Source organism: Podarcis muralis, chromosome 13, assembly GCF_964188315.1.
Source record: "Podarcis muralis chromosome 13, rPodMur119.hap1.1, whole genome shotgun sequence".
Classification (NCBI taxonomy): domain Eukaryota; kingdom Metazoa; phylum Chordata; class Lepidosauria; order Squamata; family Lacertidae; genus Podarcis; species Podarcis muralis.
In genome coordinates, this window is record NC_135667.1 from 56,141,970 (window position 1) to 56,278,824 (window position 136,855).

The 136,855-nt window shown below is 44.2% G+C and overlaps 2 protein-coding genes across 4 annotated transcripts in view; one reads left to right on the top strand and one right to left on the bottom strand.

The window, feature by feature from the left end:
- The window catches only part of LOC114582583 (poly(rC)-binding protein 3-like), a 237,211-nt gene extending 233,055 nt beyond the window's left edge, over positions 1 to 4,156 (bottom strand). For all 3 annotated transcript variants that reach the window (XM_077917658.1, XM_077917657.1, XM_077917654.1), the window contains exon 1: positions 3,989 to 4,156. The gene's annotated coding sequence lies outside the window, so the exon portion shown is untranslated. The remainder of the gene's footprint in view (positions 1 to 3,988) is intronic.
- A 32,550-nt stretch (positions 4,157 to 36,706) lies between these two features.
- MOCOS (molybdenum cofactor sulfurase) lies at positions 36,707 to 121,361 on the top strand. The gene is made up of 15 exons (XM_077917663.1): positions 36,707 to 36,873; positions 44,814 to 44,903; positions 45,413 to 45,479; positions 55,032 to 55,670; positions 67,630 to 67,706; positions 87,335 to 87,534; positions 89,587 to 89,703; positions 91,665 to 92,120; positions 101,359 to 101,521; positions 107,202 to 107,283; positions 110,640 to 110,764; positions 112,648 to 112,753; positions 114,073 to 114,199; positions 118,125 to 118,229; positions 119,330 to 121,361. The coding sequence occupies exons 1-15, from the start codon at positions 36,741 to 36,743 to the stop codon at positions 119,441 to 119,443; spliced, it is 2,601 nt and encodes an 866-aa protein (XP_077773789.1). The 5' UTR covers positions 36,707 to 36,740; the 3' UTR covers positions 119,444 to 121,361.
- The last annotated feature ends 15,494 nt before the right edge of the window (positions 121,362 to 136,855 follow it).

Genomic DNA, 136,855 nt, shown 5'->3' on the forward strand with positions numbered 1-136,855 from the left:
GAACTGCACATAATATTCCAAATGGGGTACACCACAAATTTACTTTAAAACATTATGATACTTGCTGTTCTGTTTTCAGCCCTTTTCCTAATAATGAACATGAAAGCAACATTTAAAAAAAACAACCACTGTTGATCGCTGCTCTACACTGAAACAGTGTTTCCAGGAAACTGTTCACCACACCGCCAATATAACTTTCCAGGATACTCACATTAGTGCTTATTATCAAACATCAGGTCTATCAGTCCACTGAAACATCTCTCCAATTGGGGAAAAGTTTATGGCTTTGTAATTCCACTGAAGGTACTACTTGGTCCTTAGAGTTATTTGAACAATACCATTGTATTCATTTTACAATATGCTGTCATTCAGCATCAGAACCAGTACCAGACCAGCAGGGACACTTCCATTGTTCTCGGAATGCTAGCTGCTGACATTCCATTTTGGGCATGTTCTGTCCTTTGAAATACTGCTGTTTCCATTCATTGTCTATAGCAATATCTTAGATACTATAATTCTGTTGAAATGCCCTTCCCAGTACTGTTGTATTTCAGACTGTTAAAACCCCTTTGGAGATATCTGTTCTAATGACAGTTCATCGTTGTTCTACTAAGTGCTCATTTCCTTGAGTATGTGATCTTCAGATGAAGGATGGTATATAAATTTAATAGATGATGATGATGATGACGACTTAAAGTTTCCTGCATGTTTCAACTGTTCTGTTAGTCTTGTTTCCTTCATTATTACAGTATTTCTCCTTCTATGTTAATCTCTTGTGTTGCCTAGGAGGGCCTGAAAAGCATTGCACTGTAGTGCAGAAGTTAGGCTGAGAAGATCTCCTGGGCAAGGTCAAATTCAATGTCATCAACTTAATTGATAATTATTTTACATAGTAATTTATTTCAGGGTTGTTGTTGTTGTTTTTAAAAAATGCCCCTGAATATTTTACATTCTATGTTGACTTTCTAAACAACCAGTCCAAAAGAGTTCCAGAAGCTGTGGTGGTGGTGGTTGGTAATATCAATTTGGGCTCTTCTTTAGGGGTCTCTTCTGTTCTATGGGGAGGTTCCCCCACCTGCCCACCCAGAAGCAGCTGTGCTGGGTACAGCATTTCAAAGGCGAAGTCAACCATAAAGTTTTCTCTACCTTTGATTTTCAACAGGATCAGAGAAGAATCTAGGAACTTCTAAGGCTTCCTTCCTTCATTTGAGATGAGCACTACAAAAGCTCATCTCCAGACCTGAATCTGGTGAATTTTGGTGGCATTTCTGCACAGCAGTGAATCTTGTGGCACTGCCAAGGTGATGATTCCCATGGGATGAAGCAGCGAGGTCCCAGTCTCACCTTCTGAGAGCTACACAACAGGTTTTCTAGTTCAACTTGGATGACTTTTGTTTCAAAATGAGCCAACTATACTTGGTAATACTAACTAGGCTACAAAGGCTCATATAGTTTATCAGATGCTAATTAAGGGTGTGAGTCATCTGAAATTGAAAACGTTTGTAATCCTCTCTATGGAGAAGTTAAGGATATCTTTCAATAACCTCCCAATGAAATCAGTGGGATAAAAATGTTCACAATAGGCTGAATTCTGCCCTACATTTGCCTTTTGTAGTGTTGGATGTGAGTGCACCTCACAAGCATTGTGATTTCATTCCGTGAATCATTAAACTGCATTCTAGTGTGCCATCGTGAAATGTTTTCATATTCAGATATTCAGATATTTTAAATGGCAGAAACAACAACAAACCTTCCCTTGTCACATTATGTTTTAATACTAGTTACAGACTAGTTAGTAAGTAGGAAGAGATGCAGAAGCTAAAATAGTTATCTGCCAGAAACTTCCGATCTACTTCAAACTATGCACTGTGTATTCTATACAAGCGCTTGCTGCAAACAAAGCAAATAACATATGAGCAGTAATAATAGATTAGCCACAACTGGCCATAATACTAAACATATAAGAAATATTAATTTTCTAAAATTGACAAAGCGCTCATATACTATGCTTACATTCACTCAATTTCTGATGCCATTTAAACAGCTGAACATTTTTTGTATTCCTGCAATGAATAGCTAATTAGTGTAACAGCTATTTATTAGGTCACAAGTAGCAGGCAATGGGATGGTTATGTTGGGAGAGCACAATCTGTATACTTTTCTTCTACACAGAAGTAGGTTTTACACAGTATTTTTTAGGTTGTGTTTACACTATTTAAGATTCAGGTGTTGGTCTTTGAAATCCGTCTAGAGCCGTAGTTCCCACGGGGGGGGCAATTAGATGGGGGGGGGGCAATTCAAGAATGAGTTATTAACAGTGTATGTCCTTTTAGGCTTCTTCCACGTGAATAGTTCACGTTTTGAATAATAAGAATTATATGCCATGGGGGAGGGGCATCAGGATTTTAGAGATGCTTAGGTGGGACATGGCCAAAAAAAAGTTGGGAACCACTGGTCTAGAGGCATTGTCTATATGGGCCAGGAACTTCATAATAATGTCAGCAACACCCCATAGTCGCCGGTTAGTTACAATCTAGGTTAGAGGTCTCTGCCTGTCTCCAGGTTTGCTGGTGGTCTCTTTTTGGTCAAAGGCTAAAATGAGCCAATAGCTTGTTATATTGGATAACTGATAATAAAAAGCTTGTTATATTGGATAACTGATAATAAAACAGGCAGTTGATCTGAATTCCTGTAGGTCAGGATTGCTATCTTTCTGACTCAATACCACACTCCCAAACTTTTATTTAACCTAAATTTGAAATGAGCTGAGGTGAGATGGCATAGACTTTTGGTCACCCATACTTTCTATTATATTGTTTGGGTCTGTCCCAGCCTGCATCACAGCTACTGACTTGCGCATCCACCACTAATGTAACTTGAAGGAGAGGAAGAAACTATGCATGCATACTTTAAGTGAACAAAGAAATTTTGATTCAAGTTGTAAAATGCCACACCACACCTTCTTATTCGAATACATGTAATAGATCTGCATCTCTGAACCCAAATAAGATATCACTGGAAGTATCTATCTCTCTCTCTCCTTAAAAAAACACAACTGTTTTGGCAATCATTTAACAGTACCGTCTCCATTTTTCAAAAAATGCTGTTGAGAGGAAGGGATCACACCACTGACAAAACTCCCTGTCAGGTTTCAGCAGAACAACATAACTTTGTGATTCGCAGAATTGAACCTGCTCGCATATGACGGAAGCGGCATCCCCCCCCCCCCGAGCCCCATCGGGACGCGGCAGGTCTTCCTCCAAACAGCCCTTACATTGCCTTAAATAGAAGGGTCTTTCATGGGCGCAGCTGGGATTTGCGGGGGGGGGGCGTTGTTGAGCTTTTTTTTTGGAAGATCACCCCAAAAGTTGTTCAGCTTTTCTTCGGTGATAACGGGTCAAAATCCCGCCCTGAAAGAGGACCTTACCGGGGGGGCAGGGTTGGGGGGGGGAGGATTCTGCTGGGGGGGGGGCAGAACTTGAGTTAACTGAGTATTATTCCTTTTCAATAATTGGGAGGAACTGCCCCCCTCGGCTACAGCCCCTGGGGCCACGGAAGTGGCTTTTCTTAATTGCCCGTTCTTGGGGGGGTTGGCTATTAATGAGCCTGTCAGATCAAAAGAAACGGGATCCTCCAGAAGCCTGGGAGGGGATCATTTCGCGTGCTGGGCACAGCTTCCCTCCCAATCCTGCTCCGGTCCTCCCTCGGCGACCCCCCTCGCCCGCCCCGGGATGGCGTCCCGCGAGGGCGGGCAGCTCTTCGCCGCGTGAGTCCCGGGAGAAGCGCCCCGAGGGAGAGCCGCGCAGGGCGCCGCGGGAAGCGAGGGCGAGATGCGCGGCGCTTCCCTGCCCCGGCTCCCCAGCATCAACCCCACCGGCTTCTCCGGGGAAGAAGGAGCTGGTCGGAGCGCGGAAGCCGAGGGAGAAGGCGGTGGCCGGGGCTTCCATGGATCCCACCCCGAGAAAAGTGAGGGAGAGGCGCAACTCACCTGGGGAAGAGGCTGCGGTGGGAGGAGGGTCTCCCCGGGCGGCCCCGAGGGAGCGGAGAGCAGCTCCGGGACACGAGGCGTGAGGCGAGCGGAGCGAGGAGGCGAAACCCAAACAAGCGGCGAAGCGCCGGCTCGGAGTGGCGCGAATCCGGAGTGAGGAAACAGCAAGAGAGGAAGAACTGGCGCTCCTGGCGCTCTGGGAAGGGAAGGGCGGCTGTTGGGCGGAGGGTCCCGCGCTTGGGGCGAAGGCGCCTCTTTCCCCGCTGCTGCTGCTGCTGCCGCCGCCGCTGCCTCCCTCGCTCCTGGCTGCCTCAGACCGCGCTCTCGCGCTCGCTTCGGCGGGCGCGCTCCTGTGCGCAGCGGCGACGGCGCTGGCGCTGCTGGGCGCGGCGCGGCGCGGCGGCGGCGGCGGAATTGGCTCCTCAGCAGCGCCCTGCCCTCGGCTCAGGCGGCGAGGGAGCGGGGCCCGGGCCCAGGGCCCCCTCTCTGTGGGGCTTGGAGAGGGCGAGGAGGACCCCCTTGCGACTGGGCCTCTGGCTCTGCCTTCTGCTCCGGAGTCGCCGGCGAGGGACGACGGCGCCCCCAACCCAGCGGGGCTCAATGCCGCCCTGGGCATCTCCTCCGCCAGGTGCGCAGGGTCGCAGCTCTCAATGTAGCCATTCAGTCCGTGTTCATTGGGCAACGCTAAGTAGGAGCGATCCCTCAGTGAACAGATGGGAACTGTCAAGTTCAGGGAGCAGGTAATGTGGAACAAGTCTGGGAACGGGAAGATGCCTTCAGAATGCAGGCAGGAATCCCACCACACATGCAGCTGCCACGACCCCCCTGGAGTGGGGAGAGCTGTGGCGAGGACTGAGGCCCCCACTTGCCAGCAGGGCACTTATGGCTGGCTCCCTGACTCAAGGGACTCAGGGCAAAACCACCTGGAAATGGGGACAGAGGATGCACCACGGCTGCAGTGCCCCCAGAATGGTGCTATTTCATATTTCGCCTTCTGGCACTGGCACATTTACCAAAGATTGTAGAGTTTTAGCTGTATGACTGTTGGACACTAAGGGCTCATCCAGACATCCTTTTGCACTCTGCTTTTCAGGCACATGTCCAGGCTTTAAAGCTCCATGTCCAAACCAGTTTTCCTTCCCTTTCCTTTTTTGTTCCTGTATTTCCCCCAAGAAAACATGCACTTCACCACTGAATGGCAGCCCACAGAAAACCCAACTGCTGTTTGCTCTGATTCAGCAGTAAAATGCAAGTTTTCCCAGGGAAAGTTGGAATAAGGAAGGTTTGCATAATGCTTGAAACTGGGGAAGTTCATCGCGCTGGAAATATGATGCTTTATGGGGACCCTAAGAAGAGTCCTGCTGGGTCAGGCACATCTGGCGTAGCATTCTGTTCTCACAGCACCTCAGCAGACTAGAAGTAGAACTGAAATAATAATGCTTCTATCAGGCAGGGGTTTGTTTTTGTTTTCTGTGGTGCTGAAGGTAACATGAAAGCCATCATTGCACGTTTTGCACATTTATGCTGGAAAGTTCAGTCTGGTCAGCAATCAGTAGCCTTTACCTGGACATGAGAACGTCAGTGAAGCCATATGGTGTTGGCTGAGGTAGCAGAGCTCACGGTGGCTGGCTAACCTGACTCAAAAATAAACACTTGCACCCCATTCACACACAAAAACAACTCTCACTACAGCCAACCAAAGACAACCAGCCACACCCTAAGCCACACCCAACCTCTCTCACCACCAAGGAAATGCAATGAGGGAATAGTAAGAGAACCCATACAAGTAACGTTGACACAACCCTTCTCACACACTAACAGAAGCATAACCACCCCACTCGCCTCTCCACTCGCCTGTTTTTAATATTCAGTTGGAAGCCGCCCAGAGTGGCTGGGGAAACCCAGCCAGATGGGCGGGGTATAAATAATAAATTATTATTATTATTATATCCCCCTTCACCACTTCTTCTTCTTAATTTTTTAAACCAGTTCACAAACCATGAATCTATACATTGATCACTAATAATGAAACATATGTTGTAGATAGTTTTCCACATTTATTATTTTTTGTGAAATACAAATGACATGAGAAAACTTGGTATATTTATTTGTATAACATTATTCTTGTTTATAAAACTCAAGTAAAAAAAATAAAAGAGAGAGAGTGAAAGAGAGCACACTGAAGTGCCTCACCATCCTGGCTCTAAAAGAATAGAAAAGTAAACTAAACTATTGGAAACTCTGGCTAGGAGTTCAGTTATTGAACTCTTGGCTGAGTTGGGGTGGGATTTCATGAATGAAAATGGGGGAAATGCTCCCCCCCCTTTGCACCCCCTCCTCCTGCTGCTAATGGTGTTAGCAATGGCAATGGTGCTCTTTTCAGCATCCAGGGGCTCACAGCCACCATAATGCCCCCTCTATGAGGGGGGCACAAAATCGCTGGCTGTCAGTCTTCCCCTGCCTGTGAAATTCACCCCCTGAGAATCACCAGGACCTACTCCCCATTTTGCCACCTGCAAATGGGACAAATAAATGGAAATTTCAACCCAGCACTAGTTTGAAAAATGCTGGACAGTTAACTATAACATTAATCTAAGTTCTATCATTATTAACTCAGAAAATGCTAGTCTGTTATAAACTAGGGTAAGTACAGTGGTACCTTGGGTTACATACGCTTCAGGTTACATACGCTTCAGGTTACAGACTCCGCTAACCCAGAAATAGTACCGCGGGTTAAGAACTTTGCTTCAGGATGAGAACAGAAATCGTGCTCCGCCGGCGCGGCAGCAGCGAGAGACCCCATTAGCTAAAGTGGTGCTTCAGGTTAAGAAGAGTTTCAGATTAAGAACAGACCTCCAGAACGAATTAAGTACTTAACCAGAGGTACCACTGTATATGTATATATTTTTAAAAGAAGCTCCTCAGGTGCTGCTGTTGATTAGTCTTGTCTTGCTTTTCTTCTGTCCAAACCATTTGAGCCACTTATGTTCACCCTAAGAGGAGAGCGCAAAATATGGTCTGAAGCTCAACATCAAAAAAACGAAGATCATGGCCACTGGTCCCATCACCTCCTGGCAAATAGAAGGGGAAGAAATGGAGGCAGTGAGAGATTTTATTTTCTTGGGCTCCATGATCACTGCAGATGGTGACAGCAGCCACGAAATTAAAAGACGCCTGCTCCTTGGGAGAAAGGCGATGGCAAATCTAGACAACATCTTAAAAAGTAGAGACATCACCTTACCAACAAAGGTCCGTATAGTTAAAGCCATGGTTTTCCCAGTAGTGATGTATGGAAGTGAGAGCTGGACCATAAAGAAGGCTGATCGCCGAAGAATTGATGCTTTTGAATTATGGTGCTGGAGGAGACTCTTGAGAGTCCCATGGACTGCAAGAAGATCAAACGCATCCATTCTTAAGGAAATCAGACCTGAGTGCTCACTGGAAGGACAGATCCTGAAGCTGAGGCTCCAATACTTTGGCCACCTCATGAGAAGAGAAGTCTCCCTGGAAAAGACCCTGATGTTGGGAAAGATGGAGGGCACAAGGAGAAGGGGACGACAGAGGATGAGATGGTTGGATAGTGTTCTCGAAGCTACAAACATGAGCCTGACCAAACTGCGGGAGGCGGTGGAAGACAGGAGTGCCTGGCGTGCTCTGGTCCATGGGGTCACGAAGAGTCGGACACGACTAAACGACTAAACAACAACATGTTCACCCTGGTCCAGCAAGACTCTTCTTATGTTTTTAATCATAACAATTTAAAATAGAATTAATGTAAAACATTCTTATTTTGCTGCTGTATGCTGTATAAAAGCAATGACTTCCTGGAGCACTTTCAAATGCATCAGCCTGACATTAGTCCTTCCCCTATGTTATTATTAGCTATAAAAAAAATAAACTTTAGCAAACTCTCTGTAGAGGCTTATTGGTAATTCTTATCTGTCCAAGGAGATTACTGACAGGTTCATCCATTTTGAGGAGAGTCTAGAATGGATTTCTCATTTGGCTGTCAGTTTGTGTTCTTCATTTGTCAGGGGATGCGGGGGGGGGGGGGGAGCCTTAAGCTTTTCTTTCATTTGTCAAGACTTGCCTTCCTCATCACAACTAACAACACTACTCAGGTATTTAACAGAAACGTATGGAGTGCAATGGGTTGCACCTGAGAGGTGTAAATACCTATAGTTCAGAGGTGTAATGGTCAAAGCAGCCTTTCAAAACCTTGGGTCCCCAGATGTTGTTGGACTACAACTCCTGTCATCCCTGACCACTACTACTGTTAGCTAGGCATGATGGAAGTTGTAGTCCAACAACATCTGGGGACCTAAGCTTGAGGGTTGGGCTGGGACCTGGGAGACCAGGGTTCAGCTCCATGCTCACCCATGAACCACACTGGGTGAGGGTTTGACAGTCCCCCATTATATTCTTGTGGAGAAGCTGGTGAAACGTGGGCTGGACTGTTAGGTGGATTTGCATCTGGTTTACTGATTAAACTCAAAGAGTGCTCACTAAAGGTACCTCTTCATCCTGAAAAAAAATGTGAGAAGTGGGGTGCCACAGGGCCCGAAGTTGTTCAACATCTTTAAAAAGGATGAAGGAACTGAGGGAACGCTCATCAAATCTGCAGATGACACCCAACTGGGAGTGGTGTTAGAATCAGGATTCAAGATGACCTTAACTGAGTGGAGAACTGGGCCAAAACTAACAAAATTAATTTCAGTAGGGACAAATGTCAGGTTCTGCACTGAGGCAGCTACACAAATGTAAGACCGGGGACACCTGGCTTGCCAGTAAAGGTAAAGGTACCCCTGCCCTTACGGGCCAGTCGTGTCCAACTCTGGGGTTGCGTGCTCATCTCGCTTAAGAGGCCGGGAGCCAGCGCTGTCCGAAGACACTTCCGGGTCACGTGGCCAGCGTGACGAAGCTGCTCTGGCGAGCCAGCACCAGCGCAGCACACGGAAACGCCGTTTACCTTCCCGCTATAAAGCGGTACCTATTTATCTACTTGCACCCGGGGGTGCTTTCGAACTGCTAGGTGGGCAGGAGCTGGGACCGAACGATGGGAGCTCACCCCGTCACGGGGATTCGAACTGCCGACCATGCGATCGGCTTGCCAGTAGTACATGTGAAAAGGCTCTACAATTTGTGTTCTTCATTTGTCAGGGGATGCGGGGGGGGGGGGAGCACAAGCTTAGTAGACCACAAGCTTAACATGAGCCAACAGTGTGATGCAGCAGTAAAAAAGTTAGTGATATTCTAGGCTGCATCACCAGAAGTTTAGTGTTCAAGGGAAGTAATAGTACTATTCTGTCTTGGTCAGACACACCTGGAATACCGTATCCAGTTCTGGGCACCACAATTTAAGAAGGATATTGACAAGCTAGAATGTATGCAGAAGAGGGCAACCCAAATTATCAAGGGTCTAGAAAGGGGCTGCCACATGGAAGATGGAGCAGGCTTGTTTTCTCCTGCTCTGGAGGGTAGGACTCAAACCAATGGCTTCAAGTTACAAGAAAGGAGATTCAGATTAAACATTAGGAGGAAATTTCTGACAGTAAGAGCTTTTAGACAGTGGAATGGACTCCCTTGGGAGTATAGGAGCCAACTCCTAGGGGCTGAGGTCCCTTCAGGGCCCCCAATAAAATATTTGAGGGGGCTGCCCTCCCCAAGTTGATGGGTATTGCCATTCAAATGGTATGTGTTGTGTCTTGTGATTGATTGTGCAGGATAGGACTTACCTGTCCCAGCCTGTTTTATTCAAGTTGGCACCGCTGCTTGGGAGGTTATGGACTCTCCTTCATTGGATTTTTTTCAGCAGATTAGGTGGCCATTTGTCATAGATGCTTTAGTTGAGATTCCTTCATTGGGCTAGATGACCCTCAGGATTAGACCTGGGGGATATTACAAGTCTGAAATCGGTGTGATGTTCAAACCACAATACCAGTTTTACCCTTTTTGAGCTGGTGATGCATCGCAACTCCCCAGCCAATGCCAGCACAGTGCACCTCACCCCTGCCTGCCTACCTACCTGTGCTGTGCTGGTGGCAGCCAGGGAGCTGTGATGTATCACCAGCTCAAATTGCCCTGATCAGCTGAGAGGTGGGCAGTTTAAGGAAGCCTGTTTCTCAGCTGATCAAGCCCCCTGCCCCTGGCTCACGTGAGCTGAAGGTTTCTTTAACTGCTCCGTTGACTGATGGACAGGTGTCCATCTGCCCATGCCTCAGTGGAGCAGTTTAAAGCCCCCCCCCATCAGCTGAGGACGGGTGGGAGGCTGCCTGCCCCTCAGCTGATTAAGCCCCCATACTCCTCTGGCTCGTGTGCAAAGGAGCAGTATAGGGCTGGGCAGTTTCAGACATTGTGATACATCAGTACATTGCGATATTTAACTGCTGATATATCACATTGTTGAAAACCAGGTATTGCCCAGCCCTACTCAGGATCAACCCACTGCAGCAGGCAGGGTGGGACAGGATTCCTGGGGGGGGGGGCGGGCGGCACTTGGTTTGCGTCTCCTGAAAATCATACACCCATGGCTACAGCTCCCCTTGCCCCCCCTCCCCCAATGCTACACCCCTGACAGGAAGAGACCCATGTACTGTATGCCATCTTCAGACTTGGGACATAGGCGAAATGAATGAATGAATGCCCTGCTGTGTCAGAGTGAGAATCTCTAGAATTCTGTGTCTCATGGTGGCCAGCTAGATGCTTCTGGGAAGCCTACAAGTAGGTCATTGGAGCTGGCCCTGCCATTAGGAAGAGTGAGTGTCTGCCTCAGGCAGCTGATTTTGTATGTCCAGAAAGGGCAATAAATCATTAATTATTTAATTAATTGTTATATTTTTACTCCCAAAGAGAAGCACTACTGGGAATTTTCTGCCTTGGCTGTTGAAATAATTTGAGGGCCTTAGAAGGGAAAGGTGCCATTTACCACTGTGGTCTGCCCCAGGCAACACTGTTTCCTGGGTCAGCCTTGCAGATCATGAATGCAGACACTGCATTTGGTATTCAGTGATACACTACCTCAGAATAATAATAATTTTATTATTTATACCCCGCTCATCTGCCTGGGCTTCCCCAGCCACTCTGGGTGGCTTACAACACATAAAAAATCGTAAATCATTAGACATTAAAAATTTCCCGATACAGGGTTGTTTTCAGATGTCTTCTAAAAGTCAGATAGTTGCTTATTTCCTTGACATCTGATGGAGGGTGTTCCACAAGGCGGGCGCCAGTGCCGGAAGGCCCTCGGAACTGGACCTCAGTGAACGATGGGGTTGGAGATGTTCCTTCAGGTATACCCAGCCGAGGCCATTTAGGGCTTTAAAGGTCAGCACCAAAACTTTGAATTGTGCTTGGAAACATACTGGGAGCCAATGCAGATCTCTCAGGACCGGTGTTATATGGTTCTGTCAACCACTCCTGGTCACCATTCTTGCTGCCGCATTCTGGAATGGTTGTAGTTTCTGGGTCACCTTCAAAGGTAGCCCCACATAGAGCTCATTGCAGTAGTCCAAGCGGGAGATAATCAGGGCATGCACTACTCTGGTGAGACAGTGAGCAGATAGGTAGGGTCTTGGCCTGCATACCAGATGGAGCTGGTAGACAGCTACCCTGGACACAGAATTGACCTGCGCCTCCATGGACAGCTGTGAGTCCAAAATGATTCCTAGCCTGCACATCTGGTCCTTCAGGGGCATAGTTACCCCATTCAGAATCAGGGAATCCACCATACCTGCATGCCCCCTGTCCCCCCCAAAACAGCACTTCTGTCTTGTCAGGATTCAGCCTCAATCTCTTAGCCACCACCCATCCTCCAACTGCCTCTAGACACTCACACAGGACCTTCACTGGTTCTGATTTTAAAAAGGTAGAGCTGGGTATCATCCGCATACTGATGAACACCCAGCCCAAACCCCCTGGTGATCTCTCCCCGTGGCTTCATATAGATGTTAAAAAGCATGGGGGAGAGGACAGAACTCTGAGGCACCCCACAAGTGAGAGCCCAGGGGTCTGAACACTCATCCCCCAACACCACTTTCTGAACATGGCCCAGGAGGAAGGAGCAGAACCACTGTATAACAGTGCCCCCAGCCCCTCTAGATGGTCCAGCAGGATGTAATGGTCAATGGTATCAAAGGCCACTGAGAGATCCAACAGAACTAGGTCCAGCAGAACAACACCTTTGTCCCTAGCCCGCCAGAGACCATCAACCAGTCCCATGATGAGGCCTGATTGGAAGGGATCCAAATGGTCTGCATCCTCCAGGTGTGCCTGGGGTTGTTCAGCAATCACCTGCTCAATCACCTTGCCCAAGAATGGAAGATATGAGACTGGGCGTTCATTGGCCACATCAGCTAGGACCAAATATTTTTTTAAAAAAGAAGCGGTTTAATAACTGCCTCTTTCTGTGGGTCTGGGAAGGCTCCCTCACAGAGGGAAGCATTCACCACCCCACAGAGGCCATTGCCCAGCCCTTCCCGGCTTGCTTTTATGAGCCAGGATGGGGAAGAATCAAGGAGACAGGTGGTCAAATGCGAAGTTTTCTTCCTGTAAAGTAATAGTCACCATGTGAGCTCCATTGTTAAGTGTACATTCCAAGTTTAAAAGCTCTGCAAGGTGTTGGCCATCAACATATCATGTGGCAAATAAAGTCCTCCTTGCGAACACTGCAGGTTATGAGCTCCGCTAAGTAGATGTTCCCGGTTGTGAACTTTGCCCCCGGGTGCAAGTGGAAGTCATGCGCCGGCAGCGCGGAAGCAGCGGGAGGCGCCATTAGCAAAAGCAGCCTCGGGTTATGAACGGTTTCCACTTAAGAACAGACCTCCGGAATGAATTAAGTTCATAACCGGAGGTACCACTGTATGCTGTTTAAGATTATGTTTCCTTTTGTCGGTTCTGAACTTACCACCAGTCAGTGACTGACCTTGATTTGTATTAACTAGTCAGTGTTTCTCTGAAGGTTTCTCATTACACGTATTGTTGGTCTGCACCTCTTGGTACTTGTCCTGTTTTAGTAATTTCTGACACCGTACAGCGTAGTCCCACCTACTATTTTCTTGCAGCATCATTAATATAATAATATAAAGGTTTTGGGGTGGGGTGGTATGAGTTGTGTTCAGATCACATAACCCGTAGTCCCCTCCATCCCCATTCTATTATGGATAACAAGAAGGGTTAGATAAGGCTAACTGTAGTGCTATTGTGGGACACAGGTGGCGCTGTGGGTTAAACCACAGAGCCTAGGACTTGCCAATCAGAAGGTTGGCAGTTCAAATCCCCGTGATGGGGTGAGGTCCCGTTGCTCGGTCCCTGCTCCTGCCAACCTAGCAATTCAAAAGCATGCCAAAGTGCAAGTAGATAAATAGGTACTGCTCCGGCGAGAAGGTAAACGGTGTTTCCGTGCACTGCTCTAGTTCGCCAGAAGCGGCTTAGTCATGCTGGCCACATGACCCGGAAGCTGTACGCCGGCTCCCTCAGCCAATGAAGCAAGATGAGCGCCGCAACCCCAGAGTCAGTCACGACTGGACCTAATGGTCAGGAGTCCCTTTACCTTTACGTTTTAATGCTATTGTATTGGACACAAAACAGATGAAGCTTCGTATGGTATTTTTTAATAGATTGAGCAGTAGTTGGGAACATATTTAGTTGATAGCCGAGTGTGTATTGCTCAAAATCAGTCAATAAAATGACTGGGAATTCATAGTTCTCCACAGGAATATATATATTCTTGATGAATAGTTATACTGGTCTGAAATGTGATAGACTGATAGCTGTGTAGATCATTGCATCTTTGGGTTTAGCCTTATTTTCTTTGTGCTTCTGGCAAAAAAGTATACCACTACTTACAAACAAGCAAATAGATTTTTCTTAAAAGTGCTATCAGATAATTTCAAAACATTACTGAAGGGAAACAAGACCCCATGACAGCAACTTTGAGCTGCTATAGGATATGCAATATCCATGAAATTAATGGAAAGTGACATTTGTTTCCAACCACCAGTGTAATGAAATTGGTTGAAGAATAACAGTGTGCTACACAAATGCTCTATTAAAGGAAAGCTTATTTCTGTCCAGGAGAATGTTTTTTAATAGCTTTTCCTTGTGAAAATGTGATCCAGCTATTCCCGCCACACAAGGCCAGTGAGAGTCATGACTCAGCACATGTGCATACTGAAGCACGATTGCCACCATGATCACTAGCAGTTTTCTACCCAAGTCTTTCAGAAGCAACAAATTTCGACAGACCTTTGCAAACTAATTATCCCTCTATTTTTTGAGTGGTTGTATTCAAAATAGCCAGTGTAAGGTAATGCTGTATCAGGAGTGCAGAGTAATTGTAGGTGTTTGTACTAGTTTGTCTACATGCAATTACAGGTGCCCAGTTACAATATATTAGAGTTGGCTTTTCCATAAAACAGTAATTCATTCAGCAGTCTCATTGTGGTAGAAAAACTCAGAATAAACCATACATTTAGGTAGGAAGTAGGCACACTAAAAATGAATACAGCTCTTACGTTTTAGTAGTAGGTGCCTCTGTTACTACCTGAGCTTTTTGCTGCCTACTCACTTTTAGCCCCGCCTTGTGCATATTGTGGAGTACAGCTTTCAAATTCTTCAGATGTGTTGGCCCGTTGCTAAGGCATATCATATCTGCCCATTCCACCCTGCCATCATCCATTGGTCCTGAGCGGCTTGTTCCCCAGAAATAGGTTCAGATGTGTGCAGAGATGTACATCCTGAGCAAGCGTAGTCACAGCACTGAGGCAACAAATCCCACTGTGGAACAGTTATTTAATGCCCATTTTTAGATATATTTATTGTTCATTTCTCATATATTTTTGATGAAGGACAGTTTATATCTTAATAAATACAATTTTAATTAATAAATTAAGCTTGTGTGATATGAGTAGCACAGAATAATGAACTAGGAAGGACAGAGCTGAGGAAAAGAGGTAGCAAAATCACACACAGGCCGTTTTTAGCTGGTTAATTGAGCCTTAGCGCAAGTTATCTTGCCTGAGGCATCTGAGGACAGGAATAACATGGAAAGAATATTCTGAAACTCTCCTTTAAGCAAGCTTTGAAACTTGAGCTTTAAGATTAAGGGCTATGAAAGGCAGTATAGCATTCTTTGTTATCCATATAACTTCATTTAAATTGATGGAATAATTCCAGGAGACTGTAGCAATAAGCATGCAAACTACTTTGGTGCCTTGGATGCTAGGGGCATAACCAGACTGGCTTTGATGTTATCTGGTATATTGCTTATTTATATTGCTTTTACAGTCAACACATAATGTTACCCATGTCTGTACCACATTGTAAGCTTAATGGCAGACCTCATTAACTAAATCTTTCACTACAAAAAAATTCCTTCCAGTAGCACCTTAAAGACCAACTAAGTTAGTTCTTGGTATGAGCTTTCGTGTGCACGCACACTTCTTCAGATACCTTCTTCAGATACTTCTTCAGATACTTCAGATACTTCTTCAGGTATCTGAAGAAGTGTGCATGCACACGAAAGCTCATACCAAGAACTAACTTAGTTGGTCTTTAAGGTGCTACTGGAAGGAATTTTTTTGTTTTGACTATGGCAGACCAACACGGCTACCTATCTGTAACTAAATCTTTCACTGTTCTTTCATGGAAGGATAATTTTAATTGATGAGAGAAAATATTTAGTATTGAGGTTGCAAGCAAAGGGCACAGAGTGAGTGCAATTCTGTTAATTCTCCTGGACTCTTCAGTGGCTTTTGCTTTCATTGACCATTGTACCCTTTTGTAGTATGTAAACTAGTCACTGTACCCAAGTCCTTCCATTCCTATCTTAATAATCAGCTACAGAAAGGGGTGCTCTGCCCAATGTGGTGTTCAACAGGTTGTCATCTTGTTCCCCATGCTGTTTAATATCTCTTTAGACTTTGTGGGGTTCCCACTCCCATCAACCCCACAAGCACAGCCAGTGGAAAAGGTGGATGGGAGCTGCCATCAAACAACAACAGGAAAGCCACAGATCCCCCTTTGCTGACCTACATGAGGCCACCAGAAGAAATCATCCAGAGACCTGAGCTGAGGTGTCATCTACTTGTCTCCCAATGTCCTGACTCCCAATTGCTGATGAATGCAGATGATGTTCCACCCACCAAAAAAACCTTTAATGCTCAAATAAATGTGATATGCAGGTAACTTGCAATTCATGGACATTTAACTTGTGCACATTCTGCTTTATGCTCCTGGCAATTAAAAAAAATTAAAAAGGGGGTGGGTGTCCAGGGAAAAAGACTTTGGCAATCACACCTGCCATTGCACCCAGTGTGTTTTGACTGTACGTGATTTTCACTTTATGCACTATTCCCGGAATGTAACCCCCACGTAAGTTGAAAGTTGACTATATGCAAAAATGCTGTTCAAAGGTACAACAGGCAACACACATAGCTACTCAAAGGCTCATTTGCACAAGGGCACTGCAGGTAATATGGCTGCTCAAGCAATGGCATTGATCCAACAACAGCCCCTTGCAATCCTGTTATAAAGGAATGGGCCATGCACCACTAAGCCCACCCAGCGGTTCTGTCCCAATCTAATGTGCCACCTGGAGGAGGGTATGCCATGGGAGTCTATTGTTCAAAGAGGTTTGGCTTTTCCTTTCGAAAGGCCCAAAAGGCCTTCAGAGTACCCATTGGTCTCCTGGAAACTTATAGATTCTGTTCTTAACTTCATTTTATAAAGTGCAATAAGGCCAAACAATAACAAAAATCTTGTACACAATGACTTTTCTGGTCTGACTATTTTTTTTATTGGGAGACAATTTAGTACATGTTAATTACCGATACCAGATATTTATGTCAGTGACTAAATACTTCAGTGAATTGTTGCATGTGAAATTATCTAGGCTGTTCTTTATTATTCAAAAATAGTTTTGGTTTTCCAATGCTATGGCATCCAGGCAGAAGCAGCAGCTAACAGCTCCTTGCTGACTCGGCAGGTATTGTAGTGAAGGTCAAATTCTACCGCTTTCAAGGAGCCTTGAAATTAGGCAGACCTGATGAGTTGAGTAGTATCGTTCTGAGGAAATGCATAAAACTCATTCGGGGATTTCAGAAAGGAACTGTGCTCTACTCAGCTATAACCTAAAAGCTCGCTGCTTCAGAAAGTGGAATTACAGTCATACCTTTGAAGCTGAACACCTTGGCTCCCGAACAAATTGGCTCCTGAACGACTGAAACACGGAAGTGAGTATTCTGGTTTTCGAACACTTGGCTTTGGGTACCTTCAAGTTCTGAACTAGGAGCAGGGTTTGGGACACTCAGGAGGCCAGTGCTATTTGGGGGCTTATCTTGAACTCAAGGCCCCTATGTTCCCTGAGAGTTTGCTGTGGGAGCTGTCCTTGGACTGCACAGTTTGACCTAACCTCAGTTAGCTAGAACCTTGATCATTGCTACCTTTTTGTTGCTGGATTCTCATCCAAGCCTTGTTCAGCACTTTGTGGACCTCACAGCTTATTTATTCACCACTTTGGCTGCTTAGATACAGCTAAGCCCGGGGAGCCTGCTGCCACTGCCCCCCCCCCCAGCCCAACTGATCAGTAATCTGCTTTATTTTGACTTGGGTTGTTTGGTTTGGTCCCCTTTTTATTATTATTATTACCAGGCTGCTGTGCCTGAAGAGAAGCATCCTCATGCTTTCTTGCCTTGCACTGGGCATGGCTGGGCTTTGGAGAGTGGGGGAGGGGTTTTGGGGGAAGGCGTCTCCCTCTCAGCCTCTGGGCAACTGCCCCAAACTGCTGCACCGCACGTTGTGCTGTTGGTGCCCGAGGCTGGTGTATATGACCATGGAGAAATGCTGCTGGGCTCCTGAAGGGGACAGCAAGGGATGGAGTCGTGCAGGTGGTGGGTCAGGCTGCTGGAGAAGGAGGTGGTCTTTTCCTGGAGGTTGCAATGTCACAGGCATCTCCCACCCAAAGCAGGGTGCTTTTTGCTTTGTTTTTAGGAGCATGCAGATGTTGTGGCAGTGAGGAACATCAAAGGGGGAATAAGAGGGGAAGGCTTGCAGTTTCTTATTGCCCCCCCTCCTCCAATACTGACAGCCAGGGCGTTGGCTGACTGAGAAGAGAAGTTAAGATTCTCGGCTGCCCCCTAAACCCAACCCAAGGTTGATGGAAAAGGTGCGGAAGCATTGGCGCTGAGAAGAAGGCAAAGTTAGGGGTCTCTCTCTCTCTCTCTCTCTCTCTCTCTGTGTGTGTGTGTGTGTGAGAGAGAGAGAGAGAGAGAGAGAGAGAGAGAGAGAGAGAGAGAATCCGCCTCTTGCAAGATTTTGGAACTGTCCAGTGCCAGATTTAAGTATAAGCTATACAAGCTCTGGGGGACGTGGGTGGCGCTGTGGGTAAAAGCCTCAGCGCCTAGGGCTTGCCGATCGAAAGGTCAGCGGTTCGAATCCCCGCGGCGGGGTGCACTCCTGTCGTTCGGTCCCAGCGCCTGCCAACCTAGCAGTTCGAAAGCAGCCCCGGGTGCAAGTAGATAAATAGGGACCGCTTTCTAGCGGGAAGGTAAACGGCGTTTCCGTTTCTGCTCACCAGAGCAGCTTTGTCACGCTGGCCACGTGACCCGGAAGTGTCTCCGGACAGCGCTGGCCCCCGGCCTCTTGAGTGAGATGGGCGCACAACCCTAGAGTCTGTCAAGACTGGCCCGTATGGGCAGGGGTACCTTTACCTTTACCTTTTATACAAGCTCTAGCTTAGGGCCCCACTCTCTTGGGGGCCCCAAAAAGATTTAAAGGAAAAAACCACACCTGGATGTACATTTCCAAAATATAATAAAAAAACAAATAAAATAAAACCTACATACAACAACAGTGTTTTGTGTTGTAGGTTCCTATGACGTAAGTAATAATAATAATAATAATAATAATAATAATAATAATAATTTTATTTATATCCCGCCCTCCCCAGCCGAAGCCGGGCTCAGGGCGGCTAACAACACTAAAACAGTGCAACATTATAAAAACATTATAAAGATTAATTAAAATACAAATTGATGGCAACCATAAACTAAAGTTTTGTAAAGATTGCCAAAGGAGGGAGTCAGGCTGTGCCCTGACCAAAGGCCTGGTGGAACAGCTCTGTCTTACAGGCCCTGCGAAAAGATGTCAAGTCCTGCAGGGCCCTTGTCTCTTGCGACAGAGCGTCCCACCAGGTAAGTAATGGGTGCTGCCTGCTAGCCTGCTCCCTAAATTACTTTGATAAAATACGTATTTTGTTATGTGCAAATGGCTTTAGATTCCTATCAGGTCCATAAATTGCCATATGGCATATATTCAGCACAAAAACAGTGACAATTTGTTGTTGACAAAGGGCCCATTACCTTCAGTAGCTTAGGGCCTCACCAAACCTAAATCCGGCCCTGGAACTGTCCAAATTCCCAACAGCACAGCTGGATGTGGAATCTCTAAAGGGAGTCTTTGTGGTGGGTAGCCTCTCCCAGACTCCTAACACTGTTATATTATGGGCATCAATGGCCGGTGTGGGATTGATTCAGACAGCATGCCTACAGTACTTAAATTCAGCCTGTGCTCCTACCTTTCTTCCCTGCAAGGCATCTTGTAGTACCTTCAAGACTTAATAAATGTCTTGTGCTACAAGACTTTGCTGCTTTGCTGCCTACAGCAGAATAAGAGGCTACCTCCCTGATTTGTCTCTTACATGTTCATGCTGCCACTGAGCATAGCGTCATAACGATCCATAGTTTAAAGTAGAAGTCAGCAGATGACTTCTTTTTTGCTCTTCAAAATGTGGAAACCCTAATTAATGGTTCTCAACCATGTAACTCAGAAGGAGAGTTTACTTATGTAAGCAACTCCGCCACAAGTGTAGTAGATTATGTGACGATTACTCATCTCTTTCAATCATCATTTCTTCTCTTCACAGTAGGCTCCATAGTTGGTAGTGATCATCAGCCACTCAGATTTTCCTTGCATTGGTCTAACAGTGCTACCATAAAGGATGACACTTATCTAAATTTTGAACAAGCGCTACTAACTTCAAACAAGAGGATTAAATGGAATCCCTTGTTGTAAACAGATTTACAACAGAGGCTTTATTGAGAAGAGTTTTTGAAATTAAGAAACGATCTGCTACAAGTATCCAGTATTGAATTAGCAAATGAACTATATGTACAACTTATAACTTATCTCAGGCCATTTTTCCTTTAAAATGGTATCCCTCATGGAAATTACCAAATTAAAAGGGACAATGTATGGTTTGATAAAGAATGCAGGACTTTAAAAAGACAGATAAGAAAAGCTTTAAGTAATTCTCCCACAATTCCCTCAGAATTCTACAAAATGCACAAGAATTATAGAAGACTAATCAGAGAGAGAAAAGGTCTATTATGAGGAACAATGGAAGGAATTAGGCCTCACACTCTTGCAAAAGAACGCAGCTAAACTCTGGGATATACCGGTACTTGCAAGGTTGGAAAAAAGAACAGGTCTCGTTCTGGAAGGAACTATTGGTAAAAGCGATTTGGAAAGCACTACTTTCCAGTGAAAACTGGAAATCAGAAATATTCCACTCTCTTTCACGCAGATGATGCAAACTTGATCTCTTATACCCAACTGGGCTTGTGCAGACTGCTGAATCAGTTTAGTTTGTACTGCAAAAATGAACATATTTTTATCATTTATTAAAAAACAAAAATTATGGAATTTGGAAAATTCAAGAAAACCTACAACTGGTCACTTGATGGAAATAAACTGGAACAAGTATTTTCCTTTAGGTACCTTGGTGTGGTCTTTCAGGGGATAGGGAAATGGTCTGCACAGGTCCAATCAAGCACCTTGCAAGCTGGTAGAACCTTAAATGGACTATTACAATCTCATAGTCTGGTGCAGCCTGCTTTAGAACTCAATAAGACCAGGGTGTTGCCAAAGCTGCTATATGGAGCACCATTGTGGGCTATGGCCAATTTAGATTCACTGGAAAGAACACAAAATATTTTTTTGCACAAACTGCTGCCAGTCCCTATTTCCACAAACATATCATTACTCCGTGCAGAATTGGATGTAATGTCCATTAAAGCTGAAGCTCTTAGACTAGCCCTGCTTTTCTGGTTGAAAACTATTTTTAAGCAGGTATCAGATTTTCTCCTGACAATTTTGTAAGAGATGGGCCCAAACTCATGGAGGCATGAAATGCAGAAGGTTGCCATGAGTTTGGGATTCTCTGTCTGTTTTCTTTTGACGCAAGGTTTCAAAAGAGCTAAAGAATTAATACTTCGAAGGCTTAAGGATGTTGAAATGCAGTCACGAGCTGACGAAATCGAGACTTGTCAATCCAATAATTTGTAGGCTTCCTTTATTCCATTGAATTTATCCCTTCCAAGATATCTGGTAGACGTCCAAATGTTAAAATGAGGATAGCCTTCACACAGTAAGATTAATTTTCCTTCCACTAGCAGGTTGGATGGGCCAACACAAGGGAAATCCTAAGAAGGAGAGTTTGTGGTTGCAACTCTGTGTCCATAGAAGATACAACTCATGTGCTCCTTGAATGCCCTTTTTATAATGATCTTAGAAACAACTATATTTACCCGTTGTTAAGATCACAGAAGGGAAGGTCATCCCTAGAAAAGACTTGTTTTTTGCTGTCCAGTGTAGAAAAGTATATATCCAGAATATCTAAATTTCTTGCTTGGGCTCTACAAATCCCTGTTATTAAATTTAAAGAGGATATGGGAAAAGATTTATCCTTTAAAGATTAAGGAGGAGATATGTAAATCTGTTGTTTTTGTTGTTGTTGTTGTTGTTGTTATCATTTTCATGTGTATAATGGCTATCTCCTAAAACACAATAAACTGACTTGACTGTGACTATGACTGTACTCCTTTTCACAGCTCTGCTGTTGGATTCCCAAGTGGTAAAGGTAAAGGTAAAGGTAAAGGTACCCCTGCCCGTATGGGCCAGTCTTGACAGACTCTAGGGTTGTGCGCCCATCTCACTCAAGAGGCCAGGGGCCAGCGCTGTCCGGAGACACTTCCGGGTCACGTGGCCAGCGTGACAAAGCTGCATCTGGCGAGCCAGAGCAGCACACGGAACGCCGTTTACCTTCCCGCTGGTAAGCGGTCCCTATTTATCTACTTGCACCCGGGGGTGCTTTCGAACTGCTAAGTTGGCAGGCGCTGGGACCGAGCAACGGGAGCGCACCCTGCCGTGGGGATTCGAACCGTCGACCTTTCGATCGGCAAGGCCTAGGCGCTGAGGCTTTTACCCACAGCGCCACCCACGTCCCAAGTGGTAGCTGTGGTCAAAAGCGCTTCCCCCCCCTTGATTAAAGAAGTCAATTGAAACTTTTTTTTAATGAAACAAAGATATTGCCACAATTTTGCCTAGCCAGCTAAACTCAAGGCTCAATAGTTTGACGTACTCTACATGAGGCTTCCCTTAAATTTTAGTGTGAAACTGCAGCTGGTCCAGAAAATTGTGACTTACCTACAAGGATAAAGAAAATGAATAAACAAAGGTGCTTCGGAGAGTTATGGACCAGGGAACTAAGACAGCATAGAGTTGCCAGGGCTCGACCTTGAGATGGTACTTTATTTTTACTTGTGGAAGGATAATCATGGTCAGGTGTGATTTTTCCTGTTCCTACAGCGCTGTGGCCCAAGCAACCCTAATGGCCAAGACAAGGCAGAGAGGGGTGGGATATAGATTGAAATATAGATTTGAACTAAAAGCCGTAGGCTTCTAGTACAAATTTTATTTTAGTGAATATTGATCACAATAAGCTAGCGCTATAGGTTGTTCTATCTACAGACATGAGAATGGAATAAATTGATTGGATTGTATAACAGAAACATTGGGTTGCATCTGTCTAAATCATACTCTGAGTAAGCCCTTTGAAATCAATGGGCAAGTTAGACACAACTAACAAGTTTATTGTTTTCAAATGAGTCTACAGTGGCTTGGATACAAACCCCATTATATTTAATGAAGTCATTCACATTTCCATAAAGCTAACTTGATGCTCTTTTGTTGTACAGCTCTACATGTATCGAAGCTGTAGGCTGAAAAGCCACTTCACAGATTGAAGCCCAGGATAGGGCACTCTAGGCCAGGGTCTGCTCTCTTGCCAAGACCAGCGTTGGCGTGATTTTGTTGTTGACCAAGTCTCATCTGAAAAATTTGGCACAGCCTTTATTCATCTGAACAGATGGATTTTTAATTGGTTCTGTCACTTCATTTTTTGTTTACTAAATACACATTAGTCTGTGTGTCAGGAAACATTAGGATCAGCTGCAAGGGACACAATAATCCCTAGAAAGAATGTGATGATAAAACCAAAGCATAATTAGAGTACAAATGAGATGCTCTGTGATATACTATGCATGGCTCTAGTGAATCACTATTAAGGCTACAGACCTCTGTGTACTTACCTGGGAGCAGCTCCCATTGAATTCAGTGAGATGTACTTTGGAATAAACACATTTAAGACTTTACTGGAAATCACTCCTAAAATCTTGCCTGTTTGGCTGCAGCAGGTATGGCTCAGGTTTGGGGGCAACTTGTTGCCCATGATAGTCATGCAGCTTGTGCAGCATAAATATGTTAGTCTAATTATGTTTCATTTTACAGAGGTACCATTTAAGATTTCAGATGAGGGGGGTTCTTAAAGGTAAAGGAACGCCTGACCATTAGGTCCAGTCGTGGCCGACTCTGGGGTTGTGGTGCTCATCTTGCTTTATTGGCCGAGGGAGCTGGTCATGTGGCCAGCATGACTAAGCCGCTTCTGGCAAACCAGAGCAGCGCACGGAAACGCCGTTTACCTTCCCGTAGGAGCAGTACCTATTTATCTACTTGCACTTTGACATGCTTTTGAACTGCTAGGTTGGCAGGAGCAGGGACCAAGCAACGGGAGCTCAGAATAAACAAAAAACTAAAGTTTTGGAAAAAAAACTTAACAGCCATGGAAAGGGAGAGGTTCCAGAATGAAACAGGTTTGACAGTGGTTAAGAAGGTGAAATATTTAGGGGTCAATATGACATCTAAGAATGTGAATTTGTTTAAAGATAATTATGAGAAATGTTGGTCAGAAGTTAAAAAAGATCTAGAAATATGGTCAAATTTGAAGCTTTCCTTGTTAGGCCGAATTGCAGTTATAAAGATGAATGTATTGCCTAGAATGTTATTTTTGTTTCAAGCATTGCAAATCCTTGACAAGATGGATTGTTTCAAGAGGTGGCAGAAGGACATTTCAAAATTTGTCTGGCAGGGCAAAAAACCCAGAATAAAATTTAAGATTTTAACGGATGCAAAGGAAAGAGGGGGATTTGCCCTGCCGGACTTAAAACTTTACTATGAATCAGCAGCTTTTTGCTGGATGAAAGAGTGGATGCTCCTCGAGAACACAGATATCTTGGACCTGGAAGGTTTTAATAACGTATTTGGATGGCATGCATATTTATGGTATGATAAGGTTAAAGCACACAAAGCTTTTAAAAACCACATTGTTAGGAAAGCATTATACAATGTCTGGACCAGATATAAAGATTTGTTGGAAAATAAAACTCCAAGATGGCTGTCGCCAATGGAGGCTAAACCTGTGAAAAAATCCAATATGGAGGCTAAATGGCCAAAATATTGGGAAATTTTGGAACAAGAGGTGATAAATTGAAATTACAGAGTCATGAGAAATTGAAGACCAAAGTACGAGACTGGCTCCATTATTACCAAATAATGGAGGTTTATAAACAAGACAGGAAAATTGGCTTCCAGGTGGAGAAATCAAAATTAGAAACAGAATTGTTAGAACCCAATGCTAAGAATTTGTCTAGAATGTATAACTTGTTGCTGAAATGGAATACACAAGATGAAACAGTTAAATCAGCTATGATTAAGTGGGCACAGGACATTGGTCATAACATTATGTTTGCTGACTGGGAACAGTTGTGGACCACCGGTTTGAAATTTACGGCATGTAATGCCTTAAAGGAAAATATTATGAAAATGATTTATAGGTGGTACATGACCCCAGTCAAGCTAGCAAAAATCTATCACTTGCCTGATAATAAGTGTTGGAAATGTAAAGAAACTGAAGGTACTTTTTATCACCTTTGGTGGACGTGCCCGAAGATTAAGGCTTTCTGGGAAATGATATATAATGAAATGAAAAAGGTACTTAAATGTACCTTCCCTAAGAAACCAGAGGCCTTTCTCTTGGGCATCGTCGGCCAATTGGTATCAAAGAAAGATAGAACTTTTTTCATGTACGCCACCACAGCAGCAAGAGTACTCATCGCAAAGCATTGGAAGACGAAAGATCTACCCACTCTGGAAGAATGGCAGATGAAGGTGATAGACTATATGGGACTGGCTGAAATGACTGGCAGAATCCGTGATCAGGGGAAAGAGACGGCGGAAGAAGATTGGAAGAAATTTAAAGTTTATCTTAAGAAACTTTGTAAAATTAATGAGTGCTAAAATGTCGAGGTTTTTGGGGGGGAAAACGGGACTACAGCTGTAAAAGATTAATTAAAAGAAAAGAATAAGGGGAAAATTTGATAAAACCAAGTGTTAGGATTTGCTGAAAGAATTTTGGAAATTGGGAGGTAGAAAGGGGAGGTATGGGGAAGTCAGCGAAGTTAGGTTTAAGAAAAAAGGGATATGAAATTATACATGTTTGTTCGTGTGCTTGTTTGTTTGTATTGTGTATTGTTTGTGTTTATAAAAACTGTGAAAAACCAATAAAAATTTTATAAAAAAAAAAAACAAGCAACGGGAGCTCACCCCATCACGGGGATTCAAACTGCCAACCTTCTGATCGGCAAGTCCTAGGCTCTGTGGTTTAACCCACAGCAGCACCTGCATCCCAGGGGAGGGAGGTTCTTAGCAAGGCTTAAAAGCCTTCTTTTAGATATGGTATAGGAATTCTAAGGTCTTATATATATAGAATAAATGTTCATAAATGAACAAGGCAAACACACATGCACAAGTATAGTGTCTGAAACAGTACAGGAGAGCAATCCTGAAGCCATTTTGACTCTCCCAAATTGACCTCAAATATTTCTCTGCAAGGAGGAAAGAAATGGGAAAAGCTTTCCAGTTGTCTTTGGAATGTAGGGACTTACACCTCCCTTTGCAAAAACAGTCTGGCAAGTATCTGTTAAGCTGAGCAAACTATCAATATATGTAAGAGATCCAGGAACTAAAGTATTTACCATCACAAAAGAATGGCCAGACTGCCCAGTTTGAGCAATGATTGACCTTTATCAGGTATCCTGACAGACAGGTTTTCTGCTGTAGATCGCCCCCCTGTGTTGTATGTATGATGTTTTGGGGGGTGGTCTTGAGCTACAGGGGAGGCAATTTCAAAAGTCTATATAAGAGCTTGTACACCATTGCTCAGGATTCCTTCCTCCTGTGTGTGGTGAGTGAGGTCCCTGTTGCAACAGTTAATAAAGATCAGGCTCACTAGCTGCTTTGCTTCTCAATATTCTCTGGTTTGCCTCTGTTATTTTCTCCTACTGATAGAGAACCTACATAAGGACTCTGTACGGGCTCTTGGATACCCCATAACCCCATAAGGGAAAAAGGGGCAGTTTTTTCTTATAACAGTTATATTCAAGAGTTTGTGTGCCCCAAAGCAATTCCTTTTAATAATGTTTGTTGCAGTTACTTTTTATAGCACACTGTGTATAGCAATACTATCAGTATAGGGCACACAATCACTTTGTTAACCCCCACCCCCATGTTTGTATATTTGACATGTTTGCTTAGTACAAACATCCACATTGTTTACAGAAGTAAGCAGTGTGTAGAACCAACAGGATGGAGACAGATGTTGGGGATAATCCTATGTTGCCTGAGCTGTGGATGGTGGCAATTGGTGCCACAACCCTCCCTAAACTGCAGCCCAGAAATAAGAGTTTCTAGATGCCTGGTATTGCTAAAGTGGATGAGAATTCCAGGTTTTATTTATATAATTAAATTTCAGTTCCTCCTGGAGAACTATAACAGGTTGAAAGTGAGATTGTTGCTTAATTAGAGGGCACTGGACGTCTTTCACATCCCAAAGACCAAGGTGCCAATTCCCCTTTGTCCCTGATATCATTACCTGTAGTTGCCCAAATCAGGAGCAAGTTCTCTTCAGACTCTGCCACAAAAGCTTTTAGGTCTATAGTCTATGCCACAGTTTTGATAATTGTATGGAATAAATAGCACCACTGACATTAGAGTAAGATGACTGCTTAGCTTGGGGAGTGAATCTGCTTTCTTTCACAGAGTTAAATCAATCAGTGTCTAGAGGTGCCTGGAGCGCCATATTTCAAAAAGAGCTTGATAAAGAAATGTTGGATAAATGTTGTCTTTATTGGCAATACAGTTCACCTTTTAGCATAATAGTTCCATTTCGTATTTCACTTACTTTGAACATCAGTTGTGTTGAGCTCAAAAGTTAAGACCACTGACAATGTCCTCTTGGTGGAAACATTTTGAGTTTCATTTGAGCAGAGAGCTAAAAATGCACAACATCTTAGTGTGCTCATCTTAACAATATTAACCTTTTTGGGAAATACGTTTCAGCTGGCTCCATCTGTCTCCATCTATTTTTATCATGTTGTTGTTGCTTAGTTGTCTTAGTCGTGTTCGACACTCTGTGACCCCATGAACCAGAGCACGCCTTGGACTCTCACTTTCTTCTCAAAGCTTCTCCTTTTTTTGTACAAACCATATTTCTATATTAAACCTGGATCCCTTACTCTGGGTTTTTTAAATGGTAATCTCTTAAGTATTTGATCCCTTTATCTCCCACATTAAAATTAATTTTTAACTGAAGTGCCCTTTAATATCCTTTAGATAGCAGTAAAAACACCAATTTATACCAATTAGCTTAGACATGGAATATCTGCATCTGTTTAAAGATTGAACAGATAAACATCAGTCGACTTGCTGACAAGCAGGGTGGAATAGAAGCTGCATAAAGGTAACTTGACTGAGGTGAAAACAAGTAGTCCAGAGTCATTAATCAATGGGAACTCTGTTTTGGCCATTGGGATTAGTGACTTGGTTGTAATGCACAACTAAATAATCAAAATGTCATATACTTCTACAGGTAAGTGTAATTAGCTGAGTAAAGTGCAGCCTTTGGTTTAAGTCACCTTTTAGCATTAGCTGCCCAGTTCAGTTGCAGGCACAGTTTAGACTCAGATTGTGCCTGGAATTGCACAAGTGCTTTGCCCGGGGGGGGGGGGTGTCCAGTTTCAGACACAGTTTGAATTCATATCACGCCTGTTGCAAAAGGGCTTCCTTTCAGGGCCCATCCAGCTATTTGATGCCTCTTTGAAGTCATCACCTGATTGTTATCAGACTACTGACAGGTGAGTGGTCCTGCCCACCTGTCAAAGTTGGTCCACGGGAGGTGGGGAAGTAAGGATCTGGCCCCTTGGTGCTGATGTAGTATGTGTTGCTGATGTTATTTCTGTTGTCTGGTCTTTGACCACAATGAAGATTGACTGAATGATGAAGTAAGTGAATTTAAAATGTGAAATTGAACACGCTTAGAATATTTTTTCTTTTTTAATCAAGGTTGGCAAAATGTTTTGTTTGTATTCTGAGAGTTATGAAACTCCACAGGCTCCAAATATTTTTGTAATCCATGAAAGCTCATGCTGTAATAATTTTTTATTCTCTAAGATACCACAAATGGGACGCGGAGTTAAACCGCAGAGCCTAGGGCTTGCCAATCAGAAGGTCGGCGGTTCAAATCCCCATGATGGGGTGAGCTCCCGTTGCTTGGTCCCTGCTCCTGCCAACCTAGCAGTTTGAAAGCACAAAGTGCAAGTAGATAAATAGGTACCACTCCGGCAGGAAGGTAAATGGCTTTTCTGTGTGCTGCTCTGGTTCACCAGAAGCGGCTTAGTCATGCTGGCCACATGACCCGGAAGCTGTACGCCAGCTCCCTTAAACCAATGAAGCAAGATGAGCACCGCAACCCCAGAGTTGTCCGTGAGGTCCCTTTACCTTTACCTAGGATACCACAAAGCTCATTTTGTGGAACCTTAGTTCATGTGCTCCTTTTAGAGGAGGGGAGGTAGCTTTTTGGGGGGGGACTGCAGCTGGTCCCCCCCTACTTTAATCCAACAGCCGAAGGCCCTCCTTGCCTCTTGCACCAATCCCATGCAAAACTCCCCATTTGCTGCTCCTGCTCGCTTACTCTGGGTCATGAGCAATCTATGGTATGCAAGGCTCCCACGTGTCGAACAGGTATTCTACTGCTTCAGCATAACTGATTATGTGTGTGAATGGCCCAGTTATGAGCACATTTATCTGCTCTGCCATCTCTATAGAGTGAAAGATATACTGCATAGGAAAAAGAAGATACCTTCCACCAGACTTTCTACCTCTGGGAATCAAATTAAAACAGATTGTATTATTGTTTACATTTGCATCTGGATCATGCAAGTAAGAATGACGTTCTTGTCTTTTCTCACCTGACCTCACTGACAGGTGAACTAGGACACAGGGCTTTAAAATGTCTGGATACCCTTTAATGGTGAGCCCTGGAGGCTTTGATATGGAAATTCTTAGTAAAGTTATTCATCTATTCTGTTTGGAACTTGCAGCAGTATAAATACAGAGTTACAAAAACATGAAACTAACTCCCTCTATACTTAAAGAGTGAAGACCTAAGCCAAACACAGTTTCTGTGCATGCCTATCTTAACAGTTTCAATATAAAAGTCTGCATTGTATCTCGGTTTCAATGTAGATCTCAATGTTTTTCAGAGTTTTATGAAAGTATTGTAACCTGAAAGCAATTTTAGTACTGTTATCTGACATGAAGCAGGAACCTCTGTACTCCAAGCTTCTAAGCGTTTACACAGTATCATCCAAATGATGCACTGCATATTACATTTCCCCCCCCCCCCTTGCTCCAAGAGGTGATATTGTACGCCTTATCTTGACCTCCCTCCTGTTGTAAAGTAGAGAGATGGCGGTTTAATGCTGGTTTACCAACCATGATCGTAAAGAAACTTCAAATTGTGGTTTAAGCCCCTTGTTAGAAAAATGACATTAAACCACTTTAATGTTCCTCAGTTTGGACATGAAGGCTCAACTCAACTGTGGCTTAATTAAACCAGGATATAAGCTGTAAGGAAGTGAGGCAGCAGAGGGAGGGGGGAGGAGCGATCATGTGGTCCTGTTGCTGGTTCCCAGCTGCTAAATGATGGTTTAACAAGCAGGGAATTGAGTGTCTAAACCAGGCCAGTATTTTCGTACAGCCAGATATTGAAGTTATTTACTCAGAAGTGCCAAATCTAGTGGGACCCATTTTCTAGCTTGCTTGCTCAGAATTGAAGCCTTAGCATTTTAATACCATAGCTTTTACAGCATCTCCAGGAGGGCCTATTTAAAACTGATTTCCTTTGAAACAAATAAGCGCTATTTCTAGATTTTATAGCAATGCTTATTAGGAAAGTGGATGTTCTTCCTTTAAGCATTTGATTAGACTTTTATCATCACACTTTTGCTCACCCTATCAGTAAAGCCTCAGAATGATATAAATTAGGCCAAATATTGTTTCCGTCTGATGGTTGTCATGATATGTCACAGAATAATTAATCTTCTCTTGCATCACACTTACCAGTAGGTAGTGTGCAGCAACACCTCAGCCTTCTTAACTAAATTCATCAAATTGTGAGGCTGATATTATTTTATACACTCTATTTACAGTAACTACTACTAATTGGGCCATAGGAGCCACCTCCTAGGGGCCGAGGGGGTCTTCACCCCCCATAAAATATTTGAGGGGGCTGCCCCCCCAAAAAAGTTGATGGGCACTGCTATTCAAATGGCATCAGTGCCTTGCGTCATGTAATTGATTATGCAAGGCAGGCTGGGCTGCCCATTTTATTCACGTTGGCATCCCTGACCACTGTGTTTTATAGTTCTACGAATTATAAAGTATTAAAGGTAATTTTGATAAATACCTTCATAAATTAAAAGGGCCCACTTTTATTGCATTTGCAGCAAAGAAGGAACATGTGTATAAACCATCAAAGACACATAGGAACATGTGGATCAACACTTTTTAAATGGGCAGCTACTGAATCAATGTTTTATTTTATTATTACTGGATATTGTTCAGGTTGTTTCGGGAGGAACGGGGGGGGGGGCTGTAATTGATGGTATATTTGTTTCTGTATTCAAGATTATTATTTTTAAATATAAATAAATAAATACCTTATTTCCCCATAAAATTTCTTTGGGTACACATTTCTTGCTTGAGAGGCTTCCAGATATCTTCTTCTTTGGCGATCACTTGTAGCTGAGTAAGATTGTCTTCCATAAACACGGTTTTAACAATGAGTCTGTAAGTGACTGTGGAGGTCAATTCTGGATCCACACATCCTTCCATAGTGGCGACATTGGTTTCCAAGCGGGAGTTGATCACAGTGTGGATTTGCCAAGTGTTTCTTCCTCTTAGCACGTTTCTCCCTTGCGTCCTAAGTTTGAGTGTCTTCAAAGCCCATGACACCTTTGGTCAAGGCTGTTCTCCAACTGGAGCCCTCGCAGGCCAGTGTTTCCCAATTGTCAGTGTTTATACTACATTTTTAAAGATTTGCCTTGAGAGAGTCTTTAAAACTCTTTTGTTTACCACCAACATTACGCTTTTCATTTTTAAGTTTGGAATAGAGTACGTAGTTGCTTTGGAAGACGATCATCAGGCATCTGCACAACATGACCAGTCCAACGAAGTTGATGTTGAAGAATCATTGCTTCAACACTGGTGATCTTTGCTTCTTCCAGTACAGTGATATTAGTTCACCTGTCTTCCTAAGTGATGTGTAAAAATTTTTGGAGACACCGTTGATGGAATCTTTTGAGGAGTTGGAGATGGCGTTTATATTTGTTTCTATATTTCTTTGGGTACATATTCCTAGCTTGAGAGGCCTCCAGATATACGCACAGGACAGCACTCGCTTTGACTCTGGCTAGGGATCCTTCTGGGAGTAGATCAGGCAAACCAATTCCAGGGGGGCCAAGGGGTCTTCAGCCCCCTCAATGTCTGCGTTGCTGCATCACTCTGATGATTGCCAGGGCGCCTTTCAGGAAGGTGTGCTGGAAATCGCAAAGGAATGCACCAAATATTTTTGCAGAGAGGGAGGAGATGGCCTTGCCACGGCAGCCTCAGCTTTGTGGTGGTGGCAGCAGCAAAGAAAGGTAAGTTGTTGGGTGGCAGGTGGGTGGTGGGCCAAGTTGGCCTGGTTGGGTTGTGGGGGGGTTGTGGCACACATGCTGTCACACATGGGCGATGCCCCCCCCCCCCCCCGTGTTGGGTGCAACTCAGTGCCTCTGAATTGGACACAGTGCCCAAGATATGCAGCTATTCCTGCACCTGCAAACTTCAACACACAATGATGAAACCCACACCTATATTTTTAAAAGCAATATTCTAGTCTTCATAGGGAACCGTTTGGAAATAAGGCGGCAGAATGTAGTAAAATCTTCAAAAACAGCAGGGATATTAGGTGAGACTAGTCAGGGAACTTTATTGCTTTCCTAGCCCACCATCTCCCCTGGATTGAAGAACATTCTAGCATAGGTTGTTCCTGGCACACGGAGGCTCATGCTGTACAGGGAAATTCTGTCTGATCCACTGAGCTGCTAAGGCAAACAAGGAAACCTTATATGTAGTGTATTCATCCCCATCCACCAACAAATAACAGATTTTCTTCCTATTATTCAAAAAGTAAATTCTCTAGAGGATTCCTTTGAGAACCCGTCCCTAGGAGAATTATACAAGGAACAATGCAGAGTATTACAATATTTTCCACCTCTCCCTCACTGCAGATACACAATGATTTGCAGTTATTCTGGCATATCTTGCACCCAAATATGCCATGGCCAGTGTTTGAAAGGTGGAATACAAAGGTGTAAATGCCCCCTCCAATGCATTAACTCTTAAATAAATAAAAATCTGGAAGACCAGAATCACAGAATAATAAAATGGTGAGAATTGCATAGTTTGGGCATGACCTCAAATCAAGGCCCACTCCCTTGATTTTTTAATACACTGCTTTGCAGCTATAGGGGCAGCAGTCTTAAGGGCATCAACTCCCAGTTCATACTTGATTATTCCTGGAATTTACTTACAAAACTCTTCCAAGATCAGATTCATGTGCTTTTCTATATAGCAGTCAGAAAAAAAACTGCATAGGGTGTAAAACTTTGTTTGGTTACAAAATGGTAAAAGCTCCTAAACTACTGGTATAGGAAAACATTTGCTCTTGTCTGAAACAACAGAGGCTGTTTAAAGCCATGCAGCTGGAGGGAGCAACACACTTTTCTTTTCTACCTTGAAAAACTTCATAACACTTAACTGCTCACTCCTTGCTTCTTTCTTCTTTCCATAAATATTTGCCTGCTTTGTTCTTCTGCTTCTTTTAAAAAAAGAAACATCAGCACATTGCAGTGGTGTGCTGTCTCCCTTTCTGTCCTTTTTCACTCCTGCCAGAAGGGGGCCACCGGTTCTTAAGCTGTGTACACATTGCCTGCTTAAAACACAGCTAGGTCTGCACTTGCTTAAGAGCTATAACCCCCGAACCGAATTCATCTCCTCACCAGCAATATCAGACCACGGGGGATGCAAGAACCAGACCCAGATGCCAGCTTCTTCCCCTTTCCTACTCTGAACACACTGTTGCTGGAACAAATAACATCAGACACAATATCAGGAGCTCACTCACTTACTTTTGTTCTTTAACTTTAACTGACTCAAGAAAATCACCATTTTATAGTTCAAATTGGGGGAAATAAATACAGTAAATGGACAAAAGTACAAAGATTCACAAAATGTTTAGGGGTATGCATAGCCCTGCGTCCCCCCAGAAAAAAAACACTGGTTGCAAATATGGCATATGCCCTCGTCTGTTATATAGGACAGATAGGCGAGGCTCTACCAGTGCTGTGCTGAAAATTTTGTTGGGGAGGGACTTCCTGGTCTTTTGCTGGCACCTTATCCTTCCAGTAGCTCCCAGTCCACACCACCAGCACCAACCAGCCAATGACTCTTGGGGAGACCATAACTGGATACTGCCTGGAGGCACCACCTGTGCTGGAAGGGGCAGGGCAGGGCACACTTATTCATCTGCCAAATGGGTGGGGAGGAGCCTGGCTGCAGGGCCTCTGGCAGAACGAAGGGCAGAGAAGTCTGACTGATAGAAAATGCCTCAGAGGGAGAGGAGTAGGGAGAGAGATGGCAGGTGGTGGGGGCACAGGAAAGAGACTGAAACAGCTAGGACTCTAAGTGAATTACGTACCTGCCAAAGGCCATCTTATGGCCCTCCCCCTAAGCCCCACTGAGCAGAGCTAGAGAGGAACAATTCTAGCTTCACCCAGCCCCTTTTCTCCACAGGCAGGCATAAGAGTCCTGGACTTAAGCACCAAAGCCAGGCACCCTAGGAGAGGAGGCCTACTGAAGGGCCTTCCTTATTGGCGAGAGCAACCTGTGCCCCAGGTGGAAACAGAACTGGGAAACAACATACCTGAAATAAAGCAATACTTGTAACAGACCAAATGCGGACCAATGCTTTGTTTCTTTAAACCTCTTAGTTCTGCATGGGCCCATGGAAGAAGTGGAGCGCTCCTCTTTCGAGGCACCCCTTCCCTTGGGGTACAGCACAGTGTGTTTTACAATTCTTCATCAATCAATGAGAAAAGGAATTGTATTCAGAAATTCAAACAAAAGGGAAACGTCAATATATTTCTCATAGATGGGGTGAGTGTTCTTTATTGAGCTAGTTTTTGAGATGTCCAAGGGATTTTGTGAGCATACAGACTTTTAGCCAGTAGTCTGTGTTTACAGTCTTCCTGGGTGTCTGCACTTTCTAAAAACACAAAGATTTTATTGGCTGGGCTTTCCTGTAAGAATGGGAAGGCAGAGAGGATTTCCACATTCTGCAGTGCCAGATTTAGGACAGTGCAGGCAGCCCCCCCCCCCCCACAGGGCACCAAGTTGCGGGGACGCAAAATTGAGAAGATCCATTTGGGGGCACCAATTGTTGGCCTTGCACAGGGAGCCATATTAACAAAGGGTTACCAACACCCACCCCTCCTATCTGCTGGACAATTGCTCATCATTACTTTTCAAAATGAAGTGTTTTCTGTTTTAAAGAAATAAACTCTCTCACACACAACAGCAAGTGCACCAGCCTCAGTTGCCTGACAGCTAGCATTCCCTGGCTTTCCACATTTTCAATTAAAGTTCAGAGGAAGACATCACTAGGTGAGCGCAGGCTGCAGAATCCCAGAGTAATGTATAAATACACGCTGCCCTTGTCCACCTAACAATGGTAGGTAAACTCAACCCAGCACTTGCCAAACTATTAAATAAATTCTAAAGTGGGGGTGGGACAGGTTTTAGTATTAGTATTAGTCTCTGCACAAACTAATAAATGGGCACAGATCTTCAGAAATGACAAGACTGAAACCTCAATAAACCAATAAAACTCTAAGAGAACACCCCCCCCCCACACACACACACCTGCAACTGCAATGGTATGTTGGTTGAGCTAACATAATATTCTGTATCTGTTTGAGAAAGAGAGATATTAACTAAACTGCTGAGTGAAAGTATTCAACAGGTGTGGCTTCCTCCTTCCCCGCCCCCAATGCATGATGAAAGCAGGGGAGAGAAGCTGTTCCTGTGTAGTTGCTGCCTGGGGTGTGTTGCACAGGTGGAAATGCAGGAATTTAACCTCATCTGGAAGTCCCTGCACTAGGCACCTCCAGCGCTGCATTTCTCAGTCCAAAGGTTAATTATAAGAATCTTCAACCTTGGTATGGTTCAGAAAAGAGTAGGATTTATATTCCTCTACCACACTGCCCTTTCTTACAGGGATCTTGCTGGTGTAGCTGATCACTCTCCCCAGCCAAGTGCTAAGAAGGATCCTCTTCAGCTTTCAACCCCTCCTCTTCCCAGTCTTCTCCCTCTGATCACTCATCATCACCACCAATCCTGGAGCTCTGAGACTTCTTCCCTTGGGGGTCCCCCCCCCCCCATTCCTCTGCATCCAGCCCGTCTGTGACACAACTACTAGTCTGCCTGGCGCCTTCATTGTACACCTTTAGGCGCCAGGCAAAAATGTTCCTTTTTAGCCAGACCTTTGGTTGATTGCATTGACATCCTATGCCCTTTTAAAATGTGGTGGCATTTTTTGGGGGGGGAGGGTATTGCTACTTTTATTTTATGCATTTTGTGGTTTTATATTCTGATTTTATTCTGTGAACCGCCCTGAGACCTGTGGATATAGGACGGTATGTAATTCAACCAATCAGTCAATCAAATATTGAGAACTACAATTATATGTTTTAAAAAGATGGCAGCGTTCCAAAAGCCACAATTAGCTGACTTTAAAGTACCTACCCATGAGCAAAGAAACTTCAGAGCGACTGCAATATGAACTTGCAGTTCCCCCCGAGTTCCACGCTGCCACCTGCGAGCTGAATCAGCCCCAGTTTTCGGTCCCCTTCCCCCGCCCTCGCGCTTCTCCGCGCCCCGCCGTCCCGGGACCCCGTCTCTCTCTGGCGCTGAGCCCGCGCGGCGCCGCTCGGCCCGTGGGAAGCGGCGGCGGCGGCGGCGGGAGGAGCCCGGGGCCGCCCCGGGGTGGCGCCTGGCCTCCAAGCCGAGCGCCCTTCCTGGTCGGCGCGGGGCGGGCCGGGCTGCGTCTGGCGTTGGCGGAGGTTCCGCCGCCCGCCCGCCCGCCATGGCTCTGGAGCGCTGGGCAGAGGCGCTGTCCTTCGGCGCCTTCCAAAGGGGGCTCCCGCGGGGAGCTGCCTACGGCTACGGCGGGGAGAGCCCCGAGGGGCTGCGCCGGAGGGAGCTCGCCCGCCTGGGAGGTAAGCCGAGTCCCGCGCTCGGGACCCCCAGCCTCGCCCGGCCCCGCAAGCCGCCCTTTCCCTCGAGGGTGGCGGGGAGACTGTCCCGGGACAACTTTCTCCGCCGGCTCCCGGACAGGCAGGCGGGGGCGGGCGGGTTGCAAGCTGGTCGCTCCGCGCCGGACCCCCAGGGGCTGCTTCGGTGCTCAGGTGCTGCTTCGCTCCGTCTCCTTTTCCTTCGGGTGCTTTGGGCGCCCCAGTTGCCGGAGAGGAAGGGGCGCCTCGCGGGGACCCGGGGAAGTTTGGCCCCTGCGATCCAGTTAAGGAGCAAGACCCTGGAGACTCCCTCCCAGGCTTACTGGGGAGTCAACAACAAGGGCATAGCATAGCATATGTGACAGCGGGGAAGTAATTTGTCCTGCTCTCAAATATCCAAGCGGCCGGGTAGTTTTCTCTCTTAAGCGTTAAACAAAAGTGGTGTTTAAAGTACACAAGCAATTGTAGATTTGTACTGAAAGATTTGTGTCCGTGGTTACGTGGTGTATGGTGTCTGCCCTAGAAAGATTCTTTTTGGTCACTGTTTTAGTAATGTTGTAACCAAAGTTGCCTTTACAGCTTTTCACATGTTATATAGCCTTTTTGAAAAAACAACCAGCTCATACTATCTATCTATCTATCTATCTATCTATCTATCTATCTATCTATCTATCTAAATGCATAGATAAACCACTCAATATTTTAAAAAACCTTTTAAATGGTATCTCTAATTGACAGAATCTCTTCCCACACCCCTCAAAAATGTTCATTTACAGAAGCAATCCAGATGCTAAAGTATATATTATAAAGTACTCCCCATCAGTATTTATTTCTAACCAGGAGCACCAGCAAGACTTTCTGAGCCCAGTTCGTTGCCCGTGGATTGGGCCCTCTGCTGCACTCCTAAGCAAAAAACAACCAGAATCTGCATAATACAAATCTGTTATATTGTATTATACATGTAATATAATGTCAACCAGGCAGAATACCAACAGGTGAAGCTTTCCCCATAACTGCAGTTCCATACTAGAAAAGATTTACCCTGTATAATTTCTGCATCCTACATAACTTTTAAAGGTGATGAGAGTCCTGCTGTACTTCAATGTCAACTTTAAAGCATGCAAAAGAGTTCAAGTTTCCTAAGTTGTACATGAGCTATGCTGCAGTCTGCAGGTCTTTCTTCAGCAGACCAGATATTGCACTTCCAATGAATGGGGGTCAGAAGTGATTTAAGCTTTATAGAAGTTCTGTTCAGATGCACATGCTTTGCATAAATCAAAATTCAGTGTTAAAAGATGAGCCGCATATTCATTTGTTATGAGTACTCATTAACATTTTATTTGTTTCTTAAATTTCTATACTGCTCTTCCTCCGATGATCACAGGGCAGTTTGCAATATAAAAACACAAAAATACAGACCATAATGACAAATAAAACAATACCCCCCACCAAGTTTAAAAGGCCATAGATGGTTTAATTAGCCAACGGCCTGGGAAAAGAAAAATGTTTTCAGCTGGTGCCAAATATATGTAATGAAATCGTAAGGCAAAACTCCCTCGGGAGAGCATTCCACAAACAGGGAGCCACCACAGAAAAGGCCCTCTTTTGTGTTGCTTTCCTCTAGACCTTACAGAGCGGGCACATGAAGAAGGGCCTCAGATGGGTCGGTGCTTGGGGTATTGCGGTCTTCAGCCATAATATGTCATAATAATGGAAGCATTTATTCTTCATTTTTGTGAAGGATTTGAAATCCCAGCCCAAGAAGTGGGTGACCTTGCACAAGTTGCTGTCTAACCCACCTCACAGGGTTGTGAGGATAAAAGGAAAAGGGGGACAAGCTGGGGAAACTCAGCCAGATGGGCAGGGTATAAATAATAAATTATTATAATATTATTATTTAGAGGGGGAAAGTGGGATATAAATGCAACAATAGCTTCCATAAATACTCATTTTGGGTTTTTATGCTAGTAGTAGCAAACTACCTGCGAGGACCCCTTCCCTGACTCATTGGGCATAGCCTGCTGTGGGCATTCAGAAGCTCATGTGAGAAGATCCCAGATTCCATCCCGTGACTTCTGAGAGGGCTTGGAATGGTTCTGTTTGAAATCCTAGAGAGTATAATGATCAGGTAGCATGCATGCTTGTTCAGGAAATAATTCCGTTTATTTATTTCCCAACCCACCTCCCAAAGGAGTCCGGAAGATGAAAATCACCTGTGTACTATGCATAGTCTGCATTACATCTCTGTGCATAAAGCACACCTCTCCCTAGAACTTCTGCAGAATACAGGACCACCCTCCACATATAAGCCACCTTTAAGAACACACAAAGAACACTTAGGCCTTTACTTGTGGGTACAGTGGTTAAGAACTTAATTTGTTCTGTAAGTCCGTTCTTAACCTGAAACTGTTCTAAACCTGAGGTACCACTTTAGCTAATGGGGCCTCCCACTGCTGCCTCTGCGCCATTTCTGTTCTCATCCTGAAGCAAAGTTCTTAACCCGAGGTACTATTTCTGGGTTAGCAGAGTCTATAACCTGAAGCGTCTGTAACCCAACGTACCACCGTATAGGGCAGTATACAAATTTAATAAATAAAATAATAATAATAATTAATGCCCTGTCAAATCTAGCAACTTTTTTCTCACAATGGCCAACCAGATGGCAGGCGCGCAAGGAAGACTTGAGTGCAAGAGCATCCTTCATAATGGCGGGCGTTTCAATAGTATTTCATAATGACTCCCCACACCCTTAAAGTTGAGGAATAAAGTCATATGAGCTACATTATCATTCAAAGAAGGCTGGGTTTTCATTAAAATAAAATGTGGCTGATGTGCTTCAGGCATGTTCTGAGTTGACAAGTCTGCACCATGTTACAATTGTAAGAACTCTGATGCGATTAATTTATTAGATATGCTCAGAAACAAATTTAATGCCTCAAGGTGTCATCTACCCATAAAGCTTCTCCCTTAAAGGGAGTACATTCTGTTGTGTTTTGCAGTCTGGCTAGGCAATGTCCTTAATTGCATTTATCAGATGAGTAAAGGAAGAGGCAAGACCATCTCTTAGAAGGGACCCATTTCTTGGGGATGAGTAGTTATTTCCCTGTGCCAAGGATACTCCTCGGGTGGTTGTGGGTGTGAGTGTCTAGGAAATATGGTTGTGGGTGATTTAACAAGGTAGCACATAGCCATTGATCACCGTATACTCCATGAATTTGTCTAATCTTTTGAAGCCACCCAGTCAGTGGCCATCGCTAACTCTTGGTTGCATATTCCATAGTTTAGCTATGTGCTGTGTGAAGAATGTACTTCCTTTCATTTATCCGGACATTCCAACATTCAGATTTGTTGGATGGCCCTAAAAGGAGAAAACATTTTCTTTATCCGCTTTTTACACACCATGCATAAATTTATACATCTCTTTCATGTTCAGCCTTCCTATACTGGCTGGGGCTAATGGCAGTCATGTTACACAGTATCTGGAGGGCAACAGGTTGGCCAACGCTGCCCTAAACCAAAGGTGTGGACTTGCAGTGCTCTGTCCTCTTCTGCAAAGCTTCATTCTTTATTTCCTATAACCATCGTTTATTGTGATGTCCTTGTTGGCACCTTATGGTTAATGGCACCCTGTGGTTAATGCTTGTCTTCTAAACCAGAATCAGAAACCATTCCAAACCCTGAATCACCAGCCATAGTTTTTTGAGTGGGACATCTCAGTATACCGGTAATTAATTCTGGACAGAAATGCAGGAGAAGCAAAGAGTAGGCTGGGGGAAGAGGGAGTGTGCAAGTTTGTGTTTCGTTCATACTTCCCAAACTACCTGCCTTCATTGTTTGAGGTTTGATTGAATTGAACATAAGAGTCTTGTGATATCCTAAAGACTAAAATATATACGATGGAACACATTTTTATGCTTTTGTTAATCAAGAGTCAGCAAGTAAAGCGACTCCCTTGATAAATTGGTTGATGCAGTACAGTATTAGCTGCTGAATCTACATTGACCCAGCAGCTTGCAGCAGGAGAATGCAAATAGGTGAAACTGTGAAGAACTTATTCATGCCTGAAGCTAGAACAGAAGCTATTTTTCTAGAAAAAGAGGTGCCAGAACTCACTATGAACACCTCCCTTGTTCTCTTATAATTGCAATGGTGCCCACCTGAGAGGTGCCAGAATCAGCAGTGGCGCCCGCCCTGTGGAACGCCCTCCCATCAGATGTCAAGGAAATAAACAACTATCTGATCACAAGGACAGGCAGCCCTGTTTAGGGAAGCTTTTAATGTCTGATGTTTGTCACATTATCATTATTATCATTATCATCAATTCTGTTGAGAGCCACTCAGAGTGGCTGGGGAAACCCAGCCAGATGGGTGGGCTAGCTAGCTAGCTAGCTATAAATAAATAAATAAACTATTATTATTATTATTATTATTATTATTGAGTTCCAGCTATGTTCCCTATGTTTTTAGCTGCTCTTGTTTTTATCTGTAAGCTGCCTTAAGTCCCTGTCAGGAAAAAATGAGTGATATAAATAACTATATAATGCTACTAATAGTAATCCCTTCTGGATCAGACCAAGGGCCTGTGGTGGCCAGGGAGACAGGAGCAGGCACAAGGACAATAGCTGTCCCCTGCATCTTGTTGCAGAGACCTGCTCCCACTGATCCTCAAGGTCTTGCTGCTGCCCATTGGAGTGATAGAAATAGTTCTAAAGTGTGTTTCTAGAGCAAGATGGCTGCAACCATCATTGTTAACGGTGACTATGGTCACAACGGTGACCTCATTGTTAATGGTGGCTATGGCAATTGTACCAGTGACATCATGAAAGTAGACTTACAACATCTACCGGTAGTTTTCTCCTTTGCTTGGTTATAGAAAAGTGTCTGATTACTCATTTATTTTTATCATTTATAATTTTAATGACTACTACATCTTTCAGTAAATGTGTTACAGTTTGTTTTGAGTAGCCTCTTGAGGAAATGGCAGTCCAATCCATTTTCTGATTCAAGTCACCTCAGGGTTCCATGGCACACTGGTTGAAAACCTAGGCCTCACACCATCATAATGGTCGCCCCTTCCCCATCATTGGTAGCTAATAATGTGAAGTGGAGTGTTGAAATGACATAATGAGTGTTATGACATCACAAACATAGCATAAGTGTATCTGTACATTTTGAATGCAGTTCCTATAAATTCACTCAGATTTTTGTGCTTTGGGAACAATTTAATTTCTTGTAAGATCCAACTTCCACTTAAATTGAGTGTTCTAAATTACTTCCAGCATGCTTTTTTGTCATCGTAGACTCCATTCTATTCTAGCAGAGACATTTATTTTGGCATTTTGGGTGACAGAGTAGTTAACAACAGTCTTTTGTTTGAAATCAAACCTTATTATGTCTTCTTAGCAAGAAAATATTATAAATTACTTCCTAAACAAGCCTGCTTTTATAGTTTAGGAAGATTGCCAGAACTGTGTTTCAATATGCAAGTCTTCACATGCAGTTAGAATCGAAAACAAACCACTTCCATCTAAGCAAGTTGTACTCACCTTTTCAATTTGAGTGTTGCTAATTAACTTCTACACATATGTTCAGATCAAATTGGTGTGTGTGGTTCACTTTTACACGCTCTAAAACTAGATGTTTTCAAGTGCAAAAGTAAGAACAGCCTCTGCCCCACTTGTTCCTGTATGAATACCTGTCTGGGCATGCCTCCTCTGTTTACAGTGGGAGTGACTGAATTCTCAGCCAATCTCTGTACCGACTGCTTCATGTGCATTGAGAAATAAATAACATCATTAGTGACTACAGTGCTCCTAAAGTGGGGGGAGCCAACGGTCCCCTCCAGATGTTTTGCACCACAATTCCCATCTGCTCCAGCCGATATAGATAAATGGTCAAGGATAATGGGAGTTGTAGTCCACAATATTTGACGGTGCCACACTGGCCTCCTCTGCCCTAAAGTGCCCACCAAGGCCAGGTAGTCTCCTTTCTGAGAGGGTGTCTTGAGAGTACATGAGCCATTCATCATTTATTTCCCATATTACACTGATCAGCAGGGGCATCACGGCCTGTTTTGCCATGCCATCCCAGTGTCCTTTACCTGGGTTGCATGGCAGCGCCCACAAAGTGGCAGCAACAATGGCAGCTTCTGGCGAGATCTTGCTGCTGCTGGTGTGATGGCCCTGGGGGGCGCTGCTTATTGGGCTTTTGCCACCCGAGGCAGCTGCCTCTCCCTGTCCCGTGGATGGCCCAGCCCTGCTCACAGTTGTCTTCTGGCACAGAGCTTGGGAATGCTAACCTAATGACTAAAACAAACTCAGATATGTAGATAGGGTGGTAAAGGTAAAGGCAAAGGGACCTCTGACCATTAGGTCCAGTTGTGGACGACTCTGGGGTTGCGGTGCTCATCTCGCTTTACTGGCCAAGGGAACTGGCGTATAGCTTCCAGGTCATGTGGCCAGCATGACTAAGCTGCTTCTGGCGAACCAGAGCAGTGCACGGAAACTTCCCACCGGAGCGGTACCTATTTATCTACTTGCACTTTGACGTGCTTTTGAACTGCTAGTTTGGCAGGAGCAGGGACTGAGCAATGGGAGCTCACCCCATCGCGGGGATTCGAACCGCCGACCTTCTGATCAGCAAGTCCTAGACTCTGTGGTTTAACCCACAGGGCCTCCCGCGTCCCTGATAGGGTGGTAGTGTAGACTTAAATATTAAATTTAAAAACCCATTAGCAATTTCTTGGTACTACTGAAGGGACAGCAATGGGAAGAGTTAAACATTTGTACAATATCAGCCCTGGGGTGGTGGTATGTTAATCTTATTGTCCTCAGGCCAAGGAATTGGAGACTCTTAGACTATATATTGAATTCCTGACCTGATGTTTAAAAGGAGACAGAAACATGATCTTGGTTATCAGCACAAACTTAATAGTTTATGATTTACTGTGGGAGAAATCACATCAGTATAGAGAAAAAGCACAGGTCTCTAGGCTGCTGGATGAATGCTCTGTACTTTGAATTAAGCCTGAAGTGGGTAAATTCCTCCCACATCACTATGGTGTGAACTGGATGACCCTACATGCCAGTCGAAGTCCACATTGTGCCATGCAACTGTTGCTCTTACGTTCAGGATCAGTGCTCTCGGGGTGATGTGGATGACAGCATTGCATCCAGCTGTTTTGCTTTCATCATTGAATGCATTGCAGCTTTGGGCGTTGGGGTATAGGACAGGTCCCTATCTGAGAATGTGCAGAACTCCATGTCAAAATCTTTGGAAATAAGTGCTTTTAACACAGGCTGAATTTAGTTATAATGCCAGGCTATAGTTTAGGACCCAAATCATGGTCTTAGTTTCCTTAGAGTTTTAGAGCTATGTGTCTTTTTGTTTTCCATTTTTTTGGAATATCTATGACTTGTCAGTTGAGAGAATGGCTGGTGTGTTGAATCTGGCTGTAATCAGCAAAGCTGCTCAATGACATGGATATTGGAAGCCATATTGTACAGTGGTCCCTCGGGTTACATACCTCTATGGATACATACTTTTCGGGCTGTGAAAGAGGCAAACCCGGAAATATTTTTCCGGGTTTCGCCGCTTGCGCAGAAGCCAACTTTATTACGAAATCTTCTGACCTGTCTTGAGAATAGAGTGGATCCTAAGAATACCCATGCCAGCCACCTGTGGGTATAGAAAGCAGCTCTTTATTACAACTCTCACCTTACACTTCCTGGTATTACCTGAGTGGTATTGTCTGGATGACTATAGTACTGTAATGAGCTTCTTAAAAAAATAATAAAACTTTGTTTCAAGTGATTTTATTCTGCACTGACTGAAAACATTTTTTGAAAATTCCTTGATTTTCAGATTTCCAGCTTTTATAGCATGGTAGTTCAGTGAGTGATACATTTTTGCCTGTTTCATTGTAGGAATTACGTACCTTGACCACGCAGGCACAGCACTCTTCCCACAGAGTTTACTAAAAGCCTTCACTGATGACCTCAATGAAAATGTTTATGGTAAGGAGATATCAAGCAGGTGGGGTAAATCTTTTCTCCCTCTCTTTGGCATTGTTAAAGTTTCCAGAATTTAAAGCTGGGCTGAAATTTGCGACCTATTGTCATGGTTCCATTCATTGCCAGCAAAAGTGGGGAGTATTTTTTTGTAGCCTTTGCAAAGCTGGCAAAAAATCTATGGGATTGATTGATATCAATGCTGTGCACTGCTATAATCCACTAACTGTGGCTTTATAGTAATGGCCTTCACATGTATTCAACTGATGTGGGTTTCAGTTGCAAAGAAACTTCTTTTAGAATTGTAATTATTTTCACTAAATCTCTTTATAGGAAGCTGCTTGCTTGTTAACTAGTTGCTTTGGAAAACTGTTGTAAAGAGCTTCAAGGCACAGCAGTGAAATATAAAATGAATGTTATATTTAATCACATTTATAGGAGTTTTTTGAGGCAGTGCTTGACAAAAAGATGAAATGTCTTGTTTATGAGTCATGAACGTCTTTCTTGCATCTTAGGGAACCCTCACAGCCAGAATATCAGCAGCAAATTGACAAGTGATACAATTGAACATGTCCGATACAGGTAGAGTGGTCTTCATTTTATAAACCCAATGTTGTACATATTTCACATTTGCCTTGGGTCTTTAGTTTCACTATAACCACTTCTGTTGCCATTTATTGTATTGCCTCACTGCTAGAAATGCCAAGTTTCAAAGTATAATTAAGTGTGTGTGTGTGTGTGTGTGTGTGTGTGTGTCTATTACTGTATTTTAAGAAGTTGTAATTTATTGTATTTCATAGTATCATAGATTTGTATAGTTGGAAGATACCCCAAGGGTCATCTAGTTCAACCCCTTGCAATGCAGGAATCTCAGCTAGAGCATCCATGACAGATGGTCATCTAATCTCTGCTTAAAAACCTCCAATTAAGTACAGACCACAACCTCACGAGGGAGTACATTCCGCTATCTATTTTTTTAAAAAAATGATATTTATTACTTTTCCAACAATTTCAACACAACACTACAAACAAAAAAAGAAAAGAAAAAGAACAATACAAATACAATACAAAAACACTACATAACCCTAACACATTAAACTAACAAAACAAAACAAAAACAAACAAAAACAGTTTAAAAAACACCTCAAACATTTTCAATATCTTATCTTTCATTCGCTTATTTCCAACAACCTCCTCACACCTCCCTTTTTGTATTCCACTTCTATTAATTGTTTCAGCAATTCCTTTCCATCTTCCTCTGTTTTCTATCCTATAATTATCTTAACACATTCTAGCCTTATTTTCCCCCCTTTAATATTCTATTAATCTATTTATACTTAATTCCTTATAACATTTCTACTAAAGCCATATAACTTCATTCCAACATTCTTCTAACATTCATTAATTTTACAATATTTCTATAAATAGTCTTTAAACTTTTTCCAGTCTTCTTCCACCGACTCTTCTCCCTGGTCTTGGATCTTGCCAGTCATTTCCACCAATTCCATATAGTCCATCAACTTCATCTGCCATTATCCAACACTTCAGTGTTTTCAAGAAGCAACCATTCTCTCAGCCAGCAAAAAGCAGATGGTTCACAACAAAGTTTAGGGGTCTGGCAGGGCAAGTCCACCTCCTTCTTTGGCATCCGTCAATATCTTAAATTTTACTCGAGGCTTCCTGCCCTCAAATCTGGCCAAACAAATCTGGAAACATCCCTCTGCCACCTCCTGAAACAATCCATCCCATCCAAAGCTTGCAATGTTTGAGACAAAATGCAATGTTTGATGTCAGAAAGTTCTTTCTGATGTTTAGTTGGAATCTCCTTTCTTGTAACTTGAATCCATTGGTTCGTGTCATAACCTCCTGAGTGGGAGAAAACAAACTTGTTCCATGTGACAGTCCTTCAGATATTTGAAGACGGACATCATATCTCCTCTCAGTCTCCCCTTTTCCAGGCTAAACATACCCAGCTCCTTCAACTGTTCCTCATAAGGCTTGGTTTCCAGACCCTTGGTCATTTTACACCCACCTTTGCACATATTCCAGCTTGACAATATCCTTCTTAAATTGTGACATCCAGAACTGGACACAGTATTCCAGATGTGGGCCACACCTTTATTTTAATTTTTTTTTTTGTAAACTGCCCTGGAAACTTTGCTGAGGGGCAGCATGTACATATATTAAATTGTAAAAGTGGCAAATTAAGCTTACCCAAAGTGGATCACTGTTACGATAGAAATGAGTGGATATGATGTTCATTTCAAACAGCTCAGTTTCATGTATGTGTGTGATTTTTAGCCTCTGCTTAGATCACCTATATCTCCTCCTCCCTTTCTGGTATAAACTGAGGGCCAAACGGAGCAAGGAATGACATGTACTGTAAATAGGAATGGAAGAGAATTTTGCTTGGTCTGCAGATTAAAGCAAAGTGACCTAATTTGCAGTTCCTGGACTTGTGCATGGATTAGAAAGCAGGAAACAATCACATTCTCTAAGTTTTACAATGCAGTTTTGGTTCAAAACCATATAAAATTGTACAAATATATATATATTAGAAGGAAATGAAGAGAAAAGCAAACAAATAGCTCAGGCGGTAGAGCGTGAGACTCTTAATCTCAGGATTGTGGGTTTCAACCCCACATTGGACTAGATGACCCTTGGGTACCTTCCAATTCTACAATTCTATGAGTCTATAAAATATGCATTGGGGGGGGGTATACATACAGTTCATATGTGGGTTTGTTTTTTTGGTATGGCTTCTTTAAAAAATGAAACCTGTAGAAAATGGGACAGTTGCAAAATGGATGGAACAGAAATAGGCTGATCCATCCACTCCGATCAGTGCACCGTTTCCAAACAATTTTTGTTTTTACTTTAAAGTTCTCATCCCAACTTGCCTCTAGTTGCCAACTAGAACAACCCTTTTACCCATTCCCACATATTTTTGCTTCAAAGTTAAGTCTCCCTAAACTCAGCAGAACTTTTTTTAGGAAGCATTCTTGGAAGCAGAGCCAAAACATATTAAGTAGCAAAAAAGATTGATTAACGTTGGTGCCCTATTTTCCTAGAAGTCATTGCTGGTTTTGAGATGACTCTTCTGTATTGAAATTTCCCTGGTTTTCCTCTGAAATGTTAGCAAAGTCTGTCTCAAAACAGTGTTGTAACTGGTAAAATACATGAAAATCTCATTTGACCTTTAGTACGCAGTAAGAAACATCCGATGCAGTACCTGCTTAGTATTGATTTGTCCTTTTGAAAGGTCACTAACTGGAGACTGTTCAGATGAATGAAACTAGAGCACTCTACTGTGCTCAGTGCATCTGTTTAAAAGCCCAGAGTCAAAGTTTTGATGGACTGAATTGCTTATGCTTGTTTAGAGATCTCTTGTAGTTTGCCTAATTAATTCCCTGATCCCATATTTCAATGCAACATATTTGTGTAAACAAATCAGATGCTGCAGAGCATTAGTCAGAACCTCTGGCACAATGCCGTCTCTCTCATCTGGACTGCACTACATTAATGACAGAACGTGGATCTGTGAGGTGCATACTAAAAGCTAGTGTAGCAACTAAGAGAACGAGCTGTGTGTTGGGAGGTTCTGGTTTGTTTGTTTAGAGATTTACACCCTGCCCTTCAACTCAAAGTTTCTCAATGTGGCTTACAAGCTATAGGTAATTATGCACCCATCCACACCCCGTAAACCTCACTCACTCTTTCTCTCAGCAGTCCTTAGTCCTCTGGCTGATGGACCTGGCTACAACACACTTCCCTTCCATTCTGCATTTCCAGGGGGCAACTGGCAGTTGGAGACAAGTGTTCTTTTTGGCAGGGAGGGAGGGAGGGACTCTTTCTCTAACCAGTGGATGTGGCCAAGTTGGTCCACACCTTGTTCTTCGTAGTGTTCTAATCTTATTACAACCAGCAACTCCTAAGGTGAGTGCCCAAGCCCTGTCCTTTCACTTTAAGCCGCTACTTAAAGAAGCAGTGCTGTGGCTTGCAGCTGGGTTCCCCAGTGTTGATGAGTGGCTCTCAGCTGTGTGCTTTGTCAGGAGCATCCCAGGAGAAAGGGAGAAAGGCCTTTAACTTCAGTGGGAAGTCAGCATCATTGCATCCCACCGACAACTTCCTAAGGCCACTCATCGGCCTTATCTTGAGCAGTACATGGACATGTTTAGTGGCGGGGATATCCTGTGTATATTGCAAGATGTGCAAATTTTTTTTTAGAGTTTCCATTAGTAGAGACACAGCAAACTACTGTCTGGCATATTTAAGTTAAAACTAGCGAACTTAATAAAAGTTCCCTTTCCTTGGAAGTCATGAACGTTCTCCTTTTGTGTAGAGCAATACAGCCGTCGGGGTGAACCAAAGCCACAACTTCATTAACTTAACACCAAATAGGTTTATAAACTGGTTGCACGTGAAATGCATTGAGATGGAATCCAACTTGGAAGCTTGTTAACCAAAGCTGAGAGGGAGGGAGTGTGAGGAAGAGGCTGGTGGAAGTTGGATACTGCTGTCCTTTGCCACTCTCCAGCAGCAGAATTTTGACTTTCCCTCTCTAGATTGAGTGCTGTTTCCCTTAGGGCTTTTAAGGAGAGACCTTGTATTTTGAGGACATCCGATTTCTTCACAAAGCCCAAGTCCCCCTGCTACCAACTGGTGGAGCCAGGCAGCATATGGCTTGTCCAGCCCCCCTGCCAAACCAAAGCAATGCCTGACTGCTCTGTAATCATGGGGGCATGGAGCTGAATGTAATTTCATGTCCCTGCAAGGTGAACAACCCTCTTGAAATAGCTTAGGCTGCCGGACCCTGAAATGAGGCACCATTCTAAGCTGCAGAGCTTTCTGAATTGTCATCTTGCATAAATGAACTTCCATGGACACTTGGCCCCCCGCAAGACATGTTCTACCAGGAAAAGTGAGCAGATTACCTGCATGTCTGGAAACTGCTGGGTATACCCACTGATGATGTTCCTTACTTGGCAGATGCCATTTCCCCCTTTCCTTTTGCAGAAGTCATTATTGCCTACCTACACCCCAATTACATCCATTGGGTGTAACACTCTGGTGTTACAGTGAAGGATGGGAAATCTGCCCAGCACATGTCATGCTTGCCAGACTGCTGTTTAGCTGTGTGGCTTTTTCTGATGTGATACTCTATTGCCCGGCCCAGTAGTGAAAACAACACTTTTATATAGAAATACAATAAAAAGCTCCTATGCCAGAAAGGTGTGAAATGTAGCTGCAGTATTGGAAGCAATTTCTGATCAGTGCTAGAGCAAATATTCATTTTCATGTTTTTTGCCATCCACTATTTTGAATGATGTTGTGAATCAGCGTGCTCTAGTGAGCCAGGTAATGCTTTGTTGTTGTTGTTTAGTCGTGTCCAACTCTTTGTGACCCCATGGACCAGAGCACGCCAGGCACTCCTGTCTTCCGCTGCCTCCCGCAGTTTGGTCAACCTCATGCTGGTAGCTTCAAGAACACTGTCCAACCATCTCGTCCTCCGTCGTCCCCTTCTCCTTGTGTCCTCCATCTTTCCCAACATCAGGGTCTTTTCCAGGGAGTCTTCTCTTCTCATGAGGTGGCCAAAGTCTTGGAGCCTCAACTTCACGATCTGTCCTTCCAGTGAGCACTCAGGGCTGATTTCCTTCAGAATGGATAGGTTTGTTCTTCTTGCAGTCCATGGGACTCTCAAGAGTCTCCTCCAGCACCATAATTCAAAAGCATCGATTCTTCGGTGATCAGCCTTCTTTATGGTCCAGCTCTCACTTCCATAATGCTTGCTAATGTACTAAAATGCAAATATTGTTTGCTCTCCTCCCCCCTTTTAAAAAGCTAGCTGCTTTACAGAAAACATAAGAATGTAAAAAAAAAAAAAAAAAAAAAAAATAGAGGGAGAATATACCTTTAAATACTTTGGTGGTTGTTGCCATGTTGATATGAGAGATCAGGAGAACTACAAAGGGACAAGGTTTTATTGGACTTACTCCTTTGGTGCCAAAGTGGTGGCCCATATTATGGGACAGAGCTGCCTTCCTGCCATCACAGCCCTGATCTTACCACCACCCAATTCATCTTCACTGAGGTAAACTGCAGCAAACCTGTTACCAAACCTGGCACAAGAAACTTCCCTCCGATTAATTTCAGCGGGAAGAAAAAAGTGAAGCATAACTGCCCCTTCATCTCCAATGCTGCACATGCTGCCAAGACAGAGTGGATATGATGTTACTTGGGATGTTGAAGAAATTCTCCAGAAGTATAAATTTTCATTTATGAAAAATTGTATTCCATTTAAAAGGATTTCTAAACTTCTTAATATTTAAAACTCTCCAAAGAGTATATGGAAATAAAACATAAGAAAAATAAAACATACAAACATATACAAGCATAGCAATAAAACTCTACTATAAAAAAAATTAAAAAACAAAAACCCCCAAAATGAGAATAGTTCCTAAAATTAACTTTTCTCAGCTCTGAGCAAAATTTCATGTCCCTGCAAGGTGAACAACCCTCTTGAAATAGCGTAGGCTGCCAGACCCTGCAATGGGGCGCCATTCTAAGCTGCAGAGCAGGGGTAGGAGACCTAAGGCCCGGGGGCTGGATGTGGCCCAATCGCCTTCTCAATCCGGCCCATGGACAGTCTGGGAATCAGCGTGTTTATACATGAGTAGAATGTGTGCTTTTATTTAAAATGCATCTCTGGGTTATTGGTGGGGCATAGGAATTCGTTCATTTTTTCCCTTCAAAATATAGTCTGGCCCACCACATGGTCAGAGGGATGGTGGACCGGCCCATGGCTGAAAAAGGTTGCTGACCCCTGCTGCAGAGCTTAGACAAATCTATACATCGTTTTTTGTGTACAATAAAACAGTATTGGGGGGAAGTGTTTAATGGCAACTGTACAGGTCCCGGCTGCAAAATAGTTTTGTACAGTACTTTTTCTGGGGGTACTCAAGCATATGCCTCCTCCCTCCATGTTGAAAGTGTGGCACTTACAGTAACAACTTAATGGTGAGTACCTGCACCATTTTTTTTCTTAGAATAAAGCACTGCTTTTGTACTAAATAAATCAAAACGAAGTTTGCAAGGAATTGATCTGAACTAGAGTAATCTAAAAGAAGAAGAAAGAGTGAGAACAATTAACAGCTCTATGTAAAAATGAAGTTCTTTGGGCTTCAGAGAGATAATTGCAATATAAAAATAGCATGTCTGAATTTTTGCAGAGTAAGCTGGAACACTGCTGACTGCCGGCCTCCAACCTCCTGACTGTTCTATCTATGGCTCTGCCCGTTAAGGGAATGGAGTGGCAGGATGCACAGGTTCACATCACCAGTTACTCTCCATCCAGTGCGCTTCCACTGCTAATTTTTGAAGCCACATTCACACATCCTTTTCCTGTCAGTCCTGTAGTTTCTTGGAAAATACTTGATGCGTTTTCAACCCTCAAATCAACTTCAGTTGGATTAGAAAACTGGTTGTGGTTTGCTTTAAAAAAGTATTTGGGTTGGAACCAGATCTTTCTGTGGAAAGGGGTGAGTGGGAGTTGACTTTACTGTCCTTCCTCATTTTGGTGTCGCTCCCCCACAAAAAAAATGCTCATATAGGGAGGTGGAAAGAGCCTGGCAGCAGCCATGGTTGGCTCATTCTGGGACCTCTGTGGCCTCTTTGTGGAGCCTGGAAAGTACCCTCAAACTCTCACCACTCATACAGTCCAGCAGAACAAGCAGGACAGGACCTGAAGAACACAATTGCCACTCTGAATCACCTGCCTTAGTTTAGAATCATAAAATTGTAGAGCTGGAAGAGACCCTGAGGATCATCTAGTCATTCTAGCGCAATGCAGGAATATGCAGCTGCCCATATGACCAACTGAGCTAAATAAACTGATGCACATGAAAGAGGTATGATACTATCAAGAGGGTGTTACCATGAAATGAAAGGGGATCTGTTCTGTTTTGAGCGATGGCCTCAGCAGTAGGGAGTCTTATTGATATTTTGAATCTGCAGTCAGAGGGGACCCATTGCACAGTAACTCCCTCTGCCCCTTCTGGCTCTCCATGTGGGATAAGCCTCATATACATAAGCCAATGTGGGCAATGCTTTTCTAAATCTCCACAAAGTGTGATAGTGTAAAGCTGGAAGAGTATTTTCTGATTTGGGCCAGTTAAGCTGCACAGTGTTTGCACAGCAGGATCCTTTCAGGTGGCTAATTTGCTGTGTGTCAGAACAATCCCCATTGTAATTATGATAACAAAAACCTTCTCATTATTTGCTCCATTAATCTGTTGTAGAGGAATGAGGCATAAATAAGCTTCCACTGAACTAACCATATTTCTTGATTCCTCCATCTAGAAATGTTGTAACAGAGATATCTGTGATCCAGGCAAAAATGGAAGGGTTGAACTGATGCTTAGGTCTAATTCCTGTGCTTGGGTCTTATCACACCTTATGTTAAATGTCCGCCCTGCAGTTGTAAGTGGCAGGATGGATCGGGAGCTCCTCTGGGGTGTGTGCTGTTTGGGTTTGAGTCCCAGGTGCTCCCACTCTCGCTTTTCTTTTCCCTCCTCCAAGCATGAAAAACAGGTGTGTGCTGAGGCTTCAACTCTTGTTTGCAGTTTCCCAGCCTCGTGCCCTATGAGTGTGCCACTGTGATTGTGCAAGTGTTGATAGTGTGGTCTCTGTGTGTGTTGTGTGCATATTGTGATATAAGTGATATGGCAGGGGAGTGACCAGATGAGTGAAATGTAAGTCTGACTCCGTCCCTGATGGATGGCTGTGATGTAGGTGCAAGCCACACTGCAGTACGTGTCCTTCATTTCTATGTTAGCTTTTAATTTTCTTTTTTGGCATTTCAGACAACTCCAAACAACTTAAAACAATAAAAGTTATATTCAGTTAGACACATAATTTCTTATACTTGTCTAAACATAAGGCATAATATCTTAGATTACAAAGATCTTGATCCTGAGCTAACAATCAAAGCTGTGACTCTATCCAAGCAGCTTCCATTTGCCTGAGGCAGTTTACAGGAGATAGAGAATTAATATGTCTATTCTCTTCAGTAGCTTGAAAACAAAGAGCTCTCACACAAGATGCCTACAGATTAGCATATGCATAGACCTGTCATGCAATCCTTTTCATGTGATTTAAACACCTTATGCCTGAGCCAAAAAGATACAGCCCTACTTAATAATTAATAATAATTCTTCAGCTTCAGTGGAAATTTCCAGTCATGCTTTACCAGTACAATATGGGGGCATTATATATTTATTTTCTATTCCAATGTACATTAAATAATTATGCTTAATAGAGCCTGATGATGTTGCCAGCTAGCCACACAGGAAGCTTTTGGGGGATTCTCCCTTGTTTGCTCTTGGCCACGCTGAGCTGCCGCCGCCACCAAAAACAGTGTGGCCTTTATCACAGCAGATGGCATCATTTCCGCCCCCACAGTCTGCTTAAGTTCTTTCCCATGTAACTTTCACACAGCAACATGCTCTGTTCTCTGCATGCAGGTGCTTGACAACATTGCAGTTGTCAATACAGTATATGAACTTGAAATTGGATGCTTAATTTATAGTTTAGGAACTAAACAATTTTATTCTTCTTGTGTTTTTATGACAGTGCTCTGTGTTCCTTGTCAAAGGGTGTTAGATTTTACAAGTTCACCCTGTCTCCTCAAACTCCTATGCTGGCATTTGTAAGGCTTCCTCCCCACTTTCTCATCCAGTTTGGAGGTTTGTCTAGCGGACTTGGGATCAGAATGTCTTTGTGTTTAATTGCTATGTAGTGACATGGTCTTAGTCTATGTCCTTTAGCACCTTCTCCAGCATTAGATCAAACTACCCATTTGGGTTGCTGAACTATTTTCTTTCCTGTAGCAGTGTCACCCCAGGTCAAAGAGATTTGGCAGTGCATTGAAAGTCAACCTCCTATTTGATAGGGGAAATTAAATGTATGTATTCCCCACAGGCAATGATGATGCCATTGGGCAACTTTGTAAAAACCACTGCTTGGTGCAGTGAATTAGCAAGGTTGCCAGGACACAAGAAAAATATTATAGTAGTATAAAATAGTGGAGGGAAAAGACATTTTCCATGATGCTGTGTTTCCCTTCTCTTTTTTCAGGATACTGCAGCACTTCAATACATCTGTAGAGGACTACACAGTCATCTTCACTTCAGGCAGCACAGCGGCACTCAAACTTGTTGCAGAGGCCTTCCCTTGGGTTCCCGAAACAGCAGAGGGTCCTGGCAGCCGCTTTTGCTACCTCACTGATAACCACACATCTGTGGTGGGCATGAGAGCAATCGCTGATGCAATGAATGTATTGTCAGTTCCAGTGAAACCAAAGGATCTACTGCCGGGGACAGATGACTTGGTGGCTGGAGGGAACAGCTGCAAAACACCTCACTTGTTCTGCTATCCTGCTCAGAGCAATTTTTCAGGGACTAGATATCCTCTTGCATGGATAGAACAGATAAAATCTGGGCAGCTCCGCCCCATCGAGGTCCAAGGGAAGTGGAGTGTGCTCTTGGATGCAGCATCTTATGTCAGCACTTCTCCGTTAGACTTAAGCCTTCATCAAGCAGACTTTGTGCCTCTGTCATTCTATAAGATGTTTGGATTCCCCACTGGTCTAGGCGCACTGCTGGTGAAGAATGAAGCTGCTGCTTGCCTGAGGAAAGTCTATTTTGGAGGGGGAACTGCAGCTGCCTACCTTGCAGGAGAGGATTTCTATTTACCGAAAAAATCAGTGGCTGAGAGGTAAAACACAATCTCCTTAATAAAACTCCTGTTACCTAGGTTCTAGAATAATGTTCCATCAGACCTGAGGCACTGACAGAACTATACAGGTCCTGTGTCTTGATGGTGGGGATTGTTCTGTCTGAAATTCACTTTGAAAATATACTTTTAATAAGTGGTGGTGCAGCTTCACATGGGGTTTATGTTGAGTCACACTAAATGCCAAGGAATTAAAAATGCACTGAAAAATATATTAAGCCTTCCAAATCCACACCAACTAAATCTCAAAAGTGTGTGACTACGTGTTCCATTTAGACATCCAAATTCCAGCTTATGCAAAGTTACTTGTAGCAAAAAGGCAATTTAAGATGTTCAGTATCAATCATGTTTCACTTGAGATGCTTCCGGTCCCGTCCCACCCACCCCTGGCACTTAAATTATTAAGCATTTTTAGTGTGTTTTCTTAATTTGCTGGGTCCTTCTGTGATGTTGCATTTAACTAATGAGATATAAAAGAGCACTCCCAGTGATAATTATCTGTTTTAATAAGTGATCTGATTCACTTCTACATAATCTGAGTCCATATTAGACTTGTTACCGTAACTTAAATCAGAAATAAAAATACTTCAATTAGAAATATTGTGCTGCAGGATTCTGATGGCCATTCTGAAATTTCCCATACTTTAAATAAATGTGCTTACAGTCACAAAATTTCAACTAGGGCTGATCTGAAGTCCAGCCTGGCCAAATTATCAGAGGTTTTAGGGACAGTGGTGGCACTTGTTTGAGTGGGAGGTAGCAAGGGGTCATAGAATATGGGACAGGCTCTACCCCTCCCCAATCCCTGTCAACAGTGCTGTGTCATCACGTAACATCATTTCCTGGAATATTTGAAACTGTAAATTCACTGAGTACCCTCTCACCTGAAATACTTTCCTCCTGCCTCTGCCCCAAATAATTGGGGAAAGGTTCTAGAAAGGCAGATGGGAAGTGGTTTTGCCAAACTGTGGGAAACACTGTATTAAGGTAGCTGTGTAAACTGAAGTCTGTCTTTAAACCCAACTAACTGCTAGCTCTTTGTCTCATTGTTTTTTTTTTAAAGGGTACTGCATTTTTTCCATAAGAGGAAAAGGTCAGGGAATATACACAGTAGCTTTTTTCAGTGAATAAGGTTTTGCTCTTGTGATATTTCAGGTGTATAGCATACCAGCATAATATTGTACAGGGGAGTCTGATGGCATCAGCTACTGTTTGGTGGTTGATGCTTTCTTGGTAGATGGGTCTGTCTGGACTGCAGTGGATGGTATAGTTACAGACGTAAAGGTCAGAGGGGGCACCTGATACTACCAGTTGCATAATCTGTTCTGTAGAACCTTCCTACCTCATACTGTAAGGATAAAACAAGCAGTCTTTCAATATTGCTCTGGATTCCTTGGATGAAAGGAAGGATATAAAGTAAATACACTTATTGATTGAGGTGTTCATTCCTGGTTGTATTCTGTGCCATCAGTCTAGGAGGCTGATCATTTTGTTTCTTTAAGTAAGTAAGTTTTTTGAGAGTAAATGTGCTTCTCAGTTTGTTGCAGCATTATTCTTCCTAGCCAGAGGCAAAATGACCATGTTTTGGTGCCAATCATCTTATCAGATCTGCTTTTCATTGCTTGATACAAGTATATGAAAATATGGGTATGCATCCTGTGTAAGAGTTGTAAGTGCCATAAAACTACCTCCAGAAATGGGAGCTTGAATTATCTAGAAATGTGTTTTTTGGGATCCAGAAATAAAGAGGTGAAAGGATGTTAGGCCTGCTTGGGTCACAGGCATTTGTGCTGCAATAAATTAACTAGGGGCTTGTCCACTTATTTATTCAATTTATTTCTGCTTGTCCCATGCTTCCTAGGCACAGGTCCAAGTGGCGTTGCCTTTGCCCGGCCACTTGCCTTAGAAAACCTGCTCTTTAGCACTAAATCGGAACAAGCAGCAATCTGTGGAAAACCTGATTGCCATTTGTTCCAATTCAGTGCTAAACTGCAGGTTTTCCCAGGGGAAAGTACTGGGCCAAACGGACATGTGGACAAGCCCTGGTTGAAAATGAGGAGGCATCTGATGTGCCTCTGTGAGCGTCACAGATCTGGAAGTACCTCTTTCCATTCTATCTCCTCTAGAGTTTGTTAATTCTTCTGTGCCTTTGCATTTGAAAGTTATTGCAGAGACACAGCAGTATTGCTCGCCTTCGCAAGATGATTCCTGTTGATCTCTGTGAAGTTCAGTATTTGGGGCTTCCCTGTTTTGCATTCAGTACAAAGGGCAGCCAACTGTTCACCCCGCCCGCCCTCCCACCCACCCACCCTTAGTACCATCACGACCTTTTCCTGATTGTTTGTACAATATATTGATGTGTCAGTGTGCCCCTCAGTCCTGTGTTTGAATAATTAGGTCAACTGGATAATCTTAGTTAATTATAAACCCTTGCTCTACTACGAAAACCAATATTGCTGACGTTCAGGCAAAAGCTGCAATCCTGTGCTTACATCAGGCTTCCTCAACCTTGGCCCTCCAGATGTTTTTGGCTTACAACTCTCATGATCCCTAGCTAGCAGGACCAGTGATCAGGGATGATGGGAATTGTAGTCTCAAAACATCTGGAGGGCTGAGGTTGAGGAAGCCTGGCTTAGATATTCATGCTCGGTTCCATTGAGTTCAATACTTCTTTGTACACAGAAGGCAGCACAGAATTTACAGCCAGGATTGCTTATGAATTCCAAAGCCCATCCAAAATATAACCTCGTTACCTGCTCTTAGGAAAGGGTCAATGTATGGAAAGGGACAATGAGATTCAGGACCTTTTCTTTTGGGGGTCCCTGACTTTGGAAACGTTCCCTAGCGAGGCCTTCTAGCTGTTAAAAAGAACCTTCTAAACAGGAATGTCTTAACGTATCTGAAGAGCTGTCACATGGCAGGTAGAGCAAGTTTGTTTTCGCCTGCTTTGGAGGGTATGACTCAAACTAATGGATTCAAGTTACAAGAAAGGAGATTCCGACTAAACATCAGAAAGAGCTTTCTGACAGTAAGAGCTGTTCAACAGTGGAACAGATCCCCTGGAAAGTGGTGGACACTCTTTCCTTGGAGGTTTTTAAGCAGAGATTGAATGGTCATCTGTCATGTATGATTTAGTTGCAGGGGTTGGACCAGATGACTGTCAAGGTCCCTTCCAATTTTACAATTCTGTGATTCTATGATTTCTGGCAGGTTAGAAAGAGGGAGCACGGTTACTGCGCTCCATATTTAGTTTTGGTTTTAGAATCTCCTGTGTTAGAATAATTCTCCATTGTGTTTATTGAAATAGTGGTTACACCTCTTTAAGCCAAATAGGCTGCTTAAGAGGGGAATTGTTTTTCATAATGCCCTCCTGGTGGGAGAGCAAGACAGACTCTTCCCTCCCCACCCACCGGATGTGCATATTCTCTGAGACATGCATATAAAGCCATAGCATTTGAATAGGGTGCCAGGGCATAAAATGCAAAACACATAGGCATACAAATCAGGAATGAGTTGTAGAATCCATGAATCCATGAACAGTGAGTTTTGGGCCTGTGAGCACTGGGGGTTTTTGCCTTTCAAATTTTATTCTCACACATGGAGAATTTAACATACTCCCATCATTTTCTGGGGAAAATACCAGGCTTCATTCAATCATTACTGAAGACACCATCAAACAGAATGATTATTTGTGGTCCTTGTTAACTATCTAAAGAACTGTGATGTTCTTAAGAGAAGAAATTAAGTTCCTGAGCACAATTGCTTGAAATACACATGACTACGGAGCATGGTACATTGTTCTCTCTGACAGTAAAATGGAGTAGACTGAGAGATTGCCTCACAATGCTGGTGCCTTACACATTGTCAGCATTGCTACTTGTGCCACATTTGTCAACAGTGTGTGGCAATTAGAGATATTATGCAGAGAATGTTAATAGATATATTTTTTTTCTCCCAGAACGGTTTGCCCAACAGTCCAGCTTGGCATTGTCCCCTGTGAATGTTGTAAGCAAGGGCTTTTAGATAATGGTGTCAGAGTGACCTAGAGCTGTAACACAGGACGTTCTGAGTGAATGTGCAATATATGCTTAGTGTAAGATAAGAAATTACATGTCAGACAAGGACGTGATGATCCTTTGGTTCATGACATGGTTCAGACACGTGAGTGCTGTAGACCCTAGTTTCCACACCATAAACCTCCAGAACTTTGCCTCTTTGGCACATATACACTTTTGTAAATATGTACACTCCTATGTTTAGGAATTGGTACATTGTTTAGAACCTGAGACTATGTCTGGGATGGTTCTATGTGTTTACTGGATAAATGCTCCTTTTTTCAAATGAATCTTCCCCAGATGGAAAAAAAAATGATACAAAGAATTTAGTTTTTAAATGGTTTTGAATCAAGACCTCCATTCACATGGCAGGAATTGAAATGTATTTGGGAGCTATTACAGCACATTACATTCTAAAAAAGATGTGGAGGTAAGAAGTGACAAGGAAGGCTGTGTTCTAAAGTCTTGTAACAAGGAAAGAGTTTATATGTTTATCTTAGTATGACTTTGTGGAGCAGAATATGTTGGTAAAATAAATCACTTTAGCAGCTTGCCTTAAATTTTTGGGGCGAAAACCACTGGAGAAACTTTTTTTATTATGCTGCAGAGTTTTCAGGAACAAGACTAATTCCAAGACAGGCATTTTTGATTAGGAAACTGAAGCGATGCAATTTCCCCCTTCTAGTAGGTATGAAAAGCCTGTTTGAAGAATATATTGCTACTCAGAACATTTCTGGACTATTCTTGTTTCCCTCCCTCTGCCCACTTAAAATATTGCTTCCCTTACTTTGCATACGAGGTGTTATTGAAATGGCTGGAGGCGTATTTTGTGATGCTAATATAGCTGCCCTCCTGCATTATCTGTGTCTCCTTAGAATGTGAAATCTTTGGCTTTATGAGGTAGAGGGGAAAGAGCTGTTGTTGAAATCCCCTTTCAGCCAGTGGCGTCCGGTGAAATTTTTCATAGGGGAACAGTTAGGGTTGTAGAGTTGAGGACCCCAAGGAATCTCCACTCAAGCATCCCTGGCAGATGCCTGAAAACCTTCCGTCTCCCAAGGAAGTCCATTCCCCAGCAGGCCAGTCTGCCCATTCCTAGCACCTTGCAAAAAGAAAAAGAAAAATGGCTTTGCTTTGTTTTTTTCAAAAACACAACCCCAGGTGGAAGGGTGGATTCCACCCTCCCACTAAAAAAAACATTTTAAACAACCCCGCTTTCTTCATCATCTCCCTTTCTATGATTGCGTTGTAAGCTGTTGAATGTTGCTGCTGTTCTTTCAGGTTCTGGCAGATTGGGGCTAGGTCAGGGGTCAGCAAACTTTTGCAGCGTCCCTCAGACCATGTGGTGGGCCAGACTGTATTTTGAAAAAAAATAATGAACAAATTCCTATGCCCCACAAATAACCCAGAGATGCATTTTAAATAAAAGCATACATTCTACTCATGTAAGAACACGCTGATTCCCAGACCGTCTGTGGGCCGGACTGAGAAGGCAATTGGGCCGCATCTGGCCCCTGGGCCTTAGGTTGCCTTCCCCTGGGCTAGGTGGTTGTTTTATTAAAACACCATGCTTTCAAAAGACACACACAAACACGGAGGCTGAAGGTGAGGAGGGAGGAAGTGAGATGTGAAGGTTTCAGGGTTCTTGTTTTCCACTCCCACCCCATAGTCTTTCCGACTGCTCTTCCTTTAAAATGAAGGGGAAGGGGCTGCAGTTCTGCTTCAAGCAGCCCCTTCCTGCTCATGCATGTGTATTGCAGTGCAGGGTCATGCAGTTTTGCAGCCTTTGCGGAGGTAATCAGAGAGACAGACAAACACAGAGATGCACATGCACACATGGGCGTAGCCAGGATTTTTGTTAGGGGGACAGGCCTTTTGTTGGGGGGGCAGAACCTCAGCTTTGTATTTTTATAGATTTTTTTGGGGGGGGCTTCCTGCTCCCCTGGCTATGCCCATGCATGCGCGCGCGCGCACACCCACCCACCCACCCACCCACACACACACACACACGGAGCCTGGAGACACTGGCTAAGCAGGTACACAGAAAGGTGCTGCTGGGAGCATTAAGGGGGCTAGGCTAGTCCCACTAGTTGATGGACTGCATGCCATTGCTTTCAGCCCTTAAAGTTCACTGTATTTCTATGGACAAATGTACCAATGTCACAAGATGTTATGCATTTATTTATTGCATTTATATACAATCTTCTGCCAAACTACCCAATTTTTATATACTACAACAAACAAATGCAGATTTTCTCAGGCAGATTGATGGAATTTACTGGCATAGAGTTTTTTTCTTCCAACTTCCCTCAGGGCAACCCTTGAGCCGATATAAGAGGAGTAACCCTTGCAATTCTCCCAAGGCTAATTGATGGCCTCATAGAACTGTGCTGAAGTTCAATACTGTATATGAACTTCAATATATGAAGTTGAATATAAATTCAATTGCTAGTTAAGAAGTTAGATTCAGTAATCGAGTGATGCTTAAGCTTGATTCAGTGTCAGGGCAGTAAACTTGATCAGACACTCCCAAGGATTAAAAGGTAAAGGTAAAGGTACCCCTGCCCGTACGGGCCAGTCTTGACAGACTCTTGGGTTGTGCGCCCATCTCACTCAAGAAGCCGAGGGCCAGCGCTGTCCGGAGACACTTCCGGGTCACGTGGCCAGCGTGACAAGCTGCATCTGGCGAGCCAGCGCAGCACATGGAAACGCTGTTTACCTTCCCGCTGGTAAGCGGTCCCTATTTATCTACTTGCACCCAGGGGTGCTTTCGAACTGCTAGGTTGGCAGGCGCTGGGACCGAGCAGCGGGAGCGCACCCCGCCGTGGGGATTCGAACCGCCGACCTTTCGATCGGCAAGCCCTAGGCGCTGAGGCTTTTACCCACGGATTACCCCAACCCAAAAGAGGCATGCTAAAGCAGACTCTGTGTTGATGTGGAAACAGGGAAGGAGAAAATGAAGTTCATTTTAATTTGCTGTACTCTGGAAAGTGCTGCCTCTCTTCACATCTAGTTGGAACAATTCAGTAACTTTTTTCCATTTCATCCTTTTGCTTTCTCTGCATGCCTAAATTAGTTAATTATCATATTTCACTAAACAATGACATCGATTCAAGCACTTTCTACTGGGTTTTGGAAACTTCTCCCTGTGTTTTTAGCCTGAAGCTGTTTTTCTGTGAAATAATCTGCATATAGTTAGCTTTCAAGATGTTCAGCAGGACATCTTAAGAAGACTTAGTTGCTGAGTAACTGTCACACAGAAGTGGGTCTTAGTATTATGTTCCAAATTACATTTCAGGCAGTATGACAAATAGCATCATAATAACTTTGACTCAGTTGTCATTAATTATAACTGAAATGTAATCACAGCTGGGATTTTGCCTACTAATTGCAACCTATAAAGGCAAACATTAATATGTACAGGGGAAAACATACTTTCATAAACTTAGGTAGTAAATCAAGGCATGACCTGAAAAATCCTAACAGGCTGAGGTTAAGATAGGAAAATATTTGGAACAGTTTCAAATATCTCCTTTACAAATTTTACTGCGTTGAGTGCAAGATTGTCTGTGTGTGTTTTGTGTCATCCAGCTGCTCAGCCTTGGAAGTAGTCAGGAAAGGACAGGCAAGAAGTATAATAAAATATTTAATCCCATATAGCAGAGCTAGTTTGTTTCCAAGTTAGCGTTAAGGTTCTGATATTGACCTTTCAAGCCCTGTGTGACCTGGGGCACATTAGAGTGAGGGCCTGTTTTTCATCACTGAGGTAGAGAAACGTTTCCAGCCCAAGGGCTCATTGGCTCATAGGCCGCTTGCCAGTGTTGGGCAGGGCCCGTGGCGCCAACCACAGGGTGTGGAAAGGGCTTCAGCCCCCTCATTATTTGTGGGTAGGGGGCTGATCCCCCTCACTATTGAGGGGGCCACTATCTTGTGTAGCCTGCTGCTGCCAGGCGGGTGTGGGATGCACGGAGGGTGAAGATCGCCCACCACACACCCCACACCCTGCTGTTGCCGGGTGAGAGCTTGTGCGGGGGGCGGGGTATGTGGGGGGTGAAGAGCTGTGTAGCCCACCCACTGCCACCACCAGGTGAGCACTCATGCCCTGGGTGGGGGCGGGACGCACAGAGGGGCGCATGAGGTCATGCATATGACGACATGTGATACCGGGCCCCCTCAACGTGGGGGGCAAGTCGGTGCCAGAGGCAAAATTGAGTCAAGCAACATACAGAACTCTTGCCTGTGTGCAGTAGGCTACAATTCTGCCGTGTATTCAAGGAAACAAGGGGGCTTGTCCCATTTCCATGACATTTCCAGCAAGGCCAAAGCACTTGGGGAGGGTCTTGAGCCAGTGAGGGGTGTGACCAGGGCAGAGGCATTGCTTGGGAAGAATCCCAGGGGCCAGGTGCAGAGGACTGGAGGGCCACATTTGGATTCTGGGCCAGAGGTTCAGTACCAGTATGTTATTGCTATATGTCAACATGGCGATCTTCTGATTGACCCCTGCTCTTTTCTTTCCCATCTCAAGTGCTGTGGTGGCCATCCAATCAGGGCAAGTACCGGTACTTTGTGGCAGTGAAACCTTGTGCATTAAACACTCTGCTTCACAGAGCCCCTGAACCTAGCTCATACCTTGGGAGAGTAAATATTTCTGCCTCGGAGCTTTCCTTTTGTTGTGTTAATTGTAGAAATAATGGGGTTTTAATATGGTTAGTTACAAAGGGAACTTACTATAAACCTTATGGTAGTAAGCCATGTTGTGTATTTGTTGAGTGGAAAGGCAGGATTAAAAATATATATATTATATAATTCTCCAGCAAGGAACAGGGCTTATTGAAGCCTTGGTAGCTACAGTAATCTACTTTTAGCCCAGTATGGAGGATTCTGGTGACTCTGCTCCCAAAGGAAAAGTGATATTAAAATTCCCCAACCCAGGGTTAAATCTCTGTGTTGCTGAAATTCAAACTTGCAAATGGGTTCACAAGAGGTATTAGTCAGTGCAATGCTAGAGTGACATAAATGCATCTCTGGCAGTTATAACAGCAGAGCAGGTGAAAACAGTGTCTGTCATGAGCAGGACGTGGGTATGACATAATTGTGTCTCATCCAAAGACCCTCTGAGTTCATTTTTTATCTCTTGCTTGGTGTTTGGTGTTACTTTTCTTATTCCCCTGCCTGCCTCCCCTCCCCCCATATCACTTAAAATAGAATATTAAATTTTAAAATAGCAGGATTTTTTCATAAAGTTCTGCTTTGCACACTTGTTATACAGGGCATATTTGTAGGCTTCCTCTGACTGAAGTAATTCACAGTTCTGTGTATGTAAGCATCAGGGAATCCCTTGGTTTTGGCAAGTGGTCTCAGATTTGGCAAAGAAGAGTCTCATCTCCTGGGTGATAGAGGGGATGCTTTTAGAGCCTATGTGGAGATTTACAGCAGAGGATTCCCTTGAGGGTTGTTTGGTGCAGAGATGACATACCCCCCCCCCACAGATGCTATGCACAGTATTACCACGTACCCCACATTCTCTCTCTCTCTCTCTGCCTTGGAGATGCCTGGTTCATTTCCTCCTCCAATCCACCAGTGTTTGAGACTCTCCTCCCTCTCTCCATTTTTCCTACCCCAAAAGGATTGGTTTTTGTTGTTGTTTAGGCTGCTCATGCCTCCCCGCCTAACAGCTGGCGTGCGGGACAGCACAGCAGCAGCAGCAGCAGCCTCTCTCCTGTGCATCCTCCAGCTTCCTGTTGGCTCCAGAGCTTCAATTATTTTTGGATACAGTATTTTTGGTATGGATTGGCATAAGAGTGGCAGAGAGGGCATTTAAATGATGTTTAGAGAATGCTCCCCACTTTATGTGATTTAACATGTGGGGAGAGCCCAGAACATAACCCCTGTGTAAGTGGGGAGTCACCTGTATTGTGGGGTGGGTGAAATAAATGTCTCCACAAAATACATGCAAATGAAAAACACATCAAACATGATTTAGCCGAGTCTCTTTTGCTGTTAACATCTTTGCAACTACTTGCCAGTGTCTCACACTTGGAAAAGACAGACACTAACACATCTCGCTTTTCTTTTAAAGAGAGAGAAGAGCAAATTATACCACCCACAGTCCTAAGTAAGACTGAACTATTTTTCTATAGCCCCCTAGCCAGCAGATTTGGAGCACAGGTTTGTGTTTTCTCCCTTGTGCAAGATGTCTGTACTGCAAGATGATAAATTGCAAATGAGTTTTTTTGTGCATGTGCTGAATTACAAGTTGATGCAGTGTATACCAACTTGTAGTTTGTATCCAGACCCCCCCCCCCCCCCCCGCTTCTCTGGCATCAGTGATCATTTCCTTTTTCTCCCCCAGTGCCCTGCAAATCTTGTTTCTTAGTGGGCTCATGCTAAGTCAAGCACTTTGGGGATTGGTCTGCCCAATAATTACTGTTGGAGACTTAATTGAAGTATTTTGACAGTCTGTTCTAATTATCTTCCTTCAAACCTACCAATGCAAGTAAGGTTTATTATGGGTTCTTTAAACCTGGGATTGGTCTCTCTAGAGAGATTAATATGTTAAATATCTGAGTTGTAATTAATACAGTTTCTTAGTCCCAATAAGTCCTTGTTCAAATACTACAGGGGGGATTAAGGTAACCATTTCAAAATAAGTCCCTGCAGAGAAAGGACATTGGTTGAGCTCTCCCTTGTGGTGACGTGTTACAGGAGAGATTCATCAGATAGTCCTTGAGGAAGACTAATCGTACAGTACAAGGAAGCCAGGTGTGTGCTGCTTGCACTTTTGAACCCCGCCTGGGAAACGCTGGAAGTCAGGGTGTCAGATTCCCATCTTGGGGTTGCAGATACATGGAGCCACTTTGAATTTCCTTCCCATAGTCAAGAGTCAAGACTGATCTAAGATTTATTAGATGAGAAAAAATGGCAGTTCTACCAAATTCACTTTGGCTATGGTGATGTCTTGTTTGGTTGCTATACATATTTGGATACGCTCCATGAAATACCTGAAAAGTCAAGCAAATCCCTTTCCTGTAATTTAATACTGAATATATATATTCCCATGTTTTCCCCGAGTGAGACTCAAGGCAGTTTACATATAAAATCAAGAATAGCTAAAAACGGAGAAAAATATCATAAAAAAACAATTAAACATTAATCAAATTAAAGCTATGAAACTATAAATTAAAACTATAAAGCATGTTTAAACTTTAAAACAGACCAATAATTCCCATAAAACAGCATGGCACCAGCCCTTTCATTAAAAGCAGTCAATTCCCCAAAGAAGGACCTGCCAGCAGAAGGATAAAAAGGAGGGAGCCAGTCTGGCTTCTCTTGGGAGGGAGTTCCAGATTCTAGGAGCAGCCACTGAGAAGGCCCTTTCCCATGTCCCTGTGAGGGTGGCAGGACTGGGAGAAGGGCCTCCCCTGAAGATCTCAAAACCCAGGTAGGTTCATTTGAAGGAACATGGTCTTTCAGATAGCTTGGGCCTAAGCCATGTGGGGCTTTATAAGCAATAACCAACACTTTCAGATTTCCCCAGAAACAGACAGGTAGCCAGTGATCTGTTGTAGCAAGGGAGTCATCATCTGCTCCCTATAACCAGTCCCAGTCAGCAGTCTGGCTGCAGCTCTTGAGCCAGCTGACGTTTCAGAGCACTGTTCAAAGGCAGCCCCACGTAGAGCGCGCTACAGAAAGCTCCCCCCCCCAGTTGAAATGATGCTACTGCAGCTCTTGTGAGAAAGAGCCATTCTCTGCATTGTTATAGCTAGGTCAATATCTTCCTAAGGTTTATGAATTTTTGCTAAATAACTTTTGATTTTTATAGTGTGTAAATGAATAAGCAACAAAAGTTGATTGCAATGTGATTTATTTATTTTTTCCAATCCATGTAGGTTTGAGGATGGGACTGTTTCTTTCCTTGATATTATTGCACTAAAGCATGGATTTGATGCCTTGGAAAGACTTACAGGTTAGTCTGCTGTCCTGACATTAAGTTCTGTGTCCATAAAACCAAAGTTTGTTGGTTTTCTAGATAAAACACGTGAGTTACAATCCGGGTTATCCATGACCAAAGGCCTTGTGAAGCTTTGACGGGGGAAATAGATAATTACTTTGAAGCCTGAAACAGTTGAATCAGTTATCGTACAACCAGCTAGATGAGCAATGGTAAAAATCTTAGCAGTGTTCATATCACCCAGTCTTCTAAAAAAAATTAAATTTTCACCAGACCCAGTACCACCAGCTGAGTGATGTTCTAGCTTGGAGCATGAACGCAGAAATATGCAGCTCAGTCCTATCCATATTTACCAGCGCTGTGCAACTGCTTCAGACAAATCTTGAATTCTAAACCAAATTAGCTGTTTTCAGACCAAATTGCGTCCAGAGCTCCCCTTTCTTATTTTCTATCTAGAAGTAGTCTTGCACTACCCAGCATTCTTTCTAACTACATTGCAGGGTCAGATAGTTAAAGTTATTGAAGAACTATATAGTCAGTCTCATGAACAATTACACCTTATAGAACAGGTTAAGCTGGGTTAAGCTATTCATCTGGGAGCAAGCATTATTCAGCTCAACAGGACTTTTGAGTAGGCAGGTGTAGAATTACACTGTAATTATTCAAAGTTTCATCTCTAGGATTTGTGAACAAACTCTAGTGTTCTGCATAATGCATGAAAAGAATGTATTAAATGTATTCATAATACGTGGTATGGTGATCATAAGTTTCACCACAATGCCAGTCTTTTTCATTACTTCAGAGCACATCGTAAACAGTAAACCAGAACAGCTAAAGTAATCTTATTACAAGATTCTGACAGAATTTAGTATATTATGTTGAAGTACTGCTGCTCTCAAGAGGCCAAAACAGAGCTGACCCACCCATGAGGTGGGGTGAAGCAGCTGCCTTGGGTGGCAGAAACCTCCAAGATGGCAACTAGCCTGCCCCACGGCCTCTGTCACCAGGGAAGATCTTGCCAGAACCTGCCACCACCACCATTTTGCAACACTGCCACTCAAGGTGGGCCAAAATATTTTTACTTAAGCTATACATGGGCATGGCAGTCAAAGTGCTTTAACTTTTGTGCTATAAATTATGTAAGTGCCACAAATTCCTTTGAACTGTAAGGACTGGATGAGATCTGTGGCTGAACATAAAAAAGCCCTGTCTTCATCTACTCCTACAAAGGGAAATGTGTTTGTCCTGGGAAAAGTAGGGAAAAAAGACTGGGGGTGGTGGTGCTTGCAGCCCAGGATAAAGAGTACAGATAAGGGCAACTGCCGAAAGGAAAACGGACATTATTTATGTATGCAACGACAGCGGCAAGAATTCTGATAGCACAGAACTGGAAGACTGGAGAAATACCATCAAAGGAACAGTGGCAAGAGAAGCTAATGAACTATGCAGAGTTGGCAAAGTTAACAGATAAACTGCCTAAAAAAGACAATAGTGACTTTGAAAAAGAATGGGAACCTTTTACATCATATTTGCAGAAACAACAACAACAACAAAAATTAGAGTCATTGGCAGGATTTAAATAAACATTTGCAATTTTATTTATAAAAAAACAGGAAGCCTAATAGTATGACAATGTAAAGGTAAAGGTACCCCTGCCCGTACAGGCCAGTCTTGCCAGACTCTAGGGTTGTGCGCCCATCTCACTTAAGAGGCCGGGAGCCAGCGCTGTCCGAAGACACTTCTGGGTCACGTGGCCAGCGTGATGAAGCTGCTCCAGCGAACCGGCACCAGCGCAGCACACGGAAACGCCGTTTACCTTCCCGCTATAAAGCGGTACCTATTTATCTACTTGCACTTTAAGGGTGCTTTCGAACTGCTAGGTGGGCAGGAGCTGGGACCGAAAGACGGGAGCTCACCCCGCCGCGGGGATTCGAACCGCTGACCATGCGATCGGCAAGTCCTAGGCACTGAGGTTTTACCCACAGCGCCACCCGCGTCCCTTGTATGACAATATAGAAGTATATATAAACAGCAGAATGTAATATGAGATGGAATAAACCAGGGATGGAAGTTGAGGGAAATCAGTCGGGAAGGGGGAAATTGAAATTTGAATGTAATGTAATGATTACAGATATTGTTAAAATAAAATAAAAAACCATAAAAATGATAAAAAGATAAGGGCTGGAGACCCTGGTCTTAGACTAAGGAACCACAGCGCCCCGTCAGCTTCTTTCTTTTTAAAATTATTGTTTGGCTTTTTGCTTAATGAAAATGCACACACAACCATTTAAAGCACAGAGTTGTCTTATCGGCAGCAAGTGTTTAAAGGCGTTGTGTTTTGCTCGAGAAGCTCTTAACTAAATGGACTTAATTAACTAAATGTAATCACTGACCATTTATTTATTTGATTGATGAACATATGACTGAACAAAGTTGAGTTTTGGCAATTTAATTAAGGTTTTGAGCCTAGCTGATGGATGAATTTTGGTTCTTTAAATTGGGTAAATAAAACAACATATCTCATTTGAATTTTAAACAATAGTGTTAATGAATCAGATCTTTCAGCAACTGATTTTTCAGTATGATGAACAGAGTTTATGAGAAGCCTGGAATGAGTTTGCATATTGATCAGGTCATATTTAAAGATTTATGTTTAGTTAACAAAATTGGGTTTGCCTACAAACATGGCTATGGGTCTGAATAGGCCTTGGACACCTTCACCGGGAGAAGGACATGGGGAGTGCAACCCTGTTGGTGGCTTTGGATACCATAGACCAGGATGGTCCAACCTCCCAAACCACGTGGGCCACAAGAGTACTTCAGTACAGAACCTGTTGGCCGCCCCCTGCCTTGTTGTCTGGCAGGTTGGGGGGAGCCAGGACAAAATTTGACGCCCCCTCCAACCTTTGTGCTGCCTTCCCAAAGCTGTGTAAGCAAGGAGGTGGGCTTTGGGGAGGCAGCCCAATTGTTGAGGGGGGGGGGTATCAGATGTTTCCATGGGCTGCCAAAAAAGGCCCTCAGACCATGCATTGGACCACACTGCCATAGACCATGGTGTTCTCCTGAGCTGACTTGTGAGAATGGGTCTGAGAGAGACTATTTCACAGTGATGTCTGTTTTGGGGGGTGAAGTCAAACCGTTGGGAAGTTACAGCACCTGCTGTGGCTGTAGAGACTGATATGGGAGAGTCATGTTTTGTTGCATCTGGGGAAGATGAAGGCATCCGGTAAATAAATAATATACTTTGTGCCTTGCAGTGGATCATAATATATTCCCTTCAAATTCTGCAACATTTGTAGAACTCTATGATCTCAACAATATAGTCAATCTGTTTGCAAATGAAATAGATTCTCAAATATGAATGGATTTACTTACAACTGCTGTGGGGTTTGTTTGATGAAGAATTGTAACTGCTGAGAATTGTGATGCGTGAAGTTAAAACACAGAAGCTCAGCAATGCTATGTAGGTAAAATTCATTTTCCTGTGGATGCCTATTTAAATACTACTTTTTAAAAAAAGATATGTGTAGTATCCTAGCAGGGATTATTTTGTTTGTAGTATGTACAGTTCCTCAGCTGACTTGATCCAATCCTTTCTTCACTGCAGAAACATTAAGATAATTTCAGAAGGACCATATTAAAGCGAATGAAAGTTTGCATATTTTGTGAAATGCTACTTATTCAGCAGCTCCAGATTAAATGGCACTAATCATAAATATCAGATATAGAAAATCCTTCTGAAGTCACCGTGGGGTTAAGTCAGCTGCTTTACTCAGCCACAAACTCATGAAATATGTCATAAAGCCCGTTTGACAACTTCTCCTAATTACTAGAGGTATAAAGGACAGTGTCATGTTGTGGTTTGGGGACGGAACTGGGAAGTGAATTTAAAGTTCACTTTGAACAGCTTTGCTGTGTGTGACAAGTTGATCAGGCCTGAGAAACACAGCCTGGGAATCTTTCATTTCCTAAAGGGATCGCTAGGATAACAGAACTCTGTGTTTTTAAATTTCACTCACAATACATGATAGGTTGTAATGATGGGCTAGATGTAGTCAATATTACCCATAACTCTTGGGAAGATGCCTCACGTGTCTCCCAAAAAATCAGTTGACCCTGCTGCTGCTGCTGCACTGTGAGTTGGGAAGGCCGCTCCCTCCTCAGGCTGATTCCACCTGGCCCAGGGGGCGGGGCCCAGACTGACTCACCATCGCAACAGCTTAAGAGGCCTCAAGAGGCATCGGGACACCACTGCTGCTGCTGCACTGTGAGTTGGGAAGGCCGCTCCCTCCTGTAGGCCCACTCCACCAGGCCTAGGGGGCAGGGCCCACACTCGCCACCGCTACTGTTTTAAGGACACTGGTGTTGCCGCAGCAAATGTCTAAAATGTTTTTATATATTTTAAAATGTTTTATAGGGGTTTTTACTTTTTACTTTGTTGTACCACCATGAATGGTGGTTTTTATTGATGTATTTTTATTTTGCTCCGTTGTATTTTGGTTTCGGGTTGGATATTGAGTGGGGTGGGGATTTGTTTTGTTGGTACAATTGTTTTTGGTTTGATTCGTTTTCTATTTTGTAAATGGAGGTTGGTTTGAGGCTTGGGATTGCTACCATAGTGGGGCGAGGGAGGTATGGCGGTGGGGGCAGATATCATAGGCGAAGGGGATCGAGATACGGATATGCTCGTACCCCTTCCAATCTGCGCCCCATCCCGAGACACGAGGGTAGGGTGAGCAAGGATTACTCACCTCCGTCACTGGTGCTGTGCAATGCCAGGTCTATAGGCAACAAAACAGCCACTCTGCAAGATTTCTTCACCTCACAGGGGGTCGACCTGGCTTGTGTGACAGAGACCTGGGTGCACGAAGGGGAAACTTACCTTACGAGAGTTGGCGCCCCCGGGTTTCTCCGTCCTCCACCAGTCGCGGACTGTGGGCCGGGGGGGAGAGGTGGCATTATTAATCCGGGAGGATTGTTCTTTCAGGGCTCTACCATCGCCATCAATCCCCGGCATTGAATGTGTTGGCCTAGTGTGGGGCTCCGAGGTGAGCTTGGCGGTCTGGCTGCTGTACCGGCCACCTAGCGCACCAGCAGCCACCCTGTCAGGCCTATTGGAGGCGGTGGCCGGCTGGGCCTTGGAGTTCCCTAACCCAGTGTTTCCCAACCGGTGTTCCGCGGCACACTAGTGTGCTGCGAGACGTTCCCTGGTGTGCCGTGGGAGGGAGGCGGGCGAGTCGGGCGGCGAGAGGCGGGGCAGCGGCGGCGAGGATCCGCGTCGAGCCGGGGGCGGCTCCGCGGTGGTGGTGCCGAGGTTTCTCTCTCCATTCTCCCCTCACAGACACACACAGGAAATAACACAGGATCAGCTGACAGGACCCGGCCAATGGGGCGGCGGCCGGGCAGCGCGCGCAAAAGGGAGGAGCGCGAGACAGCGGACGAGGAGGAGGCCGGCATGTCCGGGCAGCAGCAGCAACAACAGCAGCAGCAACTCCCGGCGACGGCTCCTCAAGCCCCGGGCAACCGTACTCCCTCACCGGCCTCGGCCGCCCTCCTGCTCCACCCGCCGCCGCCTCCCCCGCCGCCGCCGGCCACCTCGGCCCCGCCGCCGCCCCCTCCTCCACCCGCTATCGCCGCCACCACCACAACAGCCGGCGCCGCCTCAGCTGGGCCCATGCCTGCCGCGAGCGGCGGCGGCAGCAGCAGCAGCAGCGCCCTGGCGCCCTTCCCTCCCGGCGTGACGCTGCGCGCTGACGTCACGGGGCTGTAATGGTGGTGTGCCTCAAGATTTTTTTCATCAAACAAGTGTGCCTTTGCCCAAAAAAGGTTGGGAAACACTGCCCTAACCTATTGGTATTGGGGGACTTCAACATCCATGCTGATGCCATTCCCTCCTCACAGGCTCTGGACCTGGTGTCTTCCATGGCGACACTAGGGCTCTCCCAGTTTGTGTCGGGCCCCACACATCAAGCAGGCCACACGCTGGATTTGATCTTTGGCGCCAGTATAGATGTGATCATGTCTCCTTCAATGAAGGTGCCATGGTCTGATCACTACGCTCTGAAAGCCGGGATTGATTTTCCACCCCCACCCTGCTTAGGTGGTGAGCCAATTTGGGCTCGCCCGCAGAGGCTGATGGACCCTGATAGATTCTGTCAGGCCTTGCGGGACCTTGCTCCCCCTGGCGACTCATTCACTGAGCTTGTTGAGGGCTGGAATATCCAGCTCCTAGCAGCCATCAATGAGATCGCACCTAGGCACCCTCTGCGACCCCGCAGAAACCGGGCTCCCTGGTTTACCGAGGAGCTTCGGAAAATGAAGCGGGACCTCAGACGGCTAGAGCGAGTATGGCGGGGTGCCCGTGACGGAGCCTCAATAACATCTTATAGGGTTTTTATGAAAACTACGAGATGGCAGTGAAGGCCGCTAAGAAGTCCTACTTCTCGGCCTCCATTGCCTCCGCTAGCTCTCGCCCGGCACAATTATTTAGTATAATTAGGTCTTTAACGTCCCTTGAAGGACAGCCAAATTTAAATAACAATTTGACACACAGCTGTGAGGCATTTGCGAGCTTTTTTGCGGAGAAGGTCCTGTTGCTCCGCCATGACCTCCCTGCCAATTTGGATACAATAAAGGAACTGGAGGCCCCTCGACTGTCCTCGGGTCCAGTATTGGACCACTTTGACCGGATATCCCCAGCCGATGTGGACAGACTCCTCCGAGCTGGAAAGCCCACCACCTGCCCTCTCGACCCGTGCCCGTCTTGGCTGATTAGAGCATGTCCAGACGAGGTGCGGCCCCCCCCTGGGTGATATCATCAATTTGTCCCTTGGCACCGGGATATTCCCAGGGGAACTGAAGGAGGCAGTGGTGCGCCCGCTCTTAAAGAAAACATCATTAGATCCTTTAGATCTATCCAATTACCGCCCAGTTTCGAATCTTCCATTCCTGGGTAAGGTGATTGAGAGAGCGGTTGCTGAACAGCTTGGTAGGTTTGTGGATGAAACATCGGCTCTCGATCCATTCCAGTCCGGCTTCCGCGCCGGTCATGGGACCAAGACGGCTCTGGTCGCCCTAACAGATGATCTCCACAGGCAGCTGGATCAAGGCGGGTCGGGGCTGCTGATTCTTCTAGACCTGTCAGCAGCCTTCGACATGGTCGATCACGAACTCCTGGACCACCGCCTTGCCGACGTGGGGATCCAGGGCACAGTCCTTCAATGGCTGCGTTCGTTTCTCTCTGGTCGGGGACAGAGGGTGGCGCTTGGGGGGGAATTGTCACCGCGCCACTCCTTGGTGTGTGGAGTGCCTCAGGGTGCGATTCTCTCCCCGATGCTTTTTAACATCTTTATGCGCCCCCTCGCCCAGCTTGTCCGGAGCTTTGGGCTGGGTTGCCATCAGTATGCCGATGACACCCAACTCTATCTGTTGATGGACGGCCATCCTGACTCGGCCCCAGATACACTGACCAGATGTCTGGAAGCTGTGGCTGGATGGTTACGTGGGAGCTGGTTGAAGTTAAATCCTTCGAAGACAGAGGTCCTCTGGCTGGGACGGAGCGATATGGGATTGAGGGGGCAACTCCCATCTCTTGCGGGGGTGCAATTAGTGCCAGCATCGTCCGTTAAGAGTTTGGGTGTAATCTTCGATACCTCCCTCTCTATGGAGGCGCAGATTACAGCTATAACAAAGGCGGCATTTTTTCATCTCCGCCAAGCTAAGCAGTTGGCCCCTTACCTCTCTCGCCCTGACCTAGCCACTGTGACCCACGCGACGGTCACCTCCAGACTGGATTATTGTAACTCGCTCTACGTGGGGCTGCCCTTGAGACTGACCCAGAAACTCCAGCGGGTGCAGAATGCCGCGGCGAGACTCCTTATGGGGTCGTCGCTGCGAGATCATATCCATCCGGTACTATACCAGCTGCACTGGCTCCCGGTGGAGTACAGGATCAGGTTTAAGGTGCTGGTTTTAACCTTTAAAGCCCTATACGGCCTAGGACCCTCGTACCTACGGGACCGTCTCTCCTGGTATGTCCCACAGAGAAATTTACGGTCTGAAAATAAAAACATCCTAAAGATCCCAGGCCACAGAGAGGTTAGGCTGGCCTCAACTAGAGCCAGGGCTTTCTCGGCCGCGGCTCCAATCTGGTGGAACGCTCTGTCACAAGAGACTAGGGTCCTACAGGACCTGACATCCTTCCGCAGGGCCTGCAAGACAGAGCTGTTCCACCAGGCCTTTGGTCAGGGCGCAGCCTGACCCCCTCCTCTGGCAATCTGCACAGAATTTTGTTTGATGGTTGCCATTAATTTGATTTTAATTTGATTTAATTAATTTTATAATGAATGTTTTTAGAATGTCGGACTATTTTGATTGTTGTTAGCCGCCCTGAGCCCAGCTTCGGCTGGGGAGGGCGGGATATAAATAAATTTTTTTATTATTATTATTATTATTATTATTATTATTATTATTATTATTACATAAAATTATCATTCTAGCTTTGCCCCCTTCATTTGCAGTAATTAGACAAGAAGAACAAACACAACATTCTGTGCTTCTTTCATGTTGTCTATAGATAATTGTAGCTTGCTGGATGTCAGCCATCTTATGTATTGCCCCAGTGGGATTTATGAGAGTTCTCCGTTGATCAATAACCAGAGAAAATCTTTGGATTGAAAAATGATCTTTTGAAAAAGCACAGAATGTACTTTGTGGCCGTTACTGTGCATACAAGGCTGACATTTGACTCTTATTGCTGCAAGCCGAAATACCTCTTTGCTTTTTTTTAAAAAAAGAAGAAACAAATTTCTAAGATACATACCACAGGGGGAATTGGGCTGCAGCTTGTGCAGGGAGAAGGGGAACAAAATGCAGTAAAGACTATCCAATTATTCCTCTGCTACTTGATTCAATAAGAGCAAGAACATCTAAATGGATTTGGGAACTGAAAGCTTCTTTTCTAGGTTGACTCAAGAACATGCACTGTCAAGCTGGCTCCAGCTTTTGAGGTTCCTGGGGTCACACAGTGCTGATAGCACCCCAAACACCTGCTCCCCTAGGAGCAGCACTCCTGCAGCCGCTTGCCTGCCCCCATATCTGAGGAGCCCATTTTCTCCAAGCGCTGTGGGGAGGGTGGTAGGCAGTTGCCAGCAGCCTTATCCTGTAAGGACACTGCCAGGGTTGTTTTGCTGCTGTGGGCAAAATGCCCCACCCCCCAAGATGCTGGCTGCCCTGCAGATCCAGGTTCCCACCCCATCCCCGTTCCTGCCATTGCATCTGCACTGGCAATGGCAACTGTTAAGTTGTGGGTGAACATATCAGGCGACACAGCGATTCTTCAAACAGCTCTTGTTTATTCAGAGGCCAGGACAGAACTGAACTGAAGGGTTCAGCCAGCCTGCTTATATAGAGCTCCAGTACCATGTAACTGTAACAATTTTCTAAAACTATCCAATCACTGAACGTCACTTTTGATCCCTTATTTGCATAATTATCTACAGTATCCCCCTGCTGGCCCAGGGTGAGAACTTCAGTACATAACAGCAACGGCACCAGACCTAGCACCGCAACTGCACCTTCACCTACAGCTGTGCCCGTGCTGTTGTCATGGGGGGCAAAGACACAGCAGGTGCAGTGATGAGGGCAAGGGTGCTGTCTTTGGCAGTGGGGTAGGCCGCACAGTGGTGGGGGCAGAGGCACTGCCAGAGGCAAATGGCGTCCCCTCGCCTCATGCACGGGCTGCCCCTGGACATGGCAAGAACTGCTACCACTCTTTGGCAAGCCCACTCATGCGTGAGCAGCTCCCAACGAGATTGGTGGCTGCTGCAATAGTGCTGCTGGTGGGAGGCCCAAGGGATGGCACCACTGGGGTGGGCCAGGCAAAGTGTCAGCCTTGATGGGCCCTGCATGTCTGTGGAGCACAGCAAATGCCCCCAGTGGGCAGACTGGTGATCCTGAGCCTGTGTACTGTTTATCTTCTGAACCACCTGGAGCTCTTCAGATGAAGGGCGGTATGTAGATGACGATGATGACACTGTGGAACTGGACAACTGAGCTTCATGTGCTTAACAGCTAAACCTGAACACCCAAAGTATTTTTCTGCCGCGAGGAGTTCACATTTATGTGTGAGTTGTGAATATTATTATTGTTGATGTTATTTATATAGCACATCAATGTACATAGCTCTGTACACCAAAGGGCATGCAGTCAATTGCATCTGAAAATGCTTGGTTTAGTTGACAAATTTAGTTATAATTTACTTGGGAGCCAGACTTCCCATTAATTAAATACACAAATTAAATTGGGAAACTACCTAAGCTGTCTGTTGCTGGCATATGTCCTTTTCTTCATAAGCATTAGACAAGAGATTAAATTGTAGTAGGATTTGCTGGAGTCTCAGGGTGTGATTTACTGAAATTACGGGTAGAGGAGAAATTTGTTTGGTCCACAACCTAATTAGCCAACCTAATTTGCTCATCCTGGATTTATATGTGGATCAGAATACAGCTGTCAATTGGGGTATAGTACACATGTATATGACTTTTGTGATGCACTTTAATGCACATTAATTTAATGTATTTTTAATCTTTGTTGGAAAGCCACCCAGAGTGGCTGGGGAAACCCAGCCAGTTGGGCAGGGTACAAATAAATTATTATTATTATTATTATTATTATTATTATTATTATTATTACTTTAGGTTCAAAAAGTGTGCACCAAAATGCATGTTTTATGGAAAAATATATTCAAAGATTCATACTTTGGGGAAAGAATATACAGTATATAAAATGAGAAAAATTGTAGCATTTAAATGCATTTTGAGGCAAACAGTGAGATGAAACAGAACTATGATTGAGAGTATTTGAAAGTGATTTGGAATGGAAACAGACCCACCTGTCTGCCTGTCGCCACGTGAGCATTCAAACCTCTTGTTTAAAAAGTCAGTATTTCTTGTATTAGCAATCAAGGTTTCATACCACCATCTCTTCTTCTTAACTAGAGCAAATTTTATTTTCAGATTAACAGTTTTTAATTTTTAATCTATTTTTCAGAATAACAGTTCTGTACCTGGTCCTGCCTCCGCCCCTGTTCTTCCCTCTTCTGGGTTCGAAAGGACCTGCACATCAGTGATGGCATGTCAGTTGGACACGCCTAAAATGGCCACCACCTGTACAGCCATTTCAGTCTGAGCTCTCATTCACAGTCTTATTTTTTAAAACAAACAGCCATACACATAGAGGCAGCCTGGGTTGCCCTGTGTCAGAGTTGTGCGTTCGCTTATTCTTACCTGCATGTGAAATAACTGATGGGATAAGTAATGGGTGCAGGATACACACTTACAGGAAAATGAATCCTGTATCCTGCTGTGGGCTGGAAGAGACCTCAGTAATCATTATAGTTAAGTTTAATTTTGTACATTGCATGTGTTGTTTAAAGACCAAAGGTCTCTCTTCTTCAGCACATAAATTTCAAGGGATTATGATAATGCTACTTTGCAGAAAATAGCTGAAATTACAGGCTGAACTGAACTCCAAGGGTCTACTTTATCTGGATGTTGCGCATGCTCTCTAGCTCTCTCTTGGATAATATATAACACTGGATGTACATAAATGAGATAAAAAGACTGTGAGAGGACTGAATAAAACAATTGACATAAAAGGTCTCTGAGTAATGTTGGAGCACAGCACCTTGATAAATAAAAAAATAAAAATTTGAATTCACAAGAGGGAGCATTTAAGTAAAGCAGCTGTTACCTGGAACGTGCACTTTCCATGTGTGAGCTCTTGCCATGTGTGCGACCTGCACTGGCAGTTAGGCACCTGGGAACTTGAGAGCCCCTTGGCATCAATGGGGCCAGTCTCTGGGGAAGCTGTCTCATTGGGCTTCAGTCTCAAGACCTGGGGCTGGGTTCAGATCTAGCTGGTTCCTCCTCTGTGTCAGAGTGCTGGCTGCTCTTCAAGATCAGCGTTGTGACAGCTGATGCAGACAAGCAAGTTCACTCTTTTTCACTGACACTTCAGGTGTTCTGCATTCCTCAAGGAATATCCCTTGCATGGAAACCTATCTATTGTCATCTGTGGACTCAGCTACATTAGTCAGAAGACAGTGTTATAAATGTGTTATAACACTGTAACTCCAGATGGCGCTGTAGAGCTGAATACACAACTCAATGATATTTTCAATTGTGAGATTTACAACTTTCTTTGCAGAGCGTTTTCAGAGTGATTTTTATAGCTGTGTAGATCTAGCTTGTGTCTTCAACAAAACAGGGGAAGAAGCGGGAGTGATAATCAAGGGCTGTGCTGTCATTCATCTTTGGCCATTCTAGTCCAACAAATATGATATTTTTTTATTTTAAGGGCTCACATTAATTCCAGTTCAGATGTGCTTTCCAACAGTGATATTTTTTAATGCACTGAGAATCAGTGAGCAGAACTCTATTTTTTTTTTATTAGAGTTTAAATTTGATATTCTGTTTTTGGGAGGCAGGCAAGGGGAAAGTAAGTGGACTCCTGGGAAGCAGGAAAGAACACATTACAGTTTCATTTGTAAGTGGAGGTTTATAATGTGATTATCAAAATGTGAATAACAATCAAAATAGTGTAGCAGTTTATTCCCAATAGGTAGATCTTTTTCTTTGAAATAAAATAAAATAGTAACATGCTTTTCCAGCAGGAATCTCCATTCACGCCAAGTTCTTTTCTACATTTGAGCAAAATGTATTTATATGATTCAAACATCAAACACTGGAATGATAAATAGCAGGAATAAAATCCTGTTTCAGGAAATGACTGCAATGGAAGAACAATTAAAATAAAACTGGCAAAAAGTTGAAAATATTATTTAAGCTTGAAGAAAACATGGGCGGGGGGGAGGAACATTGCACTGGAAACAAAATGTTAAGTCAAAAAGCAACCAGTATGGGCAACTAATGTATTAAATGTATTAAAAGATTTATACAGTGAAGTATCAGCAGATATTCACATTCATGCATCTAAATTTCTTTTAAAAAAATAAAAAAATCTGAGCCAGTGTCTTACACAGTGAATTACTCTGTATTATCTTCTCTGCCTACCAATTCATTTCCAGTCTCAGTTCAGTGTTAGTGTTGCCTCTAAAGCCCCAAATAGCTTAGAACCAGGATACCCAAAGGATCATTTTAAAACTGTGTGTCCACAACAGAGCCCTTCTGCATGTCTTCTGATCTTCTGCAGTGCGGGAGGCATGGATATATTAGAAAGCACCTTGGGGGTGGAGATTTGTTTGCTTTCCATTTTTGCTGGCAACTGAAGACCTTGTTGTTTCGGAAAACCTCTGATTCGCCTAATGTTGCAAGTTGATTGTTCATTTTATTGTTTTGCTTTTATTGTGATGCAATGGCTGTTCTGTGAGAGTAGGAAGATGAAATAATGACTAATTCATAAATAAAATACATTATCGAGTTCGGCTGACTAGAAATGGAGATTAGGGGTCAAACCACATTTCAGGCTGCAAAAAATAGAGGAATGTTTTTTTATTCTATATTTTTTTAAAAAGCAAAGCTGCTACTCTTTCCAAAACACAGGTGAAGGTCATGTCCTGATCTTCCCAGCAGGGAATCACTTCACTAAACTGGTATAAAATCAGTGTGTTTCTACCGTGGATGCGCTCCTTTGGAGCATAATATATGATGGTGGTATAGCAGTTCCTTTCCCTCACACAAATAGATATCAAATATTTTTCAGAGAGGAGGCTGGTTGGAAAAACCTTGTGAATTAATATGAAAGCAATCAACGCTGCATGTGGCTGCATGTGCAACTTTGGACTGTGAGGGGTTGTGGGCATATAAATGCTAAATGTTCCAGCGGTCTTGGAAAACTATACATGCTTATTTTACAACATTGAAATAAATACTGAAGTTGTGAAAAAGGAAGGCAGGAATTTTATTTCATGCTATTGGTAGTTTCTTTAAATGGAAGCAATTCTCAGGAGCTTAAGTGGTTCAGTTCATTTTGTATGCAAAGCTTCTTTCAGGGTATTAGAAGCATCTTCATTTCAAAGATTAGAAATGTTAAAGAAGAATGACAGATGGAATGAAAAGCAGGCGGGCGGGGGTGTGTGTGTCCTGCTACAGGAACAGTGAAAGTGGTGCGAGAGCTATTTCTAGGTGCTCACAGGTTTTCTACCTAAACCTAACTCTTGAATTCTCAAGTGATGCAGTGCAAACTTCTTGCCACAAGGCCTACCTGTTGAATGTAGTCAATGGTCTGCTCTGCCTCATGGGAAGATCAGTAATGGTGGACAAATGACCCTGAAAGACAGCTCAGGGAACACTACATTATTCTGTAGTGCACAGGCATATTCTGGGGCAAGAGCTCCATTCAGAATGGTAAACATTTGAGGTCCAACAGACCTTGCCTGTGCCCTGTGGAAACTGGTGTGCTCTGAAACAGAATCTTTTGCATTTTGCTAAAGTTCCTCTACACATAGAGCTGATGCATGCCCCTAGCTTTTGCACGCCTCTCAACTGTAGTGTAAAATAAATACATTTTAAAAGTACATGCATTTTAAAAATGGTTCTTCTCCCATTTTCTCCTGTATTATCAGTAATACTGCCAGGCCCAGTCAGTCAGCATAGGAGTATTTTCTAGTATCATGTGTGAAACCACTAAGGCTTACACACAAAGTTCAGTCACATGAAATTTCCCAATTTATTTACCTACTTACTTACTTACAGAAAGCAGCTACAGAGACTGCAGTCTTAAGCAGAGGATAACCTCCTCATCACCATTAGATCTCAGGGTTGTGCAATACAAGTCACATTATCAAAATCTATTGGGCACTAAAACAATCAAACCATAAATTAGTTTACAAAAAGAGCTGGTAAAATTGCAGTACAGGGTGTGGTCTGAAGGCACACAAAGTCACCATCTTGCTAAACACTGCTTTCACTCTACAATGTTGTTATATTTCCATCTATAGGAAATCACACACAAGGGTTGGGCTATGGCTGGGAAGTTTCATTTCTCCATTAGTAATTTCTCCTCTGCATTCTGTTTCTATCTGCTTTGTGCAGGAAGATTGTCCTGCTGTTCTGTGTGTTTCATGGCTAAATGTCTTTTTTGCTGGGGGAGGAGGTTGCATATGAAGAGTAGTGAGAAGTGAGCACAGCAATACAATTATTTTCTGCCTCCTCTGCACTAGTAAACAGTAATGATTTGTGATTAAGAATGGTTCCAAGCCTCACAATATACACCCGGGTGCAAAAAGTGGCTGTCTTTGATTGTGATGCATAATATATGGGAGATCCTTCTGATCAGGTGCCAGTGCTCTTATATTAGCACTGTTGAACAGTCCTTGACTGGGCACGGCAGTGTCTAAGATTCTTAGAACCTCGATTTTCTGGCCACACCCACATTTCATGGTGGATGTTCCTCACAGTCCCTCCAGGGCTGTGAAGAAGATCAAGCAGCAAGGACGGAGGGAATGAGGCATGGCTCCTCCTGAAATTTCCCACGGGTACCAGAAAGGCCAAGGCACCTGCAGAGCTGCTTGACGCTTTGTCTGCTACTTTGGAAGACAGAACAGGAGTGACACTGGGAGTAAGCCCCTGCCAAAGGACGAGCCTCCATTACTGTCCTCCTTACATCAACTAATTGGCTAAACTATGAGGCACTCTCTACACAAGATATGCAAATAAGCAGTGATTAAATCAGCTGTCAAAAAAATCAGGACTTTTCAAGGTATTTGAATGGTATTTTGATGCTTTGAAAAATTGTTTCAACAGCCACAAATGGAAAAGGAGAGGGCAGATAGCTTTATGTTTTCTTTTTCTTTTTGGATACGGCTTTCTCTTTCTGCCCTGTCCTTCATAAAGAGACAAGAGGCATGTGAAGTTGTTTGTTTCTTGAAGGAAGAAAGGGAGGCAGACCTTTGATTTATGCTTTACAATGAATTTAATACGGTTTAACTACATCTGCCCCCCTTTGATTACTAGGTGATATTTATTACCATCTTTTGATGGGATGTTGTGGGGAAAAGAGCACAGTAAAGAATAACCCACAGCTGGGCTTGTTGTGTAAGCCACGTAGAGGCTGAATTAAAGAAAGACTTATGTTACGATGGGTGTGTTTGCACTGGGAAAGAAGGCATCGCAAGGTGGAATCCTGTGGCTGAGATGGGTTTGGAAAGTTCGCTCTGTAAATTGTTTAGGCTGCAGTTTGAATCTGCTCTGTGTGACTGTGTTATCATCAGGATGGGATGGGATCTTAGAAATATGAGCATGACAGAGGAACCAGAAACTGCAACAAAACACCCAGCCAGGGAAAGATTTATGATCTGAACAACGAAGTGAGAAGAATGCAACACTGGAATCAGGAAATAAGAACTTAATAAAAAACTACACATGCTGTTATTCATTATAAATACTAAGGTTTATTAGATAGATAGATAGATAGATAGATAGATAGATAGATAGATAGATAGATGATATAGTCCAGTAGCACCTTAGAGACCAACTAAGTTTGTTCTTGGTATAAGCTCTATAAGTTCTTGGTGTGCACAAAAGCTTAAACATGAAAGCGTATACCAAGAACAAACTTAGTTGGTCTCTAAGGTGCTACTTTTTAATTTTTTTTATATATTTCTACTGCGTCAGACCAACACGGCTACCTACCTGAATCAAGGTTTATATGAGTAATTTGCAGTATGCAGGGTTGTAGAGGGGCAGCTGTTCAAAATATTATGGTAATTGCAAAGTGATGTCAACTAGAGACTAAATGAGAATTGACGTAGCAGTCGGGGGATATCTTGGACATATTCTGTAATGAGAGCGGGAAACTGGTTTTGGAAATTGTATTAATTTGGTTTGATTTGTAATAATTTGGAAAATCAATAAAAATAACTAGCAAAAAATGTTTTTTTTAAAACCTGAGAAAGTAAAAGGAAGCCAGAAGCAAGTAATCTACTTTGATAACTCTAGAAGTGAGGCTGCTTTCTGTCACAAATTCTAAGAATGAATTTTATATCCTCCCACCTCTACTGCTAGGATTGGTAGTTTGGAGTTTTTAGAAAGCATCTTTCATTTTTCAAGTTGACCTAATCAACCATTTTGTGCCAAAATCCCAATGACTCTTTGAAGTGAATTGCATAAGAGGCTTAATATAACTGAGCTTAAATCCTGAACCTTTTGCTTTTCATCTAGCACTGCTCTTTGAATAACAAGTTGGATTTTGAAGGAGGGGAATCTTACTGTGAATCTCAGGTTATCAGTTCTTTTGCCAGGTGACTGAACTGACAGACTGTGGTTCTCAGCAGTTTTAAATCAAATGTCGTAAGTGCGGGATGTGTGTGTATGAGTAAACATCAAGGAGCTGACTTTTTCATATCTTTTAGAAGTGATACATTAATAATACAGTTTTTGGAATAGTGGCAAATATTGGTTATGTGATATTTTATATGCATTACTAAGCATTTATAAAAAAGGTTAAATTTAGAAGTTTTCATTGCTTTTGCTATCAACAGTAACTGGAAGATACAAGGTCGTCGTCCCCCCAAAAAAACCCCTAATTACAGTCATTGATATTCTATTTATTTCATTCTGTTTGTGAATCCCTGGGAAACATCTCAAAGCAATACATAAGCTTATTTAGGGGGAAAAATAAGATGTTTTGAAATCAGATTTACAGAAAAATGTTTTCCTCTTGTGATGCCCTGGGATGATAAATCAGTTTTATACAAACAGGAAATGTTGTCAAAAACCAGGAATAAAATAAAGCTGCTTTTGGCATACAGCTTTCAAGAGCGTCTTCCTGGCTTTACAGTTGTGGGAGCAATTATTTTACAACCCTAAATTATATTTTACTCATGGGGAGAGTGCAGGGAATATGGAGTCTCCTTTTGATTTGGAGAACAGAATGCAGTAGTGACCAATAGAAAGTGCATAAGCGTGAGTGTGGACTTCCTTCAGCAGCATAAATGCTGAAAGAAGATGTCTGCTTTGTGCATCTTTGACGTTGCTGAGCTCCATGGTTTGAAAGCCCTCTTTCTCCTTCGGTTCTGGAACTGCTATTGCCAGTCTTTTTATTAAATGGGTGGAGGTGTGATTACCCCTAGGTACTTTGATTCGTCATTGGTTTGCTCGTCTTTTTGGATCAGATTACTACATCTAAAATCTAGTAGATCAGCTTCACTTCAGCTAGATCCCATTACCACTTTGTGTAATCTCCCCCACAAATTCTATCTGTAAATACTATTAGTTGAGCAAGGACTACCAGTAATGGCTTTTCCATATAAGGTTCTTTACAATTGACTCTCAAAATACAAGTTGCTAACGTCATTGAGCTGAAAGAAGGAGTAGAAATTAGCTATTCAACAAAATAAGATGGGGAATTTCCAAAAGCCATCTGTTCATTAAGATAAATACTGAAAACATATCACATGTGGTCTAAGCATGGCATCCTGAATGAGAGGATTATGCTTCGGCTGAGGAGGCAGAGAAAGAGAGGAGAGAACAAAAAGGAATTACACACCCAATTAGAACCGGGTGGAAATGAAATGTTCCTACCATTAATTAGAGTAGATGTCTGATTTCAATGCATATCTGACCCATTTTAATATTAGTTTACCCATGTCAAGAATAAATTAGATGTGTGGCAGGTGTTGGAAAAAACCAAAACATTAGGTCCCAGAAAACTTTCAGTAAATGATGTACCATAAATTAAATAAATAAATAAATAAATAAATAAATAAACAAACAAACCTTTATTGTCACTACACCACCTGTATGCAGTGAAATTAAATGAGCCCCCCCCCATACACTCAGTCTTGTGCTTGTCAGAAGTCAATTACACCACTATTTTTTTCCATTAAGCAGCCCAACAGCCCACGGATAAAAACTGTTCTTTAACCTGTATCTCCTGCCTGTAGGAGATTAAAGAGGTGCTGGCCAGGGCGTGAGTCGTCCCTAAGAATTTCCCTCGCTCTCCTGAGGCAGCGGTCTCCCGCGATGTCATCTAGCAAACTCCGAGGACAGCCCATGATGTCATGTGCTCTGTTCACCACCCTCTGTTAGGGACTTCCATGCTTCGTTTGTTGTTTATAAGAATTACACCTTGTCTATTATAATCTCTTTATTTTATTTATTTCCCACAATTCATGAGATGAACCTAAATATATAAAACTGACTACTGAAAATAATTGCTTCTGTAGTTATGAAAAATGGTGTGAAAATTCTGTCACAGGTGTTAGATCTGTGATGACTCCTCCTCACGTGAAGTCATCAGTTGATGACACTGGAGCTCCTAGATTTGCCCAGGAAACACTAAGAGTGAGTGCCTGCTGCTGTAGCTTTCATGAGAAAAATCCCGGAACAAAATGTATTTCTGTGTGGCCAGGTTCTCTTATTGATTTGTGAGTCTTACTTCCAAAATGTCCCTTCAAAGAATCTATGATGTCTGCAAAAATGTATTGAACCTTCTTTTTAATTTTTTTAATATTTATGTTGTTTATGTAAACCTAATAAACACATCTTTTAAAAACTTACATTAAATAATAATAACAATTGACTTGATTTTACGAGATCCTTTTAATGTCCCTGTAGAAAGGGCTCAAAATGAAACTGGAAGTTGTTGAATTTTTCTCTCCTCTCTCCCCCTCCTCCCTGCAGGTGGAATGAAGAACATAGAACAACATACATTTGCCTTAGCTCACTACACCTATAGAATCCTCTCTACGTTAACATATCCTAACGGGGCACCTGCTGTGCAGCTTTACAGTGATACAGACTTCAGCAGCCCTGAGGTCCAGGGTCCAATCATTAATTTTAATGTATTGGATGAAAATGGAGATATAGTTGGTTATTCACAGGTATGCTTTAATAATTCTCTTGTTATCTTCTAATGCATTTTTGTGATCATTTGACCACCTTCACTCAAAATACCCGCTCTTGCTGAATTCTTTTATTCCTTCTGAACCTCCCACATGTTGTTTTATATTAAAAATAACAAACAAGGGAAGAAATATTTTGACAAAGTGGAGAACAAGTTGTCCGAACAAATTTGTACATGGCCACCAAGAACAGTGTTCAGTGTGGCTGGCATGTTATCTTCAAAAGTATGGTGAAAACCTTCCCCTTTGTCCTTTTTATGAGGTACGTCACCAGAGTCTTTTGAGTGATATTGGAAAGAGTCAAGGCCAGCCTCCTCATTTTTTAAAATAAAGAATATATTGTTCAACAATAATCAAAGAATGTGAATTAGCAATTCTAATGCTTTTAAGAGCCTACCCACTCATTACATTAAATGTGATGAGTCCAGTTAAGATAATATTCATAGCCAGCCTAATGGCTTTTTTGGCCATGTTCCCAACAGCCATCTCTAAACCTCGGGGGGGGGGTGATCATTCACTATTGATTTCCCCCCATTGATTTAGCAGTTAAGATTCCAGGCAGGCAGAAGAACTTGATGGACTGAAGGAACAGAATACAAACCAGATGATGAAGGGAAAGATTCTGCTGATGCCTCCAGTTCAGTTATTCCTTTGGCCTGTATCATCTTCACTGTTATGCAGCGAGTATCTTAGCACAAGTTCCCAAGGCACAAGGGTTGGATTGTGTTGTTCTGCACTACTAAAATGGATCTGATATCAGAATGGCGTTTTGTTATTACAGCCTGGCAAAGTGCATTTGCAGTGTATTTAATCAAATCCGACTAGGTGTTGAAATGATTTGTCTCCTGCAGACAGTTAACTAGGTGGAAAACTGCTCTCTTGGCTCAGACATATGATCAAAGGACAACCTAATGGATGCATTTAGCAACTCTTATATTCTAGAAAACCTGAAAATACTAGCATATCCTCCAACATTTCTCTGAAGAAATTAGGGATATCCTATTCTACATTAGGAAGCTTCTCCTGCATTTGTTCTTGCCACACACATATACGTAATATACACATCAACATTGGTCAAGTCAATTACAACCTCTCAGCCTAACCTACCTCACAGGATTGTTGTAAAGAAAAACTGTGTGAGGGAAGAGATTGTGTACAACACCTTCAACAGACAAATGGAGTGAAATAACATTTTAGCTGTAAGCTGTCTTGAGTCCCTGCCAGGGGAGGAAGTGGGTAATAATAATGGAAACCATGAGAATGATCAGGTACATACCTGAGAGTAAATCCTATTAGGCTCCATTTACAATAAAAGAGTAAGCACTCCATATGTTTTTTTAAAAATGGCTGGCTGCTGAAGCGTTGCGTTAAACTGACCTTTTCCTTCAAAATTATAGGAAGGACTTTATATGCCAGTTTCACCATTTCCTTCATTTGGTGCAGGAATTTTATTTTCACTATAAACAGGACTTTGTTTTTGCACCTACACACACAAACCACTTTTAATTGTTCTCTGAGACATGGAGAGGAGGAAAAAGGAAAACCGGAGTATTCTGGGTTCAAATCAGAAATTGAGACTGAGATATCAAGTCAAAAAGAGTTTGTGAGAGAAACTGCAATGTAGGGAGAAACAGGGCTTTTTTCTGGGGGGACACAGGGTTTCGCAGACCCCTAAACGTTTTGTGAATCTAAGTCTGGCCTCATTGAGGGGCTGTATTTCAATATGAGTATGGAAAAGTACCCCTAAACATTTAGGGGAAAAGCACAGGGGACAGATATGTGTCTTCATTCCAGTCTGGTAGCTGCCATGGCATATGTACATTGTTAAGTTATAAAATGAGGATTACATCATGGTATATTTTAATGAAAAATCTCTTTTAGGATGCAAAGGTGATATTGGGGGGAAATATCAAGTTGCATTAGAATGAACATGCATAAAATCTAAAGCAGCTAAATTATTAGCTTTAATTGATAGCAAACTGATATCTTTATCTATGTTGAGAATCTTTCTTTCTTTGCTGTACCTACAAGGTAGACAAGTTGGCTGGGCTGTACAACATACACATTCGCACAGGCTGTTTCTGTAATACTGGAGCTTGTCAGCAGCATTTGGGGATCAGCAATAATGACATCAAAAAGAACCTGCAGGTCAGTATGTGTTTAGTCCATTCATGCTACCAGCTACGCTGCTTAGGGGTGCAATTTAATGTTACCGTTTCCCAGTGTACCCTGGCAAGTCCTGCCAAGTCCAGCATTATGGTTTTATTTAGGTGCTCCCAAGTGAAGTCTTCAGTCTTTCACAGGCTCCAACACTGTCCAATATTCTCAAACGAAAAGGTAATGCCATCAGCTAGTTTCTGTGCATTTTGGAAGTGAGCCCCAGTCACTTCAGTGGAGTTTGCTCCCAAGCAAGTTGCGCACAGAGTTGCCTTATTATTAGATCTCAAATTTTGTTGTTGTTGTTTTGTCGTGTCCGCCTCTTCGTGACCCCCTGGACCAGAGCACGCCAGACACTCCTGTCTTCCACTGCCTCCCGCAGTTTGGTCAGACTCATGCTGGTAGCTTCGAGAACAGTGTCCCACCATCTTGTCCTCCGTCGTCCCCTTCTCCTTGTGCTCTCCATCTTTCCCAACATCAGGATCTTTTCCAGGGAGTCTTCTCTTCTCATGAGGTGGCCAAAGTCTTGGAGCCTCAGCTTCAGGATCTGTCCTTCCAGTGAGCACTCAGGGCTGATTTCCTTCAGAATGGAGAGGTTTGATCTCAAATACGTAAGAACAAATCCTGAACACACTCTTGAAATAAATTGTGGGCAAGATTCTGCAAAAATTATTTCTGCAACAAAAATCCTTTTTTGTTACTGTGATTGTTGTAGAGTACCTGTAAACATGTACATAGATATATGACAGTAGTTTACCTTTTTCGGGGTCCTTACAGTATTCAGTGTAATCTCTTCTCAGCCTACCTTCTTCCTCTCATATACTTTTCTTTTTTGAAAGTCCTCTGGCCATGAAATTGTACAACAGTGCTGGGGAACACTTTTCGGGCCACTTTCCTTCCTGGCTATCTTTCTGGCAGTCACATGCCAGTGGTGGATGGAACCACACACACAGCCGCATGATGAAGGTGGAAGTCCTGCAGGTGGGAGGATGCACAAGCCAAGGCTCCTGCAAGCTCATGTGTTTATTAGGGCAATCAAAGCCTTTATCACCCTTAACTTGCTGAGTGGGTGGCAGCTTTCCTCTGTATCCTATTGTGGAGCAAGGACAACCTTCACACATCAGCTGCTGTTTTAAGGGACTTCAAAATTTAGTAAAGCCACATGTCCTTTGCAATGTGTGCCATTTTACTTTCCTAGTTTATTTGTCAAATGCAAACAAACAGCCCTAGCGTGTTGTACATATTAGCTTAGTGAAAAGACACAGTAACTATCATGCTATATTTTAATGGAATGAATAATGAAAACAGGACCAGAGCTCAGCGGTGAAGCACAAAGTGTTTTTGCTTTGCATGAATAAAGTCCCATGTTCAGTGATTGTATCTCCAATGGGAAATCTTGGAGATGTGCTGTCAGTCAGAGTAGACAGAATGATACCCAGAATCCAGACTTCATATGTGGCAGTTTCAGATGTTTATAAAACCAAGGGAGAGCAGCGATAGAGACTTGTTTGCAAAATGTATAAATAGAATATATATTTTACTATGTGCCTAAAGGCAATATATAAAGCATAAGAAGGGGAAAAACAACATCCTAAAATTAAAATAAATACTCCTTTTAAAATTGGGGACTGTAGCAACATACTTAAAAGTAAACCTCTCCAAGTGCCCGGTGGAATGGGTTCAGTTTTACAGAAACCTAAAACTCAGTAAAGGCAGATCAAGGTGGGTCTCTCAAGTAAGGTCATTCCAAAGGTTTGGGGTTGTGAATAACCAAACTTGGCACAAGGAATGAAAATCAAGATTACTTCTCTCTCCAAAACGAAGTCTTGCGGGAGGGGGGGACATTCTGCGTTTTTACAAAATCTTATTGCTGTAAAATACAGTACGTTACATTTTGATAGCGTATACAAAATGTTTATAATACCTTCTATCTCTCTCCCCCCCCCAACTAGGCTGGGCATGTCTGTGGTGATGACATAGATGTAGTTGATGGACGTCCCACTGGGTCTGTGAGAATCTCATTTGGCTATATGTCTACATTTGAAGATGCACAAGCCTTTCTAAAGTTCATTATAACCACCAGACTCATTGGCTGCAACATGGTTAATATTCCATCTCCAAGACAGACTATTTCAGAACTGGTAGCGTCTCCCAGGGAGAATGGTCACACCTGTGATAACAGCAGTGCAAATAAGCTGCCTCCGAACAAGAGCACTGGGGACTCTGGACTTAGTACCTCTTCCACTTCAGTGAACATGCCAGTCAATCTACAGCCAGCCAAGAGACATTCAGAAAGAGACATGACTGAGGTTTTTGGGAACCCAGCAGAAGACATGCCAAGTGGTAGAAGGCCAGTCACTGTCACCAACATTTATCTCTACCCAATCAAATCATGTGCTGCATTTGAGGTAAATGCTTTTAGTGATATTTAGAAGATTCACATTTTTTCAGGTCTGTTGATGTTTTATATCTATATATCTATATATATGTATATCTCTATATCTATATGTATATTGTGTGTCTGTGTGTGTGTGCGTGTGTATGCATACATTGGGATGGGTGTGTATATATCTAGATCTGCATAGATGTTTTATATGTATATGTGTGTGCGCGCATGTGCATGTGCATACACACATGCAATTTTTAGCTCACAAAGGCATCCAGGGCCAGAGCCGCTTCACCTTCATGTAGACAGAGACAATGAGTGTCAGGGAACTGCCATCAGAGGCACGGGAGAAGGAGAGGGTCTCTGATTCTGCAGGGGAAGGTCCAAGTGCTAGAGGGAGACTCAGCCGGGAAGAAGGGGAAGAGAATGAGTGTAACACCAGGGATCAGGGAGAGCAACGGGACAGGGAGGTGCAGGGGCTCCAGGACTCTTCATTGGAAGTTAGCGAGGAGAGCCCCAGCACCCCACTGCCCACGCCCATCCTGCGCAGGAGACTCCCGCGCAGTGAGAGGAGGAAACGATTGGGCGTCAAACAGCTCTTATGTTGGCAACGCTTTAAGAAACGCCCACAGACAGATTCTACGAGTGACTAAGAGCAGCCACGCTAAGATGGGCTGCGTAGTCCGGAGGGTTTAACCAGGCAATCCGAGGCTCAAACGGAGCAGGATTATGCACGAGTAACTCCCAATCCCTACAATGAGCCTCCTGTGCCAATTTTAGGAATACCATTAACTGGTATTAAATTGTTGGTTATTTAGTGTATGTGTATATCCATCCATCATGGGGCAGAAGAAGTACATCATTAGGATTTTCTTCTAATGCATCAAAATGTTTTTGGCCTTCTCTGTTCAGATCAGATATATATATATAGATATATATATATATATATATATATAAATTTAAAAATCAGAATAGAGGTCAGTTGAAGTAAAACTAAATGAGCATTGGCTATATCCCTCTCTTCTGGCCTGGCCCAGGAAATAAAAAGAAGAAAAGGGTCATTTTGGTGTCCCTGAAAGGATTGCTCCATGAATAATTGGACACCAGTTTTATCCTCACATGCATCCCAAAAACTCTTGTGTTGTGCTACAACAGTGTGTAAACAGCAGGTAAGGGTGATCGCCTAAGGCCTATGTTTCACTCAAGTAGTGAACCTGCATCTGGCCTGTACAACGTCAGGTTGGGGTACACATAGGGAAATAATTATTATATTATTATTGGTGTTTTTGTAGGAGAATTGCATCACTGAGGATAGAGTGGCTGTACTCTAGCAGAAGTCCCATCTGTGATGCTTTTGCCTATTCCATTTAGTAATTGCTCAGAGAGTCCCCTGCAACCTCTTCACTCACTTTTTGCTCCATCAAGGAGGGGTTGCGTGCTGCATTATTTGGCTCTAGAATGGGCCTTTTCGCTTTTGAGGAGAAAGGGGGGAAAGAGGAAAGAACCCTCAGAGAAATCAGGACAAGAAATTTAAAGAGGGAGAATTGGAATATTTCTTCCTTAACCCTGTTGGAGACAGTGGAGAAGGTCAGGCAAGGTGAACACCAACTGTTCGACCAACCTTGATGATGGGAAGGAGGAATTTGGAGAAACTGAGGGTTGATTGGTAATGGGGAGACAGAAATGCAGGAGGGGGGAAAAGATGGGGATCGTATGGAGGGCAAACGCAAACCCAGGGAGGTAAAGAACTCTTAGAACTCTGCAATGCAAGGGCAGTTGTAAGTCTGGAAATGGAAGACCTGAAAAAGAATGGGGTGCTTTTGGGATGACAACCTCCAAGGCTTGTTGACAAAAGTGGTAGTGGGCTTTAGGTTAATTTCAAAGTAGGGTTTGCAGTACTTCTGATACAGCATGCTTTACTTCTCAGAGCTCTGGTAGTCAGTGAGAAAGAAGGTCCCATGTTAGCTGAAATGTGCATCAGGACCCACACCTTTGCCCACACCAAATGAGAATTTTGGCTGGAAACTCGTATCCAGATTTGACCAGGGCATATACTTGTAGTGACATTCAGGAAAAATGGTGTTTTTAGTCAAGGCACTATAATGGGTCAATTAAAATGGCCGTGGAACTGTGCTCTCTGGCAACAGGGGGAGGAGGAGGAAGGACTCAGTAATTTTCCAGTTCTACCTGCCTGCATAAAACTACAAAAACTTGGAAGCTGTCAACCACTTCACAGATACTGTGCAGCTGGAGGCTGCGCATAGAATTCTGGGTCACAAATTCTGCTGACTGGCATTCAGATCATGAGGCAACTTCACAGCAACTAAAGTTAAACTTTTTTTTACTCATTGTCTTAAATATATGGAATGTTTAGTATCAAAATAAATATTATGCTAATATTCTGTTCTCTTGAAACAGCTCTTGTCTACTCAAGGAGTTGAGTGGTGTTGACAGTCCCACATCCTTGATGACAGTTTCTGGTGGGGCAGTTGCTGAACAGGTCCATATTTTGAATTGGCTGGAGAAGCTAGCAACATTGCCTCTGCTCCATGACTCACTCCCAAATATGTCAAAACACAAGACCCCCCCCCCATGGGCGTAGCCAGGATTTATTTTAGGGGGGGGAAGCATTGTGTTAGGCAGAGTTACTTGCAACGCAACTGGTCAGTTAAGTATGCCCCTTGTCTCCAGTATCAACAGCACTAGTCACGGATGCCAGGATATCAAAGAAAGATCTCTTTCATTCCTGACAGTCCCTGAGTAAATAGTAGTAGAGATTATCAATTTTCTGCTTATCTTCCCAGTTTTATTGAAGTCTGAAAGAAAACACAGCCTATATTTATGTTCATACTGGAGGGAGTGGCTTAAAGAGTCTTTTGCTTGTGCCTTGGCATGAGAGAAAGTGATTAAAGTACATAATAAACAAAGAAATCAGGCAAGCAGAGGACCAATCTAGGAGGATCATTCATAGCTGACAGTGTATCCCCTTGAAAACTGAATGCCATCTCCCCCCGCCCTGCATCCCAGAGATAACAACTCTTCTTTTGTGAGCATACTCATCCAGGGCTGAAAGAGGGCTGTCAAGAGCTCTTGATTTTGCCAGGGTTGGTTGAAGCTGCCTCCAACTCAATTCAACAGCAACAGCAGCAATAGTTCAGAGATTGGACTGTAGGCATTGTTACCCCGGGGCCACTGACTGTGGCAATAGGTCAAATGTTGGGAATTTCAAGAACAGCCTCCCTGAACCGGCTTCACGTAACACATACCCATCACTACATTTTAGTTTGGGTGATTTTACAAAAATCCCCCAAAACTGCTTAGTAGAGTGCATGGAAATGAATAACTTAATCCTAAAACTTACAATAAATATTAATTCAGTAATTAGCATGCTTGTGTGCACTGACATGACATGGGCTGCAGGCGGTGATGGGCGTACAGCAATTGAGGAAACACTTGATTAACATGTTATAATTGAGAGGATGCTGATTTGCATTACAAAGAAATGTTAACATTAAAAATACATTTGCAACAAAAATACGGCATTTAAGTGTTGCGGTGCTATTTGAAAATTCTCTCTTTGAAGATTTTAATTGCTTTTCTTTTTCAAAGTTAATAACATTACCACCTTGCCTGTGACACTCCCCCCCCCCACCGTTTTCTGAATAAGGCATGATGAAGTAGGTAGATGGCCTACACGCTGACCTAGAATCTGACTTTCCTTTGCAATGTATTTTGCAGTGCTTTAATAGATGTCAATATTATTATAGCTTCTTTTATGAAAACTTCCTGCTGTGGATCACAGCCCTGCATCTGCATGAAAATTGAGGTCAAAGCCATTGAAGGCTCACCTGCATTAAAAATATATTCTGTTCAGTAATAAGTTTTTTAGTTGCCTGGGAGTTTAAAGCAAAACATAATAAGAAACATTACCAAGGCAGTCACATATTTTTCTCAAGTATAAATGACACATTACTTTCGCATGCGATGAGCACAGCCCTTAATTCAGAGGTGCAATCTTGGAAAATGAAGACTCGAACTCCAATTCAGAATTCCATTGGCAGAGCAAAGCGACTGCTGAGGGCAGAGTTATGCAAATGAAGCATATTTACATACAGGTACCGGTACTTCTGGCAGAATTTGCAAAGTTTTCTTTTTAAAAGAAATGAAGCTGAATTCTGCAATCTGCATGAATTATTCAGGTTAATCTAATATACAAGCACCAATCACTCAATAAGGCCAGCTTTATTTGCTGTGGTAAAAGTTGTGTTTCCAATAAAGCTTACATGGGGTCGAATTCTCTTAGGAATTCTCTCCCTCCTTCCACTGTATCTGTCTTGTCTCGGCCTGTCAGAGAGTCCCGTTCTCTGACAGGTGGTCCCAAACACCAGTCAAGTTGACCTTGGGAAGAATGGTGAGGAAGGGAATCCCAGTGGATCCTTTCCGCTCCAAATTCCTTATCTATAGCCATGCCTGTACCTGCCCCATACCTCCCTTTTGTGCATGGGTAAATCTGTTTTGACCACAGTAGCAATGGGACTGGACATCAGCAATGGAGAAAACGATTCCATGAAAACACACACACATACTTATAAATGTTTAAAGCGCATGGATTTTGCATTGTAAATGCTGCAGAATGAAAAAGGTAAATTTTAAACATTAATAACTTCATCGTAACAGCAGGTTTCAGGCTATTCATATTTGCTCAAGACTACATAAATAAAAGAGTATTTAATCTCAGATGCAATAAATACTTTAGACTCACTGAGATCACTGTGCACTAGATTTTATTCTAATTTTTAAGTGCTCCCAGGTCTAAGATGAATTATAATATTGTTCTCTTTACGTTTTCCTGAATAAATCAGTCCACCTTTTTCACTACCTCATTGCCAAATAATAAAACAGGATATTCTAATGGAACTTCCTCAGGCTGTTTCAACACCCCGCCACTGTGGTGAGCTTTATCTTTCTTGTTAAAATCTGCTTGATTGGCTTGGCATCATTTTTTCTGGAAAATGCAATCTCCCTGTATGTTTGTCAGATACCATACAGGGGAAAGGGGTGGCTGTTAAAAGGAGGAAGGAGGAAGGCACGAACTTTTTCTGGCAGTTTTTTTGTTTTGTTTTTAGTGAATATATATGACATAGCACTGAATGCTTCTTAGGGTTCATCCATACTTCCCTTTGTCCTGTGATTTCTTCCATTTGATCTCTATCTTCTAGGCATGGGTCCAAGAGCTTCTTTTGTCTCGCCACTTTCCCCAGGGAAACCCGGTGATTAACGTTTGCTCCAGTTCAACAGTAAGCAGCGGGTTTTCCCAGGGAAAGCAGCAGGACAATTTAAAAATAATAATAACCAGATTTGTGTCTGAAGTCACAGACCGAACAGAAGTGTGTATGAGTCTATAGCCACAAAGCTAACCATTAGTGCTATGTACTGAAGTTCTCACCCTGGGCCAGCAGGGAGATACTGTAGATAGTTGAGGTCCACACAGGGACGCGGACTTATAAAAAATATTGGGGGGGCCCGGGAAAGCTCATGAATAATAAATAAGCTCATGAATATGCAAATAAAGTGGCGCCGCCTCCTCGTGAGCGAATAGGGGAGAGCGTGCTGCGCCTATTAATCAGCTCCAAAGGAAATTGGGTGGAGCTTTTGCTCGGGAGGGAGGGCAGGAGGCATGCAGCCCGCCCCTCCCTGTGCATTTTGGGCTGGGGGAGGGGCGGCGATGGCGCTCTGCTGGAGGGACACCGGAGATTATTGGGGGGGCGGAGCCCCCCCAAACGAATTTTTGAGGGGGCTCGGGCCCCCTCAAGCCCCATGGAGTCGGCGCCTATGGGTCCACATATGCAAATAAGTCATCGAAAGTGACGTTCAGTGATTGGATAGTTACAGAAAATGGTTACTGTTGCTTTCTAGTGGAGCTCTATATAAGCAGGCTGACTGAACCCTTCAGTTCAGTTCTGTTCTGGCCTGTGAATAAACAAGAGCTGTTTGAAGAATCGCTGTGTTGTCTGATATGTTCACCCACAACTTAACAATTAGCTAGAGCTGTGGGAAGTAAAGTGGATGCTCGGGTTGCGAACGTGATCTGTGTGGGAGGCACATTTGCAACCCGTGGCGCTGCATCTGTGCATGCATGGTGTCGCGATTCGGCATTTCTGCGCTTGCGTGAGCGCTGAAACACGGAAATAATCCGTTCTGGTACTTCCGCGTTCGGCGCGGTGCACAACCTGAAAACGCACAACCTGAAGCGTCTGTAACCCAAGGTATGACTGTAGTTGTTCTGGAACACGTGTCCTAGTAGCTTCCTGGACAGAGGCAGAAGGTGAACAGAGGTCATCATTCCCTATAGGGGGGACATGTAGCGAAAATGTCACTCCAACTGCCTGCCCCCTCCATGAGGGAGGCATCATCAGATCCAGTGTAACCCTCAGGTTTGCAGGTAGTCAGAATAATTTAGGGGGAACCCTGAGAGAACCTCCAAAACAGCCCCATAAGAACTCTTCACACAGTGCGTAGCTGAACTATGGGATCCACTCCCACAAGAATAGATGGCTCCCACTAACTTGGATGGCTTTTAAAAGCGACAAATTCAGGAGAGGATAAGGCTCTCAGTGGCTACTAGCCATGGTGGTTGTATTCTGCCTCTGTTGCTGGAGGGAGAATGAATAAGTGAATCACAGGTGGAGAGAGTGCATTCGGGTTTTGCTTTTGACCAGTAGCTGGCCATCGGCCGCTGGACTAGGTGAGCTATTGATCTGATTCAGTAGGGCTGATATGTTCTGAACTCACTGGTACAGGGTGTTGACTGAGAGGGTGGAAACTGGCGAGTGGGGGTGGGAGAACAGAATGGAGTGTCTGGAAAAGGGAGAGGAGGAGGAGAAACACATAGATATCACAAGAGGGAGGAGAGAGATTGGGATATGTTGTTTCTTCATTCACTCACACACACACAAAAAGGCTGTATTAAGATATCCTCAGGTATGGAAGTGAATGCTGCCCATAGATGTCAGTGGCGAAATCAAAGACTTTAATGTACCTGAGACTGGGCACACGTTTGTCCACCTCCCTTCTGCAAAAAAATCAAGACAAAAAGAGAAAAACAGCATGGTGGCCACTGAGGATAGAGCCTGATCAATGGGCACAGAATGCTGACTGGCTGCAGGAATGACAATGTTCAGGGGTCCAGCTACTCCAGCAGGGATGACAGTGGAGTTGCTGGAACCCTGAACAAAAGCACTCAGTGCTTCAAGATTTTGTTGAAGGGCCCACTTCTATAACATGGTGACAATTATCCATATACCATTAAATTATGTAATATTTATAATTTTGTATAGTGTCCTTCAATCCTGTTTTCAATATTGTGGCTGAAAAGCCAAATCTCAGTTTTTTCTATCTATCTATATCTATCTATCTATCTATCTATCATCTATCTATCTATCTATCTATCTATCTATCTATCTATCTATCATCTATTTATTATTAGCCGCCCCTCTGACTAGGTTGTTCAAGGCTGTTCCCAACAAATATTAAAAACACAGTGAAACATCAACCATTAAAAATTTCCCTGAACAGGGCTTCCAATGTCTTCTAAAAGTCAGGTAGTTGTTCTTCTCTTTGACATCTGATGAGAGGGCATTCCACAGGGCAGGTGCCACCACCGAGAAGGCCCTCTGCCTGGTTCCCTGGTTCCTCATTTCTCACAGTGAGGGAACTGCTAGAAGGCCCTCAGAACTGGCTAGACATGGGGGTGGAGACGCTCCTTCAGGCAGGTATACTGGGCTGAGGCTGTTTAGGGCTTTAAAGGTCAGTACCAACAATTTGAATTGTGCTTGGAAATGTACTGGGAGCCAATGTAGGTCTTTCAGGACCTGTGTTATATGGTCCCAATGGTCACTCCCAGTCGCCAGTTTGGCAGCCGCAGTCTAATTATTCCTAACAAGGGCAACAATCCAGGTAGAGTGGCCTTACTGCAGCTTCTCTTTGCCCTGCTGCCTAACACAATAAAGTGCATCCAGCCACTGGATTCTGCTGCTGGGGAAGGAGCCTTGCCCTAAAACCAGAGGTTTTCAACCTTTTTGAGTCCACGGCTCCCTTAACCAACTACATTATTTCTGTGGCTCCCCTGTGGGGCTCAGGAGCCCAGTTATGTCATCCCTTGCTTGTAGAGCAGGCAGCCCCTCACCCTTTTTCGAATACCCTCCCTTGTGGAGTGTTCCCTCATCCTCCTCTCTTTGAGAGTCCTCTGGGCAGCTGCTGCTGTGGCTGCTGTCCTGGTCTCTGAACTTCTCCCCACAAGTCTTTGGGAGGCAGAGGCATGAGAGGGCATCAGAAGAGGGAGGGAGGGAGGGAAGGAAGGAAGGAAAGAGGGAAAGAGGCCAAGGTTGCTCGCGGCACCCCAAGATGCCACAGCACACTGGTTGAAAACCACTGCCTTAAGCTGTTCCTAACTTCCCAAATTTTACCGAGTCTTTCCCCCAAGTTATTAGTCTAAGGATAATCTCTGTTTTGTACTTGTGACATTTATTTTTATGTTGATAATTTGTATATTGCTTTGATTATTTATGTTGATAATTTATATATTGCTGTTCTTTGTAAGAAATAAACAGATCAATTTCAGTTATAAAATCAATAAGACATCGCATACATTAAAACATCATGTATTAAAAATGCTTTCTAAATAAAAATATTCTCCCAGAATATGTTTTGGAATTTGTGGCATTCCAAATTCCTGCACAGGTTCTATCCTCCAGCAGAAAAAAGCTGGGATTGCAGTGGGAAACTGATCCTCTAGAACAGGGATGTCCAACAGATCGATTGCGAAGCTCAACAACTTTGGCTTCCCAACAAAAAAAGCTCAATAACTTTGGTAGACCACTGCCGGGGTTTTTTATAGTGGGAGTAGATCGCAGTCTCTTGAAAGTTGGACATGCCTGCTCTAGAACACTGGAGCCAAATTCCCCCTAGACATTCATGATTCAGAAGGACTTCTTCCCTGAACCCAGAGAAATTTGGGGTGCACCTTAGTCTATTACTCCTGTTTGCTGTTGACAGACAGTATGCTCTCATATCCTTTCAGCTCTTGCAGTGAGGTATTGACTATTAAAAGTCTCTATTTTAAAACCAGAAGTAAATACCTACCATTTTTAACTCGGTAGTTAGTTTCAGTCATGAATAGTTTTTCCATTTCTTTGCTCAGCATCTGTGCACATCTGCAGCTTAAAGACTTACTAAGTGAGCAGTGGTCTGTTTCCCATCAGGTGATGCGGTGGCCCATCGGAAATAAAGGTTTGCTGTATGATCGTAGCTTCATGGTTGCCAATCACAATGGCGTTTGCATCACTCAAAAGCAGGAACCGCGACTGTGCCTCGTGCAGCCCTTTATTGACCTGGAGCAAAATGTGATGATCATCAGAGCAGAAGGTTGGTATGCAAATCTTCATTATCATTTTATTGTAAGATGGTTTCAGTACAATTTGTAATATCACGAATTACTAGTGTTTCTGACATGCCTTTCTGAGAATTTCTGGTGTTGCAAATCAAATAATAGATACCAAGTATGTTATGGTTCCAGCTGTTTGGAGTGCTTGGACAAACTATTAAGGGGTGGCTATCCTCTACTTTTGGGGTCTGATCAAGACCCAAAGCATTTTTTTTCTGGCCCCTTAACTGTTTTTTTCACAGTGACAAAAAGAGGAGAAAGAAGTTGGCCTAGTGTTGGTTTGGGCAGATGGAAATGTGCCCCCCGTGATCAGATCAGATATTCTCCCACTCAGCTGATCTACCTGCATTATCTGAGGAGGGATGGCACTGTTTCTATGTGTACATGAAAGGGTGAGGTGGTTGATGGAGAAGGGCTCTTCTTATGTTCTTAACAGGCATGTGGCAGGAATTATGAATGCAACTAATCAACCGCAGCTAGGTCCCCCCCCCCCCCGCATCTTTGTATATTTGCTCACATGTCAGTTTGCCAATGCAGAGGATTCTGGGGCACATTCTAGGGTACACCCCATTCACATTGGGCCCAGTTAGGTTTATTGGGCCTTATTATCGTTGCTCTGTAGCTGTGCAGTGTAAAGAAAATTGGTATACAGTGGTACCTCAGGTTAAGAACTTAATTCGTTCCAGAGGTCCATTCTTAACCTGAAGCTGTTCTTAACCTGAAGCACAACTTTAGCTAATAGGGCCTCCCGCTGCCGCCGGAGCACGATTTCTGTTCTCATCCTGAAGCAAAGTTCTTAACCCGAGGTACTATTTCTGGGTTAGCGGAGTCTGTAACCTGAAGCGTCTGTAACCTGAAGCGTATGTAACCCGAGGTACCACTGTATATGTGCAAGTCATATTTAAGTGAAGCTTGTCTGTCATTACTCATTAAATAACTCCTTTCCATCATTTCTCTGTCCCTCCCTTTCTGCAAGTAACTCAGCCTTAGATTAAGAGGCCGTGTTTTGTTCACGCAACATTCCTGAGGTAGTGACTTGTCAAAGGCAACCCAAGTGGCCATCAAGGTCCTTTGGATGCCTGAGTCAGGATTTGAACTCAGATTTAAGAGGTCCAGATCTAATACTCTAATTACTGTAGCACACTGTTCCACAGCCTTTCAGCATGTATGCAAAGAACCTTGACGTTTCTACAATGTGGGAGAGGTGGGTTGTGGTTCTGACCATTTCATCGTAGGTTAGTAACGCAGTGTTTAAAAGTCAGTAGTGACATCCCTGTTAGCTTGATCAGGTTCTTCATGCCTGAGTGTAAAAATACAGAAAGGATGGAAAGCCTTTAATATATTGAACATATATTTCACTTAGCTACAGCAGCAGGCCTGTACTTTTCATTTTTTAAAAAAAAGTATTTTTACTTTCCTAAACTCATTATTTATGTCTTATATATCTACATCTGAACTATGTTTGCCATCTCCTGGTGATCTTCCATTTTTACTTGGCCTGCATGCAACATTATTAATAATGCATATCCATTTGTTTAAGCAACTGGTTCCAAATATGTTAAATCCTTTACCTGCTTATTCTTAGTTGTTGCACAAAACATTGCTTCTTTTGGTTTCCTGTCAAGGATAAAAAGGTAAAGGTACCCCTGCCCGTACGGGCCAGTCTTGACAGACTCTAGGGTTGTGCGCCCATCTCACTCAAGAGGCCGGGGGCCAGCGCTGTCCGGAGACACTTCCGGGTCACGTGGCCAGCGTGACAAAGCTGCATCTGGCGAGCCAGCGCAGCACACGGAACGCCGTTTACCTTCCCGCTAGTAAGCGGTCCCTATTTATCTACTTGCACCCGGGGGTGCTTTCGAACTGCTAGGTTGGCAGGCGCTGGGACCGAACAACGGGAGCTCACCCCGCCGCGGGGATTCGAACCGCCGACCTTTTGATCGGCAAGCCCTAGGCGCTGGGGCTTTTACCCACAGCGCCACCCGCATCCCTAGCCCTGTCAAGGATACTCCTATTTTAATGAATTGTATTACTGAAATAAATAGGCATAGAACCGGGTTAGTAAAATCTTAAACTTAGGACAACAAGCCCTTCATAGAGACCTTGAGTCCTGCCTTGGGTTTCATTTATTATCCTGATGCCATAAAAAGAAGCCTTTTATGATCACTCAGTTGCACAGAAGGAGACTGGAATACATCAGCGTTAATTGTACAAACAAATGTTTCTTTAGTAATTACTCTTCATTGATGGATTAAATACTATGAGAACAATTCAGCTAAAAATTGAGACACTTTTAAACCAAGCTGATTTTCAATCTCAGTGGGAGACCTAAATGTGTTAAATTAAATAAAAAAAGCTTAAAAGTGCTTTAACTTTAGTTGGATTGTGCCCCATATGTTTTCCATGCTGTGTTTTAGGTTCATTGGCCACATTGTTTAATTTGGATTTACTTTCGCATCAAAAATCCAGTAAGTTTAAAAAAATCTTTGGCCAAGGACCGATTTGCAATATAAAGTCTCTATCAGGAAAGACCTTCAGAGCAATTTTCTTCCTGCTTTTTTCAGAACTGAATTATTTTAAAACCTTCAGATTCAATAGCATATTATATGTGTGTACATTGTTTAAAATCTTGGAGTATATTTAAAAGATACCTGAAGTCAAGCTACTGTGTGGCAGCATGTGTAACTCAGAAAAGGAAGCCATTTTTCTCCCATCTCCATTGCATCTTTCAGGTTTTCCCCACTGGTTTGCAGGATGTGCCATAAAGGCAAGGCTGCACCTGACATAGTTGTATTGGCAAAGTGTATATTGAAAACGGACGTGGGTGGCGCTGTGGGTTAAACCACAGAGCCTAGGACTTGCCGATCAGAAGGTCCCTGCTCCTGCCAACCTAGCAGTTCAAAAGCACGTCAGAGTGCAAGTAGATAAATAGGTACTGCTCCGGTGGGAAGATAAACGGCGTTTCCGTGCGCTGCTCTGGTTCACCAGAAGCGGCTTAGTTATGCTGGCCACATGACCTGGAAGCTGTACGCCGGCTCCCTCGGCCAATAAAGCGAGATGAACGCCTCAACCCCAGAGTCGTCCGCGACTGGACCTAATGGTCAGGGGTTCCTTTACCTTTACCTATATTAAAAACCTAAGTATAAAACAGGGGTGGCGCTGTGGTCTAAACCACTGAGCCTGTTGGGCTTGCCGATCAGAAGGTTGGCGGTTTGAATCCCCGCGACGGAGTGAGCTCCCATCTCCTGCCAACCTAGCAGTTTGAAAGCACGCCAAAAAGTGCAAGTAGATAAATAGGTACCGGTCTGGTGGGAAGGTAAATGGCGTTTCTGTGCGCTGCTCTGGTTTCGGTGTTCCGTTGTGCCAGAAGCGGCTGAGTCATGCTGGCCACATGACCCGGAAAAACTGTCTGCGGACAAATGCTGGTTCCAGTCATGGTCTGTGACTGGACTTAACTGTGAGGGGTCCTTTCCCTTTGCTTTTTTAAAATATAAAACACAGCATTGGAATGAGAAAATTCTGGGAGCTGGCCCTGTTGCTTTTATCCTGATATTTTCTGAGATGATGCCTGTGCTATTCACTTGAAACTAAAATCTCTTTGGGTTAATGAAGTACTAAGATATGTGGCCCTGAGATAGTAAAATAATTTGTTTTGCCATGTAAGATTATTTTCAATTAACCACATCCAATGCCATTCACATTTTTCTCTTATCTCATAAACCATTTCAGCATCTGCATCCCCTCAGTTCATTTTTTCCAGAAGGGAAAATTACAGCTGAGACAGTTAGAGTTGAATTTTTTTTCTTTCTTTTTAACCTGAGAAGATGTCCTTGTGCATGCAAAAATGTTTTGGTGTGCTCTCATTTTGCCTAGTGAATATTTTTCGAAAACATATTTTAAAATGTCAAGTATTTGTATTTTCTTCCTTTCGAATTTCTCTTTCCCCCTCTTAAAAGAAGCCTATATTCTCATTTATTAGAGGTGACATAACTGGGATAAGACTTATTTTCATAGGCTGCAGCTATCACAGCTGCAGTAAATTTCTGCCTATTCCAATGTATGAAATACAGAAGGAATAAAGTTACTAAAAGCTAAAATTGTGCATTGGCAAGCGTGCTGTGGGGATCAAGGTTGCAGAAAACTCTGCTATATCCTTGTTTAATGATGATTTGGAGCCACCTGCAGGCACAAAAATATATTTCTGTATTGAAGCTATAACATTTTGATCCAGCACAGATGTCATGCTAGCTCCCGTAGCAAATGATAGTTTGCAGAACAGAAGCTGGCCTCAGGAATGTGGATGTCCAACCTGGCATGGTTTGACAGCCCCAGATGGCCCATGAGGAGAAGGAAGAAGCAGTAGATCCAGGGATAAAGAAGAGAGGTCCTTCCCTTCTGACTCCAGGGGTTTTGTCCATTCCTCTAGAGGAGCTCAAAGCCTCACCAGGGAGGAGGGAGGCCTTTGACCAGCCAGAGGGGCCAGAAAGGAGGAGCTGAAGGCAGAGGGGCAGATACAGTTTTGTTGCCAAGAACCATGTGTCCCCTTTGCAGGTCCCCCCCCCCCCCATAAGCTCAACAATTTATGTATCCGGAAGATTATTTAACTTTTAGAATGTCTGCCAGTATGCTTTTTACTATGTTTTTATTTTGTTTTTAATTGTTGATGTTTTGTGATGTGTTTCTAATGTTGATAAAGGATGATGATGATGATGATGGCCATCACTGCCTCTTGGGGGAGCAAGTTCCATAGTTGGACTATGCACTACATGAAGAAGGCATTTTCTTAAAAATTTGATCTAAATCTTCCGACATTCATTGGATGTCCATTATTTTAGCATTATGAGGGCGGGGGGACTTTTCTACACACCCTGCACAATTTTATAAACTTCTAACATGCCGTCATTTACTTACCTTTCCTCTAAAATAAAAGGTCCCATAGGCTTCATAGAGGAGTTGCTTCATCCTCTTGATCATTTTGCTTGTCCTTTTACGAATTTCTTTTCAACTATACAGCATCCTTTTTGAGACTGTCCTTTCCCTTATGAGGGGTCTGGATCAGTTTATTTTTTGCTTCTGAGTCCGTACCATTACTCCGCTTCAATAAAGATCACTTCCTTAACTTACAAGTACTGACATCTGCTGCTGTGTTTTGGAGCAGGAGCCAGAACACTGGATTTGTGCAACACTAAACTCCAGCAAAGAAAGAGTGGCAGAATGTACTTGCTGCCAAGGCTTCTGATTTGCAAACTGTGGTTTGCAGGGAGCTAACAATCTATCTGCAACCAACTTCTGCCCAGAACCCTTTCAAACTGCCACTAAAAACATTGAAGCGTCAGTCCAGACATTCTTGTTCATAGATGCATGTAGGGATCTCCAAGATGGGCAGTGCTGTTAACTCAGAGACCATTCCCCCCTTATTGAGGATTGTGGGCTGGCTAGAATCAGTCCCCTATAAGCCTCAAACAGATGATCTAAGACTTCTTAGTTGCACAGGTTCACCTATATGCTTACAGCCTCAATCCACCACAAAATGCATTCTCAGGTTCTAGGTGAAGAATTTTCAAGGCAAGCATTTGGTTTCCATTAGCCCATGACTTGGATCATTCTATTCAATGCTATTAAAAATGGAGATATGAATAATGTTTTCTGTAACTTTTTATGTAGCGATGGATCCCATTTCTGTATCCTTGGAAGAAGACAGTGAAAGTCTGACTCAGACCTGCCAGAGTAAAGTCTGCTCACACAGGTGAGAGGGGTGTGAACCCACAGAGCTTGTGTTGGTGGAATGAATGAATCTTTATTTGCATCAGCAAATATTGGCCATAGCAATAAAACAACAATACAATATACAAAGAATAGAAATAAAAAGCCAATTATATAAAATACATTTTAGGGTTTTGAATCAATAGTCAAATAGTGGATCTTATTCCGATTGCCCCAGTAAAAAACCTTGCAACCTTTGCTGTCTCCTGCCAAGGAGTGTGGTGGAGTCTCCTTCTTTGGAGGTCTTTAAGCAGAGGCTTGACAACCATATGTCAGGAGTGCTCTGATGGTGTTTCCTGCTTGGCAGGGGGTTGGACTCGATGGCCCTTGTGGTCTCTTCCAACTCTATGATTCTATGATTCTATGCTCATCTTGATCTGCCAAGAGAAATGACAATGTGTTGCTGGAAACCAATGTCCTTCTTCCCAGGGCAGAGGGCGTGGGTGAAGGGAGCTGTGATTAATCCATATGAGCACAGTAGCTGTGTTTGGATGTAAAACTAAACTATTATTTGTGTTTAAGAGTCTTAGTGGGGCTTTGGAGAGAACCAGAGGAGTATGGTTATCTTTGGATACAAATTCTAGGGAAGGACAGAAAAGAATGATACCACTCTGTACATCAAGGGAGATACAGAGTCCAACAAACTAAAAATTGTAAAAAGGGCAGACATATGCACAAAATTGTTATGGGTGGCAATACTGGGTGAAAAGAGTAGTTTAGTACTTGGGGTGTGCTATTGTTGCCCTGACCAAAATGCTTAGGGTGAGCTTGAGATGAAGAATAAAATCAAGGAGGCATCCAAAACTGGAAGTGCTGCAGTGATTGGTGACTTCATTTATTCACACATAGATTGGGCACATGTACGACAAAGACGTGACATTAAATAACAGTGCCTTAGAACCGTTCATGTTTAATGTTTATGTGTCATGTTTAATGCTCATCACTGCTAAAACCATAAAGACAAAAAATGAAACATTCTTTTAAAATGTTAGTAGTTGGAGACAAGCCAGGGAGGTGTTCCTCCCTGTGGAACACCCTCTCTCGGATGTCACGGAGATAAAGAACTACACAACTTTTAGATGGCATATGAAAGCAGCCCTGTATCGGGGATGGGTGGAGTATTATTATTATTATTATTATTATTATTATTATTATTATTACTATAATAATATCCCACTCTTTCTCCGAAAAACCTCTTTGAAACATATTTAGATGGCAAGGGAGTCAAAGTTGTGCTTAAAGGACGATAAGTATGGAGAGAAACTCAGTAAATCTTTGCATCTGTCTTCACGGCAGAAAATAAAAGGCAGATCCTTGTATCTGAACTAGCCTTTGCAGGTAAAGGTAAAGGACACCTGGACGGTCAAGTCCAGTCAAATTTGACTGTGGAGTGTAGGTGCTCATCTCCACTTTCAGGCATTTGTCCACAGACAGCTTTCTAGGCCATGTGGCCAGCATGACTATACCACACCTCACCAAAGAACAAATTGAAAATCTTAATACCCCAATAACGCTGCTGGAGGTTATTACAGTGGTAAAACAAGCTAAGTTAGGGAAATCGCCTAGACCTGATGGACTACCCTCGATGTACTACAAATCCTTCCAAGGAATACTGGTGGAGGTAATGAACCAAATTCTTCAAGGGGAAGAAATCCCACCTTTATGGAAAAAGTCATTTATAGTATTAATTCCAAAACAAGACCAAAGAACTATACACCCAAAGAATTTTGGGCCAATATCTTTATTAAGCAATGATTATAATTTATTTACAAATATCATGGCAAATAGAACGATGACAGAATTGAATACAGTAATCCGTGAATATCAAGCGGGTTTTTGCCATCTAGACAAATGAAAAATACCATCAGAAATATTTTGAATATAATTGAATATCTGGAAAAAAAAGGACAGAGAAGCAAGCAGCACTTCTGTTTCTAGATGTGGAAAAGGCCTTCGACAATGTTTCATGGACCTTTATGACAAAGATCCTAGATGAAATGGACTTTGGGCCAGCAATTTTATATTACTAAAGATTAAATGAAAATACTAACTCAGAATATAAATAACCAAACAAAGAGAGAACTGGAAAATGACTTAGGAATTAAAGTGGAAAAGAAAATTAAATACTTAGGAGTATGGATTGCATCTAAAAATCTGAACTTATTCTGAGATAACTATAATAGAGTATAGACTGAAAAGACTTTCAAAAATAGGAGCGTAATTAAAATGAATGATATTTGTCCAATCTCTCCCCCCCCCCATCAAATGCCCAAAATTGGCTGCCATCAACCAGCAAAGAACAAACAAGTGTCAGGCTGCTGCCAGTGACTCCCACAGCTGGTTGCCCAGGAACATACAAAGACAAGGAATGGTCTTACTGTCTGCTTTTATGGGTGTTGAGAAATGCCCTCTGTCTTTGAGCTCTTTGCTCTCCTACTTTCAAGGCTCGCCAGGTTCTGGGGGGCGGGGTCTGGAATGCTTTCTAAAGACTCTGTTGCCCCCCTGGTTATTCCTCTTCCTCCTCCTCTCCCTTTATTTCCCAACTTTTCCTTTCATCTGTCTCTGAGCTGTGGCTTCCCTCAAACCCCTGATATAAATCTATACTGTCTTCCTCTTCTCTGGAAGGGTCAGGCTGTGAAGGCGGTCTCCACCATTCCTCCTCTGCCCAGTCCCTGACAACAAGTAAGGAAGTGGGAAAACTCTGGCTCTTTGGATATCTGAATCAGCCACACGTTTGGGCATAATTCTTTATGTTCAGATAATTGAATATATTGATAATTAATGTTTTGATAGCAGGACCTGTGTGCAATGTGATCTGACTTATTATCCTGGAATGTGAACTGATATTAAAGAAGAGAAGTAATTTGGAGCTTTTTGTTAATGCAAGACAGGATCTCTATGCAGAAGCCAAGCATGGGACAGGGGCAAAGAAAGTGAGGGAAGAAGGGCACATGCTGTGGCACCAGCCCCCAGCTCCATAAACCTTGGTTTCCTGAACCAGGGGTCAGTGCCCAAACCTCACCATCATGTTAAGTCTTGCTAATGCAAGACTTAATTTAGCCTCAATCACCCGTCTGAAATGGAAACAATAGGAAGAAACACAAGAAAATCTATAAAGCGGTTTACAGTTGTGCTATGTACATAACAGAACATAATATTCTCGATTAACAAAATAGTTCTTCCAAATGCTGCTTTTGGCTAAAACTGTGTTATAATGGGTACAGTGGGATTGTAGGTGGCTGGCATTAAAAATATCTAATTATGCATTGCTACCAGCCTGACATGAGTTTTGCATCTGAAAGGGAGCTCTGAATTCTTCCTTCCACTTTTCCCTTCCAGAGTGCAGACGCAGGATTGTGGAGGACGAGCGGCTGATTGGTTTTCTGCCTTTCTTGGCCGGCAGTGCCGCCTGATCAGGCAGAGTTCAGACTTCAAAAGAAATGCTAATAAGAAAGATGAAAAAGGTATACATTTTGCATGGTTGTTAGGAAATGAATATCCCAGTGCTGCAAATGTGAAGTGTCAGCATGGCTTATATGCTCTTTCATAGATGAAAATCAAAATTGCCCCAGTGATACGGGATGCACTGAAATTACAAAATGAACACACGATGGACTGACTTTTAATACCACACAACTTACAGGGGAAACTTCTGGGTTTTATAATAAAAGGAACACCTTTGTATCCAACAACATATAGTGAGCACTCCAAACCATCACTGAAACTCTAGTTGTATTGAATATCCTATTAAATAAAATTGTAATTAAAACAATATCTGAAAATAAAGTACCGTGATATTGTGCATTTCTGTGAGAAAACCAAGGACTTGAACATTATGTCACTTTATTATGTGCTGCAGCATAGGTGAAGCTGCGTATGCCTGTGTTAGGTTAATGCTTTGATAGGCGGCTACTGGGATCCTTACATAGGGTGCTCCAAGCTTTCCAAGAATAAGTAGGAAACAACAATATTATTACCAATATTTTCCAAACACATTCATTGTATGTTGCAGCCCAAGAGAGAAGTAGCTCTTCTCCTTTGCATTATTCTTTCCCTCTGCTCTTAATGCGTAAGGAAAGAACTGTGCACTCTTTTGAGCTATAACGGACACAGAGTACAAGAAACCTTCCCCTTGGTTTCTGGATTTAGAGTTGGGACATGTGATGAGTCAGATGAGACGTCACATGCTGATGGAAGTGAGCCAAGTCAGTTCAAATGGACCAAGTAGTGGTTATGACCAGGCCAGTGGGAGGGCAGGGTTGTTAAGGGTGCATAAGTTGAATAGTAAATGGGATGTTGGATGGGTAATGAGAAGCAAATGAATTTGGAGAGCGAGGCCTTGGAGATGCAAGCAGAGTAAGGAGGGGTTTGGGTTCATGGATGGCAGGGATAGATCATATTAGGAGTGGTGCTCATTCATGGTGATTGCCCCAAGCAATGCTTCCATGCCTTTCAAGAGATAGAATCTTCTTGAAGCTTCTAAGGATTTAATATCTTTACCTGGTATGAATCGAGTGGGACTACACATCCCACTCACCATGTGAGACCATTTTGGCTCTGCCTGATAAGAGTTTTCAAATCCCACCATCTACTGTCAGAGGAAGCTGGAGAGATCAGATGGGGACACACGGGGATGGAGGAGCCTTTAATCCTTGCTTTTCTCTGTTTAGCAGCTGATTCGCAATAGAAGTTCAGGGGAGCAGGAAAGTGGGCTCCTCCCCCCCCTCTCTCTTTCTCTTTCTCTCTCTCTCTCTCTCTCTCTCTCCCCGTGTGTGTGTGTGTGACAGAGAAAGAAAGGGAGAGATAGGAGATTTACTGCAAATTCAGTCCTCTTCAACTTTCTCTGCCTATAGGCATGGGAGCCATAAGAATTATCAAGGGACATAGCTAAGCTGTTTGTTCTTGTGGGTGTCACATGTAGTCTGGCTCCAAGCCATGCAAATAGAGGCAGTCAGCTTGCATGTTGGCCCATTCATGTACAGCATTAGCGCATAAGCAGTGTGCTTGCCTGGCTTCCAATTCACTGACATGCTGATGCATGAAATGACACGCATGGAACCAGGGTGTTTTTTTCAGCTGGCGGTCACCGGAGCTCACTTCTGGAACCTCTCAGGTGGGTGCCATTGCCATTCTAAGAGAACAAGGGATAAGTTTCTGGTGAGCTCCAGCACCTCTTTTTCTAGAAAAATTGCACTGCATGTAACACTTGCGCAAGTAGCAACAGCACCTTTACCCCTCATCTTCACGGTGTCTGTTTTAGGTATAAGAGGCCTTTGATAGAGACTGGATTCCTTCCACTGTGCTCAGAATTTCTAATAACTATCACCTTATATTGAATATATTTCAGGAGAGACCTCTGCTGCAAGGGCCTCACTCTCTCTAGTCAATGAAGCACAATACCTCCTGATCAACAGAACAAGTATTTTGCAGCTAAGAGATAAAGTTGTGGAAAGGTAAGTGCTTCCTCACCTGAAAAGCCACATTTCCTTGTGTTGCCTCTTTTTGTCCTTTCCATGAGCAAGACTTCTTCTGGCCCAACCTGCTTAATGTTTCACTTGTACACTGACTACTGTACATGCACAATTATGGCAACTATTATTCTTAAGAAAAAAATAAGAATGTGAGATGAGCATCTGCTGGATCAGACCATCTTTTCTAGCTTTTCTAGTCCAATGTCTAGTCCATTGTCCACACAGTATTCCAGGTGTGGTCTGGCCAAGGCAGAATAGAGTAGTACTAGATTTAGAGACTAGACTTCTATTGATGCATTACCTTTTTTTGCTACAGAATCACATTGTTGACTCATGTTGCAGTCTACTAAGACTTCTAGCTCTTACATAGGTGCAGCTGGTTATTTCAGGCTGAAAGGGACAAGTGGGACCTAGAAGAACAGAAAGAAAAATCCCTTCTCATGGGCTCCAGTGTTGCTGCAATTCGGGAATTTTTTAAAACGGGGAATTTTGTGACGCATTTACCTAGACTTAGGAAGGTTTAAGATGGCAGCCCTCATCTGACCATACCACCCATGGGTGCCAACTCTCTATGGCTGAGGGGATGGAGCTGCCCCCCCCCAACCTTGAGGGGCCAGGCTTTGCTGTGGCAGGCTTCGCCAGGCCTTCCTGCGCCTGCCTGCGTTGAGCCCTTTGGTCTTTCACACCCCAGCAGCATGTGAACTTGTTGCAGGCAGCACCTATGACACCACCTCAACCCACTGCAGTTGAGCAGCATTACGGCTGTCCAAAGAAGCAACGTGCAGGTATGAGAGATTACGTTCTCCCTTCTTGCTCCTGCTTTGCACCATTCTTGGGTGCTTTTGCCAGGCAGGAATAGGTGCTTCAGCTCTGCCTGTGGTTGAAACAAGAGAAACAAAGAACATGATGAGGCATTAAGAAAAGTGAAGAAGAGGTGGAGTCTGAAGTGACAGGAACCGAATTCCTTCTTGCCTCTTGGGAAGCGGGGAGAAAGAAGGAAAGGAAATTCAGAGCGGAGGGGAGGACTGCGGCAAGCTGGCGGGGCTCCCAGATGAGGAACAGCGAGAGGGGCGGCAAACTCAGTGACCGCCCCGGGCACCATAAGCCCTAGTTACGTCACTGATTGCACTTTTTCAAACTTTGTTCATGTTAGTAATTAAGGCTATGTGAAAGCTTTCGCCTTTTGAATGCAATAGAAATCTGTCTTCATCGAACTGAGAAACATGAAAGCACAAGTGTTACTGAACTCATTTGGGTTAATATTAGACCATATTGTTTCCCCCTCTGCCTCTGTGGAACAGACTAGGTGAATCACTTCCCCCGCAGGAACTCGTCCACCGCTTCCGTGCCAACATTGTAGTCAGCACAGATGAGCCGTTCGAAGAAGACCTGTGGGAGGAGATTGCAGTGGGTCCCCTGCGTTTCAAGGTACAAATGGCTGCAGCTGTTTGTTAGTGTCATACGGCATGCTGGGAAATAGCAGGCAGCGGCTTCTTGCAAGACAATGATTCAGGCAAGGACCTGGAACAGCTTTTTGGGATACAAAACAGCTTTGAGCTACAGTAATCTGAACAACAGTGTCTTACTTTGTGTGTGCAATGGCTCTCTGCTACCACAGAAGTGACCTGGCCTGGCCCTGTGATGCAAGGGCAAGAAGGCAGCCGCTACTGTCAGATTTGTTGAATCCTGGGAGCCAAGACCCAAGTTTGGGGCAGGTACCCTTTGGTAGGAGAACCCCAGCAGAGATTTAACATTGCAAAACATTCAGCAACAAAAACCTGGCGTAAAGCCTTTAAAAAGTGTTCTCCCACTGAGTCCCTTAAATGTCCTCTTTAAAAAGCTCTTTCCAAATTGCCCCACTTCCCCAGCATAGACACTGACCACACATTTGGGTAAGTCATAAGAGAGTTTACTTAAAAAAAAAACATATCTTCAAATGTCAGATCCATGTGCTTTTCCACACAGCAGTCAGAAAAGAAGCACGGGCAGTCAAGACGTTGCTTAGTTACAAAAGGTATAAAAGTTAAACTATTGATAAACTATTGAAAAAAGATCTGAAACAGACGAGGCTGGTCAAAGTCATGTGGCCGGCTGGAATGACCATCTCAAACCTCCTTACATGCTGAAGTCCTCGTGGAGAGAGAAATACTGTATAGCAAAGGCATGGTGACCTATTGCTGCTAAGGTGGAGGATGATGGCATAGGCTCAGCCTGGCAGGACAGTTTATTCTGTTATTTTAACCCCTTCATGCACTGATTAGATTTACATGCTAAAATTATATGAGGCTGGAACCCTACAAGACTGACCAAGAGCCCAGCCAGCAGCACCGTGATCTGCACACTGGTGTTCCTTGTGGCTATGCTGTGGTGGAAGGAGGAATACAGTTGTTGGGCCTGAGAGACTTATGGCACCACTCCCCACTCTCCTCAGGAAGTAAGGATGGAACCTTGCTCAAGTAACTCCCTGGGTTTGCTTCAGGCTCCCCCCCCCCAGTTAGCTTCCTGTTCTCTTTTTATTGAGTCTGCCAATGTTTCCTTTCACTCTGTCAACTTCCCTCACCTGCTCAACTATTCCCTCATAGCCACTTCCAAGAGAAGCCCCTTTGGGAAGAACTTCTTCACAGTGGATTCTGCTTCTCTATTGGTGGTTCTGTGAGGCTCCCAGCATGTACTTGTCTGCTTGTCTAAAATAAATACTACTTCTCATAGGCTGGCCAGATGTCAAGAAAATTCCTGACATGTCCTAGTTTTTGGGGGTAAAAATGGCATCGGGGGGAATTTTGCCAAATTGGCAAAATGTCAGGGAAAACCAGGCTGTATGGCAGTGCGCTGGAAAAAGCAGAGGAAACAGATCCAGAATCACTATGGGGGTGGGGGGTGGGAGGACGTTTCCCACCAAAAGCTCAACTTTGGGGGTGTCAGGAATTTTACTTTTTGAAATATGTCAACCCTAACTTCTCATTGGAGAAAGATTAGACCAATGGGTATAATTGATAGGTATGTGAGGATCCTAGGCACTGCAGTTATAATTAAACACTGTCTATGTTAGTAATAGGAATACTATTATTATTACTTATTAAATTTGTATAATGCCCTTCATTCAAAGATCACAGGACGGCTCACAACATAAAAATACAAAATGAGAACACAAAATACATTATAAAAACAAGAAAAAGAACAAAAACAAACCTTCCCCCCCACACAAAAAAAGCCACAGTCCTTCAAAAGAGTAATGTTGATTCAATTAAGAATTGTAGGCATTTTGAAAGATGTTCTACTTGAAACTAAGTTCTTAGGCACAAGTTTATGCTGTATAATAGAGAACAAAGCTTTAGAACTAAGGCAACCTAGTTAATTGATATAATAGAGAATAACGTGAATAAAATAGAATAAGGAGAGCTGAATGAAAACTTGTCTTGTTGTGTTTTGATTACTTGTATAACCAATATGAAAATGTTCCCTCCTCTATGCTGGTTTGTTTTTATTTAAATTATCATTTTATCTGCCCTTTCAGTCGGAAGAACATATCTTGCAAGGGCTTTTGCGTTCCCAATAGATTGGGGGGTGGGAAACCTGTTTTGCCTGGCTGGGCTGCACTGCCTCTTGGTTGGATGGATGGAGAACTAGGGAGGGGGCATTTGGCCTGGTGGGGATAGATCATACAGTGGTACCTCGGGTTAAGAACTGAATTCATTCCAGAGGTCTGTTCTTAACCTGAAACTGTTCTTAACCTGAAGTACCACTTTAGCTAATGGGGCCTCCCGCTGCTGCCGCACCACTGGAGCATGATTTCTGATCTCATCCTGAAGCAAAGTTCTTAACCTGAGGTACTATTTCTAGGTTAGTGGAGTCTGTAACCTGAAGCGTCTGTAACCCAAGGTACCACTGTATTGTATCGCCCCACCAACTTACGCTTCCAGTCCTGCCCACTTTTAGCTCTGGCCCCGCCCACTGTGGTATGGATCCCCTGGAACATTTCCCATTGTGCAATGCGGCCCTCAGCCTGATAAAGATTCCCCTCCCCTGTTGTAGGAAATGCTATATCCTGCAAGGCAGCGGAGGTTTAAGATCAGAGTTTTCCCTTTCCTGCTGCCTTGTGGGATGTCTTCAGGAGAAGAAAAGGCCAAGGAGTAAACCCTGCACAGATCCAGAGTGGAGTATGTAAAGCAGGCGGATGGTGCTTTGAACGCCTCCCTCAGGCAACGCTGGTGCCAGATGTATTCCTCTGCTTCCTTTTGGACGGCATCAGCGAGGCTGAGAGGCTGAGCGTCTTGTCGTCTGGGTAACCCGGGACCTCCATACACGCAGCTCAGGCTTGTGCCCCAGGGGGGTCACTTCAGTGCCGCAGACACACAAAAAACAAGGCAGGAGGCTGTGTTATTTGATGTCTGCAGTCCTTATGTTAAGAGTTTCCCCCCAGATTCAATTTGGTGGCTGAAGCTGAAAGCATTCTCCAGGTGGCTGCCTGCTCATGGGATCCCAGCATGGCAGCAGCAGCAGTTACTACTAGTTCTTTTCTGAATCCCTTATCCCAGACAGAGAGGAAGCATTTGTTTCTTGTTGTGGCCCCTGCTCTGACAGGGCTGAGCCACTCTGTTGTGCCTGCTCTTCACTGTGGCATCTTCTGGGTAGAGAGCTACATTCTCATGCAGAAGATGGCAGAGTGCAACGGAAGGTAGCAGTGCTTCCTAAGTCTCTGATTTGAATAATAGAATTGTAGAGTTGGAAGGGACCACAAGGGTCATCTAGTCCAGCCCCCTGCAATGCAGGTATCTTTTATCCAATGTGGGGCTCAAACCCACAACCCAGAGATTAAGAGTCTCAGGCTCTGCTGACTGAGCTATCCCAGTACCTTCAAGAATGAGGGAAGAAGCAAAGCCCAATGCCTGCTTCCTATGAAACTCCTACATTCTGGAGTTTACACACACACACAGACACACACACAGACACACACACACACACACACACACACACACGGCATCATCACAGTTTGAGAACTATTCTAGCCAAGCAAAAGCAAAAGCACGCTGTGGCGGGAGCATGGCCTGGGAGACTCTTCAGGGCTGGGCAGAGAAACCTGGAGGGCTGCATTTCACCCCTGGGCTTGAGCTTACGCAGCCTTGATTTTGCAGAAGGGTGAGTAAACACCAATAACTGTGCCAATAAGTGGGGCAAACACTTGCCATGGTTTACATCCCCACCCCCACCCCTGCTCAGCTTTGCAGGCCAAAAATGTTTGGTGCTGGTGATATGGTCAGAATGGTTGCTGCTGACATTTGACTCCTCTAGAAGCAGGTGTGTTGTGATTCCTGGCTAAGTGGGGGCTTCAAGATCTTCTCTGTGCAAATTTCAGGTTATTGGGCCATGCCACAGATGTCTGGTTATCTGCATTGATCAAAAAACTGGAGAACGGAACAAGGAATTTCTTCAGACTCTGGCTGCCACTAAAGACAAAAAAGTCAGTATACAAATACTTTTTTTCAAAAAAAATGTGCCCTTTTCCCTTACAGGGAAGGCTTACAGTTAAAATAAGAACAGCTGAAAACAGAGAGAATAAAGAATAATTTAAATACAATTAAACATTAATAGAATTAATAATAACTATGTATGTATGTATATGTGTGTGTGTATAGAGAAACAGACAAACAGACAGATAGAAGATCTATTAAAAACATACAGACAATTGCAACAAAAATAGCACAGCGTCAGCCCTTTCCTTAAAAGCGGTCAGTTCCCAAAAACCTGTTGGAAGAAGGTTTTCACCTGCAAGTGGAAGAACAACAAGGAGGGAGCCAGTCTAACTTCTCCAGGGAGGGAGTTCCAAAGTTGTCTGGGAGCAGCCACCACCAAGAAGGCCCTCTCCCACATGCCCACCGAGTGTGCCTGTGGGGGGGGGGGGGGGACAAGAGGAGGGCCTTCCTTGAAGATCTCAAGACCCAGGCAGATTCGTATGAGGGAATATACAAATGTGAATGAGCTGCTCAATGGAGCTTTGCACCCACTTCCACAAAACCTTTTGGTTTTAAAAAAGGGGAGAAAGCAGAAAGCAAGGCGAGCTTTCATTTGCCTTCCTTTTTTTTTTTTCGCCCCGTCAAACCCTGAAAGATCTGTAAGTATAATAAACGTTAAGCTTAATTTTTAACAGAGCATCATGCCTCCTTTCCTGTCTACATGGGGGGGGGGGGGGGTTCTTAAAAGTGTTTACCCAGTGATAACTATAGAAAGGCCAAATGCCAGCCCACTAAAAAACAAAACAGGCAGAAATCGTCCCACAGTACAGTAGGATGCAAGCTAGCAAGCCAAAGTCTGGGTAACTTCCACAGCAAATACTACAGTGCTTCCTCGGAACCTTCGCATAAATTAAGGCTGAATTTAAGCAAGAAAAATGGAAATGGTTCTGAACGTCATCTTAAATAACTTGACCATTCTTTCTGTTCATTGCACTGCTTATAGTCCATATACTTATAGGAATTTAGTTTAACCATCCAGAGGCATTGCAGTTGTTACTGTTCCATCTGTTGGGTATTTGATCTTACTTACAAATGTTTCCCCCCTCAGACTAAGTTTGGAATATACCTGATGAATCATCCTGAGATGCAGGTCTCCCATCCAGATACATTGTCAGTTGGATCGCCAGTGTTTGCAGCGGTAAAGAAGATTATCGCGTGTTGAGCATCGGCTGAAGAGCAAACAGGTGGAGGATTCCTCAGCTAAACCTGCATATGGGACGGTCTTGCAGATTATTCACATGTGTTCTCAACAGCAATTTATCTTCTCCAATATTATGAGTAAAAGGTCAATCACCTTTAAACATTCAGAAATGACATGTCACAGCTAATCAGGTGGATAATAATAATAATCATTAATCAGTTTTGAAACATTTCTCTCTGATGCCTCTTGAGTAGCACTTTGCCTGAGAAAAACAGGTCCTGCTTCTTCCCAGACACCACGCACATAGTCCTCCCTAACATGGCCTTGAACATTGCTGTCTCACATCTGGCCCCAGTAATAAACAGAGTGAAAATGAACCCCCTAGAAATTTTTTTGTATAACTATATAATATACACCCCCCCTCACACTGCCAGTCTCCCAGCATCCCCCATACCTTGCATTGCGCCAGTTTTAATCCTCAATTTTACATACAATCAGCTCATAATTAATTAATTAATTAACATAATCTGAATCTCTTCTTATTTCCAACTTCAAGCTTTGGGGCTGATGTAATCCCACTTCCTGGTTTTTCCCAGCTTTTGGTCGCTCACCCAGCAGCTGGGCTTTAGCACCAAATATAAGCCTGAATGGAGGGGAAATTGGCCTGGTTTGTGAGCATCTAAAAAGCATGTGTTAATTATGAGGAGGTGCCATGAGTTTATCCAGAATAGATCATTCCAAAGCAACCTTATCTCCTTTTTTGATGCTGTTACTACTTTGGTCCTATGCCATTTCTTTCCTATCTCTGTCTTGCTTCACCTTCACGCACACACTGGCCTGTTTTGCTCTTTTTTGCTGTTTTGCTCATGGCAAGGCTTCACCACCACAAACATAAAACAGTACAAGATTGTGTCTTTGCAGCCCAAGCCTACAGTCTCTGCAATCCAGTGCTTGCTAGTTCCACTACATTCAGTGAGGCTTGCTCCCTGCTTAGTTTGCATAGGAATACAGCCTACATAGCAGTGTAGCAAGTTCATTACCCAATTTGTGGACTAGCACCAGATTTCCCCTTGTGGTGCATAAAGATTGGTTGTGACACTTCACTTGAGTGGCACATTTGACCAGGGCCAGCCCACTGGCAAGGCAAGGTGAGCCAACCACCACAGGCATCAAGATCACACACACACACACACACACACACACACACACACACACACACCATGATTTCTGAAGTAGATCTTCACTGAGCCCTTCTTCACTGGTGGGGATGGAAATGCTGTTTTGTGGTTCATCTCAGGTGCCAAAATGTCTTGGGCCAGCCCAGAATCTGACCCAATGGAATAGTGAAATGGAATGCAGAGATTTACATGGCTACAGCCTAGATAGAATGCTGAAAAAATGCCAAGTGGTAAATTGAGCCACACTTTTTATTCAAGTGAATAACTGTATTTGTGCACTGTCTACTTAATCAAAATAATTTTGCTGTACATCAATCCTGACAATAAATGCTTTGCAGATATTATCCAAATATTTTTGAAGCTAAATTATTTGTCTGATATTTGAGATCTATATTTGATATCATGGGATACTTGATTCCAATATTTTATATTTAATAATATTTAATAATATTTGATATGACATATGATGTATTAGTATCTGAAAGCATTTTATGGAAGACATGAAATAGACATGAAATAGGACTGTTATTTTTTGTAATACCAGCCAAAACAATCAAGAGAATGTAAACAAATCCAAAGCACTCAATTTGGAGGGGAAATGTCTCTCAGGGCAAACTATTCTGTGTTAGAATTTGCATTCATCTTTCTGAAAAGCAGGTTGAAAATATTTGCCAAATTTCAAATATTAGAAAATATTTGTTTCAGCTAAAATATATAATTAGTTTTTCTATGAGCTCATTTAATTAAACTGACATCTCTTACACTTTTTGCCGAGTGGTTTGTCTGTCTGTTCTCTATTGGGGGCCTTTGAGATATTGTCACCCAATCTGTGAACACAAAGCAGTTGGTTTTCCTCTGTGACGACGTTTTGGATTGAGAAGGTGGACTGAATTGCTCCAGACTGTGCCAATCTTTGGATATACCACTGCCCCTTTGGCATGGTGGTTCCTGAGAGGGGAGGGCAAGCAGACCTGGCATGGCAGCTGAGTGCACAGAGGAGCAGCTCGGGAGCCACCCGCCAAAGGCGCAGGCTTGCTGGCTGCAGGACTTTTCCTCACAGGGAACACACTGATGAAGCAGTACCCGGCAGGACTGGCCCCTCCTGCTTTCTGAAGTGTTGTCAGGAGGGCAGGAAATGAGATATTTGCAGGAAGGTTCCTGAGATCAAGGAACAGGTTTTCATCTGTTCCATTGGTTTAAGTCAGTGTTTCCCAACCGGTGTTCCGCGGCACACTACTGTGCCGCGAGACGTTGCCTGGTGTGCCGCGGGAAAAATTGGCGGGGGGGGGAATAAAGGGGAAAAAATTTATTCCCCCACCGCCAGGCGTGGGGCTGGGGCGGGGGAAGCCCGAGCTTCCCCCTCCCCCAGAACGGGACCCAGAGCCATGCCGAAGCTGCGCGCAGCTTTGGCAACGCTCTGGGAGCTTGCGGGGCTGGGGGAGGAGGAAGCCCTCCGCCAGCCTCCAAACCATGTCGGGAGACAGCGGGATGGTGCGCTGCGCCTCTCCCGCTGTCCCCCGAGTTTGCAGGGCTGGCGATGGGGAGGAGCAGGCTTCTCCCCCCGCCAGCCTTCCAGCCAAGTCGGGGGGCAGTGGGAAGGGCGAGCTGCGCCTCTCCCGCTGTCCCCCGAGTTTGCGGGGCTGGCAACGGGAAGGAGCAGGCTTCTCCCCCCGCCAGCCTTCCAGCCAAGTCGGGGGACAGCGGGATGGCGCACTGCGCCTCTCCCGCTGTCCCCCGAGTTTGCGGGGCTGGCAACGGGAAGGAGCAGGCTTCTCCCCCCGCCAGCCTTCCAGCCAAGTCGGGGGACAGCGGGATGGCGCGCTGCGCCTCTCCCGCTGTCCCCCGAGTTTGTGGGGCTGGCGACGGGGAGGAGCAGGCTTCTCCCCCCGCCAGCCTTCCAGCCAAGTCGGGGGGCAGCGGCAAGGGCGCGCTGCGACTCTCCCGCTGTCCCCCGAGTTTGCGGGGCTGGCGATGGGGAGGAGCAGGCTTCTCCCCCCGCCAGCCTTCCAGCCAAGTCGGGGGGGAGCGGCAAGGGCGCGCTGCGCCTCTCCTGCTGTCCCCCGAGTTTGCGGGGCTGGCGATGGGGAGGAGCAGGCTTCTCCCCCCGCCAGCCTTCCAGCCAAGTCGGGGGGCAGCGGCAAGGGCGCACTGCGTTTCTCCGCTGTCCCGGACGGCTTTCAAAAGCCTGCCTTCAAAAGCCGTCCGGGACAGCGGAGAAACGCGCTGCCTTTCTCCGCTCTCCCGGGAAGGCAGGCAGGGGGGAGCAAAGGCTTTCGCCCCCGCCCGCCTTCAGAAGAGGTCAAGGACCTTCTGAAGCCATCCGGGACAGCGGTGAAACGCGCTGCCTTTCTCCACTCTCCCGGGAAGGCAGGCAGGGGGGAGCAAAGTCCAGGACCTCTTCTGAAGGCGGGCGGGGGGCGAAAATCTTTGTCCCCCCCTGCCTGCCTTCCCAGGGGCTTTTAAATCGCCCCGGACAGCGGAGAAGTCCTCCGCTGTCCCGGGCGATTTTAAAATGCCGCCCGCCAGCATTTTAAGATTGCCCCGGACAGCGGAGAAGTCCTCCGCTGTCCCGGGGTTTTTTAAAATGCTGGGGGTGGGAAGAAAAGCCCTCCCCCCCCCAGCCTTCAGAAGAGGTCGGGGGACAGACTGTCCCCGGACCTGGTCTGAAGGCGGTTTCCCTAGGAACGCATTAATTGATTTTCAATGCATTCCTATGGGAAACCGTGCATCGCAAGACGAAAAACTCGCAAGACGAAGAGACTTGTGGAACGAATTAATTTCGTCTTGCGAGGCACCACTGTATCCGGAGAGGCGGCCTTCAGGCGAGTTTTAATTTTAATTTTCCTTCTCCCACTTAATGCCCCACGCTCGCCCGAGCAGCTTGCAGTCCTCGGTAACCATGGCGACCCGAGGGAGGGGAGGGAACAGGGAAGTCGAGGGCGGCGGCGAGCCGTGATGACGTCAGTGGGCCGCGCCGCCTCGCCCTGGCACGGTGTGAGAGCCCCGGCTAGTGGCGCGAGCTTCAGAATAAGTGGGATCCGCGTGCGCGAGACCGAGATGGCGGGTAAGGAGCTCAGCCCTGGGCAGGAGGAAGCGGGGCCGCGCGTGCGGGCCACATCCCCACAGAGAGCGAGCCTCCCCCGGCCCACCACTCCGGGCAGGTCCACTCGCATGAGGGGGCGGCGATGGCGACGGCCGGCAGCTTGCCTGCAATGCCATCCCTCGAGCAGGCGAGGAGCCCGGAGGCTACCAGATGCGAGTCCTCTTTCCCACCCTGCTCGGGAGTCCAGAGCACTTGGTCGCATTCAGGATCTAGAGTGGGGAAGCGGGGCTTGTGTCTGGGCTGGACACATTGGGCTGCCTGTGCCGCTCGACCTGCGGGGAGAAATCAGGGTGGGAGTCACGACCGTGAGGCAGGGCTGCCAAGTGTGGCAGAAGAGGACACGGCCGTCGCACCTGTCCTTAGGTAGGAGCTTCTTCCGTGTCGACCTGCTGCCCTAAAGTCTTGGCTTTTTTCTTGGCTTTTTGGCGGTTGGCACAGAAGGAAGGCAAGGGGGAGGGGAAAAAATTGAAACTTACACTTTCGTGCGTCCCTCCCGGCGTGATGCTGCGAGCTGACGTCACGGGGCTGTAATGGTGGTGTGCCTCGATATTTTTTTCATGAAACAAGTGTGCCTTTGCCCAAAAAAGGTTGGGAAACACTGGTTTAAGTCCTCCCCTCCAGAGCAGACAAACACAAGCATGTTCCATCTTCCATGTGACAGCTGTTTAGATATTTGAAGACGGCTATCATATCTCCTCTCAGTCGCTCCCACAATTACTCCTCCTAAGGCTTGGTTTCCACACCCTTGATCATTTTGGTTGCTCTCTGCACACGCTCCAGCTTCTCAACATCCTTCTTAAATTGTTGTGCCCAGAATCGGACACAGTATTCCAGGTGTGGTCTGACCAAGGCAGAATAGAGTGGGACTATGACTTTCCTTGATCTGGACATTATACTTCTGTTGATGCAGCCTAGATTAGCATTAGAAATTTTTGCTGCTGCATCACACTGTGGGCTCATATTAAGCTTGTGGTCCACCAAGACCCCCAGATCCCTTTCACGTGTACTGCTAGTAAGCCAAGTATCCCCCATCCTACATTTGTGCATCTGGTTCTTCCTGCCTAAGTGCAGAACCTGACATTTGTCCATATTGAAATTCACTTGTGCCAGTTCTCCTATCTGTTAAGGTCATTTTGAATTCTGATTCTGTCTTCTGCAGCATTAGCTCCCCCTCCCAGTTTGGTGTTGTCAGGGGCTCAGGGGCTGAGCCAAAGGGGAAAGAGGAGTTGGAGAGCGAAGGGGAGGAATCTGAGGGGAGCTTAGGAGGGTATGACAGTGACCCGAGAGATTCCATGAGTCTCTCCAGCGAATCAGAAGATTCTCAGAAAGAGGCGCCCAGGGTCAGGGCAAGGGGGGCCAGCGGTGAGTCCCCAAGCGGCAGCTGGAGATCAGGGCCAGCTTCCCTGCCAGAGCGTAGCGGGGGGGGGGAAGAAACCCACAGATCAGAACCGGCGTCCACTCTAGCAGGGAGAGAGAGAGAGCCAGAGCTGACCACGCCTCAGTCGGAGAGTGGAGGGGCGGAGCAGAGGTCATTTCCAGCCAGCCCCTCCGAAGGAGGAAGCAGTGACAGGAGCAGTGTAGCCGTTAGGAGGAAAGTGGCTGGCTGGGCGCGCGCGCCAAGTTCAAATGTGCAGGCGCGCGGGTCAGCAGAAAATCCGGATTGGGAGCCAGGTCCCAAAGCCCGCCGGAGACAGGGGGAGGAGTCAGAGGAATCCGCCTCCGAAGAGTCCAGGAGGGGTGGAACCCCAGGGGGCAGGAGGACCCAGAGGAGAAAAGAGGAGAGGAAGAGGTGGAGCAAAGCTAGGGTGTTAAACTGGTGTAGGGGAGGGGAAGAGTCAGACGGAGCTTCGGCGGTCTAGAGTTACAGACGTAGGGCTGCGCGCCACGGATGTAAAACCAACAATGAACTTCAATAAAGACTTCTGTATATAAAGAGACACTGGTGTTGGTCCTTTGTGAGCTGGGACCTGAGGCACCCCTGACAGGTGTCATCTGGAAATTGGATGAGCATCCCCTCAATTCCTTCATCCAAGTCATTTATAAAGATGTTGAGCAACAATGGGCCCAGTACAGAACCCTGTGGCATCCCAAGATGACAAGGAACCATGAATGAGTACTCTTTGGGTTCAGTCAAATCCACTTAACTCTTCCTTTTACCAGCTTCCTTGCAAGAAAATCATGGGAGACTTTCTCAAAAGCCTTACTGAAATCAATATATACTATGTCCACAACATTCCCCTGATCCACCAAACTTCATCAAAAAATGAAATGAGGTTTGTTGGGCAAGACTTATTTTTCTAAGTGTTCACAGACTGTTGAATAATCTGTTCTATGACCTTTCCTGGTATAGTGGTACCTCGGGTTAAGTACTTAATTCATTCCGGAGGTCTGTTCTTAACCTGAAACTGTTCTTAACCCGAAGCACCACTTTAGCTAATGGGGTCTCCTGCTGCTGCCACCACGCCGCTGGAGTACGATTTCTGTTCTCATTTCTGAAGCAAAGTTCTTAACCCAAGGTACTATTTCTGGGTTAGCGGAGTCTGTAACCTGAAGCATATGTAACTGAAGCGTATGTAACCCGAGGTACCACTGTATTGATGTCAAGCTCACCGGTATCTGATGATTGTGTTGTTTTGGTACTAATGGTTAGATCCAGCTGCTAGCTGCGTGTTTCATGGGACACCTTCTGTGACATCACAATGTGGCTGTCAAATGACCTGCTCTAGTCTTTCTTTAGTGGTTTGGCCAGGTGCACCATATTGCTCTCCTTTGGACTCTCCCCTCTGATACTTCCATGAATCTTTGTGATTCTGCCAGGCTACTGTCTCGTACCATCTTTTCTCTCACTTCTTTCCCAATTTGAAGCTTAAAGAATCCCTGCTCCAGGAACCTACAATATTCTGGGGAGTGGCTTCTCACTGGAAATATCCAAAGCACGAAACAACCATTTCTATTGGTGTGATCTCCCTAGTGGTGGGAGGAGAAAATCCTTAAATAAGAGACACGGGGGAATGATTAATGGACTTCAATGTCTGTACACTAATGCGCAAAGCATGGGAAATAAACAAGATGAGCTTGAGCTCCTGGTACAGCAAACTAAATATGACATAATAGGAATCACTGAAACCTGGTGGGATAAATCCCACGATTGGAATGTAATAATGGAGGGATACAATCTATTTCAAAGAAACAGACCAGACAAGAAAGGAGGAGGAGTGGCGTTATATGTCAGGGATGTGTATACCTGTGAAGAGATCCAAGATTTAGAACCTCAAAGCCAAAGTGAGAGCATTTGGGTCAAAATTAAGGGAGAGAAGAATAACAGTGACCTCATTGTGGGAGTTTACTATAGATCCCCAAGCCAAACGGAGGACATAGATGATGCCTTCCTGGAACAGATGGCCAAGCATGCAAAAGGAAGGGAGATAGTAGTAATGGGGGACTTCAATTACCCGGATATTTGTTGGATGTCAAACTCAGCCAAGAGCATAAGGTCAAACAGATTCCTCACTGCCCTTGCAGACAACTTCATTGTCCAGAAAGTGGGAGAAGCAACAAGAGGAACAGCCATTTTAGATCTGGTCCTAACCAATGTTGATGACCTGGTTAGTGGGGTAGAAGTGGAAGGATCATTAGGCGCGAGTGATCATGCTCTTCTGAAGTTTACTATACAGCGGAAAGGAGCAGCCAAGCATACTAGGACTCAATTTTTTGACTTTAAGAAAGCCGACTTCATAAAGCTTAGGGAAGTGCTGGGTGAGATCCCATGGACAGTAATACTAAAAGGAAAGGGAGTTCAAGATGGCTGGGAGTTTGTTAAGAGGGAGATAGTAAAAGCACAACTTCAGGCAATACCAATCAGACGGAAACATGGAAGGTGCCTAAAGAAGCCAGGGTGGCTATCTAAAGAACTTTTAACTGAGTTAAGATTAAAAAAGGATGTGTACAAAAAATGGAAAAGGGGGGAAACCACCAAAGAGGAATTCAAACAAATAGCCAGCACGTGTAGACACAAAGTCAGAAAAGCTAAAGCACAAAATGAACTCAGGCTTGCTAGAGAGGTTAAAAACAACAAAAAAGGCTTTTATGGGTATGTTCGTAGCAAAAGGAAGAACAAAGAAACCGTGGGGTCACTCAGAGGAGAAGATGGTGAAATGCAAACAGGGGACACAGAAAGGGCTGAACTCCTCAATGCCTTCTTTGCCTCAGTCTTCTCCGATAAAGAAAACAATGCCCGACCTGAAGAATTTGGAGCAAATGATTCAACAGAGGAAACACAGCCCAGAATAACTAAGGAGATAGTACAAGAATACTTGGCTAGTTTAGATGTATTCAAGTCTCCAGGGCCAGATGAACTGCATCCAAGAGTATTAAAAGAACTGGCAGATGTGATTTCAGAACCACTGGCAGTCATCTTTGAGAATTCCTGGAGAACAGGCGAAGTCCCGGCAGACTGGAGGAGAGCAAATGTTGTCCCTATTTTCAAAAAGGGGAAAAGAGAGGACCCAAATAATTACCGCCCAGTCAGTCTGACATCAATACCAGGGAAGATTCTGGAGCAGATCATTAAGCAAACAGTCTGTGAGCACCTAGAAAGGAATGCTGTGATCACCAATAGTCAGCATGGATTTCTGAAAAATAAGTCATGTCAGACTAACCTGATCTCGTTTTTTGACAGAATTACAAGCCTGGTAGATGAAGGGAACGCAGTGGATGTAGTCTACCTTGATTTCAGCAAGGCATTTGACAAGGTGCCCCATGATATTCTTGTAAAGAAGCTGGTAAAATGTGGTCTTGACTATGCTACCACTCAGTGGATTTGTAACTGGCTGACTGACCGAACCCAAAGGGTGCTCATCAATGGTTCCTCTTCATCCTGGAGAAGAGTGACTAGTGGGGTGCCACAGGGTTCTGTCTTGGGCCCGGTCTTATTCAACATCTTTATCAACGACTTGGATGATGGACTCAAGGGCATCCTGATCAAATTTGCAGATGACACCAAACTGGGAGGGGTGGCTAACACCCCAGAGGACAGGATCACACTTCAAAACGACCTTGACAGATTAGAGAACTGGGCCAAAACAAACAAGATAAATTTTAACAGGGAGAAATGTAAAGTATTGCACTTGGGCAAAAAAAATGAGAGGCACAAATACAAGATGGGTGACACCTGGCTTGAGAGCAGTACATGTGAAAAGGATCTAGGAGTCTTGGTTGACCACAAACTTGACATGAGCCAACAGTGTGACGCGGCAGCTAAAAAAGCCAATGCAATTCTGGGCCTCATCAATAGGAGTATAGCATCTAGATCAAGGGAAGTAATAGTGCCACTGTATTCTGCTCTGGTCAGACCTCACCTGGAGTACTGTGTCCAGTTCTGGGCACCACAGTTCAAGAAGGACACTGACAAACTGGAACGTGTCCAGAGGAGGGCAACCAAAATGGTCAAAGGCCTGGAAACGATGCCTTATGAGGAACGGCTAAGGGAGCTGGGCATGTTTAGCCTGGAGAAGAGGAGGTTAAGGGGTGATATGATAGCCATGTTCAAATATATAAAAGGATGTCACATGGAGGAGGGAGAAAGGCTGTTTTCTGCTGCTCCAGAGAAGCGGACACGGAGCAATGGATCCAAACTACAAGAAAGAAGATTCCACCTAAACATTAGGAAGAACTTCCTGACAGTAAGAGCTGTTCGACAGTGGAATTTGCTGCCAAGGAGTGTGGTGGAGTCTCCTTCTTTGGAGGTCTTTAAGCAGAGGCTTGACATCCATATGTCAGGAGTGCTCTGATGGTGTTTCCTGCTTGGCAGGGGGTTGGACTCGATGGCCCTTGTGGTCTCTTCCAACTCTATGATTCTATGATTCTATGATTCTATGATTCTATGATTCTATGATTCTATGATTCTATGATCTGGGTTGCACCAAGGCGGCCTTGGGTGTGAGAGAGACAAATATTTCACAGAAAGGTAAGAGTGTGGGGTTGACCTTTTGAAATATTTAAATGTTATCCTCTGTGAAGGAAATGTTTTCATTTTTTGTGTTTTAACTCCAGCCCCCAAACCTTTGTAGGCAAAATACACTGCGATACACTTTCTGTTGCAAAATTTACACAGAAGTAGACCTACAGCTTATTGCTTCTAGGGCACTGACACCTGCACAGTTTGGGCTGAAATAAAATAACAAGAAAACCCAACTCTACAATTCACCAGATGCTTTCCAGGTTACAACAATGTGAAATACAGCATTAAAAATAACAGTCACAACCTGAGTGGGTCTATATTTCCTCATATGAAGTGGAATGAAATTGTCAGATGCACTGCCTGGTGAGGAATCTGCACAGCTTTGAGAACAGAGAACAGGGAGAAGGTGGTTGTGTCCCAATCAATGTAATGCAAAAGTGTGTGTGTGTGGGGGGGGGGTGTCAACAAAAGCTGACCCAGGGGTACACAAATGCCCAGACAGTGTTCCTTTTGCAGTAAAAAAAGATGTACCATATTGGCCTGAATATAAGCCTCACTTTCCCCCCAAATTCCGACTGTGAGAAGTTAAAATGCGGCTTATATTTGCGGCCCTCAGTATGCAGCCAGGAGCAGCGAGGAATGGAGCGGCTTATATTTGGGTATTTTTTTGGTTTTTTTTATCCCCCACCCTCCAATTTTAAAGCTGCAGCTTATATTCAGGTGCGGCTTATATTCGAGCCAATACGGTCAGATATATCAGATGTATATCTAGATATATGTCAATAAAGCTCTTGATTTTGAGATTTTTTGGTACCAGCTACTATTGATATATTGGAATAAAAAAAACTGCTCCCTTTTTTTCCAATCAAAAATTGATCCAGAGAAGCAGACTTCTGACACCACATTCTTGGTTTGGTTTAGGGACATTTTTTTAGTCCCAGGTTACGTTGGGATAGGAAAAACCACCGCTAGAGACACTCCCACCCCTAGGGACAATTTGGTTCATTTTAAAATAATTGTGGTTTTAATAAGGTATTTTCCTGATGCTTTTTAGATTATGAATTTTTATTCCAAGAGTTAAATGAAGACAAAACATTAAAGTCTGACACTGAATACAATTTATCTGCATAAAGGACTTTATATTAATTTTTATTAAGTATTTGCTTGGGTTACAAAGGGACTTTATAATCGGAAAATGGAGACAATGTATTTACTTTGTAACCCAAGAAAATCTATAATAAAAACAAATTTTCCTCATTTTGCCACTAGATGGCAAACTTTCTCTTTCTGATCTATCTCTCTGTGTTCAAAAAGAATTGTAATCTCCTCTGGCACTGGAAAACAAGCAAGCAAACACCCCTTTGGAGAGGTTAGACTACTTTAAAGCCCCTAGTCCTATTTGTAATTGGACAAGTCAGGGGCTCTTCTCTTATCATGCCTGCCATTTTCAGACCAATTCCCCACGAAACAAATCTCCGGGGGGCACTGGGATGCCCACTTCACCCACCTCTGCCCAAAGGAGTTTGGTTTCCCAAGAGCAGCGAAAGACAGGAGGACTCGCCCTCGGGCTCCGAACAAGGCTCAATTCCCTGGGGAGCGGCGGGTTTCCCGCAGGGGAAAGCGATGGGAACAGAAAAAGAACCTCTCGGACCCGCGACCAGAAATCGCGGAAGAAGCGGACCTGAGGGGGAACCCTTTGTGTTGGCGAAGCAGGCTTGGGACTCGCGACAGTCGTTTCTTTAAAAAAGCAGCCTTTTAAATGCATTATAACACTGTGACACCAGGCGGCGCTGTTTCGGCAACGTTGTTTCCCATTACTATGAGCTTTTCCTGGTGTCCCTCGATCCAGCCTCGGACTTTGCGCCTGAGTTGCGCAGCCTCCCGCCAAAGCTCTTGGGACCAAAGCAGGCTGTTTTCCAAAGCCCCAAAAGGGGATCCAAACCAAATCCTGTGGCCGCCCCTGATGTCTGACACTGCCCGTTCCATCCCCATGTCAATTTAAGCTCTTGTTTGTCATTCTGCTAGTTAATTACAGCTAATTAAAGATACTCATCCATTACATTTATTTATATGTTTTGTCGCAGATGATTAGTATGTTACATATACCAATAAAATACAGTAAAAACAAACGCAGCCTTTGACAGGCATCCCAGCTGAATCCTGCACAATGTTTACTCTTACCAGGGAATTTCCCTATGACCATCGCTCTCTCTCTCTCTCTCTCTCTCTCTCTCTCCCATGACATTTCGCTTTGTTATTGCCAGGTATTTCTCTAATACTAACACAGAAAGGTGGAACTGGGAATTGCTCAACTGGGGAAACCCAGCCAGATGGGTGGGATATAAATTATAAAATTATGATAATGATGATTAACTGTGATGTTGCCTCTACCCTCTCTCAGAGTGGGAACTGTATGCAACCACACATATGTAGTTTAAGTTGTGAAGAGTCAGGATTGTCTTTAAGGATTAATAAGGTGTTGGTCAGGCACTCCCTATCTACACTAAAGGAATTCAGAATTTCAGGACCGGAAGAGTTGCATCATAGGATACTGAGGTAACTTGACAGTATTCTCCTGGAGACTCTGGTCTATCACCTTTGAGGAATCCTGGAGAGCGAGTGTGGTGCCACTGTGTGGAGATGTCACAGAAACAACATCATGGTGAAGTTGTGTAGATGCGCATGACATCTGGACAGAGGAGGAGCCAATTCACTGCTGCTAATATAGAGGTGAGGGATAGCCAGCCTCATATAACCAACAGGCCTAAATCTACTTAATGCATGAAGGGAAGGAAGGAACTAAGTAATCAAGATTTGTTCTCCCTCAGTCTACATCTGAATCTAGATCCAGCCTATAGACCAATAATTTGGTATGTTATTTACCTATATACCAATAATTTAGGAACTTTCAGCACAGAACTTAACTTTTTTTTGCCTACACAACACATGAATCCAGCCTTTAGGGAGTTTCTAAATAAACCATTTTTAACTTACCAAACATGTAAGTTTCTATGCTAAGGGAAGTGGGGAATTTTGGAAGGAATGTAGAAGGGCATATTTTAAAGAGAACAGTCTATATTTCCATGTTTCGCTGCATATTATGTGATTTTAAATCTCTGCTAGGGTTCTCTCTCCAGAGTACTTGCCCCAGGAATTCTCCTTTTATACTTGTTTTCCCTCAGTACTCAGATATAATGATGCCACAGGACTGCCAAAGTGCGAGCCACGGGGACACAGGCCGGAGCAGACCAGCAACCCAAGAGGCAGACCAGGACCCAGGGATTCTGGTCCACTTGCAGTCTCTATGATGATCAACACAGCTCCCAGGGTGTGGTGCCTGCTTCGCACCCTTCAAGTGCTGCGTCGGCTGGCTGGGCTCCCCCCTGCATAGGTGGCGCAGCATGCTCCTGCTGGGCAGGGATGCTCCGCTGGTGTCGGCAGTGAGGGCTGGGTTGCCACGGCAGACTCCTTCAACCTCCATGCTCTCCCCCCCCCAGTGCACAAGCCCATGCCCCCCAACACGTGTGCACCCACCCCAGGCATCGTTTGGTCACGCGACACTGCTGGACCAGTCCTGCTGGGCAGTTTCTTAGAAAACTTCCTTTCTCTCCACTGCCACTACTCCTTTCCCTCTCCTAGGTGGCTGCCTCAGGCACCCTCCCAGTGGTAGCAGGAGCTGAGGCCCTGCAATGGTGGAGAGGAGTGGGAGTGATGAGTAATGTCTTCTCAAAGATCAAGAGGAGGGTGTAGAGCCTGCAGCAGCCATGGCAGTGGCGTCCAGTGAAATTTCCTGAAGGGTCAGAGGCTGATGCATTGCACCCACTGGCAGAGGAAGGGGGGTGCAGATGTTGGGAATTCCATTCCACCCTTTGCTGCAGACATGGGATTGTTACATGTCACATGTCTGTTTACATTCCAGCACAGATTGCTGGCATGAGCAGAACTTCCGCTCTGTATTGCTTTTGTTTTCAGTCTCAGAAGACAGCAAGGAGAGATGCCATGTTTTCTTTGTCTTGATTTATGTATAATAAATGCGTAGTTTAGTATGTGTCTACAGCCTCAAGCCTCTTCTGTTGCGCAGTTTGCACTGCTGAGGAAAGTGTGCTCAGGTCTGCAAGCTTGAGTCAATGATGCACGCCAGAGCAGAGGTCAATGGATCTCCGCAGCGGCAAGGCTGAGGGGAGACGCTCCAGCTGGGGCCGAGCCAGCTGGCCTTTCGACCCCCCGATTCTGACATCGGGCCGCCCCAGGTGTCATCACTGAGGGGGGTGACAAAAATACGAGTTTTTAAAAATGGGCTCACGAAACTTTTTAGTTCAGTCAACAAGCGTAATGAAACGTGGCTGGCACTGGGTGCCACACCACAGGGGCTGGCACTTACCCCAGGGTCTGCAGTGTGCCCGAGCCATGTATCTCTCCTGGGAGTGATGTGGTGGCTTGGGCACCTGCAGGCTCAAACAGCAGCATGGGACTTGCACCTGCCCTCCGCCTCTCCCATAGCCATCCCGCCCCCGGCTGTAGGACACACTCGCCAGGCACCCGGGCGGCTAGTTACGCCACTGATTGCTCCTCCCTCCCTAAGGCTTGCAAAAGCTTCCTGGGCTTTGGGAAGGAGGCACCAGGAGAACATTAAGGGGAATAGTCTCTAGGGAATAGTCCCCTAGTCCACTGACCACCCACCACTGAGCCTGGGCAAGCACCTTTGGGTGGTGGGAAAGCTTACACTTTGGTGAGGTAACTGGGTGGTGGTCTCCCCCCCCCCCCTTTTAAACCTTAAACCAAGGGAAGCTACTCTACTCACTTTAGAAATCATAGAATCATAGAGTTGGAAGAGACCACAAGGGCCATCGAGTCCAACCCCCTGCCAAGCAGGAAACACCATCAGAGCACTCCTGACATATGGTTGTCAAGCCTCTGCTTAAAGACCTCCAAAGAAGGAGACTCCACCACACTCCTTGGCAGCAAATTCCACTGTCGAACAGCTCTTACTGTCAGGAAGTTCTTCCTAATGTTTAGGTGGAATCTTCTTTCTTGTAGTTTGGATCCATTGCTCCGTGTCCGCTTCTCTGGAGCAGCAGAAAACAACCTTTCTCCCTCCTCTATGTGACATCCTTTTAAATATTTGAACATGGCTATCATATCACCCCTTAACCTCCTCTTCTCCAGGCTAAACATGCCCAGCTCCCTTAGCCGTTCCTCATAAGGCATCGTTTCCAGGCCTTTGACCATTTTGGTTGCCCTCCTCTGGACACGTTCCAGTTTGTCAGTGTCCTTCTTGAACTGTGGTGCCCAGAACTGGACACAGTACTCCAGGTGAGGTCTGACCAGAGCAGAATACAGTGGCACTATTACTTCCCTTGATCTAGATGCTATACTCCTATTGATGCAGCCCAGAATTGCATTGGCTTTTTTAGCTGCCGCGTCACACTGTTGGCTTATGTCAAGTTTGTGGTCAACCAAGACTCCTAGATCCTTTTCACATGTACTGCTCTCAAGCCAGGTGTCACCCATCTTGTATTTGTGCCTCTCATTTTTTTTACCCAAGTGTAACACTTTACATTTCTCCCTGTTAAAGTTCATCTTGTTTGTTTTGGCCCAGTTCTCTAATCTGTCAAGGTCGTTTTGAAGTGTGATCCTGTCCTCTGGGGTGTTAGCCACCCCTCCCAGTTTGGTGTCATCTGCAAATTTGATCAGGATGCCCTTGAGTCCATCATCCAAGTCGTTGATAAAGATGTTGAATAAGACCGGGCCCAAGACAGAACCCTGTGGCACCCCACTAGTCACTCTTCTCCAGGATGAAGAGGAACCATTGATGAGCACCCTTTGGGTTCGGTCAGTCAGCCAGTTACAAATCCACTGAGTGGTAGCATAGTCAAGACCGCATTTTACCAGCTTCTTTACAAGAATATCATGGGGCACCTTGTCAAATGCCTTGCTGAAATCAAGGTAGACTACATCCACTGCGTTCCCTTCATCTACCAGGCTTGTAATTCTGTCAAAAAATGAGATCAGGTTAGTCTGACATGACTTATTTTTCAGAAATCCATGCTGACTATTGGTGATCACAGCATTCCTTTCTAGGTGCTCACAGACTGTTTGCTTAATGATCTGCTCCAGAATCTTCCCTGATATTGATGTCAGACTGACTGGGCGGTAATTATTTGGGTCCTCTCTTTCCCCCTTTTTGAAAATAGGGACAACATTTGCCCTCCTCCTGTCTGATCTCTTAAGAAGATCCTGGGAAATACAGTGGTTTTGAGGTGCCCAGTGACACTGCTTGTGGGAGAAAGATTTTAACTGGCATTTTTGTTAAGAAGGAAAATGTTCCTTGAAAAAAACACTTTTCTGCATTTGCTGTGGGGGCACCTGATTTTGAAAGTGGAGTGGCTTAAGCAGGGTTTATTTCCAGCCCGAACTCACTGGAACTCAGTTCTGGCACCTCTCAGGCAGGTACCATTGCCTTCTAGAAAAACAGCACTGGGCTTAAGTATTTAAGGGCACACCTCAAATTTCTTGGCTTGAGGGAGAGATTTAGAACCTCCCTTTTCAGATGTTTCCAGGAATTGAGGTGTCTTGGGATACAAAGGCACCACACCTTCTTCTTTTCTTGCTTTAACCACCTGGGGGTCCCCATTTGAGGAGAGAGGCTACAAAATTGCCAGGTTGTGGGTCAGCCCCCTCCCCCTTGAGGCATGTCTGACCCCCATCATTGTACGCATTCTGTTGGTGAGCCAAGGCACACCTTTTTGCACATGGCTTGGGGTGGAATGTGAGTCCAGTGCACCACTCCCTCTGCAGGGTTGCCTGTTGGTTTTGCCTGCTGTTTGACACAGTTTAATGGATAGTTTGGTGTTGCTACACACTATGTGATTTGCTTGTTGTTTTAAACTGTGTGTAACCTGCCTATGTGGTGAAGAGCAGACTATAAATGCATATAAATAAACATCCTGCTTTTAGACTCTTCTAGTAATATGGCTGCCTTGGATTCCATGTGGGCACCAAATTTCAAGATTTCATAGAGAAGAGCACCCTGGCAATTTTGATAGCCCATTGTTGCCATGCTCTGCACACACGTGTGCACCCATCCAGGGTGGCATGCTGAAAAGCTAGACTTGGCTTTGTGGGAGGCTTAGTGTGAGCAGCGGAAGGACACTCCCCTCCACTGCAGTCCGTACCTCAATTCTCTGTACTGC

What these genes read in the sequence shown, in the direction of transcription:
- MOCOS (XM_077917663.1), top strand. Translation starts at nt 36,741, where the DNA reads ATGGCTCTGGAGCGCTGGGCAGAGGCGCTGTCCTTCGGCGCCTTCCAA. An exon ending in GATGATCATCAGAGCAGAAG is followed by an intron (nt 101,522 to 107,201) that starts GTTGGTATGCAA and finishes CTTTTTATGTAG; the next exon opens with CGATGGATCCCATTTCTGTA. An exon ending in AGTAAAGTCTGCTCACACAG is followed by an intron (nt 107,284 to 110,639) that starts GTGAGAGGGGTG and finishes TTTCCCTTCCAG; the next exon opens with AGTGCAGACGCAGGATTGTG.